The following is a 142,338-nucleotide window of genomic DNA, read 5'->3' on the forward strand; positions in this document are numbered from 1 at the left end:
TGAGTTCCTGCCCTGACTTTCTTTGATAATGAACAGTGCTGTGGAGGTCTAAGTTAAATAAACCCGTTCCTCCCCAATTTACTTTTTGTTCATGTTGTTTCCAATAGTAACCCTGACTAAGACCCCTGACTAAAATAGGCTTGCTTTCTTTCTTTTTTCTTTTTCTTTTTTCTTTTCTTTTTTTTTTTTTTGAGACAGGTTTTCTCTGTAGCTTTGGAGCCTGTCCTGGAACTAGCTCTTGTAGACAAGGCTAGCCTTGAACTCACAGAAATCCACCTGCCTCTGCCTCCCAAGCGCTGGGATTAAAGGTGTGCGCCACCACCGCCTAGCTCTTTTTTCTTTTTTTTTAAATTTTATTTATTTTTTTTATGTATACAACATTCTGCCTCCATGTAGGCCCGCATGCCAGAAGAGGGCGCCAGATCTCATTACAGATGGTTGTGAGCCACCATATGGTTGCTGGTAATTGAACTTGGGACCTCTGGAAGAGCAGCCGGAGATCTTAACCTCTGAGCCATCTCTCCAGGCCAAGACAGGGTTTCTTAAAATGGAAATCTGGTCATTCCAACTTGCTGAGATTTCATCCCCAAGTATCTTATTCAGGCAAGGGTCAAACTCAGCCAGGCCTCTGACGTCCCCCCCCTTGTAGCCTCACCCCCCATCTAAGAGACTTCTCACAGCATGGCCCCTGGCCCAAGATCTCCGGAGAACTTGTGAGGAGCAGGCAGAAGTTTCGGCCTAAACTGCACCAAACAGGAAATTCTATCACTCACTGAAGTTTCAAAGTCCACACAGGAGGCCTTGGTTCCCGCTCTCTCGTGCTTTCCCCAAGTCTACACTTGCTGCTCCCCCAGGCTGAATGCCTCTTCCTTCCTAAACTCCTGTCTGCCCTGAGTTGGCCCCGACACTGGGCTGGTGATGCAGGATCACAACTCTGGAGACTGAGAAAGGCAGAGAGTGAGCTCCATGACAGCTTGAGACCTTGTCTCAAAAGAAAAAGAGGGCTGGGCACGAGGGGTACAGCTAAGTGGTAGAGAGCTTCCTTAGCATGCTCAAGGCCCGACGCCACAAAAAAAGGGGGGAGGGAAGGCCAATAGGGCTTTCCATGGCTCTTCCTTCATATTCTTTTGTATTTCATAATGACCTGGGGTGGCAGGAACCAGCATCCTGCCACCACAGTTCTCCGGCCAGGCTCAGGGGAGCAATCAGAACATGTTCAATTAGGGCTGGTTGCCAATCAGGAAGAGTTTGCGGAGGGTCTGAGATGGATATCGGCCCAGTGTCCCATACATTTCCCAGCAGCAAGATGAGCAACTCCTCCATCTGCCATCAAAGCAGGCTCCCCCACTAGCTCCCCTTCTTAGGGTCACGCTGAGGATCAAAAGCCTTTTCCTGTTAAAGCCGCCCTCCCTTGTCACGTGATGGAAAGCAAACAGGACTCAATATTGCCCTTCAGAAGACGCCTTTATTGTAACATAAAATACACAATTTTGTGGCTGCCCCAATTTATACACAATACTTTTTGGTGGCTATATACTAATCTGCCTGGACACTAAAATATGTATCTGAAATACAATGTTAAAAAGAAAATTATAAAAGAGCATTTTTGTTGTAAGGGACAGCCACTTTAAATCTCCTTCCTCCCCTACAAAGCCCCACACACGCCACACCCCAAGCTGAGACCTTTCGGGACTCACCTGTGTGTCTGTGGGCAGGCAAGAGGTGGGCGGAGACCGGTCCTTGCCTGGTCTCTGTATGCAGGAGTGGGGCAAAGGGAGAGCCCAGCATGCAGACAGGGAACACAGCTTCCAGTTAAAAGCCTCTCCCATCTCCAGGCACAGCCCCAGGAAAAGCCAGGGGAGCGAAGCAACCGTGTGGAAGTCTTACTTTTTGGCACCTTCTTCTCCAACCCAACTTGAGAGTAAGCGTGGAACCTTTCAGGGGTTCCAGGCTGCTCTGCTATCCCCACGCCCTGGGGCCATGTCCACTATAAGTCTAGAAGTGTGTCAAGTCCACACCCATGTGAGGGTTACTGGGACAAACAGGCCAGGTGACAGGCGGAGGAGAGTCCCTAGGCCTGGTGTCCTCCAAGCAGCTCCAGCTTTCTCCTGAGGGGGCAGGGAGGGGCCTCACACCTCCTCCATCCCCAGCGAGCACCTGAGGCAAGAGGCTACCACCAGGCATAGAAAAATCAGTGTAAAAACCAAGCCAAGGCAAGCAGCAGCTTTTAAAAAGTCTTCTTCCAATAAATAATGCACGACACAGGAGTATCTTCCTTAGCAGTAAAACACTGATAAATTCAGAAGTTATTTTTTGTAAAAAAAATATGTTTATTTACTTGCATGTATAAAAATAAGGTTTTGGGGTCCTCCTCTCCTTGGTGTGGCTTTGCCCTTGTTTGGAGAGGAGGCCAAGGAGGGCTTTGCAGGCCTAGGTGGTAACTGTCTCTGCTTGCCTCTCTACCTGCCTGCCCACTGCAGTCCCTTCCTTCCTTCTGGGGACACCACAGAGGAGAGTGGAAGAAAACCACCGCGGAGGCTTTGGTTCTGTTTCTACAGCTTACCAGACTTCCTAGCACACCTGCTGACTGCGTTTCCCTAACTCCCAACAGCACCCAGCACCCTGGAGGGGCGGCTGCTTGCTTGGCAGGCTGCCCCAGGTGCAGGTCACAGTTCCTACCATGAGACACTGAAGGGAAAAGAGGTGACCTGGGTACAGGGGACCCAGGACTCGATACCGGAAGAGAGAAATTTGATGTCAAATTAGGGTGCAAATGGGAAAAACATAAAAAGACCCGGTTTAGAGACAAAAACACCATTGGACATTTGCGGAAAGCCATTATCAACAAGCTTCTAGAAAAGCCTTGGGTAATGCAGGCGCGGCCTTGCCACAACACAGTGGGGGAGGGTAGCACTGAGGGGCTACGCCCAGTGTCTGGAGCCAGGACTACGCACACCACCCCACGCGGGAGAGCAGGCACCTGTAAGCTCCGAGCTGGGTGGCCCTCCTTCCTTTCCACTCTTGTTAAACATATCCACATGAGTACACACAGAAGCTGAGCGGTGACTCTAGAAACAGAGATCGAGGAAGCAGAGGACAAGGAGCCAATGTTAAGATGGGTTAAGTGGTGGAAACAGCCACCACCCATCCAGAAATTGTGCCACCCTTGCCCCAACACTCTTTATACAGCTTCCCGTTCCATCGTCTGTGCAAAGGGGACGGGGACGTGTGAGGCACTGGCTTTCTTCCTCAAGAACAGTCATCTACATTTCAGAAGACAGGTGCAGACGATGATAGCTTGCTTGGACTATGGACTGCCTGGCAGAGGGACGAAGGCTCCCCAGAGAGGAGGTGCTTTTTCCTCTCTCTGTCCTTCTCTTACTTGAACAGTCACGTGTCAAAGTTCAGCCACCCTTAAGACACATGGCCAGGTTCCAGGGTTCAGGAACCGGCTGCCTTTTGCACAAGGTAAAAACAAGCCTGGCTCCTGCCCTGGTAACTGCGGCTTAGACTGGACAGCAAGGGATGGGAAAAACACAACGTGCAAACTCACACACTCACACTCACGTACGCTCCCTTCACTGGTGCCACTATGCACAGAAATACTAAAGTCACAACTAGTATTAACACTTCACATTATGAGTATTGTTTCCAAAGAGAAGCGATTCATGGAATTAAAACATCCACGAGAAGTTCCTCCAAGAGGACGATGAAGCTGCAGGAGGCGAGGTCTGGTCATGACTGTGCGTGAGGGATCCACTGACTGTCCATGGGCCGGCCCAAGAGTTCCTCCACGCGCCGCGCCACGTCCATCGTGTCTTCTAGATCAAAGTCCCCATCGGTGTCGAGGACAGGGTCGGGGCTTCAGAGGGAAAGACAGATGAAGTGGAGGACCAAAGGTTATCAGAGGTCACCTGAAACCCCATAAGCCATCAGGGGAGAGATCTGGGTTGTCCCTTCCTCCTAGGCCCTCACTGGAGAGACCACCCCCCCATACAGTCAGAGGCCTCTGATGGCTAGGTCTGCAGAGACCCAGTTCTCAGTACCGATCCTAGCTGCCCACATCCGAACTCCACCCCATCCTTAAACAGAGTGGTAAATCTCTATCTTCAGAGAAGATAAGCCGAGGCATTGCTCATGGCCACTGATGCTATCGGATGGAATCTCCCCCTCCCACAGACCATGGTCTGGGCCTAGGCTGGGTCAGATCCAGAGAATCTTCAAATTCCCTTGACGCCCCCCCCCCCATTTCCAGTCTTAGGAAGTCCAGCCTGAGTCCAATTCCCCAGTACCTCCCCATATGCCCCCAAGAGTGTGACCTACTTCTGTGAGTACATATTGTAGTGAGCTTGGGGGCACACTACTGGGGAGGGAGCCTGGTCCATGTAGGTAGCGCCACTCCCCGCATCTGTAGATGCATTAGCAAACCTGTAGAAGGAAGCAGAACACAGTCTCAGCCACGAGGACTAGAGGAGGGGATTGAGGACATCTTCGCGTCTTTTTCAGGACATAGGAGGTTGGACCCCAGGGGGCTGGACACGGTGCAATAGAACTCGGTTCCTTCTCAAAGGTTGAACTGGGTTTACCAGAGGGATTAGGGATGCTGGCTGGACTCAGCAGCAGAGAGTGGTGGGTGCTGGGGGAAGTGGTACCAGGAGAACAGAGCTGGGCCCTGGACAACTTACTCAGGGACCACTTGCTTGATCTGCGGCTTCACGTATCCATCAGCTGCTTTTGCTGCCGGGGAGAAGAGCAATGTAAACCGGAGTCCTTGGGGACACCTCCCTCAGGAACCCATCTTCTCTTGGATTAGGACAAAGCCACCTAATCTTAACTCAGGACATGACATGGCATGTAACATTTCTGCCTGCTGGACAAATCAGTCGCCTTCCAGGTGGGTGGATGTGATCCAGAAAGCCCACACAGAGAAGACAGACACTTCCATGAGCATCTAGTCAACTGCTAGTGCTAAATATTTGTGAAAATAAGGTTTTTCTTTTCCTTTTTTTTTCTCCATTTGTGACAGGATCTCACAAGGCAAGGCTGGTGGGGAACTCCCCACGTAGTTGAGGCCGGCTTCAAACTCAGAGATCTGCCTGTCTCTACCTTAGGAGTTTGTGACTATATCTGACTCTTTTTCTGAACCTAGGGCATCACTCGTACTAGGCAAAAGCTCTACCACTAAGCTGTGTACCCAGCCCTCGTTTCACTTTTGGTTTTGAAACAGTGTCTCACTAAATTGAACAGGATGGCTTTGAACTCACTCTCTACCCCAAGCAGGTGCTATACTTTGGGTCCTCCTGCCTCAGCCTCCCAACAGAGATTATATGCCTGGGCCTACAGGCCTGATCAAAAAAGATAAGCTTTAGAAATTCATAGTCAGGGGCTGGAGAGATGGCTCAGTGGTAAAGAGCACCGAGAGGACCCAGGTTCAATTCCCAATACCCACATGACAGCTAACAACGGTCTGTAACTCCAAGTTCTGACACTCCCACACAGACTACATACAGACAAAACGCCAATGCACATAAATAAAAATAAATAAATAAATAAATCATAGTTGGAACTGGTAAGATAGCTCTGTGGGTAAAGGCTCTTGTCACCAAGCTCGATAACACAAGTTCCATCCCCAGGACCCACACTGCAGAAGGAGAATTGTCCTGACTTCCACATTTGCACCATGGCATAGGTGTGCATCACACACACACACACACACACACACACACACACACACACACACATACACACATGCACACACACATATACACACATACACATACACACATACATACGCACACACACACATACACACACACACATACACACACACACACACACACACAGAGGCAAAAGGCAGATAGATTGGAAATCACCTGAGGAAATGAAACTTAAATAACAGAAAATACTTTCTATATAAATATATGAATAGAGGATTACAAATTTTCTTGTGTGTGTGTATATATATATACACATGTTCATGTGTGTGCATATGAATGTGCATACATGTGAGAATGGGTGTGTGTGCCTGAGCATGCTGGGGACAGAGGACACCTTGGGCATCTCTTCTTAGGCACCACTCACTCACCTTTTTTTCTTTTAATTTTTGAGACAGGGTGTCTCTTTGGCCTGGAGCCCAGTGAGTAGGTTAGGCTGGCTGGCCAACAAGCCTCAGGGATCCACCTGTCTCTGCCTCCTCCATGCCAGGATCACAAATGTGTGTCGCTGCTTGGCGTCTTTTTTTTTTTTTTTAAAGCTTGGGTTCCAGGTATCAAACTCACAGCATGTATCTATTGACTGAATAATCTCCTCAGCCTCAGGTAAGCCTATTTTCTCTGTAAAACTGTAGCCTCAAGAGGAAACTACGGAAGGAACACAAACTTTACAAATGGTGACTGAAGAATAGGTTCAGGAGCTAAGGTAAGCTGAAATCTTGGCTTGGCCACACCCCAGCCATGTGACCTTTGGCGAATTATTTTATTTCTCTGTGCTTCAGTTTCCTTTTATGTACAACAGGAGTAACAGTCACACCTCATAGAACTGATTCAAGGATTTAAATGAGATACTGCGGTGGTTTGAATAGAATGCTCTCCCCATATATATTAGAATGTGAAAGATTAGGAGGTGTGGTGGTTTTAATAAAAATGGCCCCATAGGCTCATAGGGAGCAGACTATTAGGAGGTGTGTCCTTGTTGAGTAGGTGTGTCCCTGTAGGAGGAAGTGTCTCTGGTGGAGGGCTTTGAGGTCTCACAGGTTCAAGTGAGGTCCAGTGTGGCAGTCTCTTCCTGCTGCCTGAGGATCCAGATGTAGAACTCTCAGCTCCTTCTCCAGCACCTTGTCTGCCTGTGGGCTGCCATGTCTCACCATCATCTGAACTGTGAGCCACCCAATTAAATACTTTCCTGTATATGAGTTGCCGTGGTGGTCACAGTGTCTCTTCACAGCAATAGAAACCCTTAGACAGGAGGCGTGGGCTTTGAGGTTTCAAAATTCCATGCCAGACCCAGTCTCTCTCTGCCTGTAGATCAGGATATAGCTCCCAGCTACTGCTCTAGGTCCACTCATGCCGCTACGTTCCTTGCCATGATGGCAATGGACTAAGCCTCTGACATTGTAAGCAAGCCCCTAGTTAAACGCTTTCGTTTGTAAGAGTTGCCTTGGGCTCGAGAGATGGCTCAGAGGTTAAGAGCATTGCCTGCTCTTCCAAAGGTCCTGAGTTCAATTCCCAGCAACCACATGGTGGCTCACAACCAACCATCTGTAATGGGGTCTGGTGCCCTCTTCTGGCCTTCGAGCATACACACAGACAGAATATTGTATACATAATAAATAAATATTAAAAAAAAAAAGAGTTGCCTTGGTCATAGTGTCTCTTCACAGCAGTAGAGTAGTGACTAAGACAGATACTATAGGAAATATGTTTAGGAAAATCCTGGCACAAAGAGGCATTCAGCAAATGCTAGCTGCTGCTACTATGTATTATTCTGAAATTATCATCATATGTAAAGGTTACTTAGAATCAGAGAAATACATGGGAGACTTATAAGGTAGTTTCTATTTGTCTGATTTTTGTTTTTTGAGACAGGGTTTCTTTGTGTAACTCTGGCTGTCCTGAACTCTTCTTGTAGATCAGACTGGACTCAAACTCATGGAGAGCCGCAGATCCGCCTGCCTCTGCCTCCCAAGTGCTGGGATTAAAGGCGTGCGCCACCACTGCCCATCTATAAGGTATAATTTTTATACCAGAATGGCAGATATGAAATGGATGGCTAATCTGTGGTTGGCAAGAGGACAAGGAAGCAGATGTCTGACAGATATCTGTGAGGAAAGGGAAATTGGCCTTTTGAAGGCAGTTTTGGAAAGGTGAGTCTAAAAGCTTAAATACATATGCCCTTTTATCTAATTCTGCTTAGGAATTTATCCTAAGGAAATAACTGAGCAAGATACTTGTGCTAGGTTATTTCAATATCAGTCATAAGTGAAAATGAAATAAATAAGAATTTTAATTAGCTACCCTTGAATACAGTACAGAGTCTATGGAATGGAATCCTGTGCAATCGTGAAGATGACACGGCATGAATGAATTACTGACCTGTAACTCTTCACCCTCCCACCCCCTTCCCTCCTAGAGACAGGGTTTCACTGTGTAGCCCTGGCTGTCCTGGAACTCATTCTGTAGACCAGGTGGCCTCAAACTCACAGAGATCTGCCTGGCTCTGCCTCCTGTATGCTGGGATTGAAGGGGTGCACCACCACCACCACCCAGCTCTGACCTGTAACTCCATGCATGCGTGTGTGTGTGTGTGTGTGTGTGTGTGTGTGTGTGCGTGTGTGCGTGTGTGCATGTGTATGAAATCAAGGCACAAAGGATCATGCACGGCTTGACCTTTCACCCTGGCCTCAGCTCCCACCACCAGCTTCCTGCCTGGCTGGAAACAGCCTCCTTGGCTCTGGGGAGCTTTTCAGCCACCTCAGCTGTACTTGCTCTTCCCGCCTAAGATGTTGCTCTCTGTCTTTGCAAAGCCAGCTTCCTTACTTTGTTCAGGTCTGTTCACATGTCACTTCCTCACAAGCCTCCCCTGGCCACGCTAGAGAAATGATGCCCCGCTCCCTGACACTTCTCCATCCCTTCGCTTTTGCTCTATTGCCCTTCAGGGTATCCACTGCTAAGTAAACACACAGCATTGTTGGCTCACTTGCTGTTTTCTTTCGCTGACCAGGCTGCAGCCTCCACATAAGAAGCTCCCACGTTCCCAGGGGAGAACAGAACACACACCTACAGAATGTTGAAGGATGCTGCCGAGCTGTCAACAGGGGCTAACTTCCAGATGTGTGTGATGCCTTTCTTGCTGACAAATTTGTGTTGTTTCCTACAATTTTTACAATAACATGGAATATTTTGGCCAGGAATGGTATTGTATAACTTTAATCTCTGGCATCCAGGAGGCAGAGGCATTGTCACTGACAAACACTGCATAGGGTTCATATCTGCCCTGGGTATTTCTTGAACACCAGTGGGGTGCTGTTTGGGTCTCATTCAGGAAAGAGATCTGCCCATCCATGTACACATATATACACATGTATGTACACACACATACTAGCAAAAACTCAAAACCAAAACTAAAGTCGGTCGAAAGCCACTGCAGATGGACACTCACCGGTGGCAGGCTCGCATGGGACTGGTGTATAGTACTTAGAATATACTTCATCCTTTGGCCGGTCAGGAAACACATATATGAGGTAATTCAAGTCCCCCAAGCGGTCAGCCAAGGACCGGATGGAGAAGTCTCTAGTGGTAAAAGGCATCAGATTCCAAAACATTCTTTCCTCTAAATCAATAAACAGAACAATCACATTCTAACCATGATTTCTGAATGTGAGATTTTAAAATCCACAGACTTAAAATTCAAGCCCCTTACTAAAATCACACCAACAGAAATATTCATGCCCAAACAGCCACAGGTATAGAAGGGGATCTCTTGAAAGTCTTGGTACATAAGCAGATGCATATGTCACTTCCTCAGAAATCCAGAGAGCCCAGAGGGCTCAAGATCAAGTAGAGTCCTCCCCGTCTAAGAGAAATAGCTTTGGGGCTGGAGAGACAGCTTAGCAGTTAATAGAGCTTGTTGTTCTTGCAGAGGACTGGGGTTTGACTCCCAGCACCCACATGATGGCTTACAATCATCCATAACTCCACTTCCAGGGGATCCTAAGGCCTTATTTTAGGCCTCTGGGAACTACACACGAGGTGGACAGGCAAACATGCAGGCAAAACACCCACATACAAAATAAAAAAAATAGAGAAAAGTAGCTCCTAGGGACTCCAGTCTTCTTCTCTAGGCGGCACAGCTGCAGCCAAGAGAGCCTAGGAGCTGGTCAAGCTGGGAGACTCTTCAAGCCACAAAACACAAGCTACTGTGCTTTGCTGTGAGGGTCGGACTGAAGAAGGGACATTCCTGGGTGGCAATGTTCTGTGGCAACACCTTCATTAATGAGGGAATCATGGAGCTATTGTATTATTACTGTTCAGATGACTGGAAGGAACTCCAGGCTGAGTAACCATGAGGCAGACATCTCAAAAGGGAAGTGGCCGCGACTCTGCCCATTCTAAGCCGCGCTTCAGCATTTCCCATAATAAGATTGCTCACAGGCCGCCTTCCGAGCAGCTGTGTCATGGTTGTTAGCGATTCCTGTAATGAGGACTGGCCCCAGAAAACTATGCTCTCGATAGGATGGATTACAATCATTCTTTGACAAAAGCAGCTAACTTGGGACATAAAGCCAAAGTGTGTCGCCAAAAGGGAGAGGCACTCACGAGAGTCAAACTTCCAGGCAATGGTGATGCCTCCGATTTCAGAGTCGCTGAATCTCAGCAGGAAGGTCCCATCCGGCTTGTTGATGAGCAGGTCGTGGGCCTGCTGCTTGTTCACGAAACCCAAGATGGCCCTGGATCAAAGAGTCAGAGGTAACAATGCCAGAGAGAAAACTTGTAGTCTAGTACTGACTAACAGATGATTGCAGCCCAAGCTTCTTGGGGCACTGAGGCAGGAGGATTGCTTGAGCTCAAGACCAACCTTGACAACATATAATAAAAATAAATACGCAAAATAAGCAATAAATGGGGACGCTCACCCGTCATTCCAGTGAGGCTTGAGATGTTTTTTTAACACTTCCATCACACCGTCAAACCACTGCCAGAAAGTATAATTCCGTCCTGGCAAATTCTCCTGGTTGGAGACAAAACAGTGAACAGGAAGAAAACCAGAGTGAGCCCTGGAAGATCAGTTGCATGGACGACAGAGGCACTTTACAGTTTGCTGTAAAGATACTGGCCCTGTATTCTGTAGAAAGATCCTCCACACACAGCCTGCTACAGATTGGCTTGTTCTGAATTAACGGTAAATCTAGACACCATCTAGAACGTATAAAAGACTCAGTGGCCTTGGCGTATGTGAACCCACCCTCTGTTACACAGAGCAAGAGGGCAAGGAGGGGGAACAGGAATCTCGGAAGCATAAGGCTGGACTCTAAGGACCAACTGTCAGAAGGATAGGACTGAGCTCTGAGGACCTAGCTGCCTAGAGGACAAGACTGAATCCTGGGGACCCTGCTGCCAGAAGAAGAAAGCTCAACTTTGACTTGGTTTATTGCCTTTGTTCAGATTCTCTATAAAAATGTGCGTGGAAGAGATGGGGAAGGCAGATGTGGCTCCGACTTCCCAGACTGTCTGATCCTGGCTTGAGCTTACAGACAGGCAGCACAGGCTGCTTACAGACATCTCCACTGTCAGAGGCATGCAAACGTCCAGACCTGCTTGCCTTTCACCAGCTGGTCACCTCTTGGTCTGCCCCAAAGACAGACCACAGAGGAAAGGGAGAAGCAAGGGGTAAAAGTCACAGTACTGGTACCAACCCCCCAGGAACCCTGCTACACCCCCAGCTAGATTTGGTGGACTTGCTTTGGGCTCCTTCTGACGTGTGGCCTGTGACAAACACCACCAGCATCCCCCGGGAGATTCTGAGAAATGCACATTTTCCCAGGTCCACCTCAGACCTGCTATGAATCACAGCCAATACATTAACAAGATGCAGGGTGGGCTTGTAGATCTGACCTGAATTAGATCACACGAAGCCACAGAGATGCTGACCTCTCTCTCTCTCTCTCTCTCTCTCTCTCTCTCTCTCTCTCTCACACACACACACACACACACACACACACACACACTCTCAGTAGTTATCAGCCAAGTACAGTAACCAGGTTCTGTGGGAGGCAGGGGCTTCACCACAATGGCAAAGACAGGCCACTGAGGCCTGCTTCTGATGTGAGTAGCTGTGAGCACAGAACAACTCAAAAGACTCAGGAGCCACAAAGTCTCTGAATTAAGGGCATCTGAAACTCTGGGGTGAGGACATATGGGGGTGGAGGGAGAAATTTAACTGAAAAATCAAAGATCCAGATACAATCACAGATTTGACAGATGCCAGAGGAAACGGATCCTCTGTCCATGTCCCCTTCTAGGGGATTGCGGGTCCCCTGGAAGCCTGAGCTGGCATTCCACATCTGCTGGTACAGAGCTGGGGAAGGAGCTTGGCTAGTGCTTGCTACACCATTTCCTTCATAAAGGAAGGTCTGGCTTATACCATGAAAAGGTGTGACTCTGTGTGAGCCCCACTGCCTCTCAAACTATCCATCTGCACAGAAGCGTCTATGACTCGGGGTAAAGTTTGTGAGAAGGTATGAAGAACAGGGGCCCAGGGCAGGGAAACTCCAGCAGGCCAACATGTGGAAAGATTGGAGTAAGAGCAACTGGCGGCCGGCCGCTCACCCGGTTGAACTGGGACCAGGACACGGACATGTTGTTGTAGTCATCGAGGTGGCCGCTGCTGCTGTTGAACAGTTTCTGAGCCAGGAACACCAGGTTCTCCTTGGTCAGGCCCCGGTTACTCTGCACTTCGGCCTTGAATTTCATGTTGAGCGCTTCACACAGCTGTGGCCACATCACCTTGTCAGGCACGGCAAATGGCACCCTGCCCTGAGAGGGCGAGAAGCCAGCATGAGAGAACAGTGGAATGACTGACTGATTCTCTCAAGCAGCAGAAGAAAGGCAGCAATGGCTGGAAAGACTTAGAAAGATCTGTCCTGCCAAACCTGAGCACAGTCAGACTTTCGTGGGATGTCCAGTTCCAAGAGACACACAAGGTTCTGCTTTGTTGTCCTCATACACAACACAGCTAGAGGCCACCTCGTGTTCGGTGGGCTGGCTTGCGAGCTGCCAGCCCTGCAGTCTGACTCTGGTCCTAATGAGCATCGTCAGAACAAAGCATTGCCAAGTTGTGGCTCATGGTCTAGATTCATGGGAAGTTTAGATATTGAAAACAGTAGTGGTGGCTTATGCCTGTGATCCCAGCACCCAGGAAGGTCAGGAGCTCAAGGTCATTTTCTGCTACACAGAGTTTGAGGTCAGCCTGGGCTACTTGAGACACCATACCAAGAAAAAGAAAAGAAAAGAAAAAGAAGCAGAACAAGACTGGTTTTCTAAGTGAGCACAGAAGGAATGGGCATACACAACATGCATGGCTGCAAGGGTAACTCTTGCCCTTGACACCTGCCAAGAACTCTAGCTCCAAGTGAAGCAACTTGGCATGGAAGAGTGGAAATTTTCCAGTTGGCAACTTTATTGATAAATAGGTTAGCATATGAACTTTTAATAAATTGCTTCTCATTCCAGCCAGTCAACTGGTCAATGGGTTACAAAGGTGCAATTAGGCCGGAGGAATGTGGTCTGGTGCTCACATCTAAAAAGTCAGAAGAGGGGACTCTCTTTCCCTCCCTCCCTCCCTTTCTTTCTTTCCTTCTTGCCTTCCTTTCCTCCTCCTCCTCCTTCTTCTTTCTCTCTCTCTCTCTTTTTGTTTTTTTGAGACAGGGTTTGTCTGTAGCTTTGGTGCCTGTCCTGGAACTAGCTCTTGTAGACCAGGCTGGTCTCAAACTCACAAAGATCCACCTGCCTCTGCCTCCCGGGTGCTGGGATTAAAGGCCACCACTGCCTGGCTCTACTTTCCCTTTCTGAGGGAGTGGGGGTGGAGCACACATGTGGAGGCCAGAGGTCAGCCTCAGGTGACATTCCTCAGGAGATTTCTACTTTCTATTTTTTAATTCATTACTGGGGCTCGAGAGATAGCTCAAGTGATTAAGAACACTGACTGTTCTTACAGAGGACCTGGGTTTGATTCCTAGCACACACATGGCAGCTCACAATCATCTGTAATTCCAGGGGATCTGATGCCCTCTTCTGGCCTCCATATAGGCACAACATGGTGCACGTATGTACACGCAGACAAAACACTCATACATATAAAATATAACAACTCAAGTCTCCAACTTACATGGCAAGCATTTTACTAAGCCATCTCCCAGTTCCCCTTTTAATTTATTTGAGACAGGGTCTCATGCAGCCCAATCTGGTCTTGAACTTGATATTAATTATATAGCTGAGGGTGACCTTCAACTTCGGATCCTTCTGGATTCAGGATTACAGAAGCGAGTTACCACGCCCGGTTAGGGGACTATCAATGCTTTTTTCTTTTATTTTTTTTCCTTTTTTGTCTGTGTGTGCGCATGTATATGTATGTGTATGTAGGTGATCATGGAGGCCAGAAGAGGGTTTCAGAGTCTCTGGAGCTGGAGTTAAAGAGGGTTGTGAGCCGCCTGACATGGGTACTGGAAACTGAACTCTGATACTCTGCAAGAGCAGTAACTGTTCTTAACATGTGAGCTGTCTCTCTAGCCCCCTCAACGTTCTTAGCACAGGAAAATGATATATGTTCAGGAGATGGATATGCTATTTACCCCGATTATTACACGATGTATTTGTAAATCAAAATGTAACCATGTATGCCATAAATATGTACAGTCTTTTTTTTTTTTTTTTGGATTTTCGAGACAGAGTTTCTCCGTAGCTTTTGGTTCCTGTCCTGGAACTAGCTCTTGTAGATCAGGCTGGCCTCGAACTCACAGAGATCCGCCTGCCTCTGCCTCCAGAGTGGTGGGATTAAAGGCGTGCGCCACCACCGCCCGGCAATATGTACAGTCTTAATGTGACAATTAAGCATTAAAAAGAAATCTTTCCTCTTCCTTTCCTTTTCCTGCTTTTTGAAGAGAGGGTCTTGCTATGTATCCCAGGCAGGCCTGGAGTTCATCTGTCCTCCTATCTGGGCCTCCCAGGTGCTGAGAATATAGGGATGCACCACTGCCTGGAAAATTCTTCACTTTCTTCTATGGTTGCTAAATATTTGTCAACAGAGAAGACCAATATTTGCCAAGTCCCACGGATGGGCATCTATCAGCCTCCCGTCCTCAGCTATGACAAACAAGGCCATACTGCTCTTGTTACACAACACACCCATAATATTTGCGCAGAATAAAATCCCAGCAGCATATATGTATTTTTTTGTTTTTGTTTTTTTTGAGACAGGGTTTCTCTGTAGCTTTGGAGCCTATTCTGGAACTTGCTCTATAGATCCAGGCTGGCCTCGAACTCACGGAGATCCACCTATCCCTGCCTCCTGAGTCCTAGGATTAAAGGCGTGTGCCACCATCACCTGGGAGAACATATGTATTTTATTGTATGTAGGTGCTCCTGTGTGTGCATACACATTTACGTGGAGGCCAGAGGTTGGCATACAGTGCCTTCCTATTTCTCTCAGAGTCTGGAGCTCAGATATGATATGGTGAGACTATCTGGCCAGTGAGTTATAGAGAGCCTCCTGTCCCTGCCTGCCCAGAGTTGGGATTACAACCAAGAGCAGCCACACTGGGTTTTTACATAGCCTCTAGGAAACATGAACTTAGTTTTCATGCTTGTGAAACAAGCACTTTCCTGACTGAGCCATTCTTCAAATCTCTGTATTCATTATTTATTATTATTTATTTTGAGACAGGGTCTCATTATGTAAACCGAATTGCCTGGGACTCATTACGTAGACCAGGCTGGCCTCTGCCTTCCAAGCGCTAAACTGAGATTAAAGGTGTACCATCATGTCAAGCGTTAAGCATTTATTTTTAAATAGCTAGTTTTAAGATACCCTAGTCATTAGTTTAACTAGAAATGGAAAAATTCATATTATTTGGGCAAGATACCCTAACACACTGCAGGGCATGTCAAGGTTACAGAGAGCTCTGTGGACAGCAGGGACAGAAATGAAGCAATCTAACCCAGAAGGTTTATGAAGGCACTGTGCAGCGGCCTTTTTCAAGAGGCTAAACTCTGGGTTTGCAGCACACACAGAAAAGAATCTCATAAAAACCCTGCCTTTGCAATAAAGCATGGTTCTCTAAAGACAACAGCTGGAGAGTCAAGAGTCTCGCATTACACACTGGAGAAGAACAAACTTTGATGTGGGGAATAACACCAATCCTTTTTTTAATTTTTTAATTTTTATTTTTCGAGACAGGGTTTCTCTGTAGCTTTGGAGCCTGTCCTGGAAGCTGTCCAGGCTGGTCTCGAACTCACAGAGATACGCCTGCCTCTGCCTCCCAAGTGCTGGGATTAAAGGCGTGTGCCACAACCACCTGGCAACAACAATCCTTTTATCATGCTTCTGTAAATTCACTTCTTCAGGAGAAATGCAATACAGATCTCTGCTCATGGAAATGTTTTGAAAATGTTCATCATGGGCTAGGGATAGCTCAGTTGATAGAGTGTTTGCCTCGCAAGCACGAAGCTCTGGGTTCTATTCCCAGTACTTCATAAAAAAGGGGGGGGTGTGACTGGTGAATGCGGGTGATCCTGGCTCAGGAAGAGACAAGGTCAGGGGTTCTTTGCTTTATAGTGAATTTAACACCAGCCTGGGATACTACATGAGACAGAGTCTCAAGAAAAAAAGAAAGGAGGGGTGAGGGAGAGAGAGAGAAGGGGAGAGGGAGGAAGGCAGTGGGGGAGGGAGGGGGAGACAGAGAGAGCACAAATCCTTGTTAGCATGCTAGTGAAATTCTGTGTTTTGGGGGTGCTTAAATCCACAGCAATCTGTCCCTCAGACAAAGCATGTTGTTCTTCATGAAACCTGGGATGAACATAGAACATGAGACCTGGGAGGAGTGTTGAATGTCATCCTCACTTACCGGCAAATGACTGAGACAAGTTCCCGGCTAAAGTAAACTCTAGAAAGGGCCTAGGGGTCTCCAAACCATCCAGGCTTGCTCTGAGGACTGAAGTATTTGCTAAGCATCTCCTGTGTTATTGAGCTTAGCCTTAAGACGGCGCTGTGGAGCACAATGCAGTCTGGGGTGCAGCTGCAAGTACAAGCTGCATGCAACTGCAGCTCCCTGAGCCTTTCTAGGCCAAATCAGTTTCCCTTGGTCACTCACAGGACAGGGTTGAGCCTGAATTCAAACTCTGACTGGACATCAAGTCCTTCCTCATTCCACACTTCCTGTTCTGTTTCCTGAGGAAAATGCCCCACGCGCCAGACACAGAGGGAGAGAGAGAACCTGAAGACCCTCGGACCAAGGAACCCACTCACAGGCTCTGCAAAGGCGTTGTCCCAGAGGACAGTGGCTGTCGCATTGTTGTCCTGGCTGCCGTGAACAATCACCACCACTGGGAGCGACAAGGTCTGGAAGACAGAGGATTGGGCACATCATTGGTCACTTTTGCCCCATCCTGTTCTGTCTGGTTTCATGATCTGTGCCTTCCTTCAAGTTTCAGTGCTGCACTGAAGCCCTGGAACGGTGCTGGCACAGATGGGGCCCACGTTTCAGAGGCTAAGCTAGTTAATCTAGTCATCTGTCTCTCTAACCCGCCAGCGGACTAACTCTTCCTCCTTGGGAGAAGATCTCACTTTGTACCCTAGGCTAACCTTCAAGTCATATGGGCCAGGTTGGCTTCAACTCACCCGCTATACTGCTGCCGTGCTCAGCTATGATTTCAAACTCTTTTTTTTTTCTTCAGTTTTTCAAGACAGAATTTCTCTGTGTAGCACTGGCTGTCCTGGAACTTGCTCTGTAGACAAGGCTGGCCTGGAACTCACAGAGATCTGTCTGCCTCTGCCACTGTCCAGCTTGATTTTAAACTCTTGATTCTGCCTTAGCCTGGCAAAGGCTAGGATTACAAGTATGTACCACAGTACCTAGCTGGAATTGTAGGTATTTTATAAATGAAGTTTTTAGATATTCTGAATGATGGGACAACTTACTCACAGAGAAAGGGTAAGGAGATATTTCTACACACTTGCAATTCCAGCTCTGGACACTGAGGCAGGACTTTAGGCTCAAGGCAAGCCTAGGCTACCCGGTAAGTTTTAGGCTAGTCTGAGCTACAAAGTAAGACCATATTTCAAACAAACAAACAAACAAAACCCAACCCACTAAATAAGCAAATATAAAACTACAACCACAAAAACTCCAACTCTGATCTTTTCTTAAATTCACACTGAGTGGTTTCCTGTGATCATTTTTCAGGCGTCTTCCTACCTATTAGAGTTTGATATTGTTTGAGCCTAAAGAGAATGAGAACATAATAGCTCTAAGGATAAGGGTCTCTCCATTTCCTACTTATCAACAATAAAAAGGAAGCTACTATGAGGTCATAATTCTTTTGGCATATAAATAGCCTGCAAAGATATGTGGTATATATACTGCACAAACACACATTACACACTACAGATATACTATATACACACATATTGCACATATACACCTCATAAACACTGCATACACATACTGCACACAATCTACACAGTGCATACATAGATACAATCTCACACACTGCACACATGGTACACACACTGTAGACCCACCCTGCAAATATGTGCGCACATTGTGAACATACACCATATGAAAACACAGTGTATTGGACACTCACACACTGTACACATTGTACACTGTACACACACACTGCAATATATTGTGCATATGCTATAAACACTATATACACATGCACAATATACACATGTACATACATTGAATATATACATGGTATATACACATTGCACAATACTGTATACACATTATATAAACATGCACAAGATATATATACACACTGTACACACACTATGTATACTCACATACTATACACATTATATACACACTGCACATACACATCACACACATATGGTCTACATGCTGTACATATATACGCATACTGTGTACACACACTACATACAGTGCATACATACTGCACACACACTCACATACAGGCTGACAGGGAGAGAGGGCTTTACCTTGACTTGAAAGACCAGTTCATTTCCACCGACGCTAAACTGTGAGTCAAACAGGATTGTGAACTTCTCTTCTGTCACCGACTCTGCACCACGGCGATCGGACCTCTTGATTCGTTTTAGGGACTGCAAAGGAGAAGCAGGAGATGAAGAGGCCTAAGACACCGAGGGACAGTCCACTGTGCCTCTCTCAAGTCCTCACCATGTTCCTGAAGTGGGCGCTGAGGGTGCCCGTGGCCTGGTGATACTCCATGACGCAGCAATTGTTCAGGATCTCTCCGCTGTAGTCACTGCAAATCAGATAAAAATAAGCTGCAGATGACATAGGCCCAGAGAGCAAGCTGGAGCTGGGAAAAAAGAGGGCTGCTAGGAGCAGCTGCCAGCAGGAGGAGTGGAGCTCCTGAAACAAGGCACGGAAGTGACTTTCAGCAACAGGTCCCTATCTAATGAAACGACACCATCCATCCATCTATCTAATTATATAGATGATATATATATTAAAACACACATATAAAATTATATATATTTACACACACACGGTACAGAAGAGCAAGAGGGAAAACAGGAATGAGACATTAAGGAGAATTTTTATCTTCCATCTCAAGGACCGAGTAGAACGCCAAGAGGGGACACTGAGGCACACTCACTTGCGGGTGCTCTCGTTCTTGAGCAGGGACTTGGCCTGCTGCTCGCTGATGATGGTCGCCTTCACCTGCGGGGGGTTCATGTGCACATTCAGCTTCCCACCCACCAGCAGGCGCACGGTGGCTGCAAACTTGGTCTGGGTCTTCAGGACCTGAGGAGGTTGCTTCTCGATGATGAAAGTGCTGCAGGGGACACAAGGGACCAGACAGTTGACTGGATGCTGGCTCAGGGGAGATGGTTGGGAGGTCAGCTAGGAGGGGAGGACCTTCCTGTGGGGCCTGCTGGGAGAAGGAAGACAGGCAGAGGAGGAGGGGCCTGGCCTCTGTTTCCCGGAGAACATGGGAGTTTAGAGACAGGTGTGAGGGAGGCTGGACCCCACGGTGCTTCCTGCAGTGTTCCCAACACACACTGGGCCAGGACAATCACAGTAGCAGAGGAACTAGGGCCACAGTGGGTGGGAAAAGGTGGAGGAGCAGGACTGGGGCAGAGCTCTGGGTTTGGGCAGCTCCTGGGTCTCAACATGCCCACCCCCAAGAACTGCCATGTCCCTCTGAGCATGACCAGGAGGCAGCAGTCACCTGGTGACCAGGGCTGAGATGATGTCTGTGATGGTGGCATTGACCTCGGCTAGCATCTCCTCCACGGGGCCTGGGATGGGCAGCTGCTGGCAGAGGTGCTCAGCCCTGCGGATCTGCTGCCGGTTCTGCCAGATGATCTCAGCCAGCTTCTCACACCTGCAAGGAGCCCAGGACCCCTCAGTGACCTCTGCTCCAGCACAGGCCCGGGAGGAGACCACATGACACTGTTCCCCACAACAAAACTCCCCTCATCACACCACTGCCCTGCACAGGCACAGAGGCCCCCACTTGGAACCAGCGAGCTCAAGAGTAGCCCTGTCCATGCCAAGGCACCGCTGTCCCTTGGGGGAGGTGGCACGGGTCTGAGGAGCCAAGTCCATCAGGAGCCCAGACACTGATAAAGTGAGAGCTGTCCCACACAGTGGGAACCTGCTGCTCGGGCCAACACGGACAGAAGGCAGCTGGCACCATTGCCCGAGCCCCTGCCCACCCTGGCCACCTCCCGCCCTCACCAGGACTGCAGCACGTCCAGGCTGCCCTCAGGGGGACCCCCGTTCCCGGCCAGCTGCTGCCGCCGCTTCCACTGGATCAGCTCGTCGTCCAGGATGATGGTCTGTTGCTTCCGCAGCAGCTGCAGGGTTTTCTGGTGCTTTTCAGCCAGCTCCTGCGTGAGGACACAGAGGCCTTCTGGCTCTGGGGAGCAGCCCATAGAGCCTGGCCTAGGACCCAGGGCTTGACCCTGACCTCTCCACCTGCTCCACCTCACGTGTACCCCAGGAAAGAGGAGATCTGTTCTCATCTTGGCTCTGCGCCCTATATGGCGCCCTGAATCTCAGGTGACAGAGCTCCCTCCCAGGGGCAGAAGGATGCAGGATGCACTAACCACACGGTACTGCTGCAGAGTCTGTGCCTCCCGCTGCAGCCAGGCCTCCAGGGACACTTGCTTCTGCTGGAGGGCTGTCTCCCGGCTCATGCGCTCCTGGGGGTTCAGCTGGGCCAGCTGGGCAAACTGAGCTGGAGGAGGGGACAGGACACCCACCACCATCATCTCTTGTGTCTGGTGGGAAGTCTGGAGGATTTTCCATGCTCAGACACCCCATGACAGTAAGTCCATTCCAATTAACCTGGGGAGTCTCATGATGAAGGGGCTCTCTCAGAAGACAGTCTCTAGCCTCTCTGATCAGGGGTCTCTGATATAGCCTCGCCTGGGCTGGAAACAGGTGCTCGATAGGGAAACAAGTCCTTGGTAGTGCCTGCCTCCCGTTCACCACACACAGGGCATCTCACAGGGCGTTGTGTTCGAGTGGCCCCATGGTTTACCAGCTGCATGAACTTAGGCCGATTCTTTTCTCTCCTGTGCCCTCGTCCCCCATCTAGAAAGGAAGAACCCTGACAACAGCTCAAGGGGCTGCTGTGAGACTAATGCTCCCATGCCTTTTTTATGTATGTTGGGGATCGAACCCAGGACTTGGCGAATGCCAGGCATGCCCTCTCCCTACTGAGCTACATCCTCACCTTTCAATAGATATGGACAGATCCCGAGACACAGCAGGGTACAGAGTCACAGAAAGAGCGTCTGTCCAGGGCCGGTTACCACTGCTCGCAACCCTTCCTTTCCCCACTCCATGTCCAGAAAGGACCCCGAGTGCTGGCATTACTGTTTCCTCCTTTGACCCTTGAGCAGCTCAGCATCCTTCCTCGGGTCTTGCTAAGAATTTGTACACACTGACAGGCCTCATTTAAGTTCCTGGTTGGCCTTTGAGAACCATGTCACACTGACCTGGTCCTTGCTCTAGGGACACACAAGCTGGGACGGACAAAAGCAACATTAGACAGCTAGGGCAAGCCCACAACTATAATTTATGCTGACCTCAGGGTACAGAACTAAAAGACGTGGTTCTTTCTCAACGACTACAATCTGGAAAGCCTGGGAGTCAGTAAATAATGTCAGCACAGTGACATGCTGTGGTCCTCACACACGTCCTTAGGAGACACAGGCTATGTGCCTGGCGGCATGGGGACAAAAAGTCTTCTGAGGTTCTTACTTTTCAAAATTGTTCTTGGATTTATTTTATTTTATGTGTATTAATGTTTGGCCTACATGTACGTCCGTGTATCATGTGCATATCTGGTGCCCACAGAGGAACTAGAGTTACAGATGGTTTTGAGACACCAAGTGGATTCTGGGAATCAAACCCTGGTCCTCTGTGAGAGCAGCAGTGCTCTTAACCACATGAGCCATCACTCCCGCCCCCTCTGAGAGTCTGAAACACACATTCAGGCAAGGAGAAGAAAGTGTTAATGTTCCCTATGGGGTCAAGAAGAAGAGACTCCATACCCCTAGGAGAATTCTCAGTTTCTGCTAGCCCCAGAAGAAAGGCTAGGGAACACTGTCCGTAGGGCATATGGGGCACAGGAGGGCCTGAAGAACCTCAGAGAACACTGCACGGTGGGCACCCCAAATGGAGCTCCTTCAGTGTTGGGATGGAGGTCAGGGCCGCACACACGCTAGGCAAACCCTCTATTGCTGAGCTGCACTCTGAGCCCCTAAATGGGGCTCGGCAAGGCTGCATTTATAAAATGCTTACCCCCTCCAATGCATTATGCCCTCTATATACTATTTATTAAACTGTGAATGCCTTCTTCCAAGGAAACACCTTCCACGGCCACCCCAAATTCCTGAGTACAGGAAGCCTGAGTGAGACCTCCCACTCTCCCTGTCAGGGGCCGTGTGCTCTCTCTCCCTCCTCAAACCTCACCCTTCCAGTTCTTCCGTGTGAATGGCCCCATTTCACTCAGACACAGGCAAGGCTCAGGATGGAATCAGGTTCTCTTCTGCTTCCTCAGAGCGTGCTCCTAGACCTCCCTCCCATCCCCAGAGCATCGTGGACTGTGATGCAGGCCTCACCTTGGATCCGCAGACTCTCCTGATACTGGATGATGAAGTACTCTTGGGTCTGCTGCAGCTTCTTCAGCTCGTTCTCCGTGTCCTGTGTGATGAGGCGCAGCTCCTCAAACGTCTGGTTGATCTGAAGGTGCTTCTGGGACATGGCGTCAGCAAGACTTCCAGCTGGAGAGCTCCCCTAGGGAAAGATGGGGAGATTTAGGGTGTAAGGGAGTCTTCGGTCTTAATCCTTAGGTGAGGTTAAGACTGCCAAAATTAAATCTGAGGTCAGAAGAAATCACAAATGCCATGTGTGAGAGCTGGGGTCGAATGGAAAGTGTGGGGAGACAGGCGACCTGCAAGATACCTTCATGGTAAAAACATGCTTCAGCTTTGGCCTCCACTGGAGTATACATACATACATCCCACACAGGATGCTCCTGACTCCTTGAGAGACTGAAACTCCATACGTCACCCGGGTCTTCTTACTGGCGATTGTGACCCCTAATTCCTTATTCATTCACTGACTCAATGCCATGACTGTGGCTAAGATGGAAACACATGATCTGTGTCTATTTCAGGACCTGCTGGCGATGCGGTCATTTGCTTCCACTGTGCATGAAGCCACACTTCTCAAAGGTACCCTGAAGCCCCTCAGATGAAGTTATGGGGGAGGCGCTCACAAGGCCTCTGTGGATCTAGCTGTGGAAGTGACTAGGGATGACCCACCCCTTCAGCCGTTGGCCCAGAGGGAGTGGAGAAATTTCTCCTAAGGAACTGCACCTGAATGTGAGCATGCTTCAACACAAAAATGATTTCCTTGGGGTTAAATTATTTTGCACCAGATTCACCCTGAGTTATGGCTGTATTCTTACTGAATTACAGATCTAAGATCAGCTCCCTAAAGAGACACGAGTGCACCCTGGGTCAACTCGACTAAGTGGGGTCCAAAAGGGAACGGAACAGAAAGGGCTCCCCAGCCCCCACACCTATGGGAACTCACATTGTTGGCTTCTCGAACCAGTCTCTGTTCGTTGTACAGAATGTGCCGGATACAGCGAACCAGCTCCATGGGGCAGCGGTCGTACGTGTTCTGAAAGAAGACAACAGCAGACATCACTTTGTTCCACTCTGTGCTATGAGTTAACCCGACTCAGGACAGGGAGCACTCATGACGGAGATGTGGTGACACTGGAGCCATGGCAGTTGCTGTTCCTCCCATATGGGCAGGAATGAGAAAAAGGCATCATGGAAAATGCAATTACAGAGAAAAGGTAAGCCTGTTTTTTATGTTCCGAATCTTAATGCCTAAAGCACTACAGCGATGTTCTTGGAAATGGGCAAGTTTTTAAAAGGCTGCAGCAGACAAGAGACAGGACACTGAAACTTCCTGTCAGTTATAATCAGAATTGCTATCACAGTGAGGGGAAGATGGGTTGCTTCAAGTTTAAGACTAGCATGAACTACAATGGGTGATCCTGTCTCAAAAACAAGTCACAACCAAACCAAACAAAACCTTAAATAGATGTGACAACTAGGTATAATATGTGATCTTGGATGGGGTCCTGGACGGCAGAGTGGAAAATACCCTAAAGGACACTTCTGAGCCAGCTGACAAAATGGACACAGAGTCAGAATATTAAGTCAAAGTATATGAGAATGGTAAACACACTAAAGCTGCATGGTGACCGTGTAAGGGAAGGTTCATGTTCTTAGAACACACACACTGAAATGCTCAGGGCAGGGGTCATAATGCATGTAATTTACTGTCAACTAAAAATAGTGTGTGTGTGTGTGTGTGTGTGTGTGTGTGTGTGTGTGTTGTGAGAGAGAGAGAAAGAGAGAGAGAGAGGGGGAAAGGGAGGGAGGGAGGGAAGTGAAGAGAGACAGGGACGTGAGAGAGAGATGGTTAATGCAAATGCTGACAACATGTGCATCTGAGCTCATCTATGCAGAGGGCTCTTTGTACGACTGCTGCAACTTTTTGTATATTCAAAATTATTTTTAAAAAAAAAGTTAAAGGAGGGAGTAAACTCATGGCTGGGAGTGGCACACACCTGGAACCCACACTGGGGCTGGAGCCGGGACTGATGCAGGAAGATTCCAGTTGGTGGCCAACTTGAGCTAAATAGTGAGGCTTTTTTTTTTTAAAATAAAGATTTTATTTTCTGTTTTATTTATGTGTATCTGTATGTCACATGTTGGTGGGTGCATGACCTTCTAAAGCCATCAAAAGAGGGTATCTAAGCCCATGGAGCTGGAGTTACAGGTAACTGTGAGTCCCCTGATGTGGGTGCTGAGAACTGAACTTAGGTCTTCTGGAACAGCAGTGTGCTGGCTGGTTCTGTGACAACTTGACACTAGTTAGAGTCATCAAAGAGGAGTGAGCCTCAATTTAGAAAATGCCTCCATAGGCCTGGGTTGGAGGCAAGTTTGTAGGGCATTTTCTTAATTAGTTATTGATGTGGGAGGACCCAGCCCATTGTGGGTGGGGCCATCCCTAGGCTGGGGCTCCTGGGAGCTATAAGAAAGCAGGCTGAGCAGCCATGATGAGCAAGTCAGTAAGCAGCATTCTGCCATGGCCTCTGCATCAGCTCCCCTCCAGGTTCCCGCCTTGTTTGAATCCCTGTCCAGACTTCCTCCAATGATGAACACTGATGTGGAAGTGTAAGCCAAAGAAACCCTTTCCTCCCCAAACTGCTTTTGTTCACCGTGTTTCATCACAGCGATAATAACCCTATGACAGGCAGGAAGTGCTCTTAACCACAGAACCAACTCTCCAGCCTCACAGTGAGACTCCTTTCTCAGAAGGTAACGCCATGACCACAAAACCAATCAGAACCGTAAGCAGGGAACACATAATTGTATGGTGCTGGGTTGGATATCAGAACATACATGTCTACAGAAGATTAAAGGAAGGGAGAAGTCCTCAAAGGGACAGGGCCCAAGTGTTGTCGGCATTTGCACCCACCTGGAGCTGCGTGGCATAGTGCCCCAGCTTGATCTTCAGCAAAAACCCATCTTCCCCCACCTGGTGTTCTGCCTTCTTCTGCAGCTCCTGCACCAGGCCCTCCAGGAGCTGGGTGGCCTTAATGTTCTCCTGTGGATTATCAAGATCTATTGAGTCCCTAGGGGAAAAAAATTACACAATCTGTATACATACATGCACAGGAGCCTGCACACATGCAGTCTCTACATACTATATTTGTTTTCTGGGGCTTCTTCTTCTTCTTTTTTTTTCTTTTGGGCCAGGGACTCAAAAGTGTCCTGCCTCAACCTCCCGAGTTCTGGAACTATAGGAGTGAGCCTGAAACATGATTTCTTCCTACTGTTCAGCTGTGTTAAGAAACATGCCAGGACACATTAGCTACATGTCTACATTGCTCTACTCTGACGACCTCCCTTTAATAAACAAATAAAAAAACAACAGTCCCCTATCTCCTTCCCTTCATTCTGGCATTAACCCACTTGCCTCCTAGGAACGAAGGGGAAAGGTTTCTTTCTGCACTCTGAAGGGAATAAAGGGTCTGTTAACTTCTGGTTTATAGTTCCAGCTCCAGGGTGTTAGGGGCACAAGGTCACGGTCTGCGTGTCCTTTCCAGCCTCAGCTGGTTCCAGGCTCCTAATTACCACCCTCTGTAAGGGACTCTGGAGAGGAGGCATCAAGGCAAAAGGTGCCTACAAGCATTCGCACCCATGAGAAATATCTGTCATCGCAGCGCACGTGGGGCTCGGAAGCAATGCTAGCGCGTCCAGCGAAGGTGAGAAGCCAGTCCAGCGCCTGGCTATTCAACTAGTGACAAGGGCTGGGCTCACTTCCTCCTTGTCTGGTTTTTTTTTTTCCTTTTAAAATTTTTGTCTACAAGTTAGGCAACAATTGCTACTGGGCAATACTCAAGTGACTTAGCACCTGAGAAACCAAACAGCTGTCACGTTGAAACAGTATCTAATTACTGCTGACCAGGTCCAGAGCCAGGGAAGAGGGCCAGTGGCAGCTAAAAGACGGCCACCCGCAAATCCCTGCAGTTAATGAGTGGCTGATGGCAGACAGAGCTGTGCACGGGTGCACAGGAGCCTGAGACAGTGTCAGCAGAGACCACCCGTCTGGAGAGGCAGTGACAAAAGCCGATTTTAGATATGTATGCTCTATGTGTTGAATAAGATAGGTAGTAAATGAAAGTCTAGAAGGATTGAAGGGACAGTCTTACACTTCTGTTTGGACTGGAAGCCTAGGGTCCAGTCTCTGAGCAGAATTCAGTAGTCTGGCCCTCAATTTGAACTCAACTGTGACCTATAACCTATGACCTATGACAAGACTTCACGACAGCTTCAATACGCAAAGGTAGAAACTCTTCATTGATATCTTTCTTTTATTTTTTGGTATTTCTTTCTTTCTTTCTTTTTTTCTTTCTTTCTTTCTTTTTTTTTTTCGAGACAGGGTTTCTCTGTGGCTTTGGAGCCTGTTCTGGAACTAGCTCTGTAGACCAGGTTGGCTGGGAACTCACAGAGATCCACCTGCCTCTGCCTCCCGAGTGCTGGGATTAAGGTATGTGCCACCACCGCCTGGAACATATCTTCATTTTCTTATGAAAAACAAAAACTATCTAAAGTCCAGGTTTTCCTTAACAACAACACAAACCTTTCAAAGCTTCCTCAGTAAGAGGACTACCCAGGAGGTCTGCTAGAGGGAAGCGATTTGCCTAGGACTGCTGGGACTCTCTGGGCTTGACCTCTGCCTCAGCCTCCTGAGTGGCTGGGATTACAGACATGCACTACTGTACTCAAATAAATGAAAGCTTTGTTTTGTTTTCTTGTCATGTTGGGTCAGGTCCTGGTGTTTGTTGGACAAATGCTCTACCACTGTCCTACATCCCATCTCCAGGGTCTAAATGAGATATTAAAGGAACAGAAATTTCCTATTAATGTTTTCTTAAATCCCCCAAATCATTACAACAGAAAAGAAGAGGAAAAACACGAACCTATTTGTGTTTGCTGTTCTCATATTTAGTCAGGTTTTCCCTCTTAATTACATGAAGCTGGGATTTTTTTTTTAATTGCCTAGAAAACTGCTTTCCTTCAGCACGCTTGTTTCTGAACGGAACCCTGCTAACAAGCTGTTGCAATTACTCTAAGGCAACATCACCGGTGGGTATGGACAACTTTCTCCCAACAGCACTAGGACTGGTCTCTTCTAGGAGCTGTCAAAGAGGAGCACACCCTGGTGAAAGCCCAGCTAGCCTGATGAACACGTCAGACTGACTGACAGCCTGGGGCCAACCAGCAAGCTCCCTGCCCTGAGCGCTGCCAGGCGCAGCTGGCTGCTAGTGTTCAATGTTGTCAGTGAGGGTACTGCAGGGCAGAGGGGCAGCTCGGTGGTAGACGGGCCGTCTTGTGTGCGGGAAGCTTTGCCTCAGGACTGCAAAGTAAGACGCCTTGCCGTTGAATGTGTTAAACCAAGCTAACAAGTTTAAAACTCAAGTACGCAGTGCATGATTTGAGAAGTAAAGATAAAAATGTGGGCTAAGTCAACACTGAAATGTAATCATTGTTTGTATTTTTTTTTAAACTGTGTGTGTGACAACATGCATGCCACAGAATAGCAAGGGGGTCAGGGGACAACTTTCAGGGCTCAGTTTTCTTCTCCAGAGGGTTCTAAGGATGAAATTCAGGACAGCAGGCTTGATGGCAAGTTCCTGTACTCACTGAGTCATCTTGCCCCATTGCTAATATTTTAGAATATTTTGTCTGTATATGTACATATAAATTAAAAGCATGAATGTTTCAAGCCAGGTATAGTGGCACATGCCTTTAATAATCCCAGAATTCAGGAGGCAGAGGCAGGCGGATCGCTGTGAGTTCGCATCAGAGCCTGGTCTACATAGTAAGTTCAGGACAGCCAGAGCTACATAGTGAGACCCTGTCTCAGAAAACCAAAAAACAAAGTGCCACGAATGGTTTTTTTTTATAAATATTTATTTATTTATTTATTATGTATACAATATTCTGTCTGTGTGTATGCCTGCAGGCCAGAAGAGGGCTCCAGACCTCATTACAGATGGTTGTGAGCCACCATGTGGTTGCTGGGAATTGAACTCAGGACCTTTGGAAGAGCAGGCAATGCTCTTAACCTCTGAGCCATCTCTCCAGCCCCCACGAATGTTTTGATTGTTAGTTAATATATTAAATGTTTGGTTTATGAGATATAAATTTTAGCGTGTGGGAAGCCAGGGTGGGCTGATCTTGAGTCTAAAATTAGTTGGGTCTATATAATGAATGCAGGCTACCCAGAACTACACAGTGAAAACTTACCTTGGGGGGAAAAAAGTTGGCATGGTGCATGTCTTTTGTTCCAGCACTTGGAAGGCAGAGGCAGGTGAGAGTTCCAGGTCAGCCTGGACTACATAATGAGTTCCAAAACAGCCGGGTTTCTTAGAGAAACATTATCTAAACGTACCTCCCCCTCCAAAAAAAAAAAAAAAAAAAAAAAAAAAAAAAAAAAAAAAGTTCAGGGGCTGGAGAGATGGTTGTATGGCTGTATGACTGTGTGCTTAAGAGGGCTTCTTGTTTTTCCAGCAGACCTGAGATCAGACTCCAGAACTCACACTGGGGGGCTCACAATCACCTGTAAGCCCTCTTCATGTATCTGCCCTCAAGTGTACATATACCCACATACAGACACATGAATATACACAGAATTAAAACACAACCGAGATTAAAATTCAAGAGGTATTTTATCTCCCTAAACCTAAGAGAAGGCTAAACACCTTTCCTTGAGTTACATAAACAGTTTTCAAACCATTTTTCTGGGAGACGGGTCCAAGGACTGAACCCAGAGTCTCATGCATGCTCGCCACCACTGAGCTACATATGCAGCCCAACACACACAGATAGGGACAGGGTCTCACTCTGCTATTCAGGCTTGCCTGAAACTTGCAATCCCTCTGTCCTAGTCTTCAAGGTGTTAGGATCACGGGGTTACAGGTGTGGACCACTAAGCCCGGGTTACACATATAACCGGTCAGTTATAACATTTTTCTAATCAAAGTTCAGTATCCTTGTGCTTGAAACGTGATGTAGAAACGCTGTTCACCTACCAGGCTTGACTTTCAATCCACTGGGATAAATAGTGCCGCACCTCGATGGGGAAATGCTGGCCATACAGGGCCTGCATCTGATGGAGGGCGTCGCCCTGGAGCTGCTGAGCTTGTATCCACATCGCCATGGTTCACCACCTGTTAAACAAAGACCTTGATTTGTTTGTTTGTTTCTAGTCCCCCCCAAATTTAAAGCCAATGGAGTAAATATGTACAGGGTTCTTTCTCCCTTTAAAACTGTCTTCTGAGCCGGGCGGTGGTGGCGCACGCCTTTAATCCCAGCACTCGGGAGGTAGAGGCAGGCAGATCTCTGGGAGTTCGAGGCCAGCCTGGTCTACAAGAGCTAGTTCCGGGACGGGCGCCAAAGCTCCAGAGAAACCCTGTCTCGAAAAACCAAAAAAAAAAAAAAAAAAACCTGTCTTCTGCACCACTGTCTGGGACATGCGTGGGTGCGCACGTGCCAGGGAGAATGTGCAGAGGTCAGAGGACAACTTCATGGAGACGGTTCTCTCCTTGCATCTTTGTGTGGGTTCTGGGGATCAAACCTGGATTGCCAGGTTGCTCAGCAATTGCCTTTTCCCACTAAACCATCGTCTCACCTGCCCAGAACGATATTCTCTAACTGACTTTGAGCTTTATACTGTTGTAAAAATGCAGCTACTCACTCAGCGCGGCCATGGGAAGGGGCCCTAGATGGGTCTATGAAACGTTGACTTCTGTGGAGCAAAAGACAACACGGTAAAACCAGCTTTAGGCACGGCGGGGCCAACAGCTTTGATATCCTAGTCCCGGTCTTTACTTTTGTTGGAAACTGCCACGGGTGCTAGGGAGGGTTCCCACAGTTGTCATGAATGATTAGCAGAGTGATCAGAAACGGGGCTTACGATTTGGGCTTTATGAGATGGAAGAACAGGCTACCACGTGCAAAGGAGCTGGAAGAGAGGGGGAAATATGGACAGCAGACTGAGGCTGAGTGTTATCTCAGTCAGTTCTGCAGCCATGCCCCTCAGAGCAGAGGCTTATCTTGCCAAGCTCCCTAACGTTCACCCTTGGAGTTATTGCTATGGGACTTGTAGAACAATGTTCTGTTAAATTACAGCATGTACAGTCCAACTAAGAGTAGTAAGAATGGACTGTTGTAGTCTACTGGCGAGGAGTGGGTAGGCTTTAGGTGGGGTTTGTCGTTACTTTTGCAGTGGAGATTGAAGCTCAGACCTTGACCACGTCAGGCAAGTGCTCCACAGTTGATCTACGGCCCAGCCCTCTTTGTACTTTATTTGGAGACAGTGTCTCACTCCACTGTCTACGCTGACTATGTACTCACTCTGTAGTCGGGGTAGGACTTAAACTTGACAGCTTCCTTTTTTATTTTTGATTATATGAGATGGGGTTTCTCTGTGTAACAGCCCTGGCTGTCCTGGATTATAGACCAGGCTGGTTTCTCTGTGTAACAGCCCTGGCTGTCCTGGATTATAGACCAGGCTGGTTTCTCTGTGTAACAGCCCTGGCTGTCCTGGATTATAGACCAGGCTGGCCTCGAACTCAAGTTTCACCTGCCACTAGTTTCAGCAATAGTAAGTTTTTGTTTTAAACTGGTTCTTGTGGTGGCGCATGTGTATAATCCTGGAATTTAGGTGGTGAAGGCAGGAGGATCAAGAGTTCAAGGCCAACTTGGGCTTCCTGAGACTGTTTTAAAGAAACAACACCAAAACCAGAACAAATATCACCAATGAAAACAAGTTTCAGGAAATGGATTTATGAAACTACTAAAACCCTTTTCAGACAGACCGACGGACTGAACACACTTGGCAGAGACCTTCTGGGATTCCCCTGACTGAAGAAGCTACGTTATATGAAGAAAACATGAAAACCAGATCTTCTTCTAATGCTGCTTTCGGTAATGTGGGACCAGGCTTCTTGAATCCCACCTAAAAACGGTTTAGCTACTGATTTTCACAACTCTCCTCAGGACTGCGTTACAACCATGGCCCAGGGCTCTGGACCTGGGTTTTGTTGACTACCAGAGTGCACACGTGTGCCAGGAAACAAGGATCCCTCTCTGAGATCAGTGGCGGTCTGGTCAAGTAACACTGAGCTATTTATGGGACAAGTCAGTCAGCCAGCAATGAGGAGTGGGGTGGGTGCCGGTTACCTATTTTAGAGTGTGCTGCTATAGAACACTTGAACGACACATGGTTTAATTTGGGGCTTTCGGGCTTTAGTGCTGGGACAATGGTGAGATTTCCCAAGACAACAGATTTCAGTGGGTGTGAGTTTACCAGAAGAAAACTGGGACAGAAGAGCAATTCTACTTCCTTGTCAAACATCTGGATGACAGCTGTGTATTTTTTTTAGGACTGTCTCCCAATCAGAACAATATCAGCTTGTGATTTTGGAAGAAGGGCAAAGGGATGGTGGGAAAGGATGCTGGAGATGTACGCATATGGAAGCCAAACAGAGGAGTGAAGGGCAGGGTTCGGGCAGCAATCTTTCTCAGAGAGGAACAGGACCAGGCTGGAGAAATGGCTAAGTGGCTGAGAGCACTAGTTGCTCTTCCAGAGGACCTAGGTTTGGGTCTCGGCACCCACACGATGACTCACAACCAGCTGTACCTATAGTTCTAAAGTATCTGATGCCCTCTTCTGGCCTCCAAGGGCACTGCACACAAGTAGTGCACAAACATTCAAACTTAAAGAACACTCATACATATAAACACATCTTTAAAAAAACACAACAAACAAACAAACAAGGACTAGGCCAGGGAGATGGCTCAGCCAGTAAAGTGCTTGCCTTATAGACATGAGGACCCAAGACTGAATCTGAGAATCCAGGTGAAAATCTGGGCAGGGGTGGTGCACATTTGCAATCTCAGTGCTGGAGAGGGGGAGACAGGAAGATACCCAAGGCTCACTGGCCAGTCAGCCTGACCTAACTGTCCAGCTTCAGACCAATGAGAAACGTCTTATAAAGGGGGCGGGGCTGGAGAGATGCGTCAGTGGTTAAGAGTGCTAGCTATTTTTCTAGAGGACCCAGGTTCAATTCCCAGCACCCACATGCCAGCTCACAACTGTCTGTAACTCCACTTCCAGGGGATCCAGACAGTCGTGCAGGCCAAATACCAATACACATAAAATAATAAAACAATTAAAAAAAAAAGAGGCTGGTCATGGTATCATAATCACAAGGCAGAGGCATGAGGATAGGAGGATGTCTGTGAGTTTGAGGCCAGCCTGGTCTATATAGCAAGTTTCAGAGTTTCAGGCCAGCCAGGACTACATAGTAAGACCTTGTCAGAAAGAAAGAAAGAAAGAAAGAAAGAAAGAAAGAAAGAAAGACTGACTGACTAGCTCCTGAGGTTAACTTCAAACCTCCATGAGTGTCACCACACACACACACACATGTCCATGTGCTCACACACACTTGGACGCACATAAGCACACCCATACACTCACCCCTAGAACGAGGTAGAAGTAGGAACTCACTGTAGCTCCTTAATGAACATGTGAATGATTCCAACAGATAAAAAAATCTCGTGTTTGCAAATTCCCGTGCTCAACTGCCCCAAGACAAAAGAAGGAAAGTGGTATGAAGGCCCAAGCCCTCTTCCCAGTCCACTCAAATCAAACAGCACCGTGCTCACTCTCTGCTCCTCTCTGTTTTCCTTCCCGTCACTTACCACTGTCTGGCATGCAGCATATATCTACCACTAACGAAGGAGAAGGACTTATTTAAAACAGTGCCGGCACAGAAGTATCATTACTTTTTTTGTTGCTTAAACAAACAAGTACATAAAACAAAGCTGACCATATCAGCTATTTTCTTTTTTAAGATATACATTTCTTATTTGTTTGTTTGTTTAATGTGTGTGGGTGTTTTGCCTGCATGTATGTCTGTGCATCACATGTGTGCAGTGTCCTAACATGCCAGAAGAAAGTTTCAGGTCCTCTGGAGCTGGAGTTACAGTGGCTGTGAGCCGCCATGTGAGTGCTGGAAACTGAACCCAGGTCTTCTGGAAGGGCGGACAGTGCTCTCAACAGCCGGGCTATCTCTCCAGGCTTTTTAAAAAGTTATTATGGAACATAACATCAGCATGGAATTCTAAGGTGTAGAAAGGAACAGCTCAACTGAGCTCATCAACTACAACTGAATACTTGACAGATCTGAGTGGGTGACGGTCACACGTGCCTGTCATTTTTCTGTCTAGTTTTCTTTGTTTTGTCTTTGCCCCACTGAACTCCAACAGAAGTAAACCTCTTTACATGTCTTACTGTCCTGTCCCTAAAGTATAGTATGGTGGCTCAGCAGAAGAGGTGAACAAGCATTGCTAAATCAGTGGCTCTCAGCCTCTCCAAGGCTGCGACCCTTAAATACAGTTCCCCATGCTGTGGTGACCCCAACCACAAAATTATTTTTGTTCCTATTTCATAACTGAAATTTTGCTACTGTTATGAATCATAATGTAAAATTTGTGTTTTCCGACGTTTTCTAAGGCGACCCCTGGTAAAGGGTCAATTGACCCCTAAGGGGTAGTGACTCACAGGTTGAGGGCCACTGTGCTAAATTAACAAATACATAAATATTTCACGTGTCCTGTTAGCCAGTCATATTACATATAACAGGAGTTTATTACTGTTTTAAGAGAAAAACATGGCTCAGTGTGGTGGTATGCACTTGTAATCCCAGCACTTGGTAAACTGAGGCAGGAGGCTGTGAGTTTAAGGCCATCCAGGGCTTACATAAAATACTTTGTCTCTTACAAAATCAAACACCTTTGTATGTTTTTTCAAAGAGTCTCACTATGTAGCCCTTGGTGGTCTGGAACTTAACTCGCAGACCAGCTAACCTTAAATTCACAGAGATCCACCGACCTCTGCCTCCCGAGTGTTGGTATTAAAGGTGTGCCCAGCTTCAAAAAGAGGCAAAAACAAACCCATGAAGACAGCAGTACTGCGGAGACATACGTACGTAACAGCAGGGCTGCACGCGAGCAACACATATTTAGGTTTTACACCGGTGCTTGGTTTTTATTAAGGAACAGAGCGCTGAGCTCTGAGAATTTGTCAGAATATTTTTCCGATTCCAATTCTGAGCGTGCCATGCTAGTTATTATTTTTAATAGCATGCTACTTGAAGGGCAATAGCTGGTAAATGCAAAGCAGTAATTGCCTTGTTTTGGTAAACGCAGTATAGTGTCACGACACAAAAGCGCTCTGACGGGGATGGAAAGCGGGGCCCAGAGCACGACGGCTCACTGCCCGTCAAGGATGTAAAGGATACAGGCAGTAGTAAGGAGCCTGAATGCTCCCAGGGCAGGTAAGTCGATGCTAAGAGACAGATTTGACAATTAAGATGATCCGGTCATTACACATTGTATGTATGACGTAGCATGTCCTTCTCCAAATATGAAAAGTTTGTGTCAGTTAAAGTGTTAAAAAAATTATGAAATAAAAACTACAGTAAATAGTACAGTCATGTTCATTTTACTTTTAAGCTGTGACTTTTATCCACACGGACTATGAGAGGCTAACAGATATTATCATGTTCCCATTATAGCCTCTGACCCTCTTGCCTCCACTTCCCAAAGGCTAAACGCTCCCTGCAGACAAAAACCGCTGCTCCTGCCCCTCTCCGCTGTAAACGCGTAGTTTCTATAGTCTGGTGAGTGCTTTTCCCCATGTCTGTCAGAACACTTCCCACCCGTTAGGAAGCAACGTGTGCAAAGGTGTAGGCAGGGGCCCTGTCCCCCATACCTGCTGTCTAGCCAGGCACCAGCTGCCACCCCACCTGCATGGACACAGCCCACCACTCGCATGCTCTCCTCTGCTTACTGACAGGCAGCTCAGTCTTTGGTTCGTGACATCCTGACAAGGGAAGTGGTTTGTATCTCTGGCGGGTCATCACGGGGCCACTCTAAACACTGGGAAATGGATTCACCATCGTATTTTTAGGACAGTGTTGACAACTGGCCAAGCTCTTGTGCAGTCACAAGTGTTCACGGCTTTCCAGAGTCTGGACACAATGCTACTCCCGGTAGACACATCCAGCACCTGTGTGGCCCTCAACACCTGGTCCCATCCAAGGGTGGGGAAGGTTAAACACAGGCCAGAGGTGCCTGTTTATAAAAACCTGGCCTTGAACTCACAGAGATCCGCCTGTTTCTGCCTCCTGAGTGCTAGGATTAAAGGCCCTCAGGATTAAAGGCCGCCACCACCTCCACCGCCATTACCACCCGGCAATAAATATTCTTTTATCATTATCAGAATTTCTCCCTTTAGCAAATATATATATATAGATCAGCTCCAGGCTTGCCTCTGCCACTGAACTCACTAGGTAGTTTAATGCCAGACCCTGTCCCCCTTCCTGCATAATGGAATTATAGGTGTTCTTTTACTCCTGTGCTGGGGATCAAACAGGGCTTTGTGTCCATGAAACAAGAACTCTACCAACTGAAATACACTCCCAGTTCAAAATTTAGCTTTTACAAAGAAAACCATGACTCTTTGAAGGATCTCAGAACACTGGGCTTGTGTTTGGCTTTAACTACCTGGGACAGAAGGAAGGCTTTCCCCCTGGAAGTTCCCGGTGCAACTTTGCCAATGGATTGACGAGATCCTGGCTTGAAGAAGAGAGATGAGGGCCGGGCGGTGGTGGCGCACGCCTTTAATCCCAGCACTCGGGAGGCAGAGGCAGGCAGATCTCTGTGAGTTTGAGGCCAGCCTGGTCTACAGAGCTAGTTCCAGGACAGGCTCCAAAGCCACAGAGAAACCCTGTCTCGAAAAACCAAAAAAAAAAAAAAAAAAAAAAAAAAAGACGAAGAGAGATGAGGGTTTAAAACACATGTAGAGAGACTTGGCTTGCTGGACTAGCTTCTATTATTTCGAGTATTTTGTAATTGCTGAGTTTTTCTTCTTGTGTGGGACTAGAGCTCAAACCCAGGGCCTCGTGCACGCAGTGAGCTCTCTGCCACGAAGCTCCATTACCCCGTGCATCCTATAGTTTCTACTTTCCACACCAGTCCCATCCCGATGGGCCCCACCACCCAGCCAAAACCTCTAAAACGAGATTAATGTTCCCCGAGATGATGCCAAACTTGGCTACTCACAGTGCTTTAGAAGATCTGCTTCTAATGTCTCTGTGCCTCAGACTTACTGAGTGAGAAGTACACGCGGGTCTTTAGAGGGAGGTTGCAACGAGCATGAATTATTGTGTGTAAATACTTAACACAGCGCCTGAGTACGGCCAGCCCTGGACGGGCCAATGACTCTTCTGCACTTACACACAGAGCTTTCTTCCCCACCTCCATCTTTTAATCCCAACAAACTATTCCAAAGTCAATCCTCTGCCTGATGACCAGCCCGTGCTGTCCTACTGTGTAACCAGTATTCCAGAGGATGAAATTTACTTTCCATTAAAAATAAAGTATTCTGGTTTTAATTTTTACTGCATTTGTGTGTGTGTGTGTGTGTGTGTGTGTGCACATGCCTCACCATGCCTTTGGAGATCAGAGAATAACTTGTAGGGGCTTGTTCTTTTCTTCTACTATGTGAGTTCTGGGGATCGAACTCAGGTTGTCAGGCTTGGTGGCAATCACCATTATTTACTGAGCCATTTTGCTGGCCCTGATACTTTGATTTCTTAATCAATTTCATTGACACAGGACTTCTACAGACAAGAACCTCTGGAAGGGTCGAGGAGAGGAACTTTGAATCTTGTTCTTCCAAATTGGAGGAGAGCACTGAAAACTGTGGAGGACAAAGGTGACGTAAGAATAGATATTCTTAAGTGCACGCATGTGTGCACGCACACATACACACAAACACACACACACGATTCCATCCATGGAGGACAAAGGTGACATGAGAAGGCTTATGTGCACATACATGCGCACGCACACACACACACACACACACACACACACACACACACACAGATTCCATGGAATGTCTGCTGTAGGCAAACCCAAAGAGACAGAAACTAGTAAGGTCATACTGTTGGGAGTGATGAAATGCATTAGGGTTGGACATTGGTTCTGGTGGTACAACACCTACAGGACAGTGAATCTTGGGCCTCTTAGAAGGGCAATAGGGCAAGTGAGAAGCCTTGCAGGTACGAGCATTGTCATACAAATCTGATGACCTGAGTCTGACCCCTAGCACCCATAGCAGGATGAAGAGCAAATACCCAAAAGCTGTCCTCTGACCTCCACAAGCATGCCATGGCAGACATGTCCACAAACACATCACATCAAGCACACACACACACACACACACACAGACACACACACACATCATCATCATCATCACATCAAATACACACACACACAAACATTAACATTCACAAAACATCACATCATACATGCACATTTACAAACACATATCAAATACATATACACACACAATCACACACATAAAACAAAAAAGGTGAATTTTATGATATGTATTCTATTTCAGTAAGGCTGTTATTGAAAAAGAGGCAAAAACCAGGCATGGTGGCACACACCTCTAATCCCAGCACCAAGATGCAGAGGCAGGCAGATCTTTTTCAGTTAGAGGCCAGCCTGATCTACATAGCAAGCTCTAGGCCAGCCTGGGCTACATAGTAAGACTCTATTAAAAGACACAATAAAATAAAATTGAGACAGAAGTAGAACAGATGTGTCCTGCCACCACGGCCCCACAGTGCCTGTGTCCTCAGGACTGTAGGGAGTTGTCATGCTGCTTTTTGTTCTTTTCCACATGTTGTCATACTTCAAAATTTAAAGAGAAAGAAGAAAACAGAACGAGAAACCTAATATCGGGAGACTGATTTTGGCAAAGGCTAGGGCCAGTTGGCAGATGAACTAGGTGTATAAACATTGTTTCTGATCTGAAAAGTTCAAGGCAAGAAGCCAGCATTGCAAACTGCTAACCTCCCAGCACCCACTGATAACTGAGTGACCCTTGGAGGAGTATAAAGTGCCAGGTCCCTGGTCACGTTGATGACCTCACTGTCAATATCAACATTATTACTGCGTTAGGTGGTGATGAGAGAAAGAGATTATTAAATGCAGCGGTAGAGGGTTGAGATTGTGTTCATACTGGCCTGACATCAAGCAAAGTTAGAGTAAAATGACATCTAAAAGTAGGTCAATACCAGACCCACTGCCCTTTAAAAAACAAAACAAAAACTAAAATCTGGTTTATAAGCAACCAGAAAGGTAATTCTCTTTTAGAAAAAAAAAAATCATTACGCAGACGGTAAGGGAACAGGAGTAAATGTGTTTGGCCCACAAAGAAACAAGAAATACTTTACCCAGGCAACACAGATAATAACATTCTGGGCAGACAACCAGTCACAAATCTTCACATCGCAGCCCAGTTAGCACATGTCACTTTGGGAAGAAGAGAGGTAGTGCAGGGAAGGGACAGGAAGGGAAAGGCGGAGGGAGCTACTTGCTAAGGGCAGAAGGTTAGCCCACATCGGCGGGTTCTTCTATCTTTAAACTTCTCACCTAGATACACCTTGTGTTTATATTGCAACGTGCATAACCTCAAGAATAGAGTGGGCTGGGCTGGGGAGACGGCTCAGTTGGTAAAGCCCTTACTTTGCTGTCACTAGGGTGTGAGTTCAATCCCCAGGAACCAAGAAAAAAGATGGCCGTGCTTGTAATCCCAGGTCTGGGAAGAAGGTTAGGAGGGTCTCTGGAGTTGGCTGGCTAGTCTAGCCCAGTTGGTGAGCTTCTGATTCACTGAGATTCCCTGTCTCAAAAAGATAGACTGGAGAGCAATTGAGGAAGACACCCAGCATTGACCTCTGACCACCATCCATGTGCACACACAGGGCAGACCCAGACAAGGAGCATCGTCGCTGCTTAGGCCACGGGTGCTGCCAAGTCTCTGAAAACAGGATGTTCACGCAGTTTCATGCTTCTCACTATTCACAAAATGAAAAGGAAGCTGGAGACACAGCACAGCTAGGTAGTGAGCACTCTGGCCTAGAATTCACAAAACCCTGCAACCAATTTTCTGAACTTCCAAAAACAAAGAGTTACAAAAAAAAAATAAATAAATAAAACAAACAAACAAAACCCAAAAAACAAAAAAAAATCAGCAGGTGAATCTGGTGGATAGTGCACTAACAATCACAACTATCAGGCCCAATGGCACTATACATCTGGAGAGATATATATGGACAGGTTTGGCACGTTGAGAAGAAAAAAAAAACCTAACTTAAAAAGAATCTGGACGAAACAATCAACAGTGCCTGCCTCTGCTGGACACATACACTGGGCCAACAGGGATGACTGGCGTGGCCCCTGCACAAAGATGACAGACGCACAGGAAGCACGGCTGGGTTTCCCAGGGCTTCCCAGATGGGAGACAGAGTGCAGCACTGGGGGCTGCTCTGCTGGAGAGATGTGAATAGTAACCGCAACTAAACTATACACCTTAAGGAAAAATACACAGATCCAGACAAATTCCCCCCAAATCCAAACTGTAAACTCTAAGGAAGGGGGGCGGGGAGCAACAGAGCAGAATTGGTTTTAGAGACATGACAGCCAAGAGCTCATTAAAAGCAGACATAGGGTGGAGAGATGGCCCAGCAGGTAACATGCTTATGGCCAAGCTTGATGACCTGAGTTCAAGTCCCACGACCCACACGGCAAAAGCACCAACTCCAGCAGGTTGTTCTTTGATCTCTGTACGTGAACTCCCTTACACACATACACACGCACACACACAGATAGATAGATAGATTAGATATATAGATGTAAGGTTTTTGTTTGTTTGCTTTTTAAGCAGAAACATGGCTTTAAAAGACATTATTGAGACAATTACGGAAAGTTACATACTGCCTATATATTGGATATTATTGTGTCTTGTGTGGCCTTAAATTGGCTGTACAGCAGAGGATAACCTTGAACTTCTGATTCTCTTACCTCTGACTCCTGAATGCTGGGAATACAGGCATGGGTCACCACACCTGGTTTATGCATTGGCGAGGACCCAACCTAGGGTCTTGTCATGCTAGGCAGGTGCTTGAGTGTCTGAGCACATCCCAGCCTTCGAGTCAGGGGTAAATGTTTTGAGAGTGACGCGGTGTTGAGGTTGTGCTAGAAGGTGCCCTAGTTCTCAGTAGCATGTTCTTCAGCCTCTAAGGCTAAGGGGTCATGAAGTCGGTGTCTTAGCCATCAGAGAAGGGAAGCGTGGTGTGGGCGTGAAAACACAGGTGTGCCGACACAGCTGTTGCTCACTGTTCTGTTTTATCAACATCCTAGGACTGTAACTTTGTAAATACTTTCAAAATCAAAATTAAGGGCAAAAAAAAAATCAAAAGAGAGAAACAAAGCAATAGACTACTAACTGGTGTCTCCTCTGGCACAGGTCCTGAGCGGTACTGAAGGTCTGGACTTTTCAGGCTGTGTGTTGTGGGCAGTAGGATGCCAGCATCCTTGCCTATGGATTACTATCTCCAGTCCAAAATCTAACAAGCAACTTGTTATTATAAAAGAATTACCATTATAGAAGAATTACCACTGTACCATTTTCCAGATGACTGCAAGCATTTGCTGGAGCCCATAAATAATGGCATCTGCATTACAGAAAATAAGAAACATGTTCCCAATATTTTCTACATTAAAATTCATAGCCTCTCTCTTCCCACTGAGAATTGCAGTACTGTTTCCACTTAGCAAAATTTTTCTTTGAAGAGTGTTTTGTTCTAGGCCAGCTCTTGAGGACAACCACTAGTTAAAGAGTACAAGCTATGATGGGAGAAACTGGAAATAACACAGACGGAGGGACTGGGAAAGCCATAGCGCATTAGCCTGATGGAATGACACACGTTCATCTGAACCACGGATAGAGGCAACCATGCTGAAACACAAGCACCATGTCAACACATCTCTGGGGATTGAGACAAAAATGTGGTAAAAGTGTGTGCAGAAGGTATGCTGAGACCCACTGGAGAACGGTCTCAAGGAATGTACGCTTTTACACTTAGGCAAGGTGTTCTCATCCTTTTCTGTAGTTACTAAATGGTGTTTAAAACGTAAGAACTTAGGAGTGTGTTCTACCATGACAGAGGCCATAGGTTTGATTCCCATCCCCATGTCACAAACTAAACGAGTTTTCAAAATATAACATGTAAAATATAAAATTAGTAACAATAGACAATCACTAATGACCATCCCATGGAAACCAAATTTAAAAGGGTACGCAAAGACGGCCAGGCTGGACAGCACACGCAGTGGTACCAGCCCTTGGAAGTTAGGTGGGGATAGCAAAGACGGCCAGGCTGGACAGCACACGCAGTGGTACCAGCCCTTGGACGTCTGAGGTGGGAATTTCAAGTTCAAGTCCAGCCTGAATTGCACAGTGGGTCCCTATGACAAACAAAGACACACACACAGACACACAGACACAGGGAGGGGGCTAGAGAAAGGGGCTCCGTGGTTAGAAGGGCCTGCTGTGAAATAGTGAGACCAGAGCAACAAACTTGACAAAAGCACATAAAACTATGTACATACACACATATGCATACATACATATTAATTAATTAGCTTTTTGCTAATTGTTTGTTTGGGTTTTTATTTGTTGGTTTTTGGTTTTTTGAGACAGCATTTTTCTTTGTAACAGCCCTGGCTGTTCCTGGGAACTCACTTTGTAGACCAAGCTGGCCTCGAATTCACAGAGATCTGCCTGCCCCTGCCACTTGAGTGCTGGGATTAGAGGCGTGCACCACCACCCCCGGCTCTTAATGAATTAGTTTTTTTAAAGACATAGGAAGAGAACATTTCCTGACATGTGAGTGTCCAGGTTATGGCACTGTCTTACAAACGAGATAGCCTTGATTTAAGTAGGACATGAAACAGTAGAACTTTAGTCATAGAATATTTCTTTAGAGGAATGCAATACTATCACTTTCAGATACTTAGCAACTTAATATGTTTTCAAGCAGTGGGTCAAGACTATTAATGGCTAAGATTAATGTGGAACTGACGTCTATTTATATGTACCGTCGGCTCCCTTTTCACCTTTGCATAACCAAAAAACTTACGGCAACTGTAGCCAGAACGAAAGTCACAGAAAACCATGCACAACCGTACCAAAATTCCTTCTATCACGTGAATCCCACACCTGCCCACAGCTGCCCCGTATGATGGCCCTGGATAGTGCAGAGGAACGACTCGAGGCCCCTGGAAAGCTGCTGGGATGAGATGAGGCACAAGAAAACTTCAGCTGTTAGCGCCTCCCCAGAAGCTGTCAGAACTGGGAGAAACTTGCCTGTTGGGCTGCCATCGACTTGGTTTGCACCAGGAACCTATACGTAGCCCAGCCTGGACTGAAACAAACCCCCTGCCTCAGCCTCCTAAGTGTCAGTATTGCAAGAGTGCACCCCACTTCAATGTTGACCCCACTCAATTATTTCGGCCCCAACAGTCCATCTAGGAAACAGACTGAGAAGACATTGGAAAAGCGCACCTACCTACTGAGCCAAATGCAGGTTCGGGTTGCTGTGTTGCGCACATTTACACGAATTATCATCCATTTTTATTCTGGGTCACAGACATGACATTTGAATTAGAGCTTCTTGCTTTGAAAATTAAAATGTTTCCTGCCAGGAAACAAATGGTTACAGGAAAAAGTGGTTATCCAGGTAGAAGACTCAGTGCCGCTCTCAGGACGCGGAATGATGAGCCGAGCTGAAATTGTAAGTTGTCCACTTTCACTACCTCACTAGCGTTGGGACTCTGCCACCGAACGGAATCACTTTTGCTACAACCACTTTTCTGGAAACAGATCTTCTCTCGCTATGCGGCGACTAACACATCTAAACATAGCTCAGCACCGTGAACAAGGGCTGTGCAGGGGCCCCTGCTCCTAACGGCTTGTGCTTTCGGCAGCCGGGCTGGAGGCAGAACTCCGTCTACGCTCGTTCACTGCTCACCGGGTGAGATGGTACAGGAAGAAGCAAAGAGCAGCGATTTCCTTCCAAAAGGTCAGCTGCTTCAGACAGACCAAACAGAAAGCTGTAAGTTCTCGCCAACTTCCCCTCTGAAGCTAGTACGCAATCACATTTTGTTTCCAGTAAAGCTCCCAAGAAAAACAAGCAACTGGAGACCCAGAATCTCTGCCACTGAAGGGTCTTGGCTGCCTGCGTCAAAGGCAGGAAGAACATGAGGCCCCGTGCTTTCTAAACAGCAAGGGAACCGTTAAGAACCGCCAGCTTCAAAGTGAGATCATACTTGGGAGGAGGTGGGGGAAGGTCAGGAACCATCTTAGATTTTAATTGTTTGTGTATTTTGTACGTTATATGTGTGGCACATGCGTGCCATGGCATATGTGTGGCAGTCAGAGGGCAGAGTCTGTTCTCTCCATCCACCATTTGGGTCCTGGCAGTCAGACTTGGATCCTCAGGCTCGGTGGCAAATGCCTTTACCCACTGAGTCATCATGCTGGCCTCCTCATTCCCATATTTTACATGAATATTCCAGAAGTCTCTATCTAAAAATATGATAGTAATCTGGTGATAAGAGTTACAGTGACATTTAAGCTCTCTAACTGATTAACAAAAATAAAATGTCAAGGCTGGGCGGTTGTGGCACACGTCTTTATTCCCAGCACTAGGGAGGCAGAGGCAGGTGGCTCCCAGTGACTTCGAGGCCAGCCTGGTCTACAAAGTGAGTTCTAGGACATTCAGGGCTACACAGAGAAACCCTGTCTCGAAAAACAAAACAAATCAAAAACAACAATAACGACAACAACAACAAAAATAAAATGTCAGTCTTTTCTCTTCTCAAACTAAAGTCAGAACAGTGATGGGACTGGAGAGATGGCTCAGTGGATAACAGCACTGGTTGCCCTTCCAGAGGACCTGGTTTCAATTCCCAGCACCCAGCTCATAACAGCCTATAACTCCAGTTCCAGGAGGTCTGACACCCTCATACAGACACAGATGCAGGCAAACACCAATGTATGTAAAATAAAAGTAATAAACCATTTAAAAATTAAAATGAAACAAACAAAAATCCAGACATCCCTATGCCCAGCATGCGCTCAATGCTAAAAGCCCAGAGGCCACAGAGAATGACACACAGCTTCTGAGAGTAGACAAGGAGAAAAGACCAGGAAACTGATGAGCAAGAGAGGTTTAAAATCTTCTTCAGATTGTAATTTCAAATGCTTAAAATGACACTGAAGATTTTAGAGCCCCCCGCACTGCATTATATTCTGGCACAGACTTCTGTACGGAACAAGAGCACCAAACTTCAGGAGATCTGCACTCAGTTCTCTCCAGGCTGCGACACGACATCCTTTCAAGTACGAGAGAGGAGAAGGAAGAAAATGAAGGTTTTAAAGGTTTGCTCAAGCAGATCAGTTCCTGCCCTTAACTATCTACATATGTCTTCCGAGAAAATGTGATGGGCTAGACTGGGGAGATAGCTCAGTTGGTAAAGAACTTGGCTAGACCTGAGTTCAAATTCCTAGAACCCACAGTTGTGAATGTTTCTAATTCTTGCAATGGCAAGATGGCAGACACAGGGTTGCTGGCCAGATAATATAGCCTACTTTGATTTCAGGCCAGTGAGAGACCCTGACAAACAGGGAAGGTGTCTGAGGAACGACACATGAAACTGTCTTCTGACTTCCACACACATAAACACACACACACACACACACACACACACAGGAAAAGAGAAAAGACGTGATGAGTCCCTCTGACAGGCTCACAGCATACCATCGGCTCCGTGTGGTTTCTAACTACTCTCTTTCAGGTTGTGGTGGCAACAGAGACAGCAGCCTCTTCGTGGGAGGCGCTCTTCTACAGAAGCCTGGCTTTGATGATCCCAGCGAGCTTAACCCAAGCCTCAGAACACCGGGCAGGAGATGAAGACAACTGAGGGCTCCTGGGGTAAAAAACTTGTTACATAGGCTAAATTAAGCTACATGCTGGAAACTATTTCATGTTGACACAAAGTAAGCTACTTAATTTCCTCTCCTTGTCTGCTTCACAGCGGGGGCTGGCAGGCAGTGGAGAAGGGGATCCAGGAGCAACAGCGGTCAGAGAGGCAGAAGGAATGATAACAAAGCTGTCACCACATACCATGCACACCTGCGCACTCCGCATGTGCCCTGGATAAGTCTCACAAGGACACCTGGGTCTCTCTAGCGGTGTCACTGTGTTACAGATGAGGCAACAGGCTTAAGAGTTAGGGACTCTCAAGGGCCCAAAGAGGCTTCTCATTTTCAAAGAGCCCAGCCATACCACTTTGCTTATTAAAAATCTTCGCTTAATTAATGACCACTGAGATGAGTCGGTGGGTAAAGGCACTCGCCGTCAATCCTGACAACCTGAGTTTGATTCCTGGCACCCACATGGTGGGAACAGGGAACAGTTTGTTCTTGCGGGAGTTCTTTGACATTCACACCTACGCTGTGCATGGACACACCTACACAAAGGATTTTTTAAGTTAAAAATCTTCATTTAGCCAAAGTAGCTCTTTCTGAAGCACACCTCTGTTCTGCGGCTGCCTTGGACTAGAAGCTACTGAAGAAACCATTACAGAGTGCAACTTCCAAACAGACACAACCCCAAAGTAAGGTCCCTCCATCCCCCAACCTACACCTTTCCTTCATACTGGGTTTCTCTGTGTAGTCCTGGCTGTCCTGGAACTCGCTCTGTGGACCAGGTTGGCCTCGAACTCAGGGATCTGCCTGCCTCTGTCACCTCATGGCTTAAAAGAAAGCTTTAAATCAGAGTCCTTCTGGAAGCCTTCAAGCACAAACAGAAGAAGCCACAGGAGGGCTTGGTGGTTATCTTCATCATTCTGAACCAATCAGAAGTTAGTTAAAATCCTGAGGTTGGAAAGAGGAGCAAGAGGAGGACCATCCTGGGAGTGGGCGCTTTCCTTTAAGGCTGGAGCCTCACTCCTGACACTCATGGAATGGGCAGTGTGGTGTGCCTTTTTTTTTTTTTTTTTTTGTTGTTGTTATTCAAGACAGGGTTTCTCTGTAGCTTTGGATCCTGTCCTGGAACTAGCTCTGTAGACCAGGCTGGCCTCGAACTCACAGACCCGCCTGCCTCTGCCCCCGAGTGCTGGGATTAAAGGCGTGCGCCACCGCCGCCCAACGAGGTGTGTCTTGTGAGAAGCAATTAGTGGGGGCAGGAGAGATGGCTCAGTGGTTAAGAGCGCTTCTGCTCTTCCAGAGAAGCCAGATTCAATTCCCAGAGTCCACATGGAAGCTCACAACTGTCTGTAACTCCAATTTCAGGGGATTTGACACCGTCACACAGATATACATACAGACAAAACATAAAAATCAGCCAATCATTCAAAGCAATTAGGACGCCAGCTGTGCTGTTTCGTCAGCAGCAACACTAATCATGGTCGTGCTAAACTCTGGCTTTTTTGAAGGAATAATGTCACTCACGCCAATGAGAAAACAAGCCATCAACCACCCCAGGGGGCAGAATAGGAGGGCTGGTGGAGGAGGCTGAAGTTGGGTGTCACCAGGGAGGCTGGTCACAACAGCATTCATTTACTGGAGTGAGTAAGTTCCTGTGCTCGGAAATACTAATTGGAAGATGCAGAAATAACTGTGTTGCTACATCAGTGTGCTTTAAATGTTAGTCGAGTGCCAGGAATCCTCAGGGTTCACCAAGCTATGCTACAAAGAAGTAGGCAATGGAAGAGAACTTCCATTTTACCATATGCGTGACATGTCAAGGGGACATCAAGGACAAGGACGCCTGGCAATCCCAAAGCTCCTAAGAAGGCCCCCTTTATACTTTCACACCTTAGTGAGAAACAGAAACACGGCAATACCTGTGTGCTGTGTCTTTCATCAGTTCGATCATCTTGTTATTAAAGGACAGACTGTATTAGCTCTCTAGAGTTACAACTTAACTTGCGCTCTGCTTAGTACACGGTAGGTATTTGGTAATCAAGTATTACATATAATTTCAGTGGATCTCCATGTCACAAAGGGAACCAAATGGGGAGAAATAGATGGTGGGCCAATTATTTCAGTCAATGCGTTATTTTTAACACATTATTTGAATCCTTATTACAGGAGTAACGGGAGTGAATCACATTTTATAGAAACCATGACGGAGGTTTTGACTCATGGATGGTGTTAATCAACAGCTGAGCCATCCATAAATATCGTGACAAGCTTGTAAAATAGAGCTCGGTCCTCACTACAGTGACTCCAAAGAGAAGAATGACAAAGGGCTGTGACAACCCTGATCTGAGCTTGAAGTTCAAAAAAAAAAAAAAACCCTTCATTTCCATGCGAACAACATTGTTTCCTTCACCGACATTGCAGGAAGAAGGCTGAGCATAAATGGAAGGGACAGCGCTCACTAACAGCACCAGGGCACTCCTTCAGCTGCCATGCTTGCCACTAAATGCCACCTAGAAAGATTTATCACTATGTCAGAACAACATGATGCGGTCTGACATCCCCAAGGCAGGGTAAGGTTAGGAGGGTGACTCAGGGCTCCCAACGTCAGCAACACACACAGAACCTATGCTACTCTTTATCTCCCCAGAGTTCTTCAACTGTAGGACACAATGCCAGCTCAAGATGATATTTCAGTAGAAACAGCCACCTTTGACTACAGACGCTTTCCAAATGTGAGATGTATTTTCATGGAGCATGATAAACTTAGCTATGGATGTCCCCTGTCCCTGCCAAACATGACAAGCTGCTTGCTCAAAAGCTGTCACCAATTAGTTGCTGCTGTAGAGAACACCAAAGGAAGTGCCAATAAAAGCATATTGAACTGAAAGGAGGCCCCATAACAAGGATGGAAACAGAACCTACTGTGGCTGGTAAACTTTATACACACAGTCAATCTAAATCTGGGAGAAGTGGGGGTAGGGTAATAACGGCTATCGATGCCAGTTCCTCTTTAAACAGGAAGGGTGGGAGCATGCTCCCAGGGTACCGGTACCATTGAGCTCAGCACTGTTGTCACCTTTCCAGGATGACCTGAGCTTGGGGTAAGTCTTCACCTTTGGGTTCTCCGTCTCTGGTACATTAGCATCTGTGTCTGTACACGCCATCAATATGGAATTCTAAAAGTGCTTTTCACATTCTATTGGCTTCAGTTTAAACATTGATGGCTCTGGGCTGACCTGCTGACCTCATGTTTTACAGGTTGAGAAAAGGAGTCAAGGGAAGCAGTCGGGATCCACCTGATGCAAATGAGCCAAGGGCACGGGGAAGAAAGCACCAGGGCACAGCCGATGCTCAGCGCTTTAAGATTGTAGAGCCAGGGGTCCAGAGCACTCATTGCTCTTGCAGAGGACCTGGGTTCAATTCTCAGCATCTACATTCTGGCTCACAACCATCTTAACTCCAGTTCCAGGGATCCCATGCCCCCTTCTGACCTCCATGGACACCAGGTACACATACAAATGTTTGGGTAAAAACCATGTGTTCACATACAGTTAAACAGATCTGAAGAAAAAGAGTCCAGAGGCCCAGGCTGAGGAGAGAGCTTCCTGCTCAAAAGTCTTCACTGCACAAGCACAAGGACCTGAGTTCGATTTCCAGCATCCATGAAAAAAGCCATGCTTAGAATGCCAGTCATGGGACCTCGAGTGGACAAAGGTGGGCCCCTGAGGCTTTGTGGTCAGCCAGCCTAGCCTGATCAGTGCCACTAAGAGACTCTGTCTCAATAAACAAGATGGGAACTGGGAGCTGACTCAATGGTTAGCGTTTGCCACACAACAGTGAGAACCTGAGTTCAAATCCCCAGAACCTACATAAATTAGTATTTAGCCCATTTTGTCCAGTGGGCATAAGAGTCACCTGTCGTTTTATCCCTGGGAGCTGGTCAGCGAGACAAGCTGTATATGCAAGCTCTGGGTTTAACTGAGAGATCCTGTCTCAGTGGTTAAGATGGAAGAACAATCAAGGATGATTCTTGACATTAACCTCAGGTCTTATATACACATAATATAAACATACATATATAAATGCATACACATACATACACATGCACACACACGCAGGAACACGGGAAGAAGGGAAAAAGGTGGATAGCTCCTGAGGAACAGCTGCGATTGACCTCTGACCTCCACACATGCACTCGAGAGTACACACACACCTGTACCCAAACACATGCACCTGTACATAAGCATGTATGCACACATACACACGAGTTCAGGATCAGAAGCTGATTCTGATTCCCAGTGGTGGAGGACCAGCCTAGCAGGCACAAGGCTCTGAGCTCCGTTCCCAGAGAAAACAAGATTCTCTCTGAAAGCTATTGTTTTTTCTTTCCTGAGTCAGGGTCTCATGTAGCACAGGGTGTCGTATAACGTGCTATGTACTGAAGGCTGGTCTTGAACTCCTGACCCTCCTACCTCCATTCCTGAGTGCAGGGGTTATATTTGGCACACAGCTAGCTTTTCAGATCATTTTCTGAGGCCATCTCTCCTTCTCTCCGTGTTCCTACCATCCACGTCAATATACATATCTCTTATTTCAGCAAGTACTTCCTGTCTTTTGAAACCATTATAGATATTCCTGCCTTTGTTTTCATGTTCGGAATGCTCCACTTCTCTCTCTTTTCAGGTGGGCTGCAGAGAGCTATGACCAAGTTCATTTCTATTTGAACCCATAGGGTCAGATTGTCTCTGTACCAACTACTTCAAAATGGGAATGATGGAGAAAGAAAAGGGGAAGAAAAGAAGGGAGGGAAAGAGAGGGACAGAAAAGGGGAGGGAAGGGAGGAAGGAACATAGGATAAAAATGGGGGAGAAAACAAGCATAGCCATGTGACTTCAGAGTGGAGCCGCCATCAAAGCCTCTCCTGTGGCTGAGACCCCCTGTGTGGAGAATGTCTAAATATCTGTATGAGCAATTACATCAATGTACCAGTAATTTTCCAGTCCATAATCAAGTTTAAAGAAGAACAATTTGTTTTATGAAACATGGAGAAAGATTAATCTCCCACATTACTGTCAGTGCAGGCTTATCAGCAAGACTTGGAGGAGATAAGCCTGCAGACATCCTGATTAGGAATCCCATCTTCAAAGGCTTAATACCCCCCTAGTGGTATGCCACAAACTGTCGCCTTAACTTGTCTCTGGGTCCTTACTGTGTATGCATCACTGCCTAGGTCTGGGCAGATTCCCAGGGAGGACAGGACTGCCAGGTCCCCAGAGAGGGGAGGAGAGGGTGGCAGTGACAGAGACAATTACTGTTTGAGTCCACTCCTATGAGGTACACACAAGAGTCCAATTCATGCAGATGGTAGACTGGTGGCGGCGGGGGTGGGGGCAGATGGAGAGTTATTCTTTAACGAACAGTTTTTGCTTTAGATGACAGGGCGATTGCACAATATGTGTGTCCTTAGTGCCACTGAACTATACACTTGAAAAATGATTAAAGTCAGGGGTGGGGGTGGGGAAGCTTGGTGACCACTAGCCTCGCACATGGGAGGCCTTGGGTCCCGTGCCCAGTACAGAGCAGTCTCCTTGGGTCTGCCAAAAAAATTAATAGCATGTTTTATTAAGTGTTTTTACAATTTTTAAATCAAGGCAACGTTTATTTAATAAACACACACTCCTCCCAGCTTTAACACTGAAACATAAAGTAAGCCAAGTTGCATTTCTGTCTCTTTCCTTTCTTCCACAGAAAAGGGCGAGTCTTCCTCAGAGTTGATGCTCTCTGGATATCCCAGCTATGCTGAGATTGATGGGGAATAAAGGGAATCAAGGTGTCCCACCATCAATCAGTGGTGACCCATCCCAGAAGAGCATCTGCATGCCATCAGTAGACAGGACTGCAGCGAACCTCTCACAGGAAAAGCAAGCATTAGCTGGGCTCCCATGACATGCCAGTGGGCTCAGTTCTAGATACCAACACAGTGATGGCCATTCCCCAAACCTGGACTCCAGAATCCCATATTAAATGCTTGGAAGTTGTTACATATACTTCAATTGTGCCTCTGCTATATTTACTGGTTTTGTTTTCCATTTTCTTCTGTTTCTATGGTGGGGGGGGGGATATACGACCTGATTGTAAAATTTTATAGGTGAGCAATATAATGTGTGTATCCAAACCAATATTTGAAAAATAGTTTCAAAAGTCTGTCATAAACATCAGATCAATGGGGATTCCTGACTTTTGGGAAGCCTCAAATGTGTGAAAGCAATTTCCGATAAAATCAGGACATCTGCCCACCAATGCCAAAAGATGATCATCTTTCTGTGCCAAACAAAATGGGGTCAGGCAAGGACAGCACGGAAGAGAATGTGTCCAGTCCTTTTCCATGATGCAGTTTTCCTAACGGGGGAATTTGTCACAATCAAACCAAATCCTCTTTCAAAGAGGATCTTCGGGTTAATCTCCACAAAGCACAGAAGTATTAAGCATGGAGTTTAACCCACAGGACTGAAGGTCCTCCACGCAATGGAATCAGTACAAGGTGGCAGGCAGTTTCTTCTCCTCACAGAATAAGATGCAGGTCAAACGCTAGTACACTAACACACAAGCGTCATCACGATGAAAGCATGCATGTAACAAAAATACTTGGGCTATTTGCAAACAACGACTTGCTTCCTAATTCAGAGCTGCTGTGGAATCACCACAATAAACCGCTGCCTCGGGCCATGACAACTTTCACAGGCTTCTGCATTCCCACCTTTCAGGAAGTTTACAATCTACATTATGCTGTGATGATAGATTTAGAAGGTGCTTTTCCCACTTGTGGAAATCATCCCTCGTTATTTAGTACTATTTTATTCTTTTGTTTGTGTCTGGGGAGTGTACATGCCACAGCACCCCTGTGAAGTCTGCAGAAAACTAGAGAGAGTTGGCTGCCTTTCTACCTGATGTGGGTTCTGGGGCTTGAACTCAGGGAGAGAAGCTTGGAAGCAGGCGCCTTTGCCAGCTGAGCCATCTCTCCAGTTATACCCCTCATTTCTTCTTCTTTTTTTTCAAGATAGAGTTTCTCTGTGTAGCCCTGGCTATCCTGAAACTCAGAGATCCACCTGCGTCTGCCTCGTGTGTGCTGGGATTAAAGGAGTGCTCCATCACCACCCTGCCCATCCCTCATTTCTTATGGAGAAATAAATCACATTTACTACGTTGCATCAAGAGATTTTCAATATTATGATGACTTAATTTGGCACCATATTAAAATAAACAGCAGCTTAAATCTTACCTTGTAATAAAAGCTAATGAGAAGTTTATTTGACATTATAATGGTCGAAAATTTGGCTTAGATATGAGGTCTCATTCAAATGACACATAAGTTCTATACATTTCTTCAGAGGATCCTTTCAGACTGAGGGAATCTAAAAAAAAACCAGTTAGGACAAACAACGTAGGTACAGATTGGAGGCACATGTCTGCAACCCCAGGACTTGGGAGACAGAGGCAGGTTCAGGGTAAGCTTGAGTTGTATAGTGAGACTCAATCTCAAAAACAAAATTAAAACAACTATGCCAAGCAGGAGGGGGGCTGAGAGATGGAGAAGGCAGGGCTCGGGCACCAGCATGTCTCTGCAGTGGGCCCTGAAGCTCTCTGATTGGGTCCTCATACCTGCCTGGAGACAGCAACTATCTACTCCCCAGACTAAAGCAACCATGGGCGAGATAACTAGAGAAAAGCAATTCTTCATCTGTAACTAGATGTCAAGTTTTAGACATGAGCTTTTACGGCATTGTTTTTATTACTGGGTATATACGTGATGGGTGTGAGGATGCTTGGGCCACAGCACACTTGTGGCCGTCAGAGGACAAATGTGGGAGTTAGCCCTCTCCTTCCACCTTCACATGGGTTTCAGGGATGGAACTCGGGTCTCCACACTTCATCAGCGAGCGCCTTTTACTGGCTGAGCCATCTCGCCAGCCCTTTAAGCATCAACTTTGTGTCTCTCATGAATCGAAGCTGAGTTCAAAACACGAGGACGATTTTGTTTTTCTCAGCAAACTCAGTTTCACAAACACAAGCAAGAAACCAAACCAAAACAATGTACAATACACATCCTGTAATGAAACAAAAATAGCAAAACCCCAGCTGCTTAAAGGCGATTTGAGATTGGGGTACACCTGAAACAGGATGGCTGTTTCAGTCTCAGAGTGTGTGAAGGCTTGTAGCTGGCTAGAGAGAGAGGTTGAAGGAACACACCCTGCTCAGCACTTCAATAGAATTACCTGACCCCTATGTTCCCCTGCTCCCCTCCCCCATCAGTCTCCTTACAGATGGAACCACACTCCACATTCATCCACACATATGCTCTCTGAAACACAGAGCGTTTCCCCCACCGACATGTTATAAACAGAAGACGGGGGATTCCTAGAGGAAAGCCCGGTGAACCGCCGTTGCTCACAAACTGGCAAAGCCCCATTTACTCTTGACGCTTTTTATTTTATTTTACATTTTAAAAATCTCTCCAGGAAGGGCTGCATCTGTCCCATGGCACGTGTGTGGGGGTCAGTGGTTAATTTTAGGACTAGGTTCACTCCTTCCACTATTGGGCTCTGGGGATCAAGCTCAGCTTGGCCGGCTTGATGGTGATGGCCTTACTTGCTGAGCCCTCTTGCCTGCCCATTGTTTGTTTGTTTGTTTATAGACAGGCTTTCGCACGTAACTCACATTATCCCATGTGGCTAGTCGTAACTCGTGATTCTCTCGTCTGTCTCCCAGAGCCGGGAGAAGAGGTGGGTGCCATCATGCCCAAGAGTTTTGCTTCTAGAGGACGAGGCACTAGGCCGTGTAGACATGAATATTGGAAATAGGGGAGGACCACCCAAACCAGTGTGTGCCCCTTCCCCACACTAACTCAGCTTCTCTGCTCCTAAGAAAGGGGAGGGACCCAGAGCTGGGGAAACACTGTGCAGACACATGAAGCTGAGGTCCGTCCCCAGCATCCACGGGAAAAGCTGGACATGGAGGCACATGCCTGTCATCAGTCCCTGCCCTGGAGAGGCAGAGGCAGGAGGATCACTGGGGTTCGCTGGCCTGCCAGTCCAACAAGATCGGCGAGTTCCAGGTTCAGGAGAGACCCTGTCTCAAAAAAATAAGACAGAGAGCAATGAGGACACCTGACATTGACTCTGACCTACATACACACACACATACTAACGAACATGCACACACACACTCACATACACGTATGCTCACCTACATATGCAGAAGGGGGCTGATAGCAGTAGCCTGGAGGAATGGCACAGGGCTTCCACGCAATGGGGACAACAGCTTCCAAACCAGAGTTTAGCTGGGGGTGTCCATGTGTTTTGGGGTGAGAGTTGATGCTCCAGTCCCAAAGGGCAAGAGTTCTTTTATGCACCTATTATTTGTGAGCCAGATGCCACGAGGCAGGAGGCAATCTGTATTTCATCTTACAGTCAGAAATCCCTTATCCTTGGGAGATGCACTCCAAGACTCCAGGGGATGACTAAGCTCTCAGGCCCACACCCTACAATGCACACATCCCATTGGGTATTTTCACTATACACACACCCCTATGGCTACATTTAATTTACATATTAGGCACAATAAGAAATCATCAATTGTCCTCACTAGTTTATTGTCAAACTGACATAAGGTCAAGTTACATCCATAATAGCTTGTACGCAAGCCAGGTGCGTGCCTTTAATACCAACACACAGGATGCAGAGGCAGGAGGATCTCTTTCAGATCAAGGCCAATCTGGTCTACAAAGTGAGTTACGGCACAGCTTGGGCTACACAAAGAAATCCGGTCTCAAAAAATAAAAAAAATAAAAAAAAAAAGCTTGTAGGCAAGCTTGTGGGGCCTTTCTTTTTTTCTTTTTTTTGGTTTTTTCGAGACAAGGTTTCTCTGTGGTTTTGGAGCCTGTCCTGGAACTAGCTCTGAAGACCAGGCTGGTCTCGAACTCACAGAGATCCGCCTGCCTCTGCCTCCCGAGTGCTGGGATTACAGGCGTGCGCCACCACCGCCCGGCGTGGGGGCATTTCTTAATTAGAGATTGCTGTGGGGGGCCCTGCCCACTGTGGGTGGTGCCACCCCTGGGCAGGTGGTCCTGGGTTGTATATAAAAGCAGGTTGAGTAAATCATGGAGAGCAAGTCAGTGTGCAGTGTTCTCCATAGCCTCTGCGTCAGCTCCTGCCTCCATGTAGAGCTATAAGCCAAAATAAATCCTTTCCTCGCCAAGGGGCTTCTGGTCATGGGGTTCTATCCTGCCAATAGAAACCATTAATAACTAATGAGCTAGAATAATTGTAACAATGCAGTTATGAAAATTAGATGAGTACTCTCTGAGCTCCTGTGCTCACCATCTCATGTAAGGTCGCCCATGGGACGAGATGATGTGACCAGTGTAGGCACAGGAGACACATGAAGCTGCTGTGAATGGCTTGCTAAATGCAAGCATGGAGATACTTTCAGACTTGATTTCATGGTGGATACTGGTTAACAGTGACTAGCCTGCAGGTGGTATGTTGCCATAGATACTCTGGATGCAGGATGAGTCAGGTCCAGGTGTACACAACAGCCTGGTGTGAGACCTCGTGATCTTGAGGATGGTGTGAAGTTCAAGATGTCTGAAGATAGACGACAGGTGACTGGGGGAACAGAAACCTCAGGAGAGCGGAACCTCAGGTAAAGGGACTGCTGTACTTCTTCAGCAGGCTTTACAACCGCCCTGTCCACGGTGGCAGTCCCGAGCCACATGTGCCCACTGAGCACTTAAACCTGAGGAACTGATTTTTAAATTTCATTTTAATTAGGAAACTATGTGTGTGATCCTACTGCTCAAAAGGTAGGAAGATCAAGAGTTCAAAGTCATCCTTAGCTACATAGGGAGTTCTACCTTAGGGTAGCATTCTCCCATTTCCACCACAATAAACTAATAAATAAATAAATAAATAAATAACCCAGGCCGGGTGGTGGTGGTGCACACCTTTAATTCCAGCACTTGGGAGGCAGAGGTAGGCAGATCTCTGTGAGTTCGAGGCCAGCCTGGTCTACAGAGCTAGGTCCAGAACAGGCTCCAAAGCTACAGAGAAACCCTGTCTCAAAAAAAATTTATATCTTAATTGAGATGTTTAAGGATAAAACACAATTTCTAAACTAAGTACAAAAAGTGGAATGTAAAATATCTCACAATAATTTTCATATTGATTACATGTTGAACATTTTTTTATTTTTTTGGTTACACACTGATGGAGGAAGGTCATTGGCTAATAAAGGCACTGCCCTGGCCCATTTTATTGGTTAGAGGATAGGTGGGAGGAGTAAACAGAACAAAATGCTGGGAGGAAGAGGAAGTGAGCTCAGAGACTCAACCGCTTTCCTCTCGGGAGCAGACGCCTGAGAGAGACGCCATGCTCCTGGCTCCTGGGCAGACGCACGCTAAGAAGCTCCCACCCAGGATGGACATAGGTTAGAATCTTCCCGGTAAGCGCACCTAGGGGCGCAACACAGATGATTAGAAATGGGCTAAATTAATATGTGAGAATTAGCCTAGAAGAGAATGGGCCAAGCAGTGTTTAAAAGAATACAGTGTCCATGTAATTATTTTGGGTAAAGCTAGCCGTGGGGGCGGCCGGGTGCCGGGGACGCAGCCCCGCCGCCCCCTATTACTTCAACACACTAGTGTGTGTGTGTGTGTGTGTGTGTGTGTGTGTTTTGAGAAACCATCTCACTCTGTTGTGCTTGCTGGCTTCAAACTGGCAGTGATCCCGCGGGAGCTGGAGCTGGGAACTGAACTCAGGTCCTCTGCAAGAGCAGTCCATCTGTTCACCGACGATCTCTCCAGACCCTCATAAAGAAGGAATATGCTCTTGTGTATGTGCGTGTGTGGGCACGCTCTGGGATGCGAGTGGAAGTCAGCCCTCGGAGTCTACTCCCTCTTTCTACCTTCACGTAGGATGGAACTCAGGTATACAGGACTTTGTGACAGTCACTTTTACCTGACATCTCACCCCCTCCAAATATTTTTAATGCAAATATAAAGTTTTATAATATTTGGCAGGGAATTTTAAAAGTATTTCTTCAAAACCAGGCTGGAAGAATTTAACTAGACTATATAATATTTTAGCATCTTACACAAAGTTAAATGCCCAAAAAGAAAGCTGTAAGAGAAATACATAATGTATAAAATAAGAAGAACACCGGGAATAGTTTCATTAGATGATAGTACAAAGAGGAAAATCACAAAGAAGGAAAAATGTGGGCAGTGGACTCTGGGAAGAGAGGTCCAGCTTTGCCGGAAACCAAACAATACAGATGCAAGCAAGTACGGAAGCCCGGCAGAGCCTCGGAGGCACCGGAGCTCAGTCACGGAGATGGAGACTCCTTGGTAATGTATCAGCTAATGGACTGGGCTAGTTTCTCGAGAAATTTGTCACTATTTATGCAAACGACTCAGCAGCTCCATTCTAGAACTTTCAGTAAGAGAATAGTCCATGGAGATGGAAATAAAATCTACTTAAGCTAAGTCTCCACCTCAGCGGTCATCAAATTAAAAAACTAGAAACAACATAACAAGCTATTAATTATTTATTGTGTCATTTATTAGTGGGTTAAACATTAACATGATAGAGATACACAACGGAATACAAACCTCTAAAATGCTGAAGACTGATATTTGTAGGCTTTTCCAGGGACACTCATCTCTTAAGTAATACCAAAGTGGAGGTTTATTTTAAGCATACATTTGGGCCACCATCACTGCTTCTTATACTCCCTTAGCTCTGTTAGCTGTCCATTAGATCCTAACCTGAGTCTACGAACCCGTTAAACCGCAGGCTAAATTTTTCTGTATATTTTACTGGAACAGGCAATTAAGCGTTTCATTAGAATCTTGAAACCCCTCCCTGGTTCTCAAACAGCTGAAACCTTTGGGTTGTGTAGTTTAATGGGTCAACTTGTCTACCTTGACCTTGAAAAGCAAATGTGACTGCACAGCCCATTCATTTGCTGGTCACAAACATTAACTTGGTTCCAACTATGTCGTACTTTGCCTGACAACACAATTAACAGAAACTTTCGGGATAAATTTCTTTACTTACTTTATAAGCACTGTACACACATATGCAGACACAGAGCCCCTCAAAAGGTCCATAGCAGCTAAGAGACAAAAAGTGGACTAAGACGTCTAAAGAAAATGTTATCATTACCTTCCCAAACTAGGCTTTGTTTTTTAGAAATTGTATATATATTTGTTAATTTTTTTGTGTATGGGTGTTTTGTCTACATGTATGTCTACACGCTAAGTGCATGCAATTACCACAGAGAGCAGAAGAGGGCAACAGATCCCTTGGAACTGGGGTTATAGACCAGTTTGTGAGCTGCCATGTGGGTGCTGGGAACCAAACTTGGGTCCTTTAGAAGAGCAGCCAGGGCTTATCACTGCTGAGCCAGATCTTCAGTGCCGTCTTCCTCCCCACCAGCATCTCATCTTTTTGAGACAGGATTTCACTACATAGCCTTACTCAGCCTGGGGTGCACTATGCACACCAGGCTGGACTTGGACTCACACTGATCTTCCTGCCTCTGTCTCCAGTGTGCTGGGATTAATAGCGTGCGCCACCATGACCTGCCTCCAAATTAAGGTTTGTGGTTTTGTTTTTTAACTGTCTTTTGAATCTTATGTGCATTTGAGCTCCTTTATTGGAGATTAAATGTACAGACTTGGGGAGAAGTCTTGCCATTTAAGTTTAAAATAAATACTAGACCACAATCAAGTAGTTGGCTCTAAGTGGCAAAAGAGACACGTAATTTTTATCTTAATTTTAAATTATACTCTACAATTTACTGGTAACAAATTTTCCCCTTTAGGTATCAGATTCATTTCTCACAATGAAACTCATTGAGAGACGTTTTAAAACCAGTAAAATATGTGATGTCAAGTTTAAGAGCCCAAATTTATATGAATTTTAAAAACGTCTCTGTGAAGTTGGGGGCCAGTCTAGTCTACACAGCAAATTTCAGGCCAACCAGGGCTATATAGAAAGATCCTACCTTTAGAAAAAGGCAATCTGAGTCTTCAACACATAAGGATATTTGTTTTCATGTATTTTAATTATCATAGGTTTAGATTTGAAAAGCACTAAAAGGAACGAATATGATTTATTTCATTATTGCCCAAATTGGATTAAAATAAAATTCTAGTATAGCAAATTCCATTAGAGTAGATTATAAAGCATAACCCAAGGGAGGGCCGTCTTCTAGTCACTGTGAGTGACATCAAGAGACCGGCTGGGTTTGAAGGCATTTCCATACAGTTCCCACTGTATTTGCTCCATGGTGACCGGCCCGACACAGCCGTGCTCCGGAACCCTTGCGACAACGTCACCTTGCGACATATTTTTAGTTCTCTTCTGTGATTTTTCAAAATGTTAAAAACTGTCTTCATACACAATGTCACAAAGAAATCAGTGTGGGTTTAATTAAGGGAGCGCACAAGCCTCAGGTACTGGCAATGCCAAACAGCCAAGAGGGTGGGAAGAGTCACGCAGTTGGCCGGCTCTCTCACAGGTGTTATCCTGACAGGAGGGCGCTAGGAGGGCGAATACAAAACAACGGGAATATCACGCGAGACTACGAACACACGTCCTCAGCACTAAATGAATGCTGGCTTGGGAAGACACGTGCACGGAGAAAACAGTATCATTTATTATATTTACAAACCAGTATGATTCATCAGTCCCTACCTAAAAACGCAGGTCATTTCACCAAGAATAGCAGCAAACTCTGTCCTCAAGCTCATGTTCTTGTAATTCTGAAAACACCGAATACAACGAAGATGATTTAAATAGAGCCTTTCAACAGCAACAACAACAAAACGCCGTGACACCGCAGCCGGCAAACATTTAGCAGAGGCCTCACTACTCGCTTTGCTGCTCCTCAGAACTGAAAACAAAAACAAGTGGTATATTCTAAGATGAGTCAACACAGAAAAGCCATTTGTAAAAGCAAGCAACACGAAAACACTGTTATCATCCCCCTGTTACCGAGGGATGGGAGAGACTCGAAAATGCCCTGCCTAGCTCTGAAGTCCTGCAACCCAGAAATCACTTTCAGGACTTTTGTGTTTTTTTTCTAAGTAAAATTGTATGTATAAAATTGTTTTATATTTTGATTTTTTCACTTAATAATGTATTATGAACTTTATTTAGTCATTAAATTTGCTTTATGACATGGTTTGAAACAGCCAGTGACATTACATTGTGTAAACAGAGATGGGAGGGACAATTTAGGTCACTAATTCTCTGACACAAAACACCAAGGGTGCCATGTCCCCTCATCCCCAAACACTGTATTTTTGCAATATTATTAGTACTTGTAAATCTAACTCAAAAAAGTTTATTTTTTTAAATTTAATGAATTAATTTATTTTACATCCTGACTGCAGTTCCCCTCCCGCCTCTTGTCTCAGTCCTTCCCCCCACCCCCACTGCCTCCCCCAACCCACTGCTCATGTTTTATTTGAGTGTCACATTTTGCTCCACTTCCTCTTTAGGGTCCTTCTCTTTCTTATTATTTATATGATATAGACATCATGAATATTAATCTATAACCCTATAATGAAGGCATCATTTTTTTTCTTATACTGTCATTTTTATTTCTGACACTTGGAGTATAAATGCTTTGTTTTGTTTTACTATTTGTCTTTATTTTTTTCCTTTTATAAATTATTTCATAAAATCTACATTTGTCTTCTTCAAGTGTCATTCATTTCCACAGTGTGTCTCATCTCTGGGTAACATACATGCGAAATTGATTGCTGGGAATACAGTTGCTGGAATGCTTGCCTTATATACATGAAACCACGGGTTCAATTATCAGTACCACACACACAAAATATAAAAATAAAATAAAACTTAAAACCACAAGTGGCACACTGTTGTGGCAAAACACAAAGCCCTGTGGTGGTAGGTTATCTTACTTAAGTGCCCATCCCGTTAACATTACGTGTTCAGCCCTGGTATTGCGAAATCAGAGGGTCTCACTTCATCACCAGCTCAGCTTGTGAATTACAGCCATGTCATCCAGGAAGCCAGATATTTTCTATTTTGTTTTAATGTCTTCAAGAGTTAAAAGGAGGGGCAACTGAAATGAGCTACAACACAATGAGTATTAGTACCTGCTATTCAAACTCACTGCACAATCAATTCATCTCGACAATACAAGCACATTCAGATTTTCCAAATACATTAGTTACAGACTAAAAGAACAGTCACAGAAAAAATCAAATAAGGGGACATTTGCATTGTATGCCTGTATGGAAAGCCTTCATGCTGCCCGATTTTCACTGTAAACAGGTCCTAAAACACTACCCCTCCCCAAGGTAAACAGCTTCATTCTGTTAGAACTGTGTATTCCGCTCACTCTCTACTTTGCCACATTTCTCAGTTCTTAAACACGACCTGGGCCCGAGGCTGTAACTCAGTGTTGGAGTACTTAATTTGTCTAATGTGCACAAATCTCTGGATTTAATTTCTAGCAGCACACACACAAATATATTAAACAAAACCAAAATATATAACTGGCTTGACTCTAAGAGAAGTGTAGTGGCTTACGTAGAGGGCTGAGCCTCCAACAAGCTGGAGGCTAGCCTAGGCTACACTGAGAGTGTATGGTCAGCCTGGACTACAGAGTGAGGCTTTCCCTCAAAAAATAACAATAAAAGCAGCCAAAGAAACAGTAACATTACTTCTGAGAGAACACTTCTGACTATTTAAAACTGTAGCTGTCCTACACATATTTTAGGACTGATAAAGTCCAATGTTTAGTATTAACAGATTAAGTGTCCTGAAGATCCCTTCTGTTCCAACCACGTTGCTGTACTCCAATAAATTCTATGAGTATAGTTGATTTAAGACATGAGGCCTAGGTCGGGCTTTTAAAATCCTATACTTCCCCAAACCATGCTCTACTGTCTAGAGGCTTTGCGTTTAGACATGAATAAGGTTTCATAGCCTTTCTCATTTACTCTCACCTAAAATGTTGGAAAACCCCGCTTGAAGGCTCTACAGACATATCAGACAAGGGGGAAAACACACAGAGAGAACAGCTTGAGCTGCGGGCTCTCACTGCAGGGAGCCTGAGGAAACTCTGACTTACCCACATCTCACATAAGGGTTTCCACTGACAATGTAATTTTTGTCAACATTCAAAGAAAATTCAGCCCCGGTCGGTCAAAGGTGGCAGTGGCAATCGCAGGTGCTGACACCCTCTGTTTGTCTGAGGAGGAGCAGCCACATTCCTAGGGAATTCAGATGTCCTCCACTGTGGCTTGAGCTCCCTAGTTTATGTCACATCCCTTAGGGGCAGGAAATCTGTCCCTAAGATTTAATGTCACACCCAGCTCCTAGCTTGGGGAACTTCTCACGGCCTTTCCTTTGGTCTGAATACACATTAATTCATTCATCTCCCTCAATCGATGTCCCAAAAGGCTGGAGAGACGGCTCAGCAATGAGAGCACAGACTGCTCTTACAGAGGACTCTAGTTCAGTTCCCAGCACCCACACGAGGTGGCTCACAGCTCCAGACTCAGGGAAGCCAAGGCCTCTCTGCCTTGGCACCTGTGCTCACCTGCATATACAGACACAGATATACATCCTTTTTTTCTTTTTTTTTTTAAAAAAGAAGTTACTCCATAGAAGTAACACTTTTAAATTGCTGTATTTCAAAAAATTGTAATCGAAAACTCTAAAAAGCTTCGGTGAAACAAGAATAGAAGCTTAAGTCCCTTCAAAATAAAATTGAAAATAAATTGAGCCAGAACTCTGTTCTCTGTAAGGAGGGTTACCGTACATAAACTACCGTAAGCGTAGCATTAATCATCCTTCTGTCTGTATGCAGAGACAGAAGGGCAGCTCAGAACTCTTCTATGGAAAATAAAGAAACAGCCGACTTGAGGGCACCACCTGTGCCATTCCAAAGCTGCAGGTGTCTGCTGTCCCTGAGCGCAGTGGTTCAGGATGGGTCAGGGTTTAGCCCGAGTTCTGCGGTTACTAGCAGTGTGACCTTGGATGAGTTACTTAACTTCTCTGTGGTCATTTCTTCACTTTTATCTCAAGATAATATCCATTCCTCCGAGGACCATAAAACACAGGCACCAGGGAGCTGGGGTGACTCAGTATATAAAGCACTTGCTACATAGGCATGAGGTCTTGAGTTCAATCCCTAGAACCTACATAAAAGAGCGGGCATGGTGGTGTTCATCTGTAACCCCAGCCTTGGGACGGCGGAGAAGGGATAACCCCACCCGTGGGGACCATTGGTCAGACAACCAAAGCCAGTCAGTAAGCCCCAGGTCCCAGTGAGAGGCTGTCTCAAAAGTTAACACCTGAAATTGACGTCTAGCCTACACACACACACACACACACACACACACACACACGCACATGCATGCACACACACACACACACACACACACACACCTGCAACACTGTTAGTCTGACACACTGAATGTGAACAGTAACCATTAGGTATTATTCTCATAATCTTTCTCTGAATTTACGGCACTGGAACATTTAGTTCAGCTCTGGGTTTAGACATAAGTACTTTTAAATTAATTTTCTGTTTATTTCTTGAAGGATGGCAAAATAATTACTATATAATTAGTGTATCTACTTGTTATACTATGTTATAAAGTACTGTACCCTACAGTATTAAATAACAATAATACTTATTATTATTACCAACAGCATTTGAGACTGGATCTCACTATGTAGCTCTGGCTGCTTGGAACTCACAGTGTATACCAGGCTGAATTCAAACTCACAGACTCCCCTTGCTCTGTCCCCCTAACGCTAGGATTAAAGATGCGCCATTACACCTGGCCTTCAACAGTTTTTTTTTTAAAGACAGGGTTTCTCTGTAGCTTTGGAGCCTTTCCTGGAACTAGCTCTGTAGAACAGGCTGGCTGCGAACTCACAGAGATCCGCCAACCTCTGTTGGGATTAAAGGCGTGCGCCACCACTGCCCGGATCAAACAATTATTTTTAATACAAATCACACATGCGGCTATGACTGGCAACCTTGGCCTGGTTCCCCATATGCAAAGAAATCCCCTGGCAGGGAAAAACAAGCACTATCAGAAACCCTGAGGTCTGTCCTATAATCACTACAGAGTAAAGCCAAATTCATATCGACTAGCCAATGGGCATTGAAAATATTAGTCACCAAATTGATCCCAACAAATAACAATAATTGATTGGCTCATTGATGTATTTCCCCTTGTCTTCCCCAACCTTTCTATAAGCAGTCAGAAAGGAAAGTTTTCATATTTTCTGAGAATCTAATTACTACTCTCAAACCATGCTCTCTATCTTAGTATAATTTTTAAAATGAGTCAGTACAAGTACTTCAAAAAAACTAGGAGTGCAGAGAATATGCAGCTATTTCTCTTCATAATAGAAATGTGCAAAGAATTCTTAAAGGGCTCTTCAGAGCGCCAGAGGCAATGGAAGCATTGATGGAGAGGGAAGCACTAGTAGGGTTGGCAAGAGGACGTGGGAAGAAGCAACCAGCCCCTCAACCAGGCCCTGGATTTTTCATCTTCACGGCACAATGCAAGGGAAATGGGAGTAATTACTGTAATTAAAACCCAAAGGAGAAAATGCCCCGTGAGACAAAGTTAAGTCTCTTCTTCTTTGGACACTGGTATGGAGGGAACAGGAGGTCAAGGTACGAGGCTTAACTCCGTGGCAAATTTCACTCTGCAGAGCCCTGCTCCATGCCAGGGTGCTATTTCTTTTGGAACTGTGATCCAAAAGAAAATACAGAAGAGAGAAACTACCTTGAAACCGCAAACACGGCAGCAGCCGAGTTGGTTCCGAGTCTATTTAGTCATTACGCTATTTAGAAGAAAGTTAGTGAAGAGGGGGAAACAGAAACAACACCGTGTTGTCATTCTCCCCACTTCTCCCCACGGCTCCACAGAACTCTCCAGCATTTAGAGTCACTGTGACCACGGAGGGGGTCTGGGGATGCAGCCTGATGGGCAGCGTGTTCACTTAGTATTCCTCAAGGCCTCCAGCACAGTCAAACCAGGTCTGGTGGTGCAAGTTTGTTATTCTAGTGCTGGGGGGGGGGGATCCAGAAGTTCAAGGCCATCCTGTGACACATCCTGTGATCCAGAGTTCAAGGCCAGGCTAGGCTTCACAAGGCCCTAGAGCAACGGTTCTCAATATTCCTAATGCTTCAACTCTTTAATACAGTTCTTCATGTTGCGGTAACCCCCAACCATAAAATTATTTCATTGCTACTTCATAACTGTAATTTTGCTACTGTTACAAATTGTAGTGTAAATATCGGATATGTAACCCCTTAGAAAGGATTGTTTGCCCCAAAGGGGTCGCAACCCCTACACAGGTTGAGAACCACTGACCTAGAGGGAGGGGCAGGGCGACACCCATCCCAGAGGAACAATGAAGAGCTCTAAACTAAGTTGAGGGTGACTCCTCAGAGATCACCTCCTAGAGCTGCCCTTCCCTTGGCTCCGAGTTCATCCTCCATGATACTGTGTACAGCGGCTGCCCAGTGGTCTATAGAAGAGCACCAATGTCTACTCTAAATTCATGCCCTGACTTCCAGGCACCTGGGAGGGAAGAGCTGGCAACAGTCCCATTTCTCCAGGAACTGTGCCTCTGTTGTTGTGACTGCTTTAAGGCTCCTTCCAAAAGTGCTCCGCCTTGAAGAGAGATGGGAAAAGATTCAAGAATGCTTTGTGTTCCCAACTGGGTCTTGGACTGAGCTCAGGGATGCTGTTCCATGAAGCAGGACGAGTCAGACAGAGTGCATGACATCTGATGCTTGCCTGTGTGTGTTTAAAGTAAAACCATGACCTGACTAGAAGGGTAACATGTGGACCTAATTTTGAAAATATAAACAGGAAGCACCCCCACCCCAATATTACCATTTAAAAGAAAAAAATGAAAAGCAAACCTCAAAGATACCTTCTAAGGAAGTCATGGTTGTGACAAACTAACAAAAGTAATAAAATGTCGCATAAGACACCGCAACCACTAGAGTGAGGGTCTCATGCTGTCACCCTAAGATCTGATACCTACAGTGTTTCTCTGGATGAGTAAAAATAGCATCGATCTTGATACGCCAAGTCATTTCCAACACGTCTTGGCTTTTGTTGTTGTTTGTTTTTTTAAGTAGTAAAGGGTTATCCTTAATAAAATATCCATTGTCACTTTTTTGCTTCAAATAAAGCCATTATAATTGGGGATAAACTAAATTTTTTTAATTTCACCTTGTGTTTATAATTTAAATGTAAGCCCGGTGGTGGTGGTGCACGCCTTTAATCCCAGCACTTGGGAGGCAGAGGCAGGCGGATCTCTGTGAGTTCGAGACCAGCCTGGTCTACAAGAGCTAGTTCCAGGACAGGCTCCAAAACCACAGAGAAACCCTGTCTCGAAAAACAAAAATAAATAAATAAATAAAATAGAATTATAATTTAAATGTACAAAAAAAACCCCCCTACCTAATCAATGGAAACTAGATTGTTAAATCTGACTTTCTTATTCCCAGAAAAAAGCACAGAACTGTTGAGTTCACATCACGCTAGAGGAAAAGGCCTCTTCTGGCTTTTTTTTTTTTTTTTTTGGTTTTTCGAGACAGGGTTTCTCTGTGGCTTTGGAGCCTGTCCTGGAACTAGCTCTTGTATACCAGGCTGGTCTCGAACTCACAGAGATCCGCCTGCCTCTGCCTCCCGAGTGCTGGGATTAAAGGCGTGCGCCACCACCTCCTGGCCTCTTCTGGTTTTAGAACAGTTTTATTCACAAAATTCAAATTAAAAAGAAAAAAAAAGATGGAGGTAGACCTGTTGACTCAGGCCTCTAATCCCAGCACTTGGGAGGCTGAGGCAGGAGGATGTTACAAATTCAAGGCCAGATTGGACTACAGAGTAAGATTTTGTCTCAAAAAAAAAAAAAGATTAAAAAACCTATTCCTTTAAATAGACAATTGGGAACAGTGGTATTTTGAGACTGTTGTCGCTGGGGATAGGATACAGAACCACATACATACCCTGATCTACACCTCTCCTCCCCCAAATTCTTTATTTTTATGTTGAGACAGAGTTTTGGTTATCAGCCTAGGCTAGCCTCAAATTCTGAACCCTCCAGTCTCAGTTTCCCAAGCAGCCAAAATTATAAGCATGCACTACTCTGCCAGATTTTAGGGCAAAAACCAAAACCAAAAACCAGAGGAGGTGAGTGGAGGAAAAGGGGGAGGATAGGAGATGAAAACAGAAGTTCCCAAGTCAAAGGACGTTGAAATTTCATTACATAGTACAAGAATATTCTTCAGAAGAAGTCACTGGAGATGACTTGGAATTATCCTCAGGTAGTTAAAAAAATAATTTCAAATGCTTAAACAACAATAACAAAACAACTGGGGGTGCCTATAGGAATTCTATGGTGACTGCACTCCAAAAGAAAAGCAGAAGGATGTCACCAACAACAGAGTCCACACATCTGAGCAAGACTTTGCGGACACACACACACCTTGTATGTAGGGCACTAGAACATTGAGGCAACTTCCAACTAACATCAGATTTAAACTGCTATTTACCTCTTTTAAATCACCTTCCTTTCACTACGAGGCCACGTGTGTCCCCTGCCTACATAATAAACAAGCCAAAGGAACTACAGCAAGCAGATTCGTCTGTAGAAGCCCGACACAAACACAGACTAACCATAGCATCATTGGGAGGAAAAAAATTAAACATCTACCAAAACACAATAAGTGATCCTTTTCATCTTGGCGTGGTCTTTGTGTGTAAGGAGGAGGAAGAGGAGAAATCAGTTGAGACTAAGAAAATGGAGGTGAAATGAGAAGTCAGAACCAATAGGAAGTGTTGGCCAAATATTTATGTTGTAATACTTCAGGCATCGATAGCACCTTTTCCTCCTCCTCCTATATACATTATGAAGTACACACTTAAGAAACACACCCCTCTTACACCGAACACAGCATATATTAACAGCTTCTTGGCAGAAACAAGAACACAGGGAAGGTGAGGATTAGGGAGAAGGTGAGGTCACTGGGTCTACAGCAAAGATTTCTGGAGGAATTTAGCTCTGAGTTATGCAATCACCAAACTGTTGGTGACAGAAATCAACTCTTGTTTTTGTTTTGTTTCTGATGGGGGGGGCAAGGAGAAGAAGAGATGGGGAGACCTTCCCATTCCTTTGCTGTATTTCAGTTTAGTGCTTGAACCTACAGAAAACAGGCCACCCTCCAGTGACACTCCGCCCAAGGACAGGTGGTGTTTTAACTGGACAGACAGATACCACCAAGGGCTGCATGGTGAATTTTTTTTTCTTCAAACCACCAGCCCCTTTCTCATTTGGCACTGTCAATGTGAACAGCTGTATTCTTTCCCAAGGGGGAAAAACTGCTACCAAACAAACACGTAAACATCAACAGGGGCCACCCAGCAGCGGCTCCCCCAACTGCAAAGATTCGAAACCAATTCAGGGTCACGAATGAATTAGAGAAACTGGAAACAGATGGTACCTAAATGAAATACATCCTATAGGCAGTGAACATCAGACAACAAAAACAAATGAACAATAGCAGAACACTGAGATAGGAGGCCAAGTCCTATATCCTAATTGAACGGTAACAAAATTGTGCGAGATGATGAGGACTCAACAGCTGAAAACTTATTAGGGCCCAGGCAGCCAGCCAACCGATTTGGAAACCCAAGACACAAGCAGATGATACAATGCCACTACTACAAGACTGCACAAAGTCCTCAGCCCAGTGACACTAGCCCTCTCAAGGGCTACTCTCTGAGGATACTCCAGGGGACAGCCTACAGAAGGCAAAGATGCAAGGGATGGGTCCATAAGGGTAAGTGTGAATCCCTAAACTAATAATAAACAGTGACTTGAGCTGGCAACTAAGTCCACCTATCTGAACCTCAGTTTTGTTTGTTTGCTTTGTTTTTGTTTTACAATAAAGGAAAGAGGTATAATGCCCCCCGGGGGAGTGGAGGCTTCCCAAATCTAAGATTCTGTAACCCAGTTTGCCACTATTTATTCTTGCAAATTATGACCCACAGCAAGACAAGCACAAAAAGTGGGCATAGGTCCTTGAGAAAGAGAATCGGTATCTCTTTTTGCCTTTGAAAGCCTTGTGGCTTTTATTAATCCCAGCTTGTTAAGCGCTGGCGTTTGTTTTTCTTCTTTGCCTTTTCCATCACTGCTGGCTACAAGTGTTTGCAAACGCCTTCTGCTCCGGACAAGTTTTTTTTCTTCTTTGATCGCTCTGACCATCTTGCCAGATTCCTTTAGCCTCAGACCAGCTTCGGTGATAAGACAGCTCTCCTTCCGACTCCCCATATCTACCCCCGACACCGGGAGCACTTTTTTTTCCAGTCTTCAACCCTGGCTGGGGGGGGGGGGGGGGTGTGAGCGAGGAGAGAGAGAGAGAGAGAGAGAGAGAGAGAGAGAGAGAGAGAGAAACTGCCCGCATCCCACTACCACACGTACAAGCTCAGGCCTGGCAGGTCCTGACGCGGAATCCCGTAGCCCAGAGCCTTATCAAAATGTTGCTATTTGTTGTCTTGACTCCTTATAAGGTGCTTTTTCTTAAAGCTTTGCTAATAACCCCCTCACCTCACTGGGCACCTCCGGCTCATCTATCTCCCCAGACTCTCCGGCACCCCACTTTACAGGGGGAGGTAATAATAAAAAGAGGAAAAACTGGGAGAGAGCAGAGACTCTTCAGAATTGCAACAGGAAGGTGTGAGGCGGCCGACAGCAGTCCCCTGGCTCCCAGGGGATCGGCTCTGGGGGTGTCCCTCACACACCCATCCTGACACACACGCGCCAACACTTTCCACGGCATCTACGGCGCCCCCCGCCGCGGCCTCCGCGCGCCCCCCTCGCGCCCCCCCCCAACAGCGCCCTGGGCCGCTGCGAGGCCGCCCAGCGCACGGCCCCCGCGGCCTCCCCACGGCCCCGGAGCGATGGCGGCGGCTCGGCCCTGCCCAGCTTCAAGGCAGTAAAAGCACGGGGGCCCCACCCGGGCTCCCCGGCCCCCGGCCGCACGCTGGGCGCAGCTCCTACCTCGGTCTGCCCCCACGGGAGCCAGCGGTTCCTCCGGCCCGCACGCTCTCTCGCGTCCACTCGCTCCCTCCCCGTGCAGGACCTCCGCGCGTCGTCGCCGGCGCTTGATCCCCGCCCGGGGTGACGGCTGGGGCCGAGGACTCTTCTCCCGCCCGGGGCCCACGGGGGCGCGCGCGCCGCTCTCGCGCTCAGGCTCCGGGGACGCGCGCCCGCCCGTCGCCCGGAGCGCGCCTTGCTTCCTGGTTCCTCCCAGCGCGCGCTCCCCAGCCCCGAGGTCCCTTCGCGCCCCCCTGCGCGGCCGCCCTGCGGGGCCCCGGAACCATCTGCGCGCAGCGGGGCGCGGGGGCGCGCTCAGCCGGGCCTGCGCCGCGCGCTCCCGCTGCTCGCCGAGCCTGTGCCCAGGCGCCCGGCACATGCTGCTTTGTTTGGGTGGGGGCGACCACCGCTTAACGGCGGCTGTGGTCGTGGCGATTGGACCCCCTTCTGCGGCCCGCCCACCTCCCTCCTGTCAGGAACCAGGCCCGCGTTCCCGGTCCTCTCAGGCCGAGGGCAGAAGTCCATAGTAACCCCGATCAATAATTATCCCGGGCTTGTTCCCCGGAGGGCGGCTTAAACCAGGGCCCCTGTCGCACCACCCCGACGGGCACAGGCAGGACCGGGTTGACTGGATCGGTGGACTGCCCTTAGGTGAATTTATTGGGCACAGGGGAGACGCCTTTCTCCCTGGGAATTTTTGCTGGCTACCACTAGTAAATGTTATGGGAGTGACAGGTTTATCCAGGACCGTCTGGTCTGTGTTCACTCCAGGGGTAGAGGGTCTCCATGATCCTTTCCCCGATGTTGGGGAGGCGTTGCTGTGTGTGAGAGAAGGCAACCTGAGTCACCCACTCTTCTGCGCTCCATCTCCGGAGCTGGCCAGTGGTTTCCCTGGCAACCCTCCAAGGGCCAGCCGGGCCAGCCCGGAAGCAAGGCACTTCGGAGGTACAGAAACCCAGTAGCAGGGGCAAAAGAGGGAGGACCCCTTCCCAGCCCCGCACAAACACACAGAACACCCATTCTCAACAATTTGTTCAACTGAAATTTTCCCTAGCCAGGCATGATCAAGAGGTAAGCGCTCCCATATTCCTCTTCCCAGCAGCCTTCCTTCACCTTAAGAATAACACCGGCCATAAAGGTTTTTGGGTCTGAAACTGATCACAAAACCCTTCTGCTCCTGCCCCACAGGCTTGGCAACACTTGACACAGTGCTCAGCACAAAATAGAGGCAGGGAGCTCAGAACTGGAGCAGGAAGCTGGATGGAAGCTGCGTCCCTGGGTCCCGTGTAGTGGCCCCCACCCACCACCGCAGCCTGCTTATGAGATGTTAAAACTTCAGGGTACATTTCTCCTTTCAAGTTACCATAGCTGCATGCCTGCTGCCCCTCTTCCAGGAACACACTCCTGGCCTCTCTTCTGTGTGATGCTTGCTCGGACGCTTTAACACAGTTCCTCAGGTTGTGGGGAGCCCCAGCCATAAGATTATTTTCGTTGCTACTTCGAAAGTGCAATTTTGCTACTGTTACGAATCGTAATGTAAATATCTGTATTTTCTGATGGTCTTAGACGACCCCTGTGAAAGGGTCATGACCCACACAGGTTGCTGCTCTAGGGCCTAGAGTCTAGGCAGTATGACTATTATTCTCCGGTTTCTCACCACACACTTCATGTCCTGCCTTATCGCTATACCTCTTGTGTTGAAGAATGATTGCTTGTTAGCATGTGTCTCCTCCAAGGGCAGACACAATATCCTGTTCGCCTTTAAATCCCCCCACCCACACCCAGCCCTGTGTAGACACCCAGTAAATACGCTGTACCTTGGGAAAGGAAGCTACAAGGGCTAAGCACATACCAGGAGCACAAGGTCCAGAAACCATTGTGAACATTTTTCTGCCTTGGTGTCTGTTTTCACTACACAGTAATATCAATACTGCCTATTTCGTGGCATCCTGAGAATCAAGTGAGCAACGAGACGTGAGATACTTCAAACACTGCCAAGCACGATATTTCTGTTAACTATTATTGTTATTAATAAGGGCTAAGATTGAAAGTCCTTTTCCTAAGACTGAACAAGGTCTAGGAACCAACTCAGCTACCGCGCTGTTCGTGGAAATCACGACGCCTCTCTGACCACTCGCTAGGTAGCCACTTAGGATGGGATCTTCTGTGGCGGCTGCCTCAGCAAAACAGTAGACTGTCATTCTGGGACAGCAAGTGATGTCCAACAGCTCCCTCCCCGCTGGGCAATTCAGATGAGCCAGGGTACCTCTTCATTGGGTCATTGGACCATGCTTCTCTAAGTTGTGAGGGCATCAGTCTTAGAGCACAGAAGTGCTGGGAGGAAATAGAATAGGACAGTAGGACCCTGGAAGATTCCAGAAAGACACCTGGAAGTGCAGAGATGCCCACTTGGGGCAGCTCTCAGTCCACTCCAGTCTGATCAAGAGACCACATGGAAGAGCATCAAGGCCTGTGGCTTGAGATTCTCTGCCAGGACTAACTGGAACCACCTTCCTTCATGCTCATGGATGACCATGTGGCTGCCTTCATTTCACATCCTTCCTTCATAGCCACAGGGAGATCATGAGACCGTTTTCTTGAAACGTAATTGAAACCACAACCATGCTCCCCTTTAGTCAGTGGCCCATGTTTATGTGGCTTCCCTCTAAAGACTTCTCTGGATCCCAGGAATCAGTCTGGCCCCGGGGAACCACCTGCCACCCATTAGTGAAGGGCACTCATGGGAATTTCCCTTCTTTGGTATGGGAAGAAGTCAGAATAGGCCTGTAGAGCCAGAGAGGAGGCCAGACACTTAACAGGACAGGACACCAGAGACCCCAGTGTTCTTGGGTTTGTAGAAGCTGTCACAGTCATTGCTTTGGGAGAGGGCTCTGCTGGGATTCAGATTGCTTCTGTTCAAAATTAACAGTTAGATCTTCATGCAGCTTTGTCAACTCATCGACCATGTATGTGCCCTTGCTCTAACTGCTTAACATCTCTGAGAGCCTCAGTATCCTCTCATGTGTTAAGTCAAAGTGGGGAGGGGTGAGGTGGATACAGTCTTTCAGGGTACATGCAAGACCCTAATAACAGTGGGCGTCCCTCCAGAAAGGACACAAAGAGCAGGGAAAGAGAACTAGTTCTTCTCTGTCTATCCTTGTGCCTCTTATTCCATGAGAAATGTTAGTTAAACGGATGTGTTTGTTTTTAAAGGGGAAGGTAGGGAATGTGCAAGGGTGTGCTGAGATCCCAGAACTTGAGAAGCCAAGCCTGGAGGATCACTGCAAGGTTAAGCCCAGCAAAAAAACAGACGGAAGGAAGGAAGGAAGGAAGGAAGGAAGGAAGGAGATGAACATGCATACGAAATCAACTAAGCATGCTGCCTGCTTTAAGGATGGCATGCAATAAAAAGCATGCTTTCTTTCATTCTCTCAACTTAGTCCCAGCCAGCTTGCTGGGTCAGGAGGGAGCATATTTTTGCTGAGGGGAGGGGAGGAGTAGGGAGGGGGTGGAGTGATGGAGGTGCAGATCCAGGCAGGACTCACCACCTGGAGATTCTCACGCACTCCTATCTGGCACCTGTGTACCTCACCTATCTGGGCACCCTTCCAGGAATAGTTAAGGGCTGGCTCTCTGGAAAGCTCAGGGGCCCCCGTGTCTCCTGGGACAGGGTCACCATGCCCTCTACACCCAGAGTCCTGGGGCAATGGTGCATTAACCAAGGGAGGGTGTGGCTGATGCAGAGGAAAGAACAGTGCCAGCACAGCCAGGCTCTTGCTGGCTTGCAGGGCAGGTTGGAAACTCCAAAGTCAGACCAGCAGCAGGCAAAGATGCTGCTACTGCTGCTCCTGTTGCTGCTGCTGCTACTGCTGCTATTGCCGCGGGCTGGAAAGCAGATCAGTAAGATGTGAGCAGGCATAGGCCAGGACTGTGAAAGCAGAGCTCTTGGGGACCTCTGGCTTAGAAAGAGTGACCTGGGAAATGCCCTGAACTTGGAACTTCAGAAAGCCCTGAGCTGTTTTAGGAACCTTCTTATCCAGTAAGAATGTATAAAGCCCTTATGCTAAATAAGCAGTAGGACACAGTCCTCGAAAAAACAGATTGGAGCTGGAAGAAGAGACACAGGATACGCGCAGCGCCGGGTGCTATGACCAAACTTGGACTGGTTGATTTGCTGGTTTGTTGAGACAGGGTCAACCCAGGTGGTCCTGGAATTCACCGTGTAGCCCAAGCAATTCTGTCTCAGTCTCCCCGATGCTACCATTCCTGGCCCTGTGGCTGAGTCTTAACAGAAATCCTGACGGATGGGTCTTGCCGTCCTCCTTTTGCGAAAGAGGCTGTTCAGCTCAGAAGTAGACGTGGTTGCACAAGATCACATGGCAGAGCCAAGGTTCGTATTAGGCCCGCGTGAATCTGAAGACTTTGTGTTTTCTTCTAGATCACCAAGACTGTGCAACAATAGGGTTTCAGCTAAGGGCCAAAGGGGACGCAAGGGGACTAGGGTGGCTGAAGTCCAAGGTGAAGAGGAAACCCATGCTTGGGCCGGAGCTCACCGGTAGGTACAAGGAGGCTTTGGCTTTGGGCTCAACCTTCTTTTGATGCTATGGTCTCCGTTTGCTTCTAGGACGGTGGAGCCACAGTTTGGAGCTTGGAGCACAGGGAGCAGGCCAGGACGATGTGGGTGGGTTGGAGACTTAAGACACCAGGGAACAATGAGAAACAGTCAGAAAGAATCCCTCCACCAGTCATAACAAAGGAAAGTAACAAAGCATTGGGGGTGGCAGGGAAGCAGCCCTCCCCTGCATACCCCCAGAAGACTTGAGGTTGGCTACAGTCTGGTCAAGGCACAAAAGAATTCTTGTTGGGCTCGAAGGAGGGCAAACTAGCTCAGCGGGAAGAGGGGCCGATAGTCATCAGACAGAGGACAGCAAAGCCAGGCCGGTCTGGGCTGCTCAGAACCGTGGCCAAGCCCACTCCTGCCCATGCCATTCTCTCCCACCACGTCCCTGGCCTATGTCTGCTGTGAGCAGGCTATGAAAAGCACAGGTTTCTTCCTGCCCACCTGACCAGAGAGGAGATGGGCACCCAGTACGGTATCTATGCCCTCTTCTCTGTATCTAGAGTACCAGATCTGTCACCTTCTCCTCTGAGTAGGTGGGCATGGCAGCTGGGCAAAGGGAGCAAGATTCCTACCCTCCACCGCAGCACCCGGACTAGTCCCACACCCTCCCTCCTTCCCTCTGTTCCCAGAAACAAAGGACAGTCACCATGCCTCAGGCAGAGCAGCCCTGTGTTCTCTTGGTGAGTTCTCTGTAAACTGACTTCTCTGAAGAGTGTTAGAGACCAGGGGAAAGAGGTAGAAAGGGGCTTCACCCCAATACTAAGGCCATTTCTCCCTTTCAGCATTCACAGAGAAAACACACACACACACACACACACACACACTCCCAACTCCTGCTCTGACTTCATGGCCATTAACAGAACAGCATTTCTACAGGGATGGGTAGGTGCTGAGCTCTGGTCTGTGGCCAAGGCTGGGGGCTGAAATGGTTGTAGACAGTCCAAGCAGAGCTCAGATGGTGCGAAGGAGGATGTTTAAGAGCCTCAGGGGTGTCTGGTCACCCCTTCCAGCTATAGGACACAAGGACTTCCTGGGACACCGTAATTTTCTTGGGAACACCCCTCTGGCTCCCAATTAACAGAAACTCTCCTTAAAGAGGAGACTGAACAGAAAAACAATGATGATTCTGTTCTACCTGCTTACCCTGGGCACAGTGAGGCCAAGGGAGACCGCTACCTCCGTCTAGTCTCCGTAACAGGCACGTTGCAGGCCTGAAAGTCTGGAAGACTACCCTGGGCTCTGAGGACAAAAATAAGCACTTGGTATTATCTTTCCCTTCTCTGTTAAACCAAACTCACCTTCTTACAACACATGGTCACACCGGCTCATTCTGCACAGCAGGTCTCTGCTTAGGGCAATGCAGGGGCTACAGTTAATATCATAGAACCATCAGCGCCAGGCCAGCCAGAGGAGACCTCTTCACTCTACATGTGTAGAGTGGCTTGGAGGTGGCACACCTACGAATGGTCACTGAGACCCTACCCACAGGCTGTTGGTGATGGCAACTACACACAATACCAGACATAGGACTTCAGATAGGTCTCTTTCATGGATGAATCACTGGAGTGAGTCCAGCCCTGCCTTCCTTCCAAGGTTGTTGGCAGGATTGGTGGAGCTGCCTAACATGTTAGCACAAATGTACCATGATTCAGGTCAAGATGGCATGGAGGGGGATTTGTTTCTGCGGGATTTGGGTGTGTGTGTGCATGTGTATGGGTACACATATGCATGTACGATGTGCACATGTGTATGGACACACATGTGTATGAGTATACACGTGTGTGTGGCCACATATGTGTGTACGGGTACATATGTGTGTATGTGTGCACATGCATGCATGCACACACATACATGAAGGCCAGAGGTCATCCTCAAGTGTCATCCTCAGGAGCTGTCCACCTTGTTTGTTGAGACAGGATCTCTCACTGGCACTTGGGATAGTTGACCATGATGGCTAGACAGTGAGCTCCAGGGACTCACCTGTCACCACATCACTGGTGCTGGCATTACAAACGCACACCACCATATCGAGCGTGTGTGTGTGTGTGTGTGTGTGCGTGTGTGTGTGTGTGTATATGTGTGTGTGTGTTAATCTGTTAATCCCCCTTACTCCACTCAATACTGCAAGCCAGAATTGGGGATGAAACAAGAGGGCAAGAGGGTAGCCTCTACTTCCAGTCCATCCAGATATCAGGCAGTCTCTGATCTTTCTAACCCCCTTCCCCTAGCCCTCAGTTTTCTCCCCTAGAGCTTGGTCCCCTAAAACCACCAAGGTGCTTTGTGGTGGGAAATAGCAGAGACCAAACCAAGGGACTAAAGGCAGAAAAAAAGAAAAAGAAAACAAAAACCAAATTTGACACTTCCGGGTAGTTGTGTTATCTGGAGTTATAACCACAGCCACCTCTGCCCCCAACCCAACCCAACACTCTTCCCTCCTTGGCTCCCATCTTGGGAAAGTTGTAGAGCTTCCCCGCACCCCACTGCCCATTGTATCTCACTGACATAACAACGCATACGAAAAGGCAGAATCAGCCGGGCAGTGGTGGCGCACACCTTTAATCCCAGGACTCGGGAGGCAGAGGCAGGCGGATCTCTGTGAGTTCGAGACCAGCCTGGTCTACAAGAGCTAGTTCCAAGACAGGAACCAAAAGCTACGGAGAAACCCTGTCTTGAAAATAAAAAAAAAAAAAAAAGGAAGAATCAAGCAGTAAACGGCGCAAGCTGAATTGGCAAAATGTCTCAGTGGGTAAAGTCTCCTGCCAAGCAAGCTTGGCAACCCATATAAAGTTGACAGAGAGCCAATATTCCATGGTTGCTGTCGCCTAACCTCCACACAAGTGCCACAGCATGTGTGCACACAATAGTGATAAGAAAGAAGCAAAGAGGGGCTGGAGAGATTTCTCAGAGGTTAAGAGCATTGCCTGCTCTTCCAAAGGTCCTGAGTTCAATTCCCAGCAACCACATGGTGGCTCACAACCATCTGTAATGGGGTCTGGTGCCCTCTTCTGGCCTGCAGGCATACACACAGACAGAATATTGTATACATAATAGATAAATAAATAAATAAATAAATACTTTAAAAAATTTTTTAAAAAGAAAGAAGCAAAGAGCCAGGTGGTGATAGCGCATGCCTTAGGCCCAGCACTTGGGAGACAGAGGCAGGTGATTCCTGTGTGTTTGAGGCAAGCCTGGTCTACAGAGAGTTCCAGGACAGCCAGTACTACACAGAGAAACCCTATCTCAAGAAGAAGAAGAAGAAGAAGAAGAAGAAGAAGAAGAAGAAGAAGAAGAAGAAGAAGAAGAGGAAGAAGTTTAAAGATAGGAGAATTAAGAGGTTCAGGCAGGGAGGGCTGGAGAGATGGCTCAGTGGTTAAGAGCATTGCCTGCTCTTCCAAAGGTCCTGAGTTCAATTCCCAGCAACCACATAGTGTCTCACAACCATCTGTAATGAGGTCTGGTGTCCTCTTCTGGCCTGTAGGCATTCTACGACAGAATATTGTATACATAATAAATAAATAAAAATATTTTTAAAAAAGAGTCTCAGGGAGCGACCCATGGGCCCACATTAGGTCTGGGGACATAGTGGGCTCTGAAGACTTTCTACTCCATTCCAGGTGTTTGCTGGCACCTCCATCCTAACTTTTTAGAACACAGGCCTGGCCACCTTCCCAGCAAGCCAAGCCCAACCCGGCCAGGTGTTTGGTGGGAGCAGCAGACTTCTGGGGGTCCTGGGAGAGGGATCTGGAGGAGCTGATTCCTGGAAACAGGTGGGAAGCTCCGTACTACCAGCTCCCAGGGATCCAGATGGAGGACACAGTTGGCATGATTCTATACCTGTAGAGTTAGCTCAGAGAACTTGGGAAACCCAACTTGGGATCTGAGGAACCTGCTGTCACTTACTTCCATGCTTGGCTGCAGTGAGATCGGTGGGCACAGGTGCCAAGTGGGGTCCTTTACCATGGGGCTATGGTTGGATCTGCCACTGGCAGGCTTCAAGACTCTGGTCAAGTCACTTCCCCTATCTGGCCTTTTATTTGCATTGGTAAAATCACCTTCATGGCCACTGCCAGTATTGCTCCTTGATGTTCATCTGGAGCTGTGGGTCTGATGGGCTCCCATCCAACTCCACTGTACAGAGGGAGAAAGGATCACATTTCCTTCTCCAGAACCCCTTACCACATCTGGTCCCTGTGGAGCATCTGAAAAGCAAGGTCCCCCCATCTCCTTTACACCTCCCTTCCAGTTTTCAATTCCTTTCCTCGTGATCCTGCCAAGTAAAGTCACTGTGACCACACACAGAAGGCGGGGAGAGCCCAGACATTTCAACTTCTGCAGAAAAACTTCAGGGTTCCCCTCCCTCCCGCAAAGTAAAAAGAATAAAACTGAGGAGGGAGGTCTTATGGGTCAGAAAGAGAGATCAGGAACTAGGAATGGAGAGAAAAGACACAAGAAGAAATTAGTGAGGAGGAAACCAATGAGAAAGATCCCCCCAGGCGACTGGGGCCTGGCCGGGATGGGCTGTGAGTAGGCAGCCAGTCTAGCCCCTCCTTTGCTACTGCCATGCCAGCTGCCAGGCAGAGAGGAGGCCCAGAGGAGAGGGAAGCTGGGCAAAGGGGATGGCAGGCTTCCAGCTCGGCCTTATCCAACCCTCGGGCCTTGAGGGGGAACTCTTAGGGATGGGGACTCTGATCTAGGCAAAGCTCCAGGGAGCAGGTCCGCAGCATGACAAAGTCTGCAGGCAGATGTGAGGTTGAAAAATGCAAAAACACCCCTTCCTGGGCCTTTTTAGAAGATGATGTCCAGCCCCAGATGAGCGCCTTCTAGGTAAACAGAGGGAATGAATAGTTTATGGGTCACCATCTGCTGATGTGACCACAGTGAGGTCCTGGGCAGGCCCCTTCTCTTTTCTGGACTGACATTTCTTACCTGCAAAGGTCGGGAAGTGAGGTGGAAGGTTGAAGCATATGATTGCCAAGGTCTTCCTTGGTCCTGCTTTAAGAGGGAAGGTCACATGGTGGGGGTCATGCCAGGAGAGAGGTGGGGAGACCTTAGTGGTGGGCTTGCTCTTCTGGAATCCCCAGTCTTTCTAAAGTTTTGGCTCTGCAGGGTCATAGAAGTCATTCACACCCTATCTGTTAGCCTGCGCGGGCGCGCGCGCATACACACACACACACACACACACACACACACACACGAATGCGCGCGCGAGCGCGCCCACACACACACCATATTTTGTAAATCTACAGGTAGCTTTTTTTTCTTCCTTCTCGCACGCTTTTTTTTTTTTCTTCTAGTTAACAGATGATAAAACTGAGGCCCTGGTTTGGGATTTCCAGAGTTCGGAACTTCCCAGAACCCTCAGTCGCTCCAACTCAGCTGTCCTAGGACGTTCCCCTCTCACCCCCACCCTCGGAACCGCGGGGGAGCCTCGCGGGACTCCCGGGGGGACCTCCACCGTCGGGGCGGTCCTCTGCACAGTGCCGCCCAGCCGGGTGGTCCGTCGGTTCTCCGGTAGGGGCAGCGCACTCGCCGGAGAGCTGGCGAACGAGGAGGGCGGAGGCAAGGAGGGAGCGACCGCCGCTGGGAGGGGTGCTGGCGCGAGCTCGCGCGCTGTGTTTGGTCTATCGGAGGCAGCTGACCTTTGAGGAGGAAATCGCTGCTCTCTGCTCCTTCCTGTAGTAACAGCCGCCGCCGTCAAGAGCCGTCAGGAACCAACAGGAGCCCGAGCCGGGAGCGACAGCCGCAGGCGTTCCGCCGCACCAGGTGGGTGGATTGGCGTGGCGTCGCCCTTGGCGCGTGGATAAGGGATCTAGGCTGCAGCAGCGTCCCTTGGACCCAGCACACTAGAGTCTCCCTGGCCTGACACGAGACAAGCATCCGTCTGGGCTTCGAATGGGAGCTTCAGAGGAATCAGGGACAAGGAACCTGTGCAAGGGTTAGACAGTAGTGGACGCGCACAATGGACAGTGAGACTGTTAGGCTCCACCTGGAGCGGGCAGACACTGGGGTGCAATCCAGGGCTGCTCCAGAGACAGTTGACCTCTCCCTGACAGTGCCAGACACGTGCCTGAGGAGACTTGAACCTCAAGTGTCGGTCGCCGCATTGCCCTAACTTTTGGACTGAAACAGTTCCCTTCTCAAACATTGAGAGTGTGGGTCCGAGGCTGGATGGGAAGAATTTTTGCAGTCGTTTCTAGTCGGGGGACTGTGTGCCTCTGTCTCTTAAGTTTCTCTTTCGGTTTGTAGACCCCCCCCCCCCTTTCCTTTAGTCTGGCGATGACTCAATGGAGCGAGGGGACCTGAAGAGAGGAGGGCATCTGCTTGTCTAAGTCTCCACCCCCAGCCTCGAGGGTTCCTTGTTGGAAGGGAAGGGTGACCATCTCTTCCCGCACAGGAAAGCGTGCATGGGGTGAGGGGAGGAGCCTGACCTCACCGCAGTCCTTAGGTCCTTTGGTGGCACTGCAAGGCGCAGGCAGGCCAGAAAGTTCTGCGGAACAAATGACTGACTTTCTTCCCTAGGTGAACAGCCATGGCAGGCTGGATTCAGGCCCAGCAGCTCCAGGGAGATGCGCTGCGCCAAATGCAAGTGTTGTACGGACAGCACTTCCCCATCGAGGTCCGGCACTACCTGGCCCAGTGGATCGAGAGTCAGCCATGGTAGGTGTCCTGGGCCCTAAACCTTCACCTTAAGTGCGAGTCCCTGCTATCTAGGCCAAGGGTCTCCTCTTTGTGGTTTGGTGTGACTCCGATTCTATCTGTCCTTGTGCGGAAGGGGTGGTGTCCCCAGGAAAGGGGAAGAGGGAAACGGGAGCTACTGAAGGGAGACTTTTCTAGACTTTGATGCACGGCCGCCAGGAGCAAGTCTTGTGGGTCTGGAGTGCCCTAAATCACTCTTGGTACAGTTTTTCTCTCCTTGTTATGTCCCAAGGGATGCCATTGACTTGGACAATCCCCAGGACCGGAGCCAGGCTACCCAGCTCCTGGAGGGCCTGGTGCAGGAGCTGCAGAAGAAGGCAGAACACCAGGTGGGGGAAGATGGGTTTTTGCTGAAGATCAAGTTGGGGCACTATGCCACGCAGCTCCAGGTGGGTGTAAATGCCTGCCTTCTGCAAGAAGGCCCTCTCTTAAGCTTTCTCTTCCAGCATCAGAACCCCTGGGAGTTTCACTGGCCTGGCCACTGAGTCACCATGTGACCAAAAGTTTACTGGCAACTTTTCTTCAATTTCCCCCACCCCCTCTTTCTAAGTCAGATTCCTTTAACATATTACAAAGCAAGAGGTGGGAGTGTGTGGGGAGCAAGGAGGGGGGTGATTCCAGCACGGGGTGTGTGTGTGTGTGTGTGTATGTGTGTGTGTGTGTGAAGCAGCACTATGGACAGATCAAGCAGTAGAGAAGGAAAGAAACCGAGACAGGTGGAGCCTTCGCTGGAGAAAGGAAGACTGGTAGAGTCTAGAAATGAGGGATAAGGCAAGCAGCCATTCCCCTTGGGGTTCATTTAGAGGTAAGAGAGCAAGAGAGAGGCTGAAAAGAGGTAGAATCGCCCCGGAGCAAGAGTGGGATAAATAAAAGGCTTTGAATTAAAGGCTTAGAATGAGAAAGTAGCCTCCCCTTTCTATGGAGGGGCAGCGAGTTTATGGAAGCAGGAAAGGGGTGTGGGTGGTGTTCATGGTCAAGCATTTATCGGAATTCACTTATATTTCTTAGAGAGCCCCTCTTACATCCAAACGGCAGGATACAGAGCTGGGGGAGGGGGGGCAGGGATAAAAGCTCATCCTAGAAAAAGGAAGAAACATCAGAAACCTGAAGGGAAACAAAATAGGAACCCAGGACCAGGTGCCTAGTGGGAAGTACCTTGATGTTGGCATCAGACACCCCAAGTCTGTCTCTCTCTCTCTCTCTCTCTCTCTCTCTCTCTCTCTCACACACACACACACACACACACACATTTGCCTCAGGACATATGCCTAGCCTATCTGAACATCATTTTTCTCATCCATGACATGAGAACAGTTTGAGTTTCTGTCATAGGAGTTCCATGCTTCAGAGAGTCAAAGCTGGTGGGAGGCTGGGCGTGCTTTGTGTTTAGATTGTTAGTTTCTAAGTTACTGTAAACCTAGTAAGAAGCTGGGGAGGGGGAAAGAAGGGCAAAGGAGAGTTAGAGGTGTCTGATAATCTTGGGGCTTCCCGGGAGGAGGGAAGAGCTGAGGCTGAGGGATGGGCGCGGTAAGGAAGGCGGTGGGGTCAGAACCAGGTGGCCACTGGTGGTTCCTGTTGTCGTCTTTCAGAACACCTACGACCGCTGCCCCATGGAGCTGGTTCGCTGTATCCGGCACATTCTGTACAACGAACAGAGGCTGGTCCGAGAAGCCAACAACGTGAGTGTCTGTAGGCATGGAGAGAAGCTGGAGAGCCATCCACGTGAATCCCTCTCTAGATCCTACCCTGTTTATGTAACACGGCTTTGAGGCGAGCACAAAACAAAGAAAACACAGAGACAAGTGTGAGAGGCGGTATATGGCAGGCTGGGGCCAGTCCCTGGCTCTCCAAGCCGCTATTTCTTCTTTCCTTTCATTTCCTTCCCTTTCTCTTCCTTTCTTAAAAATAAGACTTACCTTATTTTAACTGTGTGTGTGCAAGCGTGCCTAAAGGAAACCAGAGGCATCAGATCCCCTGGAACTATAGGCAGTTGAGAATGTCTGATATGGGTGCTGGGAACCGAATCTGGGTCCTCTGCAGGAACAGTATACGTGCTCAGTGTACACTGCTGAGCCATCTCTCCAGTCTCTCTTCCTTTCATTTTCCCTCTTTCTTTTATATCTTCTTTCTCTCCTGGCTTCTAATGGTGAAACCCAGGGCACTGAACATGCTAAGCAAGTGATCTCAAGCTGCATCCCCAGCTCCCACCATTGTAGACTAGGGATAGTACTAGCACTTGCAATAGAAGATCATCACGAGTGTCAAATGAAATTATATGCAGGCTAAGAATGGACAGATAAGAGGAGGAAGTTTTAAACACACACACATGCGCATGCAAATAAATCGTTTAAATAAAATTTTTGGGCCAGGCAGTAGTGGCGCACACCTTTAATACCAGCAGTCGGGAGGCAGAGGCAGGTGGATCTCTGTGAGTTCGAGGCCAGCCTGGTCTACAGAGCCAGTTCCAGGACAGGCTTCAAAGCTACACAGAGAAACGCTGTCTCAAAAAAAAACAATAAAGGAAAGAAAGGAAGGAGGGAGGGAGGGAGGGAGGGAGGGATTGAGGGAAGGATTTAAAAATACAATAAAAGATTAAAGCAGAGCAGCTTCCACCTAGAAGGACTGGACTGAATGAGCTGAGTCTGAAGACACTGGGCAGCTGGCAGGGGTGTGTCCTAAGGGGGCAGAGGGGAAAGAAGGAGGGAGGACGTCCACCTTCCAAAGTAACAGCAGCATATGTTGGGGCGGGAAGGTGTGGTGATGCCTTCTAGTTGGAGACCTGCAGGTGGAGAGCAGAGGACCAATGTGCAAGAACCGGGAGCCAGGCGCTGTATCTTCCAGCCCAGTTCTGCATCCCTGTCTTGTTGAAACTGCTCTCACAAAAGACTCTAGCTGGGTTGAGAAACACACATACATCCCCAATATGGGGTTGGAGTGCTGCCAGAATGCTCCCAGGTTGACTGACACCCTAGTGCAAGGGGCCTGAGGCAGGCACATGCTGTGTTGTAGGGACAGATGCCGAAAGCACACAGACCTGCTGTGCCTTGGCCCCTGGGGAGGCTGGGAGGACGCAGTCAGAGGCCACCTGCCAGGCCAAATAAAGGAGTTTGGATTTTATTTTAAGAACACTAACTTGGAAAGTCCCCAACCACATGGTCCCCTCTCAACCAGATGTTCTAGGAATGGCAGGACTCAAAGAGGCATTCTTGATGTCTCTCCTGTCACTTTATTTTGGTCATCTCTGGGATGCCCCCTCCCTCCAGGTGTGAGTGAGGACATATGTGGGCCCATGGGCCCTGTCTCCTACTGGGTCCCTAGCACTTAGCACAATCGGTGGCATTGGGCCAGTAGATAACTATGGAACGAGGAGGCGCAGGCCTCATCCTTAGGAGGAAGATCATCCGCGTGACACCTGGCCAGTGTTCGGTTCTAGTTTCTCTAAAGGAAACGTGATGGGCTCATTCAACACTCTCCTCTGTAAAACCAGATCTGAACCAGAAATTTCTGCCCCAAAGTCTCCATTATTTACCAGGCCACTGATTTCCTTTCCCTTTTCCCTTTCTACTCCAATTCTGGCATTGACAATCCTCTGACCCTCCTTCTAAGCCTGGATTTGAAGTTTGGGGTGTCCTCCTCTCTTTTCTGCCTGGCACACTGCTCCTGTCACTGCGACTCAATCTATTCTGTCCCCAGTGCAGCTCCCCTGCTGGTGTCCTGGTCGACGCCATGTCCCAGAAGCACCTTCAGATCAACCAGACGTTTGAGGAGCTGCGCCTCATCACACAGGACACGGAGAACGAGCTGAAGAAGCTGCAGCAGACCCAAGAGTACTTCATCATCCAGTATCAGGAGAGTCTGCGGATCCAAGGTGAGGCCCGCATCACGGTCCAGGATGCCACGAGCATCTTGAGGATAGAAGGGAGGAGAATTCTGTGATTTTCAGCAGGAAAGGAAGCTCGCCATCCCTTGGGCACTTTGCCCAAAGCTTTGTAAGAATCGTCAGGCTTCCTTTTTTTTTTTTTTTGCTAGTATCTTTTTTTATTGTTTTTTGTTGAGCTCTACATTTTTCTCTGCTCCTCTCCCTGCCTCTCTCCTCCCCTCTTCAACCCTCTCCCAAGGTCCCCATGCTCCCAAATTACTCAGGAGACCTTGTCTTTTTTCTACTTTCCATGTAGATTAGATCTATGTAAGTCTCTCTTAGTGTCTTCATTTTTTTTCACTCTTTTTTTTTAATTTATTTAATTATTAAAGATTTCTGTCTCTTCCCCGCCACCTCCTCCCATTTCCCTCCCCCTCCCCCAATTAAGTCCGTCCCCCCCCCCCCCCCCCCCCCCCCGCCAGCCCGAACAGCAATCAGGATTCCCTGTCCTGTTTTACACCTGTCAGAGTCAGGCTTCCTTTGAACCTTTGCTGTAGTCTAGGTTCTAGGCTAAGCTCTTTGCATGCGTAATACAAAGCAACCTCAGAAGGAGCCTGCAGAGGGCATAGCTTGGTGTCCCTGTTTACAAGGAAAGTTTAAAGAGGACAAATAACTTGGCCTAGGTTGCCTGTGAGCTGCAGAATCAATGCGTTGCTAGAGATAGGTTATAAGACCCCTGTATCTTCCTAACCAAGAGACTGTCCCTAATCTTAGGCAGTTAGTGAATTGTGAGTGCTTTAAAAAAGCATGGACCAAGTATTCTCCACCCAGAAGGATGGCGTCCACTGGTTGAGCGGGCTGAGGAGAGCTAGAAAACCAGATTTGCCTCTAGTTGAAACTCTAAGGGAATCTGGTCCTGGAGGCAAGGTGACTGTAAAACTTCTGCTAGCTCCCAGCTCTGTAGTCTGTCAGTGGCTGCCTCAATAAGGGTGTGGGCAAAGAAAAATGATCTCAGGAGTTAGCTCCAGGTACAATTTGAGTTGTCTGGAGATTAATGTTAGAGATAGGCTGATTCCACTGTTCCAGCGAGGACAGGCAGGGGCATACTGCCTTTTCCTGTGCCTTTATCCTTGTTTCTTAGAGACTTAGGTATCGATTTTAGTCCTTTTGCATGTATTGAGATATGTAAATGTACAGTCAAGACCCAACTACATAAGTTTCTATCTACTTATCTCTGTAAAATATCTTTCCCAGAAACTGTAGGAAAGAGGGATTTTTGTTTTGTTGAGACAAGGACTTGTTCTGTAGCCCTGGCGGACCTAGAACTCACTCTGTAGACCAGGCTGGACTCGAAAGCAAGGAGAATCACCTGACGCTGCCTGCCGAATGCTGAGATTAGAAGCATGGGAAGAGTCAATTTTATGCTTTCTCTATACATGTTTTTCCAAAGATATAAATCTTCCCCTACAAAGTGCTTTATAGGACCTCGGGCTTCTGAAGCTGCTGTGTGTTCCTTCTGTTCACTTGAAATTCCTCTCATCTCGCTCGGGATTAATCCATTACCTGTGTTTTGTTTAGCAATGCATTGTTTGATTTCCCTCTGTCTACTCTGTTTAGATATTGCGCTTTTACTGGCTTTGATGTTATCTTTTCATTGGACTCGACCGTGACTACAGGACAGGGTTCCGTATGTTCTCAGAGCTTACAAATTTATTGGGACTTTAGGGCCCAGCACATGCTCTGTCTTGGTGGCTAGATCTTGTGTACTTGAAAAGAACGTGTCTTCTTTGATTGTCTCCTCAAACAGACACAGCAAATTTGAGAATATTAACATGAAAGGAAAAACAAAGAAAAAAATACCCTATAATATATTTTCCAAAGCCAAATTTAGTGAGTAGAACAAAGTGGCCATGGACAGCATAACAGTGTGCTGGACCACAGGGGGACACGGGTTTGATGTTACACCCCACATGGTCTAAGTATGTAGTGAGCCATGACGTCTAGCTCATGAAGTATTCTGATAGCCACCCAGTGACAACTCCCAATGATGCGTTTCTCAGAATGCGTCCACATCCTTACGCGACTCATGACTATATTTGCAAATGTCTTTCGTGTTTGCCTTGATAAAAGATAGCTGTGTGTTGCTTTCAGTCTGTGGTGATGGCCTGTAACCTCTGGAAAATTCCACTGCACACTTGTTAGCGAGCAAGAGTGGAGACTCAGGGCTGGGGATGTAGCTCAGTTGGTGGAGGATTTGCCCAGTATGTTGGGGTCCTGGGTTCGATTTGTATAAATTAAACATGGTGGTTCATGTCTGTAATTCCAGTAATTGGATGGTAGAGACAGAAGGACCAGAAGTTCAAGGTCGTCTTCATAGGAAGTTCAGGGCCAGCCTGGGCTTAATCACGTCTTGTTTCCAAAAACAGAAAGAAGACTCAGGGTTAGTGGTGCATACCTATAATCTCAGCATTGGGGTCAGAGAAGGGCTTGAGGCAAGAGGATGGGGAGTTTAGAGCCAGCCCGGGCTACATAGTGAAACCACATCCCCCACTCAAAAAACATGGCAGGATAAATATGAACAAAATACACTATACACATGTGTAAAATTCTCAGAGAGAAAATCAAGATTATTTTAAAACAAGAAAATTAAAAAGTTATTATTACTCCCAATTACAAAGTTGCCAGTTAAAATCCAAGATTTATTTATTTGCAATGATTTTTGCCCTTGGGGCACGTAACGTTGGTAATGTACAGTAAGAAAACTCAAAAATTTTGTGAACAAATTCTTTTTTTGCTGTATTGTTTTATCTTCAGTGTATACTATGCAATTTGACAAGTTAAAAAAATTTCAAACAAAAGCTATGGCAAGGCAATTAAGGTCTTATGGCTTTATGAAAAATGTTGTTTTCCTTTGTGGATCTTTTCTGAGGGTCTCAGACACTTGCCAGGAGTTCCTTAGATGACTCTGAGAACCATTGGTTTTGGTCTTTAGTTTTTTTAAGGAAAAACTTGCATTTACTTATTTATTGTGTGTGTTCATGCATGCATGTGTACAGGTGTGTGAACACAGGCCTGTCACTGCCGGTTGTGGGAGCTGGCTCTCCTCTTTCTAATGTTGGGATTCAAACCTTGGTATTGAACCTGGTCCTAGTGCTTGTCAGAAAGCACCTTTACCCATTGGTCCACCTCACCAGGCTGACCTTTTTTTGTTATTGTCATTCTGTTTATTTAAAAAGAATTTTTTTTTTTTTTGGTTTTTCGAGACAGGGTTTCTCTGTGGTTTTGGAGCCTGTCCTGGAACTAGCTCTTGTAGACCAGGCTGGTCTCGAACTCACAGAGATCCGCCTGCCTCTGCCTCCCGAGTGCTGGGATTAAAGGCGTGCGCCACCACCGCCCGGCTAAAAAGAATTTTTTTAAAAAGCTGATCAGCTCCTAAAAGAGAGGCATCAAAATACCCTACTTCTATTGGGGTATTGACAACGTCTATAATGCTTTTTTGTAGTATTTCCTTTATAAATTTTGAAGTTGTTAGTAGTAGGTGTAGGTAGACACATTTATGATTAGTGTGGTTTTCTAGTCAATTGCCAATCATTCTGACTTTTCTGAAATGTTTTTCTTTTTTCTTTTTTTAGGCTTTTGAGACAGGATTATGCTCTATAGCCCAGGTTGACTTTGAACTCATGATCCTCCTGTCTTAGCCTTCCAAGTGCCTGGATTACAGTTGTGCTTTGTCATGCCCATTTCTTCTTTCTTTCTTTTTGTATTTATTTGATTTTTATTTATGTATATATGTAACTCTATGAGCTAAAAGTATAGGCAGTTGTGAGATACGACATGAGTTCTGAGAATCAAACCGGGGTCCTCTGAAAGAAAAATAGGAGCTCTTAATTGCTGAGCATCTATTATTATGCCTTTTTTAAAAAAGAAAAAGAAACAAAATAAAACAAACCAGGATCTCATTATATAGTCTTGACTATCCTGGAACTCACTCTGCAGACCAGACTGGCTTGAACTCAGAGATTCACCTGACTCTGCCTACCAAGTGCTGGGATTAAAGACACGCACCACCTCTCATGTTCATTCTTAAATTTCCTTTTTATACTTCTTTTCATCTTTTCCTCTTGTGTGCATGTACGCATGTGAGCATTGGTGCCCAAGCGCGTTTCTGCATGTGGAGGCCAGAGGCTGAGATCTAGCGTTGTTCTCGGTTTTTCTCAACTGAAATTTTGGAGCTCTGCACCTCGGAGATCCTCCTTCTCTGCCTCCCGCACCCCCTTCTCCTACAATGAAACTGGGGTTTCAGATGAACACCCTCATTCTGGGCTTTTATTATGTGGATACTGGGGATGCAAACTCAAGTCCTTACGTTTGCAAGTAAACGCTTGACTCGCTGAGCTATTTCCCTGGCCCCTTGACCATGCTTTTAAAAAATTTATACTGTATCAAGACCAGTTGTAACATAAAAAGGTTTTATAATGTAGACAGCATGCTGTTAAGTTTTGCTTCGTATTTTTCCTATTTTGAAACTCAGGCAGGCCTCAGCCTCACTATTTAACTGACAATGACCTTGAACTCCCAGTTCTCCTGCCTCGACCTCCCAAGTGCTGGGATTACAGCACGTACTGCCAGCTACTGACAATCCATTTTAAATCGAGCTGTTCCCATTGCCTGTGCACAGGTCTAGCTTTGGATTTTGGGTGAGGTTCGCATCCATGTGTATATGGTGTCGGTTTGCCTTTTGTTTATCCCACTCAATACTGTAAACACAGAAGGTCGGAGATGTCGTTCAGTAAAAGAACACGGGGCTGGCATGCACGGAGCCCTGGATTTGATCTCCAGCGCTACACAAAACACGAAGTACTGATCTGTTTGCAGACGGGAAGACCCAGTTCCTCCAGTGGAGCCAATAGTTGGTGTGGATCTTTTGGCCTCCATCCCAGAAACCTGTGCAATTGGACAGGAGAGACCTAAATGGAACCTTGAGGGGGAATCTGGGCCAGGGTGTTGACCTTCCTGTGTTCAGCAGGACATTCTGAATCTGGGCAGTGCGCGTCCGGCCCACTACATTACAGGAAGATGGGAACCATATTCCTAGATTCTAGATGTGGGCTTGTCCTCGCTGTCTAGTGCTGCTTTTGTCTGCTCCAGCTTGTGTGTCCCGGGGGCAAGGACCAGGTCAGTGTGACATGGTTCTCAGAGGCCAGCCAGGAACTTGAATAAGACATGCCAGTGTGCACAATTTCTTGACTAGACCAGAGTAAGGATTCAGGGAGGCCCAAGGGCCACTAAAGATAGGGATAAATGCCAGCATCCAGGGTCTTTAACTGTGGGACAGGGGAGGGTGGCCAGCAGTGGGCACATACAGGCAGCTTCAACCCTGAATGCGTTTGATGCTGAGCTGAGCCGAGCTGCTGAGTTTGTTCCCTGCATGACTCTGACACACTCATGCCTTAAGATTTCTTCTCAAATGTTAGAAAGGTGCTGGGCTGAAGGTTGCAGATGCGGCTCGGCTAGCGCTTGCCTAACATGCAGGAAGTCGCTCAGTTCCATGTACCACACACTGCTGGATGTGGTGGCCTACGGCTGTGGTCCCCGCACTTTCAAAGGTAGAGTCAGGAGAATAAATGTTCAGTGTTTATCCCCAGCTATGCAGTGAGTTTGAGGCCATCCTCAGCTTTATGATCTGTGTCAACACCCACCCCCGACACAACTCATACAAGCACACACACATATACCACACAAGCGCGTACACACACACAGATGCACACGCATGGATAAGGATGTTAAGGCCTCACTCACCACCTGTTCCTGCCATCCACGGACTTCCCAATGTCACCTCTCAGTCACTGTCACCTCTCACCTTGCTCCTTATGACAATCTTGCTGGTGGTATTCCAGGGGACCTTGGAAAAACTCATGTCTGTCTGTCTGTCTCTCTTTCCTTCTTAGTTGAGTGCTCAGCTGAGTTCATGGCTACCCACCCTAGTCAGGCATCACAGCCACCATGCAGTCCCAGCCAGATTCATTGCTCCTGAGAAAACTGCTGAGCTGAAGGGATGAATGGACGAGATGAAAGAGCCAGGCCCTCTGGATGGGGCTCCCATGTCAGGGATGGGGCTGAGGAGGTCTTGTCTCTGCGACCCCTCATTTCGGACTGCTGTCTGTCCACCAATTAGGACCAAACTACAAATATCTTACATAAAACAGGCAGTTCTCGGGGGAAAAAAAATGTCTGGTCATTTTTTAAATCTCCATAATAGCCCACTGAGCTAGTGTCAGTATTTTCCCCTTTTTACAAATGGGGAAACTGAGGCACAGGAAAACAAGGTATTTTCCCATCTTCACCCAGCTTTTAAACAGCAGGGCCACTTGCACCCATCTCCAAGCCCCGTCGGGAGGGCCTGCCGACAGCCATGTGGGGCAGGCAAGGGTCACCACATGGGGCCAACCCTGTTCTGCTTCATTCTGGACACCCGCTTCTGCTGCCCAGGGGAGATTCACTCAGGAGGCTTGTGAGCAATTCTGAGGGAACATCACTGGGCACGCATGCCTGGTAGGAAGCCTGACTTGTCATTGATGGGATGCCCGACTCTGGGAAGCCCTCCAGAGCATGTGAACCCTCTAGGGTTCCCGATAGACACAAGAGATGATGGTGGTGGGTGTCCTGTCCCCTCCTCCAGCTCAGTTTGCCCAGCTGGCCCAGCTGAACCCCCAGGAGCGCATGAGCCAGGAGACAGCCCTCCAGCAGAAGCAAGTATCCCTGGAGGCCTGGCTGCAGCGGGAAGCACAGACGCTGCAGCAGTACCGTGTGGTTAGTGCATCCTGCATCCCTCTGCCCCTGGGAGGGAGCTCTGTCACCTGAGATTCAGGGTGCCATGTAGGGTGCAGAGCCAAGATGAGAACAGATCCCCTCTTTCCTGGGGTACACGTGAGGTGGAGCAGGTGGTGAGGGCAGGGTCAAGCCCTGGGTTCTAGGCCAGGCTCTATGGGCTGCTCCCCAGAGCCAGAAGGCCTCTGTGTCCTCACGCAGGAGCTGGCTGAAAAGCACCAGAAAACCCTGCAGCTGCTGCGGAAGCAACAGACCATCATCCTGGACGACGAGCTGATCCAGTGGAAGCGGCGGCAGCAGCTGGCCGGGAACGGGGGTCCCCCTGAGGGCAGCCTGGACGTGCTGCAGTCCTGGTGAGGGCGGGAGGTGGCCAGGGTGGGCAGGGGCTCGGGCAATGGTGCCAGCTGCCTTCTGTCCGTGTTGGCCCGAGCAGCAGGTTCCCACTGTGTGGGACAGCTCTCACTTTATCAGTGTCTGGGCTCCTGATGGACTTGGCTCCTCAGACCCGTGCCACCTCCCCCAAGGGACAGCGGTGCCTTGGCATGGACAGGGCTACTCTTGAGCTCGCTGGTTCCAAGTTGGGGCCTCTGTGCCTGTGCAGGGCAGTGGTGTGATGAGGGGAGTTTTGTTGTGGGGAACAGTGTCATGTGGTTTCCTCCCGGGCCTGTGCTGGAGCAGAGGTTACTGAGGGGTCCTGGGCTCCTTGCAGGTGTGAGAAGCTGGCTGAGATCATCTGGCAGAACCGGCAGCAGATCCGCAGGGCTGAGCACCTCTGCCAGCAGCTGCCCATCCCAGGCCCCGTGGAGGAGATGCTAGCCGAGGTCAATGCCACCATCACAGACATCATCTCAGCCCTGGTCACCAGGTGACTGCTGCCTCCTGGTCATGCTCAGAGGGACATGGCAGTTCTTGGGGGTGGGCATGTTGAGATCCAGGAGCTGTCCAAACCCAGAGCTCTGCCCCAGTCCTGCTCCTCCACCTTCCCCCACCCACTGTGGCCCTAGTTCCTCTGCTGCTGTGACTGTCCTGGCCCAGTGTGTGTTGGGGACACTGCAGGAAGCACCCTGCGGTCCAGCCTCCCTCACACCTGTCTCCAACCCCCCATGTCCTCCAGGAAACAGAGGCCAGGCCCCTCCTCCTCTGCCTGTCTTCCTTCTCCCAGCAGGCCCCACAGGAAGGTCCTCCCCTCCTAGCTGACCTCCCAACCATCTCCCCTGAGCCAGCATCCAGTCAACTGTCTGGTCCCTTGTGTCCCCTGCAGCACTTTCATCATCGAGAAGCAACCTCCTCAGGTCCTGAAGACCCAGACCAAGTTTGCAGCCACCGTGCGCCTGCTGGTGGGCGGGAAGCTGAATGTGCACATGAACCCCCCGCAGGTGAAGGCAACCATCATCAGCGAGCAGCAGGCCAAGTCCCTGCTCAAGAACGAGAGCACCCGCAAGTGAGTGTGCCTATCCCTCTGTACTGGGTTTCGGTGCTGTTCCTCTTGCTCGGGTGGGGCCTCTATGGGGGCCTTCCAGGCCTTCTTGTGCTCCTCGGAGTGCTGCCCCAGCCTTGCCTGTGTCCAATACTGAGGGCAGCCAACACTGAACTGCTGTGTGGTCCAACTATTTGTGCTGAGCAGTGGGCACACCATTGTGATCCAAAGAGAACTCGCCCCTCTCTTAACCGGACCCCTGGCCTGCAGAGCAGATGGCGTTCAATGATCTACGATTGCTGGCACAGCCGTATGGCATACAGGCACACACACGTACAGGGGCTCATGTTGCTGGTGGTTGCTAGCTTGAGCCTGGAGTGTGTGGGTTAACACATCCTTATATTTCCGGTCCTTGGGAGGCAGAGGCAGGAGAATCAAGAGTTCAAAGTCAGCCTAAGCTCCATAGTCAGTTGAATGCCTGCTTGGACAGCTAGAGACTCTGTTAAAAAAAACTAAACCAGACAAACAGAGTCAGGCAGACGTGGTGGTGCATACTTTGATACCAGTCTCAGGAGTCAGAGGCAAGTGGATCTCTGTAAGTTTAAGATTAGCCTGGTCTACATAGTTTCAGACCAACCAGGGCTAAGCAGTCAAACTCTGTGAAAAAATAAACTAAAGTCCCAGGGCTGGAGAGATGGCTCAGAGGTTAAGAGCATTGCCTGCTCTTCCAAAGGTTCTGAGTTCAATTCCCAGCAACCAAATGGTGGCTCACAACCATCTGTAATGGGGTCTGGTGCCTTTTTCTGGCCTGCGGGTATACACACAGACAGACAGAATATTGTATACATAATAAATAAATAAATTAAACAAACAAACAAACAAAAGTCCCTGAAGAGTCCTATCAGAGAAGCCGTTGGATAGGGATTTGCTAGTGCTGGGGTTGGAAAGAGAGGGGTTGTTTGTTTTTCAGGAAGAGCCCACATGTTGAGTGAGACCTGAGAAACGGGTCCTGAAAAGCTATCCACGTAGTGCACAGATGCACTGGCGTGAGCGGGGATACATAGGAGGCTTGTCTCATCACTGATGGTCCATTAAGAACATGTCTCCCGGGCCCAGAGATGTCAGTCATTGACCCTTGCCTCGTAGTGTGCACAAAGCCCTGGTGCAGACCCTGGCATCACACTGTGGAGCCGGGCTCCCTCTCTTTGCAGTGAGTGCAGCGGCGAGATCCTGAACAATTGCTGTGTCATGGAGTACCACCAGGCCACGGGCACCCTCAGCGCCCACTTCAGGAACATGGTGAGGCCGGGTCTGCCCAGGGCAGGGGCCTGGTGGCCATTTTTCCCTGTCTTATGCTGGTTCCTCCGCTCTTCAGTCCCTGAAAAGAATCAAGCGAGCCGACAGGCGTGGCGCGGAGTCTGTGACAGAGGAGAAGTTCACGGTCTTGTTTGAGTCCCAGTTCAGTGTCGGCAGCAATGAGCTGGTGTTCCAGGTGAAGGTGAGGCTCCCGCTGCTCCATCCGTGAAGCCCCCCTGGCTGAGTGAAGGGACCTGCCCAAAGTGACCTGGCTCCTGCGGGAAAGCTGCAGACTGAGCTGGGTGTGATGGTGTACACCTGTAATCCCGGGAGTTGGGAGCTAAACTGGAGGAGCACAAGTTCAGGGCCAGCCTGAAATCATGTCTCAAAAACCAAAATAGCAGGGACTGGAGGACTGGAGAGATGGCTAGTGGTTAAGAGCACAGGCTGCCCATCCAGAGGACCTGAGTTCAATTTCCAGCACATACATGGCAGCTCACAACCATCTGTGACTCCAATTCCAGGGGCATCCAGTGCCCTCTTCTGACCTCTATGGGAAATGCATGAACTTGGGGCACATACATGTGTGTAGACAAAACACCCTTACACAGAAAATCATTTTAAAAAGGAGCTGGATATTTCAGGAGCACTTAAGAGCATTTGCTGTCTTTTCAGAAGACCCAGGTTCTGTTCTCAGTACCCACACAGGACGGCTCACAACCACCTTTTTTTTTTTTTAATTTTTGATTTTCGAGACAGGGTTTCTCCGTAGCTTTTTTGGTTCCTGTTCTGGAACTAGCTCTTGTAGACCAGGTTGGCCTCGAACTCACAGAGATCCGCCTGCTTCTGCCTCCCAAGTGCTGGGATTAAAGGCGTGCGCCACCACCGCCCGGTTTACACAACCACCTTTTAAACACAAAGAAAAATGTGGAGCTTGCAAGATGGCCTAGCAGGTGCAAGCTATTGCTCTACAAGCCTAACATCCTGAATCTGAACCCTGGAACCCACAGTAGATGGGGAAAATAGACTCCTGAAATAGTTGTCCTTTGATATTCCTACGCATGCTATAGCGCTCTCTCTCTCTCTCTCTCTCTCTCTCTCTCTCTCTCTCACACACACACACACACACACACACACTTATAATAGTAAATAAAATACAATTTAGGAAGCAGGCTAGGAATCTATCTCAGTTGGTAAAATGTCTGCCTAGCATGAAGGAAGCCCTGCGTTTGGTCCCCAGCACCGTATAAAACCAGTAATAGGCCGGGCGGTGGTGGCGCACGCCTTTAATCCCAGCACTCGGGAGGCAGAGGTAGGCGGATCTCTGTGAGTTCGAGGCCAGCCTGGTCTACAGAGCTAATTCCAGGACAGGCTCCAAAGCCACAGAGAAACCCTGTCTCGAAAAACCAAAAAAAAAAAAAAAACAAAAAAAAAAAACCAGTAATAGTGGTGCTTGCCTGTAACCCAAAAGTATACTCAGGAAGATCAAAAGTTCAAGATCATTCTCAGCTACACAGAGAGTTCAAGGCCAGCCTGGGATATATGAGACCCTGTTTACAAAACAACACAACAACAAAAAGCGTGTCTAATATAACACAATACAAAGCATCACAGGGCTCTTGCCTCAGCCCAGTTACCCAGCAAAGCCCTGAGAACCCACTTTGATTCTACAGGGACCTGCTTGCTGCGTCCATCACCATATTACTTGGGCAGTAGACTAAGAAGAAATATATTCTCGGGGGTCTTGTTTTTGTTTCAGAGCAGACTTGTTATATAGCCTAGACTAGCCTTGACTTCTCAGTCCTGCCTCAAACGTGAGCCAGCCGAGCCAGCGAGCCTAGCTCGGGACTGTTGGGAAGGGCTTGTGGCTGAATAGTGCGCGTGAGATAAGGGTTTGGAGTCTTGCTTATTCTGACTGTGTTGAAACCCTTCAATTCTTACTCTATGGCTTCCATAGACTCTGTCCCTCCCTGTGGTTGTCATCGTTCATGGCAGCCAGGACCACAATGCTACTGCCACCGTGCTGTGGGACAACGCCTTTGCTGAACCGGTGAGTTCTCTTGGGCCCTCCACCTTGGCCCAACTCTGTAGGCCCCAGAGCTGAGATGGACAGTGAGGTGGGCAGCGTGAGGTGGGTGTCTGTCTGCTTGCCTGGCCTAAGGCCCTGGCTAGGTTTCAGGACTCAGAATTGACTAGCGTCTCCAAGGAATGGGGCTGGTTTCTGCCTCTGCTGGGGTTCCTGACCACTGTCCTCAGCCCCCGGTCTGGGCCTTTGCTTCTGCTGGGCTCTACTTTCTCCCTCCCTCCTCCCTTTGGTCTTCCGTTCCCCATCACATAGAGGATCCCTAAAACCTCCCTCCCGATACAGTCGTGGAATTTGTGTTTTCATTCCCACACCTCCACTCTGGTGTAAAAGATGATTTATGTCAGGGCTGGTCACCGACAATTCCCCTCTGTGTTTGTATGTTCTTTCTGGATGATTCTCAGCCCTGTCTGTCTCTCAGTTTCTGTATATCTCACACATGCGTGAGTGTGTGTGTGTTCATGTGTGGACATTTCCAGCTCCCTTAGTCTGCCTTTTCATCTCCTTTCTTCTCGCCCTCTCAGGGCAGGGTGCCATTTGCCGTGCCTGACAAGGTGCTGTGGCCACAGCTGTGTGAAGCGCTCAACATGAAATTCAAGGCCGAAGTGCAGAGTAACCGGGGCCTGACCAAGGAGAACCTGGTGTTCCTGGCTCAGAAACTGTTCAACAGCAGCAGCAACCACCTCGATGACTACAACAGCATGTCCGTGTCCTGGTCCCAGTTCAACCGGGTGAGCGGCCGGCCGCCAACCATCTGCTGGACACCATCAGGGTCCTGTCACACTTTCTCTTAGCGTGAAGTCAGGCTACCACCCTCGGAGGGTGACCCTCTACCCCAGCCACACTCCCTGTGATCAGGATAAGTTGGCTCTCAGACTACAGAGACCATGGGTATCATGGTCATCATGTGAGCCACAGTAGGAGGAGAGAACCCCAGAGCAGGGACCCGCTGGTGAGCTTGTCACTTTCTCTGTGCTTCACTGAAATAATGAGGGGAGAATGAGAGAATGACCTTGACCTTGGTGGGTCTTTCCAGCCCACACAAGTCCTCATAGCCTCTGTCCCTCTCACAGGACTAGCCCTTGTATAGAAGCATGAGAACGTGAGTGGGTGGGGGTGCCAGAACCCGACCCTTGGAGGAGAGTTGGGAGCGGGCATGGCGGGAGCTAAGGGCACCGACTCCCGGGCTGCTGTGACTGGGGGTGTCCTGGGACTCACAGGAGAACTTGCCAGGTTGGAACTACACCTTCTGGCAGTGGTTTGATGGGGTGATGGAGGTGCTGAAGAAACATCATAAGCCTCACTGGAATGACGGGTGAGGAGCAGTTCCCTGGGGCACAGGTGGCTGGAGGACTCTGGGAATGGTGTCTGCTTACCCAGCCGTGACACCAAATGTACCACACCTCCAGGGCCATCTTAGGCTTTGTGAACAAGCAGCAGGCCCACGACCTGCTCATCAACAAGCCCGATGGGACCTTCCTATTGCGCTTTAGCGACTCAGAAATTGGAGGCATCACTATTGCCTGGAAGTTTGACTCTCGTGAGTTCCCGTCTCCTCGTCTCACACCTAACCCCACAAGCCCTGTCTTATATTGCCTCACTCCCGTATCCATGAGCCCCCCTGTCCTTAGTAGTCACCCACTTTCAGGAGAGGCAGGAACTCAGCTCAAGGTATGGGAGGCATGGGAAGGAAGATGGTGCCTCTTCCCAATACTTTTAAAACCACTGACTCCACACCTGGTGAGTCCCGGCAACTTCTTGCCATCCACACCTCTTCCATGCCCAGTTGGCTGAGTCTTAACATTCCAGATGAGCTCCCTCCCTCTGCCTCCCCGCCCCCCATGCCAGAGCAGGAAGGCTAGGGTTGCAGTGCATGCTGGGAAAGGCTCTGTTCTTTCAGCAATCCTTCCCACAACCCCACAACCATGATCCTTTTGTGAGGGCAGCTTGAAATGACTTGTCCCTCTTACAGCGGACCGAAACCTCTGGAATCTGAAGCCGTTCACCACGAGAGATTTCTCCATACGATCCCTGGCTGACCGACTGGGGGACCTGAGCTACCTCATCTATGTGTTCCCAGACCGACCCAAGGATGAGGTCTTTGCCAAGTACTACACTCCTATACTTGGTGCGTCCAGCTGCCAGGAGGGCTGAGCAAGGGCATCTCCTCTGTGGGCTTTGGATCTCAGCATGGAGGGTTTCAGCGTTCACGCCTGAGGAGAGAAAAGTGAACCTTGCCCCCCCCCCCCAGTTTATTTCTCTGATGAGTAGAAAGCTAAGTTCTCAATTCTACATCCGCACGCAGAGAAGAGGCAGAACTGTCCAGAGAGAAGCAGGGGGTCGTTCCCACCAATAGTTACTTTCCTGCCCTCTAGTCGGCAGCTCTCACCACTTCCCACGCCCCCGAAGACCGCCCCAAGTTAAATAGAGAAGCAAAACGGACTCGCTCTCCTTTTCTATCTGCTCGGTCCATTGCTGGAGTTTGCATCTTCTTGATGCCGTTTGCTTTGCAGGCATGCAAGCAGCTAGGAAAGAAACCAGGAGTGGGCATAGCAGCCAAGGGTCTCAGAGGCCCTCTGCCTGGATCCATCATCGGGGGTTTACTGGAAATCCTTGGGAACTTTCATCCCTGGGGGAGCTCCAGGGTGGTGTGGGCAGGGGGCTGATGACATGTCCTTCTCACTGTGTTCCCCCTGCCCCACCTCCGCAGCAAAAGCAGTGGATGGATACGTGAAGCCGCAGATCAGACAAGTAGTCCCTGAGTAAGTTGTCCAGAGCCCAGTTGTGGGTCTTCTATTGCCTCTTGAGCCTCTGCTTGCTCTTCCTCCAACACTGGGAAATGTGGCTTAGCCCCTGCGAAGGAAAGAGTACCCAGGACTCCATAGGCAGCCTGAGCCCCCGGAGACCAATGGGGACCCTTTGACCAGAAGCCCCTCTCCTGGCGTCACTGGTCTCTCTGGCCACTGAGGCTGTATTCCGCTTCTTTTCATAGGTTTATCAATGCATCTGCAGATGCTGGAGCCAGCGCCACCTACATGGACCAGGCCCCGTCTCCAGTAGTGTGCCCCCAGGCTCATTACAACATGTACCCACAAAAGTAGGTCCTGTTTTCATGGGGGGTCCATGGAGAGGAACTGGGGTTTGGCCTCAGGCTGGACTCCTGGGGGACTGAGGGACAGAGGAATACCAAGGTTGCTGGGATTTGACTCCAGCCAGCCTAGGCCCAGGGTCTAGTCCGGCCCAAGTGAAAGAAAGTAAGTCGACCAGGAAAATACACAGAGCTTTTTGAAGCTAGACAACCAGGATCCCGTCCTCATCCTGGTTCAGTCTATGTGAGCCTGAGAAAATTTTCTTGGATGCGTGGTTCCCTCACATATAAACTAGAGGTGACAGGTGTTTCTGCCCCCACGGACTTGGCATGAGAAACACTAATGAGATGGTGAGGTAAAATTTTTATGTATTAAGTTGTCAGAAGGGCTTGAGACAGTGCCCTGTTGTTAGTGGGAGCAGAAGGGAATGGGGGTCCTTTCTAAGCTAAGGTAGCCTAGGCTGGATGGCTGGAACTGGGGAGGCAGCACATTGCACCTCCACACATGTGGAATCACAGAGTCTTTTTAAAAAGCTTTAAACTGTGTGTGTGTGTGTGCGCGCGCGAATGTGGACCTGTGGAGGCTGGAACAGGGCATCAGAATTCCTGCAGCTGGAATGACAGGTGATTATGAACTGCTTGTATTTTTAATTTTTAAAAATATCTGTGTGGGGGGAGGGGATGGTAACTTGTGTGACTTAGTTCTCTCCCTCCACCATGTGGGTTCCGGGACTGAACTCAAATCACCAGGATTGATTTGTTGTTGCCAAGTGTCACTGAGCCATGTCACCAGCTTCTGGGATTTTTTTGTTGCTATTATTATTTATGTATGGTATATATCTGTGTTTACGTGGCTCTATACGTATGTGCTTGTGTGAGTGCACGCATGTGGAGGCCAGAGGTCGACATCTCAATTACTTTCCACCTTATTTTCTGATTCTGTCTTGTAGTGAACCTGACGCTCATCCACTTGTCTAAGCTGGCTGGCCAATGAGTTCCAAAGACCCTCCTGCCTCTGCCCGCCCCACCTCCCAGTGCTGGGCTTACAGACAGGCACTGCCACACCCAGCTTTTTATGTGGGCGCTGCAGATCTTAACTCAGGTCCTCACACTTGCGAAGAGTCCGTTAACTGTCTGAGCGAGCCTCCTTTCTAAGTCCTTACACAAAGAGATCTTATTAATGGCCTCAGCACTCAGGAGCTGGGCTCTGATTCTTTAAGACAGGGTTTATGTAGCCCTGGCTAGCCCAGAACTCACTCTGTAGTCCAGGCTGGAACTCACAGAGATCCACCTGTCTCTGCCTTACAAGTAAGCCTGCACCTCCACCCTCAGCCAAGACCTAGACTCTGATTCTAGCTGCAGGTGGCCCAGAACAAACTTCCTTATTCCTAATTCTCACCTTAAGGTGGTCTGAGGATTAGTGTTAAGTGACCAAAAGCTACCAGAGTGACTTGGTGGACGGTGTGGTAGTACATGTAAGCGAAGGACACCCCAGAGTGAGTGGTAGAACCCTCTGGCCAATCACCTTGGCTTACAGAAGAATCCAGGTGAGGGAAAATGAACTCCTTGGGATCATGAAATGAAGTGATATCAAGAGATATGAGTGGCACTAGACTGTCTCCCAGGAACCAGTGACTACTGTCCAGCCTGGTGGGAGTCCCAGCAGAGTGCCACTGGTCCTGTCTCTATGAGATTCTGGTCTTTGTGAGGAGCAGATGGAGGACTCTCTATGGGCCCTTGGAGCCATGAGACCGGCCAGTTTCCCCAACATCCCTCTCTTTGCCAGCTCCGACCAAGATGGAGAATTTGACCTGGATGAGTCCATGGATGTAGCCAGGCATGTGGAAGAACTCTTACGCCGGCCCATAGACAGTCTCGACGCCCGCCTCTCCCCACCCGCTGGCCTCTTCACCTCTGCCAGAGGCTCCCTGTCCTGAACCCTGGAACGCCACACTTCTCCTGGAAAACCACCTTCAATGTGAAGAGCCCACGTCAGTGTGACTGTAGTATCTCTGTATATACCGACGGCGTTGCACGCATGCGTGTATGTTGGTGCAATAGCAGTGGCAATGCCGTGTTACCCACACAGGTCTGGGTCTGTGGCTAAGAAGTGGTGGCCTTTTCGTTCAGGCCTCAAGGTCCCAAGGGCTGGACCTCTCATTCCAGACAAACCTTTCTCCTGTGTCTTTCACAGTTCAGTGGCTATTGAAGTGAAGCAATTCTAGAAAAGGAAGGAAGGCAGGCAGGTTTAGGCAACCGAGCTGGAGTTTCAGTCCTGAGCGAGAAACCTCACCCGTATTGGTATGGAGCTGGCATGCACATGTGCCAGCCTAACCGATGCTCTCCCTCCCTAGGGAGACTGGGCTTCACTCTTAGTAACACACAGACTTTGTGAGTTCTCAGTGTGCTTAGGCCGCAACCACGGAAACAGCAGCCCTGGGTTGAGTCAGGGCTACCGAGCTAAGTAGGTTGGTTCTTGGTCTCTTTATTTTTGAGTCAGGGTGAACATGGGCTTCAATGGCCTTGTCCATATCCCCAACATCCCTTTCTTCCCCGTCTAATATCCTCATTCTTCCATGTAGACTCAAATTTCTCACTGTTGGTTTTCGTTTTATTTGTTTTATGAGATAGGGTCTGCCTATGTAGCCCAGGCTGGCCATAAACGATCCTCCTGCCTCCGCTTTTAGAATGACAAGGATTACAGGCATGCAAGACCACATTTCAGCCTTTCATTTCCTGTTTGCAACCTTGCTTATTATCAGAAAGGAGGGGAATATTAAATGTTGAGGACCAGCAAACCTGGGGAAAAAACCTGTGGCGCCCGAAAAGCAAGAGAGCAGCTGCGCACTGCAGGCAGCACAATCTGCGAGGTCAGGCAGAAGCGCACTCGGTGGGTACCTCTGATGGGAGGCAGAACCCGGAACAGGCCCTGCACTGTTGCATCATGGGCTGTGGTCTAAGAAGGCCTCTCACCAGCTCCTCCCTCTGAGGCTCTGACAAGGCAGTCAGGGCTGGCTGACTAGGAGCCTGGTTTCAGGTTTTCTGAAAGAAGCGGAGGATGAGCAGAGCGATTCTTTTTATACTTTGTACATAGGCCTCACATTTATGTAAACAGTGTTTTTGAATAAAGTTTTTGTTGTTGTTGTTTTGGTAGATTCACCAGTCTGCCTCCTGTTTTAGTGGGTGATGGAGTGATGGACTTTGAAGTCGGTCCATTCCCAGTTTAGCCTGGAGTACCCTCTACTCCCTTTGCTGTGATCTCAAGGGTGCTGCTGCCCTAGAATGGTGTCAGAAAGCTAAAGAACTGTGTGTGCACACGTGTGTGTATGCGTGTGTGTGTGTATGCGTGTGTGTTTTCAGGGAAGCATGCCAGGAGAACGGGCTCAAGGACTTGGGGAAAGAAGGTGCAAGAATAACTAGAGGAGCCGGGCGGTGGTGGCGCACGCCTTTAATCCCAGCACTCGGGAGGCAGAGGCAGGCGGATCTCTGTGAGTTCGAGACCAGCCTGGTCTACAAGAGCTAGTTCCAGGACAGGCTCCAAAACCACAGAGAAACCCTGTCTCGAAAAACCAAAAAAAAAAAAAAAAAAAAAAAAAAGGAATAACTAGAGGAGGGAGGCATGGGAAGAGCAGAGCTACAGTTTAGGATGCCACTAAAGGATCACTGGGGACAGTGCCAAAGAGATTGCCCACTTTCCTGCGGCCAGAGGCAGTAAAGAGCCTGGACAATAGCCCATCCTCCCCTGGCCTCTTCCCAGAGTCCAGCAGGTGGCACCCTCCAACTGCTGTGGTGGCCTGAGCATAAAGGACACTGACCACGACAGCCCTAACTGGATCTCAGCACCCATGTACAAATTAGTCCAGAGCCCGTGGTTGGGGCCTTGGACTCAGGAGCACACTCCTTTGGGTTAAGAGTTGGGGCACAAGGAGCTGTACGACAGGTTACCTCAGAGCTCAAAGCAAGGCAGGGTGCAGGAGCTCAGTTCACAGCCTGCCCTGGTGAGGCCCAGGGCCCCAGGGAGGCTGGGGGTGGGAAGCAGGGTCTGCCCCCGCACTGCACGCTAATCTCAGCTTCCATCTCTGTAGGGGAGTGCTGGTTTCTCTCACAGAGGCACTGTGGGCTGGGCTCCAAGGTACAGAGGCGCAGTGAGTGGAGTAGGTGGGGAGATGCTGAGAGCAGGCACCGTGTCTGTGGCCTTTCTCTGAGTTATCACTGCTGACTGCCCAGGGGCCCTGCAGCCACCAGCCAGGGAAGTGTCTGCAAGTTGTCCCCACTGATGGAACTGAAGAGAAAGCGATAATGGGCCAACTGTGGAACGAGAGGCCTGGGTCTACACCCTAACCCTCCCACCCTCCATTAGGCAGCTTATCTGACTCCAAAACAAACACAGAAGCTTTGGGAGGCAGAGGGAGGAGGCCACGCTGACACGTTCTTGCCACTGGACTATGACCCTTGGCTCCTGGTGCCTCCTCTGGAGGATGGCAGCTGATATAAGATGTGTGTGTGTGTGTGTGTGTGTGCGCGCGCGCTGCATGGCCTCGGCAATGAGAAGCAGGCGAAAGCTCAGCCCCAGAACTGGGCTGCTATTCCCTTGATACCTTGATACCAGCCAGGCCCCACTGCCACCAGACAGTTCCTATATAATCTTTATTTCTGGAAGTTAAAGTAGTTACAGCAATATACAAAACAAACAAACAAACAACAACAACAACAAAACAACCCACAATAATATAAATTTTTACACTAGAAAGTATACATTGGAATTTGAATGCAGTGGCCAGGATAGAATACAAACCACTGTACAGAGAGGCGAAGCAATCTGCAGGCATGGTCAGGCTAGGCTGGGACAGGCAGGGACAAAGGAGGGAAAGTGGGCAGTTCTGAGGACTCCGCAGAGCAAGTTTCTGCTGTCCTTGGAGCTGTCACCCAGGCAACTTCTCAGAGCTGGGGCCTTGACAACACCTGCCCCAGAGAAGACCAAGCCCTTGCTCCCTGGGTCCCCAAGATCTAAAGTCGTCAGTAGGCCCAAGCCTTGCCTTCCTAAATACCCTTTCAGTTTCTGAGTTCAGCTTACTGTGTACTAAAGAAGGCTGCTGGGGAAAGGAGGGCAGTGACTGGCTCAAAGCGGAAGGCCAGGGGTAGACAGGGCGAGCAGTTTGTCTTAGAGACAATGTCCTCACCCCCTTAATTCAGACACTGGCTAATTTGAGTAAAACAAACATAATTCCAGACACTGGTCAGCTGAGCATAGTGTCTCTGAGTTGCTAAATTTAGCCATGCCCCTGTGTCAGAGGAGGTTTGCTGAGTGACTGAGGCAAGCAGGTGACAGAAGGCCACGTTAGGTGCAGGCACCCTGTTCCACCTCAGACATCGTCAGTCTCAGGGGAGGCCAAGGGTACGCCCCTCATAGGAGGGGCAGACCTGGAGCTTTATGGGTCAGCTTTGCCCTGTGGTTACAGGTACCCTGGGAACCAAGCAAATCGAATAAGGGCCGTAATCCCTGAGCGTCGCTGAGGACCTGTAGTCTAAGTCAGATTCAACCCTGTAGCTCAGCCTCTCTGGTCACAAGGTCCTGAAACCAGGATTCCCAGTGCAAGAAGGACAGGGGCCTTTGGACACGGGGAGGGGACACACCACGAGCAAGGCCAAGTGGGAAAGGAAGCCAGGTTGATCCTAGGCCCAGTAAGGCACCCACAGGACAGGCTGACCCTGAAACAGGGTGCGGAGTCTTGGGGGAGGACGGGCGACAGAGGTTTTCAGTGCCCTTGGCCTACCTCATCAACAGGAGAGCAAACTCCTGGGTAGATAAAACCCAGTTGATGAAGAGTCTGGGATATCTAGGTTCGTTCTAACCTTCGTGTTCAAACCAGAGGCCAAGCCACAGCCTCAGATGCTTTTGCAGATTTCATCTGAGACCATTTCAGGGTTTCTATGCTTAAAGCACCAAAGAGGCTGTGAATCTCTGATACAGAAAGGCTCTGCCGTTTCAGGGTGGTTTGCCTGGTAATTCTTCTTCTCGTTATTTTTTTAATTTAAAAAGAAACTGATGGGCTTAGTCCTGTCTTCTATTTGGACATCCGCAAGGTTAAAAGTGTGGTGCCAGGAGTCCTCAGCTGCAGGCAGCCCAGGGTACCAGCTCGCAGAAACGGGCACAAAGATGCCATGGGCACCAGGAGGCACTTGTCTAACAACAATGACAACGGAGCTGAGCTGCTAAGAAAGGAGGGCGGGGCACCGAACACAAGGCATTTCCCTTCTCCCTGCAGCCTCCCGCTCTCACATCCCCCTTGGCAGACTCGAGAGCCCAGTCCTCTTCACATAAACGCGTGTCACCCACTCTCACTCGGTTCTCTATTTTTAAAAAAGTGCCCAGATTGTTCAAAGATAGCAGAAGTAGGAGATTTAAAAAAAAAAAATCTGGAACCACAAAGTTAGGAGTTTCAGATGATCTGGGGTTTGACTGCGTAAGGGTGGAACGCGGGGCAGGCGCCTCAGTCATCTCTGCAGCTTCCATCTGCAGCTCCTCACATGGGGGAGGAGTCCATTTCAAAGGTGAGTGACTCTGCAGGGACAGAGAGACAAGGCCAGTTCAGCCACCTGACTGCAGCCGGCTTCTCACAAGCCTCCATCCCTCTGCCAGGGGGCTCAGGCACTGGCATTAGCTGGTCTCCTATCCCTTCAGGCCTGGGCAAGGTCAGAAAAGCCAGACTTCCCTGCTCCTTACAGGGCCTTGCCCTGCAGAACAGTTCAGTCACCTCTTCGGCCCCGGCTCTCTAACACAAAGGTCTGGGCTGCGTTGCTGGCGCGGCCTTCGCCGCACATAGCCACTGAGTACCTGAAACTAGTCCAAATCAAGGTGTCAAAGCCACCACATTTCAAAGGCTCAGTAGAAGGAGAGGGAAGAGGGAGGAATAGTTTAATGACGTCTCTTCAGACGCTAACAAGATAGTATGTTGCTTATAAAAGGCATTAATGTCACTTGCCATTTTTCACTGTTTTGACTGTGGCTACTGGGAAATGACATGAATGTGTCATTCATTTCCATAGAAGAGCGTGGTTCTAAAGCCGCCTCCAACCGGTGCGGATGGCCGGCTCTCGTTCTGTACTGGCAGGCATCAGACAAAGGGACCTGACTCCAAACACTCACCAAACTGCCCTCCTGCCGAGGGCTCAGCACTTTCACCGTTATTTCCAAACTGCATCAATGAATCTAAAGTGCGGGGGGACATCGGCAGGTCAATGGTATTGCTGCAGGTCGTTCTGTAGGAAGGGGGGGCGGCAGGAGGGGGAAGGGCCGGGTTGACAAGACACAATGGAGGGGGGAAAAAAAAAGAACAAAACACACACACACAAGCCATCAAACTCTGGTCTCCAACAGAAAAAAATAAAACTCAAGCTTTTAAACACACAAGGTCACTCTGAGCACTAACAGCCCAGGAACGTCCAGCCCTTCTTTGGAGCTCTCACCCCACATCCTCCCTATTCCTGGGGACAACTGAGGACACTAGAAATAAATGCAAAACTGGGAAGGAAAGCCACTTACGGGGTCACACAGATGAACTTGGTCTTCAGGTAAGGGGCAGCACCTGCAGAGAGGAAACCCAGGTTTTAACTGATTGCAAACCTGCTTTGAGACTATGCGAGAGGAAGCCACCTGGCTCTCTGGTCCAGACGGCTTGAGCCAACCTTACACAGATTCTGCCCAGGTGCCTGTCCACCCCTTAGGACAGTCCTCCCTCGTCACGTGCTACTTAACATCCAAGGTGCTCGCAATTTGAGGTTTTATGTTTTCTGCAGCTGCAGACCTTCTGGGCATAGCTGCCCCACTCGTACCTACACCTACCCTGCTGCCAACTTTTGTGCTTCCTTCCCCACTCTGCTCGAGAGCTTAGCTACCTTTGTGTGGTGCTAGGCTTCTTCTGTGACCCGGCCATACTTGGGAATTGACTTCCCCATTTGGTGACCAGCCCAGACACCAACAGGACAAAGACGGCTAATGCTAGAGGTTCCAAAGCCACTTCCAAGCTAGAAGATACAACCTCGCCACTGGGAAGACGGGACACCCAGGGCCAGGCACATGTGCAACAGCCAGGAGACCTGGCCAAGGCGCTTTCTGTCTCATGTGTGGGAGGGGCGGGGAAGGCCGGGCTGGCTTCCATCTCTGCCGTGTATGTTGGAGATGTGGGAACTGAGCTGTGAGAGGACGTTAGAAAGCCCTGGGGACTTTTGGCACGAAATCTTGGGATTTCAGTTGGACAAAGCATGCAGAAGGCCTGGAGCAGTATGGGTAGGCTGAGAAAAGCAGAGACAATAACACTGGGGACAATAGCAGCACAGGACACGTGACAACCACCTGATGGAAACCATAGAAAAATGGCCATAGATGAAAATCCAGGTTCGTTTTTGGCTAAGAAACAGGTTAACTCGGCACGAAGCCATAGGAATTACTGATGCAACGGTGATATCTACAAATCCAACTGTTCTTGTTCAGAAGAGTTGTCTAGGGCAAGAACTCTTCCTCTAGAGAGACCGAGGGTAAGATGAGATAGTTAAGTAAGACAGCTCAGTGCTAGAGTTGTCTGTCGCCAAAGCTGATGAACTGAGTTCAATCCCAGGACCTACATGATTAGAAGGACAGAGCTGACTTCCTCAAGGTCCTCTGACCTCCAACAAGACCTCCACACACAGTAAATCAGAGAGACAGACAGAGAGAGAGAGAGAGAGAGAGAGAGAGAGAGAGAGAATTTCATTCTCCAATGATCAAGAAACACACTTTGGGTCCAAGGTGGACATGTGGAACGGAAGAACTAAGAGGGCAGAAAGAAATGGCCCATTCCTGTCTGGATCTGGATAAGCTACCGCTCGCTCAGAATCTCTCCAGAACACAGTTGGTGGGCTTCTGGCAGACAAGGAAGACCTGGGAAGAGGCCGAGTGACGTCTACACCACAACACTCTTACAGTAGAAGCAGAGGAAGATGACATCATTTGAACCCCCCACCCTTCCTCAGGCTCTCGAGCCCTCAGTGCACCCTCCTTGTGTTCACAGGCAAACCCATCAGGGAATGGATTCCTTTCTCATGCCCAGGGCCTTGCCCCTGAGGACTGGCTCTGGGCAGCTCCAGCAGGGATGGAGATGGCAGCCTCAGACCAAGGCCTGGATGGTGAAAGCAAATGAGTCAGAAGGACCAGCACTTGGACTTCAAAGCCCTCTGCGAAAAGAACAAAGAGGAGTGTGAGAGGGGCTGATACACAGATCTCCCAACCGAAGGCAAGGTGGAGGCAGAGATAAGGGACAGACAGGAAGTGAGAGCTAAACTCCTCCACAGAATGAAGAGAACTCAACACCAGAACAAAGGGACAGGAAAATAACTGTCAACGAGCCCAACTCCTCCAGTCTGAGAACTGGACAGTCCTCGGAGAAGGAGGAGGTGGAGCATTTGTGCACAGATGCTATGTGGCCAGGGCAAGAAGGTCGGCTCACACATCTCACTACGGAGCTCAGCATGGTGCAACGATTAAGAACAGTCACAGAAAACACAGACAGACACACCAGCTTCCTCACCAGCAGGCAGAAGAAGACAGAGGCAATGCAGCAAGTACTAAATGGCTTCAGAGCAGACCACTCTGACTCTTCATGCTGGGGACAGCCCCAGAACTACAGATTTAACTCAACACGGTTTCCATTTTTCTGTCTAGCGTACACAGTCTCACGCAGTTCCACAGGGTAAAATTGTACATTCTAAGTGCCAACTCCACATCCTCTCCAGTCACCATCTTCTGCAACCTCGACACTCCCCGCTCTGCTAACAACCGCTGTCCCAGAAAGCCTTTCTTCAGACTGCCTGGCACTGCTAACACATGAAAAGCAAAGTGTACTGGACTCAAATCTGCTGCAAGGCTTCTGGAATCCACTGTGTAACAAGCATCAGAGAACTGTCCTCGTTTTCTCTTCCTAGTGTTTTGAGGTTGTGTGTGCGTGTGCATGTGTGTGTCTATTTTCATCTTCAGACTGACAAGATCCCTGTGAGACCTGATTCTGTTCTCCTCTTGACTCCCATCAGTCACCCTGCAATAAACAGCTCTTTCCCATAAGCAGGATTCACCAGCCCCCTCCCCCCACTAAGTTTCCCTAAGAATGAGGTCAGAACCATGGAAAATCAACAACTACCTGGGTCAGCTTCAGGATGCTCCTGGCTCTCCGGTCGACAGTACTTTCCAAACGCCTCCTCCTTAGGAATGTCAGGGTAGAGGTAGACCAGCGGAGATACCAGGATGTTGGTAGCGTCCATGATCTTATAGCCCATGATTATTTCAGCAAATGACATGTTGTTCAGCTGCTGCTTGGTGTATGGCTCTACAGACTGGATCTGGGTCTTGCCTGTCGTGGGCACAGGAAGGAACGATTACCCCAGTCTAGTGCTGGAGACCTTGAATGCCCTACCCGGCGGCTCACAATTGTGGCAATGACCAGGCTGGCTTTTAGAGAGGCTGTCAAGCTGAATCGCAGGCAGAGCACTTGCTGACATATTAACATGCTAAGTAGGAAAGGGAATGTGGAAATAAGATTCAAATCACACTTTTCTACACAAATATTAGCCAGCCCTGGAGCGAACAAAACAAACTGGCAGGCCACATCTTTGGAGGCACAGGCCCTCTCTGCCCTCCAGGGGGCAGCAGTACACAGAACAAGAAGCAGCCAGGTGCTGGCAGTGGCCACCAGGTGGAGCAAGCGAGACAGGAGGGGCAGGTGAAAAGTCTCACTCACCACTGATGTCCTTTTCCACCCAAGTGAAAGTGACCCCTCCTTCTTTGCTGCTCTCGCTGAATCTCAGCAGGAAGGTGCCCGGGGGCTTCGTGCTCAGAATGGCCCGCTCCCGCTCCTTGCTGATGAAACCCATGATGTACCTGGAGCCAAGGAAAACCCACGCTGTTTGTGCGCAGAAGGCTGTCCCTGTCACGGGCTTGCTGGGAACAGGTGACCTGGTCACACAGTATAGCCAAGTTTCAGCCTTACCCTTCATTCCAAAGGGCCAAGATATACTTTTTCACAAGGTCAATGATATTGTCTAGCCACACCCAGAAGGAGAAGCCCTTGCCAGCCATGTTTTCCTGGAGAAAAGAATCATGGGAAAGTCAAGTCCACCACCATCTATTCCAGCCCTATCAGCCTGAACCTCAGTACTCTGCCAATACCCTCACACTCCTCTATCCTGGGGCAGCTCCTACTAGCTCTAGAGAGAGGGGCCCAGGCTTTCAGTATCCATGCCCCCCCCCCAACAATCCCCTTATAAACGAGCATTCCAGACCTGCCTCCCAGGAGACAATCACTTACTTTGCAAAACTTAGCCCATGTGATCTGACACCCTGAGTAGTTTACACCAGGTCCTGGAGGAGAGAAACCAACAGAAGAACGTCAGCCCCGATTGAAGATTTTATTTCTCAAACAGAATCTGCAAACGTTTGTCCCATCTATTTGATCTCGCAGGGTGACATGGCTGTATGTGTGCGCACGCACGTGTGTATGGTCACGTGCTCAAACAGGCCCGCACACATCCAACCCCAGCATCTGACCCTGGATTACCCCGGCACTGATGCTCTATTGGGCAAGGGTTCTTCCTTGCCGTGTGTGGATCTGAGGACCAGCGTCACACACTAACAAGCTGACCGTGTGTGGATCTGAGGACCAGTGTCACACACTAACAAGCTGACAGCTGTGGTTAGGAGGTCACACACATCTGGTGTCACCACCGGTCAAAGCTACTTTTAATCCAGATTTTTTTGAAAAGAAAGAAACATTTTATACTACCACCCATGACTTAAATGGGCAGCGGACACCACGCTCTTACCATCTTCTACAGCACACTGAAACATCTCCTCAGGTTAGTCAGAGCAGTGCCTTGGAAGGCAATCAAGAAAAAAGAAACCCTCCCCGCCCCCACCATGTATCCTAAAAATGAACATTAGGATATACCTGGCGCAGTAGGCCCTAGGTAGCCACTGGGAAACCCTGCCTGAGTGACCAACCGCCCAGACCAGAATGTCATTAGAAGCTGTCAGACTCCCACCTAAGAGCTTCTCGGCCAGCGTGGTGAGCTGCTCGATGCTCAGCCCTCGCTTTGTGGTGGAGGAGAACTGCCAGCTGAGCACCTCGGCTACTTGGTCCCAGGTTCCAATTGGTGGCTTGGTGAAGAAGTTCACGTTCTATTGAGAAGATGAGAGAGTGATGCGGATGATCACACCAGGGGCTGAGGCAGCACAAGAGAGTCCAGGACTTCAGAGAGGGCGTCAGGGACTCACCTTGGGGTTGTTGGTCAGCATGTTATACCACAGGATCGACGCCCAAGCATTTGGCATCTGGCAGATGTTGGAGATCACCACGACTGGCAAGGAGTGGGTCTGCAGAGTGTGGGGGACAGACAGGGAATGATGTGGCTGACAAGTGGGCCTCACAGCTCCAAAACACCTCTTCAGCTGCACCTCCACGGGTTAAAACTAAAAATCATGTCACACCAGATGCCGACTCTAAGCAGGAGTGTGACTGAAGCAGCTCAACACCAAGAGGGGAAGTATGACCAGCCTGCGCACCAGGACTCATTGATGTCTGAATAGAATCAGTGACTTAGAAAATCTAACTGGTTCAAAGCTAGGCCCCCAGCCCTGACTTTCCAGAAACCTGGAAGGCAACCTCCAAAATCCAAAGTATATGTATCTTTCCGTCTTTCCATGAAACGAGGTGTCAGAAATCAAACATGAGGATTCCTGTTTTCCAAGTGTAACTTAGTAAGATCTAGAGGGCTGAAAAACAAAACCTAAATGCCATGATTTTCTGCACACTGAGATGGTGGCTACAAAGACTCACTTGGCCACTTTGTCAAATCAAGTCTAAGCAATCACTAAAGACAGGTTTCCTAACCAAGTGCTCAGGACTTTCTTCCCAAGGGGTGGCTCTCAAGGACTTTTCAGAGACAGACGGTGAAAACCAAACACAGGCTTAGCAAACAGTCCATGCCACCAGGCATTTTGTCCTGCCCCCCTGCGTGTCCACGGGCTGGCTCTGTGCAGAACTCACCTCTAGGTCAATCTTGAGGCCTTGGTGATACACCTCAGTCTCGAAGGTGATCAGGTGCAGCTCCTCAGTCACAATCAAGGAGGCCTACAACAGCGAGGTCACGTCTTCAGAGAACGACACTGAGTTCCCAAAAGCAACAACGGAGGAAAGCAATGTGCCACGGCCTCACTACGCTAAGAAGGTGGCCGTGGACAGTGGCAGGGGCACAGTTCTGTACCTTCTCCCTTCAGGAGAAGACCCTTGAGGACAGGAGCCTCAAACCTGATCTTTTATTATGTATTCCATAATAAATAATATTTTATACTATATAGATTCAAGGACAAAGAAGAAAGCAATGGACATCCAAGGATACACCACCCCGCTAATTTACTTATTTAGGAGCCAGCAAGATGGCTCCGTGGGTAAGGGCATTTGCCTGATAACCTGAGTCTAATCCCTGAGACCCACAGTGGAAGGAAAAAACAGCCCTGCAAGTGACTCTTTGACCTCCACATACACCATGGCACATGGGTGTCCATAGACAAATAGGAAGGAAAAGGGAGGGAGGGAGGGAGGGAGGGAGGAAAGGGAAGAAGGAAAACTTATTTGAGTCTCTTCCTTTTCTCTCCCCCTCCTCTCTTCCATCCACACTAGGGGGCAAACTCGGGGTCTCATGCATGCTGAGTGCACCCCACCATGAGCAAGAGCCTAGCATTACCCAAGGAAAGCCATGACCACTGACGTTCCCCAGGTGATTTTCCCTCCTCTGCAGTGCTGCTCTGTCTGCGGCTCTACTGTTTCCTGACTCCTCCTAACCATGCTCATGGGTGTTTTTCCAGGCATGTGCATTCGACATGGGGTAGCTGTGAACCCCACACATGTGCGGTCCTACTGTCAGGATGTTTCGGCTGCTGGCCCCCCACCCCCAGTGTGAGGTGGGTCTGTGGTCACATGTAGTTCCCACACTTGTTACAGCTGCAGAGTACCGCACTGTGACTACTTCACACTCGTGCCTCCCTAGCGCGCTGACAGATCTGGGCTATGTTTGGGGAGTAACCGGTGACTGCGATCATGTACTTGCCCTCGTTACTGTTATATCTGGGACTGGGTCTGCTGGTCTACAGGGCATGCTCATTTTTATAATGCCAAATTGCTTTCCAACGTGACAACCTTTGCTTCCACGAGAGGTCAGGCAGCAAGGCCACCTGTTTGTACAGGGATTAGCAATGAACTCTTAGGAATGAAATTCCAGTTCTTTCAAGTGAGTGCTGAAGGACGGATAATCTCAAACTCATGACCACCTGCCTCAGCTGCTGAGTGCTGGGTGTGTGTGTAGGTGTGTGTGTGTGTGTGTGTGTGTGTGTGTGTGTGTGTGATTTCTTAAGTTTAACTCTGACTTGCTTTCTGTCTCATCAAGGCACAGAAAATGGAGCCAGCTGGCAGGTGGTAGCAAGGGACTTTGGGAAGCCCCAGGCAAGGTGGAAACTTTTCTACCAAATGGGTGTGGGTAACAGCTCGACAAGGGACTTCCCACTGCTGAAAGGGGTGGGGGCAACCCCCCAACTCTCAGGGAAGTGCTCCTCTTGAGAACTCCCCAGCACCTGCAACTTCTGAGCAGTCACACTGGCCCAGGGCAACTTCTCTAAGCCGGCAGCTGAAGCAGCAGGTTAGAGTCTGGGCTAGAGAAAGAGCACACTCTCCTTTCCTCACGGAAAACACAGCCAGATAGTTCTTAGCCTGAACAAAACTTACATCACAATTGGCACGGCCCCCATTCCCACATCTCTGCTCCCTCAGGGTCTGAAAGAAAGGGGAAAAAGCCAAGTGTCATGTGTGATTGTCACAAGCTCTGCCACTTGCCCTCTGTGCAGGGGAGCCGGCCCGCACCCCCATGACCTACCAAGTGCTTGAATTCCGCAGACAGGCTGCCATTGTTGGACTCTTCCATGTTCATCACTTTGGTGTTTGTGCCCAGAATGTTAAATTTCCGAGATCTGAATCATGGGAGGAAAATCAACACATGAGTGGCTGCCGAGCAGCCAGAGGATAAAGCTGGATGGACAGAACAAAGGGGGCGGGACTCACCCTCTGAGAGCAGCAACGTCCCCAGAGTCCCTGTCAAGAACACAGATGAAAGTTAACAAAATGGAAGTCATCGATCCTGTTTCTCTCCAGAACCTACTTTGATAGGAAATGCCTTTAGCTGTCCAGTTTTGTTTTAGGGGTGAAATGAAACTGTATTTAAGCAGTAGCCGCAGTCGGGTGTCTATCCCATAGTTCCTTTCCCTTTCCCTAACAAAACTCCATTCTGCTCAGCTTGGGATGGTAGAGCCCGTCCCTACCTCCGGGGGAGCCCTGACATGGGGATACATTAAGGATGGGACGGAGGATTCTGGGTTCCTGAAGACACCTGTGAGTCACTGAGCTCATTGTCAGGTGCTTACCCCAACTGCATTTCCAGTTACACAGGTAACTGCAAATTTCCTCATTACTTAAGCCATGCTGGGTTTTCCATAAAGGTCTGTTGTCACCTATCCCACGACACGGCTGCGAGCGCTATCCCCAGGTAACCACTGCTACCTCTGTCCCTGACTATTCTATCTTTTTATATTAGGATATTTCTGTCTCTATCTCCTTTTAGAGTGCTATTTTAAAAGTTTTCAGTCAGGTATGATGGTGCATGCCTTTAATCCCAGCACTTGGGAGGCAGGTGGGGATCTCTGTGAGTGTAAGCTCAGCCTGGTCAACTGTGCTAGTTCTGGAACAGCCAGAGCTTCAAAGAGAAACACTGTCTTGAAAAACAAAAAAATCAAGCAAATAAATAAATAAATAAAATTGCTTCTCCACTGCTATATATTTACCAACAAATAGAATGTTCTAGAGGATTTGTAGAGGAAAACTGATCAGCTCTAGAACATTTCTTCCTTTCTAGGTTATTACATTCTTAAATCAATTACCAGCTCTCCCTCAAGTCTGAATTATATCTCATTTTTTATATATCCTTTTTTGTATTAATTTTATTTATAATTCATAATCAATAAATTGCACGGCCTATAATGTACAACCTTATGGGGCTGGCTTAGAAGTGCTATTCACACCTATGAAACCATCAGCACAATCTAGGACAAATCCACCATCCCAAAGTGTTCCTAAGCTCATTTGTAATGCACCCAGACCCACACTTCACCCCACCCTGTGCCCAGAAAAACCATCATTGTGCTTCCTGTCACTACAGATTCATTTGTGTTTTTAGAAATATATACAAGCGGGCCGGGCGGTGGTGGCGCACGCCTTTAATCCCAGCACTCGGGAGGCAGAGGCAGGTGGATCTCTGTGAGTTCGAGACCAGCCTGGTCTACAGAGCTAGTTCCAGGACAGGCTCCAAAGCCACAGAGAAACCCTGTCTCGAAAAATAAAAAAAAAAAAGAAATATATACAAGCAAACATAACCATGCACTCTTTTGCGGGGAGGAGACCTGGTTTCCTCCATTCAACATAACGACTTTGAAGGTGTACTCATATTTTACAGATCAATAGTTCCTTTCATGGGGCTGGAGAGATGACCCAAAGGTTAAGAGCGCTGGCTGTTCTTCCAGAGAACACAGGGTCAACTCCCAGCATCCACATGGCAGCTCACAACTGTCTGTGCTACTCCAGCTCCAGGGAATCCAATACCCTCACTGAGACACACGTGCAGGCAAAACACTAGTGCACATAAAATAAAAAAGAAAGAAAGAAAAACAGTTCCTTTTGTTTTGGTGACAAACAGTATAGCACTGTATGAGAGTGCAAACTGTTTGTTCATTCCTATTAGTGGACACGCATGTGCATTTTTCTTGTGTTAACACCTATGAGTGAAATGGCTGTGTCACAGGGTAGGTTCGTGGTTTACTTTGTAGGACATTGTCAGAATTGCTTTTGAAGTGGTGATGTCACTTTTCTGTGCCACTGTGACAGTATGCACCCGTGTTCTATGGGGGCTTCTGCTAATCTGTAAATACAGCAAATATGCCTGGAGCTTATTTTAATGGCCCATAAGAGAAGAACCCTCACTTTTCACCCCAGCCTCTACGAAGCTATCCCACTGCCCCTCATTGAGCACCCTGCCCTCTCTGCCTCGGGAGACCCATTTTAACATGTGCTGATCTCGTATGTTAGCCTCGAGTCTGTCTCTAGACTTCAGGTCTCGTTACGACGACCAAGTGGCATCCTTGTCCCTGTGACACATCTAACAACTGGACCTCTGCAATGCATCTTAATACCAGGCAAAGCGGCTTCCTGTATCCAGGCCTCCTATTACTTTTATTTATATAAAAACTCTTTGGAAATAAGTGGCGAGCATCAGATACTAGGGGAAAGGTGAGCAGCTGTTCAGGACAAAGCTTCAGGTTTACAAAGCGGCTGCGTTCCAGAGACCTGCTACTGTCCAGAGCAGCTGAACTGTACCCTAGGGATGAATACGGGGATGGGGAGATGGCTCGGTGGTAAAGTGCTTATTGCACGGCACGAGAGCCCTAGTTTGGATCCCCAGCATTACATAAAATCTGGGTGCAGCAGTGAGTGTCTATAGCCCCAGTGATGCGGGCTGCAAAGATAGGTTTGCTGACCAGCCAGCTTAGCCAGTGAGTAAGCTCCAGGTTCAGTGAAAGACCCTGCTTCAAAAAAATAAGGTGAACGGTGATAAAGACAGTTCAGTTCCCGTCGACTTCTGTTCTATACACAAACACACGCATGCACACCTAAATTATCTTGCTATCTTTGCTTACTTTTTTCAACTATGATATAACTTGGCAAGTATTATTTATTTATTTAGATCTTTTTCTTCTTTCCCTTTGGTTTTTCAAAACTTTTTTTTTTTCCTTTTGGCTCTTCTGTGTAGCCCTGCCTGGCCTTAAACTCAGAGATCCATCTGCCTCTGTCTCCTGAGTGCCACCTGCCAACACTGCCTGGCTACATCTTTATTTTTCAGGATGGGGGTTGCATCCAGGGCTTTGTCCACGCTAGGTAAGTGCTCCACACTAAGCTATATACGCACCTAAGTCTCTTCTTCTTTTTTTTTTTAAATATTTTATTTATTTATTATGTATACAATTTTCTGTCTGTGTGTATGCCTGAAGGCCAGAAGAGGGCGCCAGACCTCTTTACAGATGGTTGTGAGCCACCATGTGGTTGCTGGGAATCGAACTCGGGTCCTTTGGAAGAGCAGGCAATGCTCTTAACCACTGAGCCATCTCTCCAGCCCCATATTTTTTTTTTTAAATGAACGAACGAATGAATGAATGTAAACCTAGCCACTAGGGTAAAAGACTGACGATGGAACTGTCATTTCTACCTACCAAGTCTCTTCTTATCTTTACATGTTTGAGGCAAATTAATGAGGCTCTGAAAGGTTTCTGAACACAACTGTTCACAAAACAAAGATTCATGAATGGAGATATCTCTAAATCAAATGTCTGTCAAAGTTCCTGTTTTTCCATCTGTCATTTACAAATAAGAGCTAAGTGTAAGAATATTTACTTGTCATTGGCAGTCTACACAATGGGAAAGATTTTTACCAACTACACATCCAACTGAGGGCTAATTCCTAAAATATATGAAGAACTCAAGACCTAGATACCAAGAAAACAAATAACCCAATTTTAAAAATGGGGTATAGACCTAAACAGAGAATTTCCACTAGAGGAAACTCAAAAGGCTGAGAGACACTTGAGGACATGTTCAACATCCTTAGCTATCAGGGAAATGCAAATCAAAACTACTTTGAGATTTCATCTTACACCTGTCAGAATAACTAAGATCAACAAAGCAAGTGACAGCTCATGCTGGCGAGATGTGGAGCAAGAGGAACACTCATCCATTGCTGGTGGGAGTGCAAGTCCATACAGACACTATGAGAATCAGCATGACAGTTCCTCAAGAAGATGGGATTGGATCTACTTCATGATCTGGTTATGCCACTCTTAGGCACACACCCAAAGAATGCTCCATTCTACTCCAGAGACTTTTGCTCAACCATGTTCACTGCTGCTCTCTTCACAACAGCCAGAAACTAGAAATAACCCAGATGTCCCTCAACAGAAAAATGGACAAGGAAAATGTGGTACATTTACACAATGGCATATTACTCATTTAAAAAGAAAATGACATCATGAAATTTGCAGACAAATGGTTGGAACTAGAAAAAAAATCATCCTGAGTGAGGTATCCCAGACCCAGAAAGACAGATATGGTGTGTATTCACTCATATACGGATATTAGCTGTTAAATCAATGATAACTAAGCTACAATCCATAGAACCAGTGTGGGTATGGAGTAAGGGACTGGAGGGAACAGACGGTTCTCATTAGGAAAGAGAAATAGGCTAGGTGGTGGTGGCGCACACCTTTTAATCCAAGCACTTGGGAGGTAGAGGCAAGAGGATCTCTGTGAGTTCGAGGCCAGCCTGGTCTACAGAGTGAGTTCCAGGCCAGCCAGGACTATACAGAGAAACCCTGTCTCAAAAAACAAAACAAAATTTAAAAAAGGAAACTAGAATAAATAGAATAGATATTTATGGATGGATGGATGGGGGGTCTGGAATGGGAGGGTCAAGGGAGGGGGAAGGAGTGGAAGGGAATATGGGGGAGAGACAGCTAAAATTAAGGGGCATTTGCGGGGTAGCATGGAAATCTAATATAGTAGAAACCTCTTAATATATATATATATATATATATATACACACATATATATGTATATATATACACACACAAATATGAAGGCAATCTCAATGAAATCTCCAAATAACGGAAGAGACAGAATCCTACCTGGCCATCTCTTGCTACCAAATGAAATTTACAGTACCAGGACTGGATTATGTTTAATTGAGTTGATGGCCAAAGGGACCTCAGGGGAATCCCAGGCATCTCAGGCTACTGCTAAGACTGCAGGCTGCTCTCTACAAATAGACAGCAAGGCCCCATTGCTGAAGACAACACCTACACAACTCACTGAACCTGGAGATGTCGAGCTGGTGCCTACACAGAGCCTTCACCCCTAACTGCCAACGTCTTTGTTAGAGGAAAATACTCTGCATGCCACCGGAAGAAAAATGTAAACACCAATAATATTCTGCAATGCTCACAGACCAGTGCCTTGTTCAACCAGAAGCAGAGAAGCTCCCTCCAGCAGCAGATGGGAACAAATACAGAGACCCACAGCCAGACATCACAGAGTGTGAGAGACCTTGAAACACTCAGCCCCAAACATCAAATCCCTCCCCTCTGAACTCAGGGAACCCAGTGGAAGAGGAGGTGGAAAGAGTAGAGGAGCCAGAGGATGGAAGACACCAAGAAAAAAAGGCCCTCTAAATCAACAAGAGCAAAGTTCCTATGAGATCACAAAACTGAACAGCATGCACAGGACCTACAGGGGTCTGCACCAGGTTCTATGAGCTTATACTATGGCTTTCAGTTTAGCGTTTTTAGGGGAATCCAGAGTGTGCAAACAAGTGGGTCTCTGATTCTTGTGCCCGCTCTTGGGCTTTTTTCCTTCTGTTGGTTGGCCCTGTCCAACTTCAATGTGATGGTTTTTGTCTTGGTATATTTTGTCATTTTTTTTACTTATTTATTATGTATACAGTGTTCTGCCTCCATGTATGCTTGCAGTGCACGCCAGAGGAAGACACCAGGTCTCATTACAGATGGTTGTGAGCCACCATGTGGTTGCTGGGAATTGAACTAATGACCTCTGAAAGAGCAGCCAGTGCTCTTAACCTCTGAGCCATCTCTCCAGCCCCATATTTTTTTTTTAAAAAAATGAACGAACGAATGAATGAATGTAAACCTAGCCACTAGGGTAAAAGACTGACGATGGAACTGTCATTTCTACCTACTGGAAGAGGAAAATCAGCTTTCTCCAGCGCAATGACAGAGGATATCGACGGCTCCAGCTCCAGGACAGCAGCCGACCAGCAAATAATGGACCCAGAGTTTTTTAGGTGTACTTTTCTATGATTACAGTTTGTGGGCTTTTCGGTTTTGCTTTGTTTTGTTTGTTTCTTTTGACATGCTGTTCCATTTTGTTTTGTAGGTTTTGGGAGCTTGGGGTTTGTTTTTTGAGAAAGAACTTTAAAGTTGGGTGGGTACGGAGGAGAGGCCCTGGATGTACTTGGGGGAGGGGAAGAACATGATGAAAATTGATTCACATTTAAAATTGTTTTAAAATAATAAAGAAGCCGGGCGATGGTGGCGCATGCCTTTAATCCCAGCACTCGGGAGGCAGAGGCAGGTGGATCTCTGTGAGTTCAAGACCAGCCTGGTCTACAGAGCTAGTTCCAAGACAGGCTCCAAAGCCACAGAAAAACCCTGTCTCGAAAAACAAAACAAAAATAAAATAAAATAAAATAATAAAGAATACTTACTTGTCAATGCACACTTTAATTTTAAGCTGATAATTCAACTCGGGAAATTTGACCAGCAACCTATTAAAAACATATCGTCAAGGAAACTTAGTAGGCTTCTTACCATGATCTCTAGTTTAAAAAATATATAAAACCCCTAATACCTCAATTCCTAAGAAGTAAATATATTGCTGGGTGTGGTAGCACAGACCTTTGATCCCAGCACTCAGGAGGCAGAGGCGGGTGGAGCTCTCAGCTCAAGAACAGCCTGGTCTACAGAGTGAGTTTTAGGTTACACAGAGAAACCCTGTCTAGACGTAACCAATAAACAAACAAACAAACAAACAAACATATTTACGGACCCAGATTCTACCTCCACCCAGAGTTATCTTTGATACTAAAGCTGAACACTGACCCCTCAGCCAAGAAGTTCTGAAAATGCCTACGAACATGAACCAAGCTGTATGAGACTCACAGAAAGATAATAAAAAGCGTTGAATGAGAAATATTGCTTGAATATGCTCTGCTGCTGGTACTCCTTATGTTAAACCCAAAACTCACACAGCTCTATTTCTGAAGGAGAGCTCACAGGGCAGGGCCAACCCTCCACACCTGTCACTCGAGGTGAGGAGCAGGCTTCACCTCCCACCTCAGCTCACCTACCACTGGGCCTTACTGCTCCCATTAAAGTCCTCAAGGAAGAGGACTGGACATCAATAAAAGCTCTACCCAAAGTGTAAAGAGCGGGTCCCACCTGACTTTCGTAGTGAACTGCACACCAGTCTTGATGACGAGGGGCCGGTCAGGGTGCATGGGCATGCAGGGCTGCCGCTCCACCACGAAGGCACTAGAAAGGGAAGGGATAGCAAGCAGGTCACATGCTGTGGTGACCAGGCAGGCTTCTTCCTGCTCCTTGCTTTTGAACATTAGCTTTTTAGGGTTACCTTTTCATTAGGTTTCTGAACAGCTCCACAATTCTCTCCTCCAGCATTGGCCGGTGCTGCACAATAGGGTCCCCCTTGTAGGACACTTTTTGCTGCAGTTCCTCCAGTTTCTTAATTTGTTGGCGGGTCTGAAGTTGAGATTCTGCTAATGACGTTATCCTGCCAATAATGAAAGGCGGTTCCTGTTACCTCTGTTGCCTAGCTGTGAACCCAGCATTCGGGAGACTACAGCAAAACCTTGAGCCTGGGCTGCACAGTGACTTCAAGGCCAATCTGAGCTATGCAGTGAGGGGGAGGGAGAAAAGGCCCTAAAATATTGAAAGGGAATACACAGAGCATAGGATGGCCACTTCAACCATTTGAAGCACGTGGCTCAGTGGGAGAAGGGTTAAGACTAACATCACTAGGAGATATCCAAGGAGTTGTCACTGGACTGCGAATGGACTCGAGACCAAATGTGAAGAATACCTGTGTTCACATTCTATCCTAAGCTGTCCGTGCACTAAAGCATGACACTGGAAGACAGTGCTGCCATTCACAACCTGCATAAGCAGGGCCAGGCCCCTTCACTACGGTAGGCCTTAGTGACTCTGAAAGGAGAAGGGGTTGAACCTCATCGAGAACCCATTCAATGTTATTCTCCGATCAATCATAAAAATATAACGTGATATGTCAAATATTGATAACAGGTATACAAAAAAGGTGAGCAGAGGGGCTAGAGAGACAGTCCATGAATAGCACTTAGGCCTCTTGCAGGGAACCCGAGTCTGGTTCCCAGCATCCATACTAGAACCATCTGTCACTCCAGTCCCAGAGGTTCTATTGCCCTCTTCTGGCCTCCAAGGCAATGCATGCCTATATGCAGGCAAATACACACAAATTTTAAATTTTTATTTCTTTTTTAAAGAAAACAGTTAATTAGAAAAGCCAGACATGATGGCACATGCCTTTAATCCCAGCAGTAGGAGGCAGAAGCAGGTAGATTTTTTTGAGTTTGAGGTCAGCCTGGGCAGACAGGGCTATATAAAAACAAACAAACAAAAGCCAAACAATTAGAAAAAATAAAAAGTGGGCAGAGAGGGAGATGAAGCTGATTAATTCTGCCTTCAAGAGTAGGGAATATTAGCGTCTCTCTTTCTTTTATAAATCTGTCTCTTTTATGGTTTACCACTAGTTTAATAAAGGCAGAATGTGAACAGGGATCTGAGCTCTTGATCCGTCCTTTCTGGCATCTGAACATCTCATTCCCAGGACTTAAAATTCTTGGAGCCCTGATCAGGAAGCTTTTCCAACTTCCTTCAGCAAATGAACAGCACTCTGTGTCCGTGACAACAGAGATGGGCTTGTCGCGTGGACTTGTCCTGAATGCCCAGTTTCATGCTGCATGGAGCGGGGTGCCCTGTCCTGGCAAGCCTCTGGGGCGCGCTCACTGTGGGGCCTCGTTCATGAAGCTAGTTAGACAGCATTCGGAAAAGAGCAGATGACAGAGGAGAGCATAGAGAAGAAACCGGGGCGTGGGGAAAGCTCAGGGGCTGAACACGCCCTGGCTTGCACAAGGCCACGTGAGCCATCTTTCCCATGGCAGCAAAGGACAGAAGGAAAGGGACAAAGCAGCTGCTACTGAAACCAGACTTCTAGATTCCCGTGTCCATTCATGACAGATGTCAGGAGAAATCGTCACAAGACCCTGTGACTCACTGGTACCACTCGACGGATTTGAATTTTTTCTTTCATTTTACTAATTTTATATATTCCAACTTTCTCCTCCTTTACAAAGAACATATATATTGTTTTAGATTATTAAAATAGATAAAATGGAGAATTAAGTGTTAAATACAACTAAAAGTATTACTTAAATTTAAAAATCAAATATATGTAAAATGAGTGATATAAGCATTTTTTGAAGTTAAAAATTTGTTAAAATTAGTTGACAGTTTTAACTCTTGGACTAAATTTGAGTGTGTAAAAGAAGCCACCTTAAGGCAGACATGGCAATTTATGCCTAAAATCCCAGATACTTGGGAATCTGAGGCAGGAGGATTGCAAGTTCAAGGTCAGCCTGGCTATATAGTGAGTTTGAGGCTGGCCTGTGCAGCTCAGTGAGATTCTTTCTCAAACTTAAGAAAACCAGTGTCCATCTTAGCAGCAGGGTATCCAGGGCTAGAAGTGTAGCGCAGTTCAGCGGTTCTAAACATTCGCCTAGCACAGCACATGTCCAAGTGAAGGGGTCCACTGCCAGCAATAAAAAGGGAAAAAAGCATGAGCAAGGCAGGCCACTCTGCAGGCCTGTGGCTGAAGCCAACACTCTCTTACCAGTTTTCCAGGCGGTCCAGGCAGATGTTGGGAGGGCCTCCAATGCATGCGATCTGCTGCCGCCTCTTCCAGTCAGCCAGCTCTTCGTCTGTGAGTGTCTTCTGCACGTACTCCATTGCTGACAAGAGTCCCGCCAGCTCACTTACAATGCTCTGTTTGGAAACCCAAACAGTCAGAAGACCATGTTCTAACTACATTCTCCAGTCAGTCCCAGAAGGAGCCCGTTAGAACCCAGTCAATCTTCCCACGTAAGTGTGTGGCACTGGGGAAGCTGTCTGGGAAGCTGTCCAGAATACTTACTCTCCGCATCTGGTCCAGCGCTGTGAGCATCTGTTCCAGCTGCTGCATCTTCTGTCTAGTCACGGACTGGTTGTTTCCGTTCAGATCCTGCATGTCTGATGGGGGAGGAAAGACTCCTTGACCAGGGGGAACACTCACAGCCTTCTCAGTGAGGCTCCAAACCCTGTGTGCACGTGCGGTCCCTGCTACTTGGAGAGCTGAAGCAAGACGGCCGCAGGCTCAAGGTCGTCCTGCCCTACTTGATCAAATCCCATCTCAAAAACAAAACAAAGGTTATCCCACTAAGTGCCAGAAGCTCCCCCTTCTCCTGCCATGCAGTCACATGAATGAAGTCAGGTCCTGGAACTCAGCGACAAGCCTCGCTTTCAGCAGGTTTTACGTCTCTAACGTTCACTTGCCTCCTTGGCTCTTGAGGGTTTTATAGTTAAAATCAAAGTCGTCCTGGAGATTCTCTACCACTTTCATTTTCTGCTCTAGATCCTGTTCAAACAAACCACAAGCAGAAGTAAGAAAGAGGTTTCCCTCAGGAGAGGGAAAAGACAGTTTTGAAGACAATGAAAATGCGCAGGACCCCAAGGCTCTCCAGCCGGAGCTGCTCTCTGGGTGAGGCCTGCTCACCTGCACACGCTTCCGGACATCCTGCAGGTGCTGCTCCAGCATCTGCTGCTTCTCTGTCACCACAGCGGCTGTTGGGTGGTTGGCCTGGCCCCCTTGCTGCCAAAAAAGGGTTAACACACACGTGAACCCATGGACACCTGCCATCTGAGGGCCAGCCCATCCTATGACTTGTGCTGTTGGGAAATGGGCAGTGGCGCAAGAGGGGAGAATGCTGGGAAAAACCCTTGTGTTGTTCAGTCTGTGGCACTGGCTTTCACCAACAGGACACACCTTAAACCCAGTCTGCATTCAACTAAGAGCCCACATGGAACTAAGACTTTGTTCTAGCCTTCAAGCAGCTCATGGGTAAATTGTCCAAAAAATTAATTTAAAGTAATAATAAAAATAATAGTAATAATTCAGAAAGAATTTGCGGTACAGTTCAGTAGTAGAGACTATGCTAGCTAATAAATAAATAAATTCATAATAGCTGGCAACAGCACAGTACAATATATTTTCATGAAAAAAAATTATTTCCCAAAAATTTTTAAAATTGTGTTCCCATAGCTTCTGTCAGGGAGGAGAGGCTGCAGCCTTGAGAAGGTCAATCAGGACATGAAACGTAAAATGACTTTGCAAGGAACAGAAAGAGGCTCTGATGATAGAAAAGACAAGTAAAAGCTGCAGAAACAAGATAGCACTTTTGACAGTGGCCCAAGGGTAAGGACAGCAATCTTGGAGAAAGCAGAGCCAGGGGAGACATCACCCACCCAGTTTCCCAAGCTAGCCATGCTCACACCCATTACAGCTGTCAAGGCTCAAACCAGCCCTAATTGCTGCTCTTTTGACTTCTTTTTATTTTCCCATGTTTCCTGTTCTTGAGGTTTATTTGCTTTATTTTATGTGTATGACTTGCCAGCACGTGTGCACATGCACCTCATGTGTGCCTGGTGCCTATGCAAGTCTGAAATGGGCATTGGATTCCCTGGAACAGGGGTTATGGACAGTGGTTGTGAGCCACCTCATAGGTGACGGGAACTGAACCCAGGTCTGCTTCAAAAGCAGCGAGTGTTCTCAGACACCGAGCCAGCTCACCAGCCCTATTATTTGCTTCTAAGATCTCTTGTTTCCAGTCTGTTCTCTCCACTACTGCCACAAGTCTCCCAAGGAGTACAAAACAGGCCAATTTTAAAAAGACATTCTTCCTATGTTTCCTGGCTGCTTAAATCATAGACTACAAACCTCTTCGAAGACTCGGGAAAAGAACCCAGCCCAACATTTCTCTCATTCTGGGAGTGAATCTGACCGATAAGCTGCAGAGAAGTACCTTAGACTTAGACTATGAAAGGGCCCAGCCCCAAAGCTGCGCCTCTTCCTCTCTCCTAGTTCCTAAACTTGCCTGGGGCAGGAACGATACTGGTCTCTAAAAGCAATTTCTGTGTTCAGCCAGCAGTTGCCTAGGGTCTCTCAAGCTCCACGTGGATAGTAGGGGGTGTGCTCTGCAGGCTCCCAACTTCTAACTCAGGAGTCAGGCATTGGGAAGGCCCTGTGGGCCAGGCATGGTGGCTCACATACTTCATACCAGCACTTGGGAGGCTGGGGCAGGAGGATCTAGAGTTACCACACAGGCTAGGTATTGAAAGCCTGTCTCAAAAGCAAGCACTAGAGAAACTGAAGCAGGATTGCCATGAGTTTGAGAAAGTCAGCCTACATAGTGAGTTCTAGGCCAGCATGGGCTACAGAATGTGACTCCATCTCAAAAAAAAAAAAAAAAAAAAAAAAAAAAAAAAAAAAAAAAACAACAACCCTGAACGTGAAAACAAGGAAAAGGAAAAGGCCTGTGGAAGCGTGGTGGCTACACCAGTAATGTGGCAGAGGCAGGCCGACTATCCCAAACTGGAAATCAGCTGTCCTACACAGCAAGACTCTGAGTCAACAGCAATAGAAGCCCCAAGGCTGAGGATACGGCTTCCACACCCGCCCATCTAACAGACGGGGCCCTGGTTCTGCCCCAAGCACCACATGCACAGGATAGAGTGGTGTGCACCTCTAATCCCAGCACTCAGGAGGAGCAGGCAGGAGAAGCAGAGTTCAAGTTCGCCCTCCGTTACAGTAACACTGTTCGTTAGGGGGCGGAATGGAGGGGCTTGTGCGGTTCTTTGCTGTTGTCGTTTTCAATGTATATTTAAGGCTTTGATCTGGTCCAGTGTTTCTTCTTCAGTCATATTAAACCATTGCTATTCTACTGCACTGTACAGTTGCTCGCTTCCCAAGTCCCCCGCTTGGTTTCTTCCTGGTCTCACCTGGGCTGCGGTGGCTGCCGTCTGGAGGAGGCGAGACTCTTCCCACAGGCATCGGGCCACGATCCGGGCAATTTCCATCGGCTTCTCCAGATACCTGCTCTGTACGCAGGACAGAAAGAGAGTGGCTAAGGAGGTGTGGACTGACCTTGGCTAACTTAAAACTCACTTCTGCAACAACAGATCAAAGGCTTCAGAATCGGACTGAAACCCAGAGGGAAGGAAAGGGAGGAGGATGGCGGCCACAGCCGACATTAGAAATACACGAGTCCTCCCTGAGACAGGATATCATCTGGTTTTATAGGGAAGTGGTTGACTTTACCCAGGAATTAATGGCCAAACTCTTCACATTTAAAACTAAGACGTGTGCCTATGATGAGCAGGTGCTGTTGGCATGCTACTATAACAGAATAACACCAAGCTTTATTGCTTTATTGCTCCAACTGTAACAGGAGAAGTGAGTTTCCGGAAATGGTACCCAAGGGCAGTGTACAGGGAATTGAGAAGGAGTTAATTACTTCTGCTCTGATTGAGAGCATAAGGCAGGCTCTCATCATTTGCCAAGTGAGGACAGGACACTAAGACTCCACTCTGTGGGGTCAATGTCTCCCAGTCAGGTTCCCATCGTACCTGCAGGAACTGCTTGATTCTTCGCAGGTTGTGTTGATAGAGGACATTGGACTCTTGCAGGAATCGGCTATACTGCTGGTCAATCTCACCCAAGAGGTTATGAAACACCAGCGTGGCATGGGACTCTTTGCTGGCTGCATATGCCCTAGGAAGAGGGAGTGCCTGCCGTGAGTGATCTGGGGAGCCTGGTATGATAGCACGACCCTGGAACCATGATTGATAGGGAGGTGGAGACAGCAGGATCAAGAGTTCAAGGCCAGCCCTCCTACCTAAGGAGTTCCAAGCCACTCTGGGTGACTTTGTCTTAAAAGCAATAACAATAGGAACAGAAACCACCATCAAGGGGTGGCAAGAGAGGAAATGACAGACTGATGCTGTGACCCGTTCATCCCCCATTCCTCTTGTTCGGCCCAACAATACAGCCGCTGGAGGTAAAGCTCAGGGACACAGTCTTGCCACGTGTGCCAAGGCTCTGAGTCTGAGCCCCAGAACAGAAAGAAAGAAAAAGAGAAATGTCAATGAGAATGACTCCAGATATTGTTACTCTTATAGTCAATATGACTAATGCATTTGAGCAAAACAGAGCAAATAGAGCAAACTGTAAATCTCGGACGGTGTTACAACTGTAATCTGAGAATTACTGAGAGGCTGAGGCAAGAGAACTGCATGTTGGAGACCAGCCTGGGCTACATAGTGAGAGTGAGTTCTAGGCCAGCCTGAGCTATATAGCAAGACTTTGCCTCAAAAATAAAATAAAATAAAATAAAAAAATAAAAACAGGTATGGTAGCACACATCTACAATCCTAATACTTGGGAGAGGCAGGAGGATAAGTAGTTCAGGGTATTCTCAGCCAAATATAGCAAGTTCCAGGCTAGCCCAGACTATATGAAACCTTGTCTTAAAACAGAACCAAAAGAGGGGGACGGCAAGATGGCTCGGTACATAAAACTGCTTTGTTAGGGAAACCTGACACCTCCAGTTCAATCCTTGAAACCTATGAAAAGATAAAGCAGAGAACTGACCCCATGAAACTGTCCTTTGACCTCCACATGCACACTGTGGTATGTCCACACACTGCCCCGAAACACCACATAAACACAATAATAATAAGTAAACAAAGAAAGAAACCATACCCACACAAAGAAAATAAAAAGGACAGACACAGGCGGGGCATATGGTTCATTCGGTAGACTAGGTGCCTTGTAAGCAATGAGGCCCTGAGTTCCATCCACAGAACGCACATAAAATGCTGGGCATGTCAGCAGTAGGTGACAAACACAAGACACACTCAACGGCACTGTTGGAGGTTTCTTCTCTCAAAATGCTTTGTCTGGGCATTTTCTTCCCTTGTAGATATTTTGCATTATATATATGTACACACATATATGTGCATACATATTTCTGGTTCTGTGTTTTTATGGGATTTCTGTGTGTGCAGGAACACGTGTCTCTGCATTTTTATGTGTTTCTTATAGTTTTTCTTTGGCTCCTTTTCTTCTGTTGGTTTGTTTCATCTTATTCCGGTTTGTTTGGGTTTGTCTTACTGTTTTTTAGGGCCTGTTTGTGTTCTAGTGAGAGAGATAAAGTGTATGAAGTTGGGTGGGAGGGGAATTGGGGAAGAGCTGAGAGGAGTTGGGGGAGGGAAAGCTGTAGTCAGAATATATTGTATTTTTAAAAAATCGATTTTCAAAAAAAAAAAAAAAAAGCTGGGCATGGTAGCACACGTTTGTAATTCCAGAACTGGGGAGACAGAAGATCCCGGAGAGTCTGCTCTAATTGGCAAGCTCTAACCCAATGAGAGACCGTGTCTCAAAGGGTGCAGAAGGCATGCCTAAGGATAGAACTTGAGGTTGTGCTCTGGCCTACACCACACACACACACACACACACACACACGTACACACTCATGCGCACATACCTGCATCTATACAACATGTATATATATACACACATGAATTTTTTTAAAGAAAAGGACAGATAAGGTTGTGTTTGCCTTAAATTCCCCATCAACCCGTGGCCAGACTGATAAGCACTTATTAGCATAATCAGAACTGCCAAGCTGAGACGCTCTGTGTCACCTCCTTGACCCTTCACTAATTCAGGGTAGACATTCTGGAAGAGTAGATCACATTAATACAGGCCAGAGTACATTAAAGTAAGGCAAACAGCTGGCATCATTTCCTCTATGACTCTACTTCCCTTACCCCGTGTCTCTCCTTTAATAGGGGAAGCCAAGTGTGTGGTGGACCCGAATTTCTACCTGAGACAGAGTTCTTGGGTTAAAATATATCTCAGGGTTAGAAAGTCAAATGCAGAGATCTCACCGAGTAAGAGAGACACAAATCTGACCTGAGAACATCTCCCAGCAAGCTAACTGAATGCGCTGAAAGCCCGCTACACAGATGCTCTCAAACACAGCTTCGGATGCTTTAAGGGACTAAATGACCTCTGCCCTCCTGACCCTCCCCCAGCTCCAGCACTCAGGTCTTTGATGAAAGGGGTAGCAGAGAGTGAAGCTAGAGAAAGTCGTGTCCCCTGACTCAACCCCAAACCTCCCAATTCAGGGAGTCTCTCGAGGAGGACTTACCAGTCTTGACTCTCAATCCAAGGTGCCAGGAACTGCCGCAGCTCCATGGGGAAGCTGTCACTGTACAGCTGGTGCAGCTGCTCCAGGTACCGAGTATCCAGCTGCTGGAGCTGGTTCCACTGGGCCATCCTGCCGCAATCTGGGTGCCTAACTGTAAACCAAAATGAACATACGGTCACCACAAACCCTCATAGAGGATAAAGAACCCGGAAATGCTCCGCAGCTTTGAGAAGAATCTTGTATGGTTTTTGTACATTCCCGATTCCTACCAACACAGCTCTCCCGGCCCCTGGGGCTGGGGATTGAACTCAGGGCTTTGAGCCTGCTATGCAAGTTCTCTGCCACTGAGTAAATGCCCAGGCCCTTGGGGCTAGCCTTGTTATCTGTCTCCTACCTCTGCATCCTAAGTGCTTGGATTTCAGGCATGAGCTGCCACACATGGCTGCATTGCAATTTGTTTTACATTGCAACTAGGCGTGATTCCAACTTCCAGAATCCACTCGCAAGCCAGGCACAATGGCTCCTGCCTGCAATCCCAGCACTCCAAGGATATTCTGAGGGAGTTCAAGGACTAGCCGGAGCTCTATGCACATAGTAAAACCTACCCTCAATAAATAAATAAATAGATAGATAAATAAATAAATAAGGGCCGGGGTCAGAGACATGGCTCAGCAGTGTAGTGCACTTATACTCTGGCAGAGGACCCAGATTCAATCTCCAGCACCCACATGGTGGCTCACAACCATCTGCAGCTCCAGCTCCAGGGGATCAATCTGACCTGACACACTCTTCTGACCTCTGAGGGTACCAGACAGGAACATGGTACACATACATACATCTGGGGGAAACACGCATATACGTGTAATAAAAATAAAAAATAAAAAAACAAAGCTGACCAAACAACAAACCTCTTATCTACCAGAGGCGAGTGAGGTTACCAAATCTATCGGTATGTGAGGCTAAGCGGTTTCTTTTCTTCTGGGTTTCCATTTCCTCATCTATAAAATGCAGATCCTTACTTCTGCCCCACAGGGCCACTGAAGTAATATTTCTAAAGCCCTCGTAAGAGCACAGCACCCAAAAGATCTTCAACACACGCCAGTTCCTTCCCCTACCACATCGCTTTCAGGCCATCTGTGAAGCTAGACAAAGGAAACCTGCCCTGAGGTGCTGAGGAAGGAGGAGAGCTGCAGGTTTACAAGGGTAAGTGGCAGGTGCCTGGATTTTGCCCACTTAACAAAAGAATAAGAGAGGGGAAAAAAGATTCTAAATCTGGGTGAAAAAGTAAGAGAACTAAATACCATGTAAAAAAAAGTTGATCCTGGGATGGGGCCTACCCCACTGGAAGCTCAGTTCTAAGAAACCAACCCAGCTAACCACTCATGAAAATATCCCTCTAAAACAAGTAGTTTTAAGATCTAAAAATAGCCATGAGTAGGAGCCCAAGATTAGGGAGTGGTATGTGTAGAGCAAACACTAGCTGGAATAAAAGCACAGCCTGCCTGTGCACATGCTCCGGCCTGAAGCACTGTGTCTGTCTGTGTAGTGCCCCTAGGAAGAAAGCAAAAGCTATTCGTACCCCTACACAAAGGCCAAGTCAGAGTCGGCCTCCTCTTAGGTTAAAAGCATCACCGCTGTCCTGTAGTTTTCAGGACCTGATTTGCATGCAATCCGCAGCCAATTGGAGCTGGGAAGATGGCTCAGTTGGCAACGTGCTTGCCTCACAAGTGTTGAGGAGCTGAGTTTGGATTCCCAGAACCCACATGTTAATAAAAAGCTGGGTGTGGTGGTATACGCCCATAATCCCAGAGATGGCAAGATGGGAGGTGGAGACCAGTGGCCCCCGGAAATTCAAGGGCCAGCTAGTCTAGCCTACTTGGCAAAGTTTCAGGCTAATAAGAGACTCTGTCTCAATCCAAAGGTTTTGAAAGGAATGGCATGCATGGCTGTCCCCTTGCCCACATATACACATACCTACACATGCACCAACATGCACACAAAGAAAACAAAAGAAAATATAAATGCCAGTTACATAAACGACACTACACTGGGCTGCACTGGATCTCAAGATTCCATTGTTCAGCATGGGAGATATCAACCACGTGAGACCGCTGAGCGGCGGGAATGTGGATGGCTCACAATCATATAGGCTGCATTTGAAAACAGTAAGAGAAAAAAATGTGCAAGTCTCAATGTTGAAATATTATTTTGGAAATGTTGGGTTAAACACATTGTTAAAATTATTCTGTCCATGTCTCTTTACTTTTAATGCAGCTATTAGAAAATTTAACATGCTGGGCGTGATAGCACACATCTTCGATCCTAGAACTTGGGAGGCAGAGGCAGTCATAGCCAGACTGGCTTATACAGTGAGTTCCAGGATAGTCAGAGCTACATCATAGAGATCCCACCTCAAAAACAAAAAAGAAAGAAAGGAAGGAAGGAAGGAAGGAAGGAAGGCAGGAAGGAAGGAAGGACCAAAGAAAAGAAAATTCACCTGACTTCTATATTTAAAAACAAGGAAATAAGGGTGCTGCTGCTCTGGGCCACATTACGGAAAAGCTTGTGGTCCTAATTAAGTCATCTGCTTGAAACAGTAAATTCCAGGGCTGTAAATTCATTACAAAAACAGGCTATTCCATGGCTTACCTTGAACACAAAAACAGAGCCAATCCCAAGATAAAATCATAAAACTGAACCCACTGTTCCTGCTCCGTCACTGGACCTGCTCCATTTCCAGGCTAACATAAAAGATGCTAAGCTGCCCGCAGCCGACTTATTTCTAGTCTTACCTCGGAGGCTTGTTTCATTGTGATATGTGAGAAGCTTTTGCAGGTCTGGTATAATAAGCGGGCACTTTCTTACACTAGAAACTGGATTGTGCCTCTTCCCATAAAACTGAAGTGTCAAGAATGACTGATTTTACTGGGTGTGGCGGCACACGCCTTTAATCCCAGCACTCGGGAGGCAGAGGCAGGTGGATCTCTGTGAGTTTGAAGCCAGCCTGGTCTACAAGCAAGTTCCAGGACAGTCAAGACTACACAGAGAAACCCTGTCTTGAGAGGGGGCGGGGAGACTAATTTTTGTGTTTTGTCTTGGTCTATCGAAGACAGGCAATACCATCAAACTATCTACACGAAGGAAGATTATTCTAAATTAAAGGCAAAGAGCAAGTGTATTTACAGGGAAAACATGGACGGCGTTTAGATGACATGGTTAGCCCAGAGTGTCTAACAGCCAGGTCCTCATATGCTGCTCAGCTACAAAGCATGTTATTAACATAAAGTCAGCATAGGGCAATTGGACCGAGTGTTCTTCACAAGAGCAGCGGATCCTTTGAGATAACTAGCCAAACAATCTAGGAAAACCACTGCCAACTGGCTTTACTGCAATCGTTTTACTGGAAAACATTTAAAAGAGCAACTTTAAAATCTCAACTCTATTTTTCAAATTACAAATTGATTTAGAGACTGAGGATGTTGCTCGGTGGCACAGTGCTTACCCAGCATGCTCAGCACCCTAGGTTCCATCCTCAGCACCACAAACACCAACAAAAACAAAAAGCTCAGATTAATCTGAAGGACTTCACCAAGTTTTTTTTTTTTTTAAGCAGGAGCTGGCTCTGTAGCCCAGGCTAGCCTTGAACTCCTGACCTCCCTGCTTCAGTCTCTGAGTACCAGGACTACAGAGTACACCATACCACGCCTGGCCTCCACTCAGTTCTAACTAAAGCATTTCTGTCTTCAAAATCACCTGAAGCCTGCGCTTTAGTAAACACTTCACTGAATGCCAGAACACACAAAGTGATCTGCCCAACAATTTGACTGCCAAATACCATCCTGGGTAGCAGAAGAGAAATCACGTCACTGCTATAGTGGGTGCTTCCTGCTCTGCTGGCTCTCGTGAGAGTGTACAAGGGACAGGTGAGTGTCTGTGGTGGCTTGAATGAGAATGGCCCCCGTAGGCCCGGATGCTCAGATGCTTGATGATCAGTTACCAAAGTGTAACTTTGTTGGAGCGGGTGTGTCACTGGCAAAGGGCTTTGAGGTTTCAAAACCCACATCAGGACCTCAGGACATAAAGCTCTCAGCTATGCTCCAGCACTGTGCCTGTCTGCTTCCTGCCATGATGACCATTGACTGACCCTGTAAAACTGGAAGCACGCCCTCAATTAAATACTTTCTTTAATAAGAGTTGTTTTGGTCAGGGTGTCTCTTTACAGCGACAGAATAGTAGTAACTACTAAACTAAGACAGTGTGATCCTATTTTCTTTTATGTATACGAGAGTTTTGCTTGTATATTATGTATCTACACTGTGTGTGTGCCAGCAGAGCATTGAATTCCCGGGAACTTGAGTTATAGATGGCTGATGAATGGCTCTGTGGGTGCTAGAAACTTGAACCTACAAGAGCAGTGACTGCTCCTAACTGCTGAGCCATCTCTCTAGCCCCTACTGATCCTAGCTTCTCTAGCAACAGAGAAAAGGAAAATGAAACATCAAGTTACCAAAGACTTTCAAGACTTCTCAAAACAGGAATTTCTTAGCCCCTTGGGGCTAACCTACAACAGTAAGTCATAAGGAAAATAACTCAGGCCTAATGAGGAAGGATTACCATTAAATAAATCTTCATTTGTATAGTTCAATTGAGAGAAACCATGGTAATTACAGGGGATCACACACGAAAGGGGTTTATCATGCAACCTGGTAAACTTTCTAAGCTAAAGCATGTATTCCACATGTATGAACCTATGACACAGGAGATGGAAGATGAAGAGAGGGACAAAATTCAAATGTACACAAAACCCACAATAGAAAGTGATACAGAGTAATTTCTGAAGGCTTGTGTACCGGGACTTACCCACAATCCCTGCACTTGTAAGGCAAATAAGAGGCTCAGGAGTTTAAGGCCTGCCTCAGCCACACAGAGTTCAGTTCCAGCCTGAGCTACATGGGACCCTATCTTTTAAAAGAAAGACAATTCCTGTTCCATTTTACAATGTGTCAAAAAACTTCTCTAGGGGTTACGTATGTAGCCCTGGCTGGCCTCAACCTTACAAAGACTTGCCTGCCTGCCTGTGCCTCCTGGATGCCAAGACCAAAGGTGTGCACCATCATGTCCAACATGTTATGGGAGAAAAAAAAAACAAAAATTGATGTGTTATCCATAGCTGAGGTGAGACATGTACCTTATTTGATTTAAAACATTTCAGATTAAAGGAGCAAGAGCATAGCGAACCTTTGGATTGAAAGTGACATGGCCAGACATGCCTTGTCAACCCCTAAGTGCACAGTCTAAGTTCAGGGCTGCCTGAGAAAGAGTCCGAGCTCCGGATGAAAAGCTATAGGAGACTAAATTTGTATAGAAGGTCACCTCCCCAGGTTGGGATTCTTCCAATCCCCCAAGCACATACTCCCTCCAATCTATGTAGCAAGAGGCAAAAGGACCAGAGGCTTGGGTGCAAACACTGTCTACCACACACAATCTGCTTCAGGAACACAATTTGACTGCTGAACACACCTCTATCCACCCTGGAAGGATGACTATAAATTTAAGTGACGTCACAGGTGAATAGTAGCTTTCCTACAGCGCCAGGTGTTCAGTGTTCCTGTGCTGTTCCTTCCGCCTCTGCTTCCATGCCACCAGCACTTAACATGAAATCCATTTATCAGGGCCCCAAGAAGCCCAGAAACCTATCCCGGTTCATCCGATTAACAAGATGCTACCTGAGATGATCACAAAGTTTTCCCTGAGGTGCATTATAATGGACCCTTTTGTCATATCCTGAGGGAGGGAATTAGTATCTAGTGGCTGCATCTAAGAACAGGAGGGTTGGGCAATCAAATGTCACCATACACATTTTGCACAGGATAGCTCTAGGCCCTAACACACTAAAGATGAAAAAGCATGCCTTCAATTCCAGTCCTTGGAGCGGAGATGCAGGAAGACCAGTCAGTTTAAAGTCATCCTCCACTAAGTGGTGAGTTTGAAGCCAGTTTGAGCTACATAAGACCCTGTCTTAAAACACCAACCACCAATCAAGAGGGAAAAACTCACTAAGTACTATTCAAAATAAAGAGATAAAAGTCAGGAACCTTGGTTAAAGAACAACCCCAAACTGGAAGTGTAGCTGAGTTGGCGAAGTGATTGCCTAGCATGCATGAGGCACTGGGTAAAACTATTCCCAACACCGCATAAAACTAGCCATGGGGCACACATAAGCACTCAGGAGGTAGAGGCAGAAGGATCAGAAATGCAAGATTATCCTTATTGTATACTGAATTGGAGGACAGCCCCAGGCCACATGAAAAGAAAGAAAAAGAAGGGCAGTGACTATAGCTAGATATCATATGCTACCTTTTACTACAGGCTGGCATTGTCCTGGCATTTGACATACATTCGCTAATTCATCCCATCTTCACACAAGCCTATAACACAGAGTTGTTGGGGATTATTATTATTATTATTATTTTATTATTATGTGTGTGTGTCCCCAGAAGTCAGTCTTCAGGGAGTTGGTTCCCTCCTTCCCCTATGTGGGTGCTGGGATCAAACCTAGCCTGGCAGGCTCCGCAGCATCTTTACCCGCTGAGCCATTGCCCTGCTCAACATTGCATTTTTATCTTCATTTTACAGAACAGAAATGGAGGCATAGAGTTTTATACAATTTGTCCAAGGTCTCACAGGTAGCAATAGCATGGAGTGGCATCCTAAGACAGGGTGCTGTCAGAAGGGCTGCTACTAACGTCCTCGGGGTTATAGTCAGGAATTTTCTAAGGAAGCCATGAGCCAAGCATAGTGCTAAACCAAAGCACTTTTCTAGTCTCCCAATAGACATAGGGTACCTGGGCTAAAGGGTCTGTTAGCCTTGCTGTGCCTGGTCACATCCTGTAATGGTGTAGATCACAATTTAAATGGAATTCTAAACCTGGTGGTAGTGGTACATGCCTTTAATCCCAGCACTCAGGAGGCAAAGGCAGGTGGGTCTCTGAGATCGAGGCCAGCCTGATCTACAGAGCGAGTTCCAGGACAGCCAGCGGTACATAGTGAGACCACGTCTTAAAAACAACAAACAAGTAATTGAGGTTCAAAAGAGCAAACACACAGGGGTGATAAACAGTGGGTAAGGCATACAAGGCTTTGGACAAGAGTGGGCAACAGCAAGTGGTGTCAGGAGAGAAAAATGGGCTACATCAGGGTGGTTCTTCAAATACTTAGACATCTCTACATAGACTTCAAATACTTAGACATCTCCGCAACATCTACTTCCCAGTTCTGCCCCTTGGAATAATTCTTTCAGTACCTAGCTGCAGACTAGGGCATGGGCAGGATGTAGAAGTCAGGGCCTAGAAGAACAGGGCAGCACAGGATAGGATGAGGAAAGAAAGTGAAGAGAAAAGAGGAGGCACCAGGGGACCAAGTCAGATGAAGGCCAATCTGAATGTGAGGGTCAGAATCTGGTTTCCAGTAGGAAAGTTCCTCAGAGTGAAGTGAGTGGCTGAGAGGAAACCTGGGAACTCAGCAGAGACCTGGGCTCAATGCTGAATACACAGAAGAATCCCCCAAGGCAGCTCAGTGGGGAAGAGAGCTGCCAAGCAAGCATGCAGGCAGGCTCAAGCATGAGACAGGATAGCTGGGGCGAACTGGGCTGCCAGCCTAAAAGAAATACAATGGTGAGCTCCAGGTCCCTCTGCATAACAGTGGAAGACAGGTGTACTCACTCACAGGGCACCAGCAGACTTGACTTCAAACACAAAGCTATGAGGACGCATCGGGCATGCCTGGCAAGTATCTGTGAGCATTACCAAGGTGACCAATGGCCTACACGGTCCTGCTCCTGTCTCAGCTGCCACCTGCTTGCGGGCAGAGCTCCAAGCACTCACTTGTTGATGACCTTCAGGGAGGTGTAGCTGGCAGTACTATTCTAAAAGGAGTGCTAAAGGTAGGCCAGGAAGATAGAAGTGAGACCTGTTATTATTTCCAAAGATAGACAAGGAAAGCTCATGTGTAAAGCAATCTTTTCCAAAATTGGAAGACTTTTTATGGACCATAAGGATCTTCAGTTTGCTGCCCCAGGTGGTCTCATCGGAGCTGGAATGAAGAGCAACCCCACTCTGTGCAGAGCTGAGAGAACAGCCAGACAAGGGCTTGGTGCAGTTGGAGCTTTCCCTGAAATATTCACAGAGCTGGAAATTTCTCATGTCCTGCTTACACGTCTTCTGGGCGTACAAATTGAAGGAGACAAGAAAGCAAAAAAGGTCCAAAAGCTGTCTAAGAATGAAGAAATAGCTGGGCAGTGGTGGCAGGCGGATCTCTGTGAGTTCGGGGCCAGCCTGGTCTACAAGAGCTAGTTCCAGGACAGCCAAGGTTTTTACCCAAAAAACAAAAAAATGGTGAAGTGCTTATAGTCAACATAGGATCCTATCAAGAGGAAGAAGAGTTAGTCCTGTCAAGGTTCATTTGGGCAAGATTGTTTTGACTAATCCTGTATGCACAGAAGTAGGAGAAAAAAATTTCCCTTAGCCAAATAGTTGAAAAACATTGGTGTTTAACTGGTTGGGGTCAGATAAGAAGAGGCATGATGACTGAAAAATCCAAGTTAAACAATGCCTTGAGATGGAGTTGGAATTTCCCCTAATAGCGTAGGAGTATATTTTCAAATACTAGGGAATTAATTTCATAGCTTAGTAGTAGCTGGAAGAATATTCTCGTATTTTGACAATGAAAATAGGGCCTCCAGGTAAATGTGAAAAGCAAGATACTGTATACTATATTGGATTAAATCTACATTTTAGCAGAAGCATTCTAAAACGATGTCTAATTCATCAATCAGTCTGAACTGGAACTTCACTACAACCAGCCTTTGCTATAACACACCTAGCATGAATCTATCGAAAATGAAAATGGTTTCTCTTTTCATGATTCATCTGTAAGTGGCTCCACGGTAAAGGAAAACTAGAGACCCACACTTTCCTCAAAGACCCACTCATTTGTCCTCCTGTGTGTGATCTTTGGGATACTGAAGCTGCCTTACAGAGCTCAGAGCTGTGGCCGTGAGTCTTTAAGAGGTTTTTTTTTGTTTTGTTTTGTTTTTCGAGACAGGGTTTCTCTGCAGCTTTTGAAGTCTGTCTTGAAACTAGCTCTTGTAGACCAGGCTGGCCTCGAACTCACAGAGATCCACCTGCCTCTGCCTCCCGAATGCTGGGATTAAAGGCGTGCGCCACCACTGCCCAGCTTCTTTAAGAGTTTTTAAGGAAACTATTGACATATGTATTTGGTTGACTCTGAAGGGTTGAAGCATGAAGAACACATGGTTCTGAATCAAGCATTTATTGGGTATCTATGTGCCCATTTGGAGATGCTTTATACTAGCAATTCTGGCATGTGACTGAAAATACCGACTAGTTTACATAATCTCGTGGGAAATGAAGCCAGAATCTCTCGTCATTGATTTCAAGCATATATGTGAACATCAATTGTGTAAAGCACTGTACGTCGCAAGGGGGCCATACAGGCATGAAAACAATGTACCTTGTTGCCTTAAAAGTCACTTCAGATGGATGCAATGATTCTCAGCAAAACATGTACCTGATTTAAAGTTAGTCTAAGAAGAATTGGGGGCATGAATTTGCCACCTAAGAGCTCTCTTTCTAAACTCTCCAAAGATGAGATGTGTGTGCTAGTTTTTTATGGAGAAGTAGAACTAGTAAATGTGCAAACAACTAGATTCTCATAAGTCTCATTTCCTGTACTCAAAGGTCCATGATGACAAGAAAAGCCTTGGCTTTGGCTCACTAATGTGTCCCCTGCCCAGCACCCAGTGCGACATCCAGCTCACAGCAGAGGAACAAAAAGCATGTGCAGTAGGATGGATGAATCACTAGAGTGAATTGTTCTGCGTTATGGGGACCAGATTTTCCCAGGTTAGGCCAAGCTCCCAGCAAAAAAAGTATTCTTTGAGAAGTCTAACTCTTCCTGTTTTGTTGTTTGAAAAACTTGAGAATGACTCTGTGGTGGTTTGATTCAGAATGGCCACAAAGAATCATGAGTCATAGGGAGTGGCACTATTAGAAGGTACAGCCTTCTTGGAGTAGGTGTGACCTTGTTGGAGGAAGTGTGTCACTGGGGATGGGCTTTGAAGGCTAGTGTCAGTCTCTTCCTGCTGTCTGTAGAACAGCTACTTCTCCAGCACCATGTCTGCCTGCGTGCTGCCATGTTTCCTGCCATGATGATATTGGACTAACCCTCTGAAACTCTAAGACAGCCCTAATTAGATGTCTTCCTTTGTAAGAGTTGCTTGGTCATGGTGTCTCTTTATAGCAATACGACTGTAACTAAAACAGACCCCTAGAGGGATCTTTCAACA

The 142,338-nt window shown here is 47.6% G+C and overlaps 3 protein-coding genes and 1 pseudogene across 8 annotated transcripts in view; 2 read left to right on the top strand and 2 right to left on the bottom strand.

Moving 5' to 3' along the window:
* Positions 1-1,445: 1,445 nt before the first annotated feature.
* Stat5b (signal transducer and activator of transcription 5B) lies at positions 1,446-71,366 on the bottom strand. Of its 3 annotated transcripts, none has more exons than XM_041643816.1 (19): positions 70,951-71,366; positions 29,913-30,050; positions 25,790-25,946; positions 23,822-23,911; positions 22,843-23,017; positions 20,818-20,948; positions 20,447-20,598; positions 19,935-20,090; positions 19,359-19,538; positions 18,914-19,001; positions 18,715-18,837; positions 17,017-17,109; positions 12,324-12,530; positions 10,631-10,725; positions 10,314-10,444; positions 9,157-9,327; positions 4,686-4,737; positions 4,324-4,428; positions 1,446-3,862 (listed from the first exon to the last, which is right to left on the bottom strand). In XM_041643816.1, the coding sequence occupies exons 2-19, from the start codon at positions 30,038-30,040 to the stop codon at positions 3,736-3,738; spliced, it is 2,361 nt and encodes a 786-aa protein (XP_041499750.1). In that variant the 5' UTR covers positions 30,041-30,050; positions 70,951-71,366; the 3' UTR covers positions 1,446-3,735. The 3 variants fall into 3 exon arrangements, with proteins under 3 accessions (XP_041499750.1, XP_041499751.1, XP_041499752.1); XM_041643817.1 differs by lacking the exon at positions 70,951-71,366 and adding an exon at positions 43,380-43,825; XM_041643818.1 differs by lacking the exon at positions 70,951-71,366 and having other exon boundaries at positions 25,790-25,918; positions 29,913-30,048.
* A 9,923-nt stretch (positions 71,367-81,289) lies between these two features.
* Positions 81,290-104,021, top strand: LOC121442359 (signal transducer and activator of transcription 5A). Its single transcript, XM_041643859.1, has 19 exons — positions 81,290-81,370; positions 82,127-82,264; positions 82,536-82,692; positions 83,893-83,982; positions 85,997-86,171; positions 92,842-92,972; positions 93,192-93,343; positions 93,700-93,855; positions 94,252-94,431; positions 95,619-95,706; positions 95,783-95,905; positions 97,661-97,753; positions 98,311-98,517; positions 99,007-99,101; positions 99,196-99,326; positions 99,759-99,914; positions 100,497-100,548; positions 100,779-100,883; positions 102,661-104,021. Exons 2-19 carry the CDS (start codon positions 82,137-82,139, stop codon positions 102,809-102,811), a joined length of 2,370 nt encoding a protein of 789 aa, XP_041499793.1. The 5' UTR covers positions 81,290-81,370; positions 82,127-82,136; the 3' UTR covers positions 102,812-104,021.
* Positions 104,022-105,502: 1,481 nt separating this feature from the next.
* Stat3 (signal transducer and activator of transcription 3) overlaps positions 105,503-142,338 on the bottom strand; it is a 55,274-nt gene continuing 18,438 nt past the window's right edge. The window contains exons 2-24 of one of the 4 annotated variants that reach the window (XM_041643815.1): positions 131,973-132,123; positions 129,385-129,529; positions 128,758-128,856; positions 126,476-126,571; positions 126,256-126,337; positions 125,858-125,952; positions 125,558-125,709; positions 123,245-123,403; positions 123,055-123,147; positions 122,322-122,381; positions 116,009-116,038; positions 115,824-115,917; positions 115,676-115,723; positions 113,945-114,028; positions 113,173-113,271; positions 112,941-113,076; positions 112,208-112,260; positions 111,890-111,984; positions 111,641-111,780; positions 111,044-111,253; positions 108,418-108,460; positions 108,022-108,084; positions 105,503-107,436 (exon numbers count right to left, since the gene is read on the bottom strand). In XM_041643815.1, the coding sequence (XP_041499749.1) occupies positions 108,060-108,084; positions 108,418-108,460; positions 111,044-111,253; positions 111,641-111,780; positions 111,890-111,984; positions 112,208-112,260; positions 112,941-113,076; positions 113,173-113,271; positions 113,945-114,028; positions 115,676-115,723; positions 115,824-115,917; positions 116,009-116,038; positions 122,322-122,381; positions 123,055-123,147; positions 123,245-123,403; positions 125,558-125,709; positions 125,858-125,952; positions 126,256-126,337; positions 126,476-126,571; positions 128,758-128,856; positions 129,385-129,529; positions 131,973-132,100 (2,166 nt within the window). In that variant the 5' untranslated portion in view covers positions 132,101-132,123 and the 3' untranslated portion in view covers positions 105,503-107,436; positions 108,022-108,059. Of the gene's footprint in view, positions 107,437-108,021; positions 108,135-108,417; positions 108,461-111,040; positions 111,254-111,640; positions 111,781-111,889; positions 111,985-112,207; positions 112,261-112,940; positions 113,077-113,172; positions 113,272-113,944; positions 114,029-115,675; positions 115,724-115,823; positions 115,918-116,008; positions 116,039-122,321; positions 122,382-123,054; positions 123,148-123,244; positions 123,404-125,557; positions 125,710-125,857; positions 125,953-126,255; positions 126,338-126,475; positions 126,572-128,757; positions 128,857-129,384; positions 129,530-131,972; positions 132,124-142,338 lie in introns of all 4 variants that reach the window. The other 3 variants (XM_041643812.1, XM_041643813.1, XM_041643811.1) reach the window with 3 other exon arrangements.
* Positions 139,789-140,610, top strand: LOC121442351 (annotated as a pseudogene).

The sequence above is a fragment of the Microtus oregoni genome, unplaced genomic scaffold, assembly GCF_018167655.1.
Source record: "Microtus oregoni isolate MIOR12 unplaced genomic scaffold, Mior012 000091F_ref0000469, whole genome shotgun sequence".
In the NCBI taxonomy this organism is placed as follows: Eukaryota; Metazoa; Chordata; class Mammalia; order Rodentia; family Cricetidae; genus Microtus; species Microtus oregoni.

Excerpts from the sequence above, each read along its gene's own strand:
- Stat5b (XM_041643816.1), bottom strand. The coding sequence starts at position 30,040 with ATGGCGATGTGGATACAAGCTCAGCAGCTCCAGGGCGACGCCCTCCAT. Across the intron at positions 23,018-23,821 it reads TGGTTCGAGAAGCCAACAAT|GGGAGCTCTCCAGCTGGAAG; the intron begins GTGAGTTCCCAT and ends ATCTTTCCCTAG. Across the intron at positions 18,838-18,913 it reads GCGCCCACTTCAGGAACATG|TCCCTAAAACGAATCAAGAG; the intron begins GTGAGGACTTGA and ends TCTCCTTTGCAG.
- LOC121442359 (XM_041643859.1), top strand. The coding sequence starts at position 82,137 with ATGGCAGGCTGGATTCAGGCCCAGCAGCTCCAGGGAGATGCGCTGCGC. Across the intron at positions 95,707-95,782 it reads GCGCCCACTTCAGGAACATG|TCCCTGAAAAGAATCAAGCG; the intron begins GTGAGGCCGGGT and ends TCCGCTCTTCAG. Across the intron at positions 99,102-99,195 it reads AAGCCTCACTGGAATGACGG|GGCCATCTTAGGCTTTGTGA; the intron begins GTGAGGAGCAGT and ends CCACACCTCCAG.